This window comes from Mytilus edulis, chromosome 4, assembly GCF_963676685.1.
Source record: "Mytilus edulis chromosome 4, xbMytEdul2.2, whole genome shotgun sequence".
Classification (NCBI taxonomy): domain Eukaryota; kingdom Metazoa; phylum Mollusca; class Bivalvia; order Mytilida; family Mytilidae; genus Mytilus; species Mytilus edulis.
Window position 1 is genome coordinate 18,703,640 of NC_092347.1, and position 140,356 is coordinate 18,843,995.

General features: G+C 31.8%; 4 protein-coding genes and 2 long non-coding RNA genes across 7 annotated transcripts; 4 read left to right on the forward strand and 2 right to left on the reverse strand.

Moving 5' to 3' along the window:
* Positions 1–642: 642 nt before the first annotated feature.
* LOC139518392 (uncharacterized) lies at positions 643–8,632 on the forward strand. Of its 2 annotated transcripts, XM_071309945.1 has the most exons (3): positions 643–831; positions 1,130–1,318; positions 7,181–8,632. In XM_071309945.1, the coding sequence occupies exons 1-3, from the start codon at positions 654–656 to the stop codon at positions 8,011–8,013; spliced, it is 1,200 nt and encodes a 399-aa protein (XP_071166046.1). In that variant the 5' UTR covers positions 643–653; the 3' UTR covers positions 8,014–8,632. The 2 variants fall into 2 exon arrangements, with proteins under 2 accessions (XP_071166046.1, XP_071166047.1); XM_071309946.1 differs by lacking the exon at positions 1,130–1,318.
* A 35,496-nt stretch (positions 8,633–44,128) lies between these two features.
* Positions 44,129–52,441, forward strand: LOC139519127 (uncharacterized). Its single transcript, XM_071310942.1, has 6 exons — positions 44,129–44,361; positions 46,004–46,207; positions 48,340–48,393; positions 48,844–48,897; positions 51,239–51,292; positions 52,374–52,441. The coding sequence occupies exons 1-6, from the start codon at positions 44,136–44,138 to the stop codon at positions 52,439–52,441; spliced, it is 660 nt and encodes a 219-aa protein (XP_071167043.1). The 5' UTR covers positions 44,129–44,135.
* Positions 52,442–53,568: 1,127 nt separating this feature from the next.
* On the forward strand, positions 53,569–56,042 carry LOC139518393 (uncharacterized). The gene is made up of 3 exons (XR_011663328.1): positions 53,569–53,632; positions 54,717–54,770; positions 55,921–56,042. It is a non-coding gene; the product is annotated as an uncharacterized lncRNA (long non-coding RNA).
* Positions 56,043–57,061: 1,019 nt separating this feature from the next.
* On the forward strand, positions 57,062–97,616 carry LOC139519128 (uncharacterized). The gene is made up of 8 exons (XM_071310943.1): positions 57,062–57,109; positions 58,274–58,327; positions 59,409–59,462; positions 60,615–60,668; positions 75,028–75,081; positions 76,167–76,220; positions 76,544–76,597; positions 96,756–97,616. The coding sequence occupies exon 8, from the start codon at positions 96,893–96,895 to the stop codon at positions 97,496–97,498; it is 606 nt and encodes a 201-aa protein (XP_071167044.1). The 5' UTR covers positions 57,062–57,109; positions 58,274–58,327; positions 59,409–59,462; positions 60,615–60,668; positions 75,028–75,081; positions 76,167–76,220; positions 76,544–76,597; positions 96,756–96,892; the 3' UTR covers positions 97,499–97,616.
* A 1,741-nt stretch (positions 97,617–99,357) lies between these two features.
* On the reverse strand, positions 99,358–100,732 carry LOC139518394 (uncharacterized). The gene is made up of 2 exons (XR_011663329.1): positions 100,616–100,732; positions 99,358–99,762 (listed from the first exon to the last, which is right to left on the reverse strand). It is a non-coding gene; the product is annotated as an uncharacterized lncRNA (long non-coding RNA).
* A 13,490-nt stretch (positions 100,733–114,222) lies between these two features.
* LOC139521280 (uncharacterized) lies at positions 114,223–114,939 on the reverse strand. The gene has a single exon (XM_071314753.1). It carries the CDS (start codon positions 114,937–114,939, stop codon positions 114,223–114,225), a length of 717 nt encoding a protein of 238 aa, XP_071170854.1.
* Between the last annotated feature and the right edge of the window lie 25,417 nt (positions 114,940–140,356).

Below are 140,356 nucleotides of genomic sequence, written 5' to 3' on the forward strand. Positions count from 1 at the left end.
TGCTAAATTACTGAAATCTTCAAAATTCTATCATTTTAGTTAAATTTTAGACGGTTTCCGTGTAAAACGATAGTGGCCGCATTCGTGTTCATCCTTAATATTGCAATGTAAGTTGTATTTTATGATAATACATAACATATATACAGGTTGTGGATGAACACGGATGCGGCCACTTTCTTTTTTGACAAAACCAATCTGAAAAGTGACGTTTTTTGGCATATTTGAGAGATTTTTCATATTTGAGCTTGAATCGGATCGTTTTTAATGACTTAATCAGTTAAAATCTTTCACATAAACTAATTGAATCAAGTGAAATAGACACTTAAGTGTTTAAAAAGTGGTCAAAATCTTTCGTCAGATGAAACTGAAATTTGAGGCCAAAATGAGTCCTTACCGGACCTACTCCTTTGATACAAGATTACTTTATCAGACGATTTAAAAGCAACATTATGTAAAAAGTGTTTTATATCCAAAAAACTATAAATTATGATTCACCTGTAAATTAAAAAACCTAAATTATTTCGTAGATGAAAGCTATCTGCTCAAATTATTAGTCAAAAGATACGATGGAACTCACAATAATATATATTGGGATAAAATAAAGGGGTATGCTGCAGGTTGAAAATCATTGCTTGTAGTTTCATTATAGAATAATGTGTAAACAGCGTAGGGTAGAAGACAGTGATGATGATGTAAATAAATGTTCTGATGATGCAGTGAATGTTGCTATGTCGAATGACACAACCATACTACTAACTAGTAAGGAGAAGTTAATTGGCACTGTGATAACGATGATAATACCAATTACAACACTAGTTATCATCTTAATTGGTAAGTCAATTTGACTAGATTATAAGTTCCTAGGAGAGTTGTAAAACAAAAAGATGATGAACTCAAATGCAAAGCAATTTTGACCAAGAATATGAATAAACTGCAAAACATTAACAATTCTTTTCTTAGACTTTATTTGACCTATTTCCGAGTAATGAATACACAGAAGTTGAAAAGACATGATTTGTGTATTCTTTTAAAATAGTTTGTTCTCTCTATATAAGCTCTTTTAGCTTTTATTGATACAAAATACCAACAGAATCAAACTTTAATTTCAATGAACTTTTATGTTTTTTAGGTAACCCTTTTTATCATTTTCAATCAGAGGAAGTATTTTTGGGACTATCGGATCAGTTAAAGAGTTTATCAACAAAAATGGATACTTGTACTTCATATAAGGGGGTTAAAGAGGCTTATTTCTGCACAGAACTAGAAAAACAAAACAGACAACTGAAATCCGAACTTCAAAAAGCATCAGCAGAAAAAGGTACTTGATATTTGAATTATAACCTTTAATAATAATGACCAATTACGATATAAATGCATTTAAAAAATCATATTACAAACATTATATATCGTTCCTGTGTTTAGTACTATATTATTCTGCTCGTTTTGCTGCGATTCATATACTACTCATGTTATGTTGAAAAATATCTACAATATTGTTATTTAAGCAGACTAGCAATATTTTGTTATAATTTTCTCTGTATTTACATTTTGAAAATATTCAATATTGTGACTGTTTTCACAGTTTCGAAACAGTTTGTAGAAAGTGGTCTATTGACCTGACACTACAAAAGTAAACAAAGTCTGATGAAAAACCTTTTTGTTTTAATTTGTCTCAATTTTAACTCGACATTCTCTTTCATACTTTTGAAAAAATTCTTGACAAAGTCTGACTTTGTCTTAAATCAATATTTGATTTTTCATGACAACATTTGTTTTTTACAGAATCAACATTTTCTAACAATTTCGCGACACTTACTTAACTATCAGATTTGTTTCTCTATTAGTCTCCGCCAATTCACGTCTACTATAAGTTTGTAGCGATAAGCCTTAAAAATATTTACATTTTAAGCAAGTGACTGAGCTTAACCATTTGTTTTGATTTGAAAGGTAGAGGACAATAAAAATGTGTAAAAACTAAGGAGTTATTAAATGTAGAACGTATTATGTGAAAAAAAATATTTTTGTTTACCAACAGGAACCGCATCACAAAAGGATATTTGTGTTATTCTTATTTACAGAAAATAGAATCAAACTTCGTATCCCAAAAATAGAACCATTTATGAAAAAAAATCTCAGTCTCGAAATGAGACAATATGCATATCCAGGTTTACGATATGGACTTCGCTACAGAAGAAAACGTTACCATTGCCGCCTATGAAAAATCAATTAAGCATACTGACCCATTTGTCATGTTAACATTGAAAATGATGCATGAAAAAAGAAATATGTCTACTGTATTACTATTTAATCATTAGGCAATTATTTATAATATTCAAAATCAACATTTGTAATTATATACAAACCCACATTTAAATTGGTTCCTAACAACATACTCAAGTGGATGTGGAATTTTTATTTGTTAATATTCTTAAATTCTCATATTTTTTCTTATAAAAATATTTGTATGCGCGATATTTGTTTGTGTTGTTAAAAGTGTAACTGGAAATAACAGTATAATATAACATTGAAATAAAGCAAAAGATATACATGGTCATGGTTTATAAAGCTAAGAATGGTCGCAATTCAAAATTTTCATAATATGTCAAGCGATGCAAAAAGGAATGTTGAGACATTTCAAAACAGTTTTTGAATGATTGAATTTGTCAGGAAATTGTAAGACCATATTCACAAGATTGCAAACATGTCCAGTACATTTGATAAAAAAAACTTCTACTTTTGGAGAATGTCAAATAATTGTTCAAGCAAATTGAGACACAAATTGGTCTTATGGACAACAGTAAGCCATGGTGTTGTCTGGTTATTTTCGAATTACAAGTTTGAATGTCCCTCTGGTATGTTCGCCCTTCTTTCTGTCCTCAATCTTGTTGGTTAATATTATTCATGGGCCAGGAAAACAGGTTTATAGCAGCATAATTAAACGTTTTGGTTTCAAGCGGTAGGTCGTGCATGTGTTGAAAATGCAACAATTAAATGAAGTTAAACTATATAATCAAGGTGATGACATTTTGAAAAAAAATATATCTAATGCATTTCAAGATTAAATTTTAACATAAGCCTTCAAAAGATAAAGATCTGGAATAAGTTTGGTAAAATTGTCACAAAAAAAAATTTAGATGACAAGTAAGATAACAGTCAACAGTACTTATAAATAGCTATATTATCAAATGAGAAGACATTTGTATGTTGCTTCTCTTCCTTTCGCAAAAAAGTTTTCATTATGCCTTTGTGTTCTAAAGATACCATGCATATTCGCATTTGTCACTCTTGCTTATAATATGCTTATTTATTTTTTTTTGCTTATAGTGTGAGAAAAACTAAAATAAAGGCATCTGGATATTGTTTCCGTCATCGGACGGTCTTTTTAAGTCAGACAAGACTTCCGTTTTCGACTGTTTATAAATATAGATCAATACAGTGTTTTAGCTATTTACAATCAATTCCAAGTTTACAATGAACGTCGGTCATATATCATTTAGAGATTGAATTATATGTCTTTTCATAGTATAAAGAAAAACGCGAAAATAATTGATATTAATTGAAAACGATAGAATAACAGGTTTTAAATAGGGGGAGCTAAAGAAATTGCCTGGTACACAAGTAACTATGACATATGAGACCTTTCCTGAAATGTTCCAGTTATTAAATATTTATAAAATTCACCTTACATTAGTTTCAATAAATTAAATAATACTAAATTTAGTATATACGCCAGACGAGCATTTCATCTACAAAAGACTCATCAGTGACGCTCGAATCCAAAACAGTTAAAAAGGCAAAATAAAGTACGAAGTTGAAGAGCATTGAGAACTAAAATTCTTAAAAGTTTTGCCAAATACAGCTAAGGTGATTTATGCCTGAGCAACCACGTACTAAAGGACCGCGATTTTGCAGATGTATTCTAGTGTATGGTTAAATTGTGGAAAATAAACTCATCATAGATACCAGGATTTGATTTTGTATTGACGCAAGAATTGTGTATGTACTAGTAATATATATTGTATTTGAATATTTGAATGTGAAATGTGTACATTTACATGTATTTTGTTTTTGTTTGAGTGCCTCAATAAATATAAGAACTATTATCATAGAGTAATCCTCTTTAGATGAAGAACTTGTAATTAAATGATTTTCATAAGTTCTTCCCTAACTTAAGTTTGAAAAAGTTTACAAATGCTTAATTTCACCAAAAAAAAACAGATTAAGTTCGGAATTGGGGTGCATAATTTTTATCGATCTAGAGTTGTGTCCGTTTTAGAATGTATGAAATATTAAATCTTTTGGTACCGTTCTCTAACTTTAGTTTACCTCAACCAAATGTTTTGAAACTCACACATTAATTACACATTGATTACAATCTAAAATAAACTTTAACTTCGTGACTTCTGCATCATTATTTGGAAGTTGGCTTTTGTGTTTTTGCGAGCGGGAACATATGTGGCCCATAGATAATTCCTCTGTTTATTTTGAAATAAAATATCTTCAAACGTAACCTATCAATAATGTTCTGTTTATTTATTTCACCCATTAATGCTTCTATAACTTAAAGAATCAATTTTAAATTCTTGATTTTTTAAAAGTTTCTCCTACATCCTAACGATACATATGGTATCTCCCATAATTGTGGATTGCAAATTAGTGACATAATTGTTATCAAAGGTACCAGGCTGATTATACGTCAAACGCACGTTTCGTCTTCATAAGACTCACCAGTGACCCTCATATCGAAATAGTTAGAAAGCCAAACAAGAATACAGTTAAAGAGCATTAAAGACCCAAAGTTCCAAAATATTGTGCCAAATGCGGTGATCTATGCCTAGTTATTGGTCTCAACTTTGATGGAATGGCTACTGCCTGAAAAATAACATATTTTTTGTGTAAAATAGCAAACAATCTGATATCATCTGGGATATGCAAAAACGGTCAAATAATATTTTCAAAAAGAAATCAACACAGTAAACATATAAAGATTTAAGACATTTTTAAAACCAGCATATATATTCAGCACATGAACGTTCATAATTAATATAGTAAACGCTTGGCCAAGAGAACTATCAATTGTAACTTTGCAATTATTCTCCATTGCATATACCATTGAACATAAGATAATAACAAGGAACCACTACATTTTTTCAATTATGGACCATTATTTCTGCCTAACTTTAACATGGTCATGGTGTCCATAAAATTTACAAAGTGTCAATTTAAATATTTCCTCCTCATCACTGTTGGAGCAGTTTCTGCTTAAGGAGCACACTCCTGTATAAGCATTACGAATAGTGTACATATGCAGGAGCCGAATGTTTAATTGAGGTATGTTAACACCGTAAGACGGAGCAGAATGTACTTCACTTCTGGTAAAATGGAAATTGATAATTGGAAATTTCGAATTTGATATCAACCCGTTTTTCCAACTGTTTTATGTGAAATCGTCAATCTTTCTTAATATGAAAGAAAGGTTCAATCAAGGTATGATGCAGTCCGTCTTGTATCAATAGAATACTTATTTTATCATAAAAAACTACTACATGTGTATTTTATAATGCAAATAACAACCTGCATAGGTTGTTTTTGTAAGCTGTTTCTCTTTATGAAACATTTTCAAAGATAATTATTTTTTTTTAACATATACTGGTTCCAAGTTATTATCTTTATGTTTGATCTCGTAGATACATAACTTAGGAATATCACCAGTAAATATGCATATGCATACAACTCCCATTGAAATATGTGGAAATCATAAAGTCAAGGTAGCGGTAGTACACATGTTTAGTGCAAGTTTAAACTTTAAGAAGTTCGGGGTATATAAACGTTGAAAATAAGCCGCACAGCCCGATAGTTTGACCTTTGAAAGAAATAGTGATGCATTATAACTTTCCATTATAGGATATAGTTTTTTCAAAGCTTCATAGTAAAAGTGGTACTGTTATAACCGTAAAAGGAGTTTCTATTTGAAATCACATTGTGGATATAATCAGAAATGTATCCTATATTGGGTGAAAAACAGAACATTTCATCAAATCTAGTTTATCTCAGAGATTTATAAAACTAACTCAAAAACAAAGTTTTATAAATATTTCATGAAGATTGACAAAATCCTGGGCCTTAACTACGACTACTTTGCATAAATTCACAGTGAACAGTATGCATAGTTTACTCAAAGCCATACATTCAAAATAAATTCATAATATATGCATGTTTGTAATTTCAATTGTTAAGAAGTGCTTATATTTACTCTTCGCGGTCATTGAAATTCATAGATTCTTCCTGAATATTATTGGTGGGATGTTTTTGTCCTGTCGTAAATTCAAAAGTAAGCCGTAAAACCAAAATAATTATGCTTTTTGTGACAGTCGCATAAAAAAAATACAAGCTAGAAATACAAAAATAACTCATCAAATTTTCCAATAGTATGGTTTATCCTAAAAATGTATTAAATTTTCAATATTGGTAGAAACAGCAGAATAATTTAGGAAATATGTGGCCAAAAAAAAAAAACTGAGAAAAATGCATACCCCTCTGTCATAAAACAAATAACTTGCAAATGCTATGTTTTGATTACGTTAAAGATCTTTTAATTAGAAAAGAATAACTGTGCTTGGAAGTTATGAGAAATTTAGATGTAAGCAGTCATCTCTATAAAACATTTTGTGAATTCATACATCAAAACTGGTATCTTCATACAGACAACAAATACAAATATGACTTTGTTCAAACACTTCTAGTTCATATATTAACTAACTTTTGTTAGATACATGGCAAGAGATGATACTGTTGTTACAAGATTTTTAAATTCACCATTTGAGGCAAAAATTTGGAACTTTCATTCACAAAAAGGTTTACAGCAAGATGTTAACAAGAGATATAGGCAGGATTGGATACTTGATATATTCTTCCCTGAGGTATCACCAGCCAAGTGGTCAGCACTTCGGTGTTGACATGAATAACAATTATATGGTAAATTAAGTATATTTCCTGTTGACAAACTTTCATAAATCAGGATTTTCTTATCCCAGGAATAGAGAATAGACTACCGTAGCTGTATTTGGCATAACTTTTTAAAATCTTGGTAAATAACTAATATCTGTGCATATTATCTTATATTTGAACTTTAATATGTTAATTGAACATACTTTGAGAATGTGACTATCTTCTTTTATAGATACCATTACATGTGACGATTCAGATTATAAAGAAAATGTTCCACCTAGATTTGTTTGCCTCTCTGCGACCAGTACAAACAACCTTTATAAATGCGTCTTTGGAAATAGAAGCCTATCATCTCAATTTACAGACAAAATAAATATCATCATAAGATTTAAATTATTATACCCAGAAATAGCGGATGACGGTAAAATATTTCTCGAGTTTGGTCTTACCACGTTAACTTCTAGTCGTCGAGATATCATTGTCAGAGGCCAAAGATGTATAGAGAAATCCGGATTATGTTTGTATGTATTAGATGACATATGGACAAAACTAGAAGACGTTGCATATGAACAGATGTCCGAATATGTACAAGTAGGAATAACACTTGAACTCCACCAATCAAACTTTGTTCTTCTTTCGAACAGTGCAAACATTTTCATATCAAAGACGTCAAGTAGTTTATCTATTGACAAACTATATCCAGTGTTTGGATTTTACAATACACACCTAATTAACATTTCACAAACAATTTTTTCCAAGAATGATATAAGCTTCGACGGAACTACTGTTGATCCTCACCTATTCATTTCTAAAGATAACATTACTTTATCGACTTACCAGTTGCTTAGAGAACAAAATTATTCAAGTTATTTTTGGGAAAGTGTTCTGTCGTGCATTACTATAGCAGGATTTATAGTATGTATTTATTTACGGTGGTGGGTAATGAAAAGGCGGGAAAATAATACGGACACAATTGCAAGTATCTATGAAAATTGTTATTTATATATAAGAAGATTAGGAATGAGTACCAATGAGTCAACTCTCCATTTCAATCATCATTTTTAAAAGTGAATTAATTAGTCTAGGTCAAAGTACGGTCTTCAAAACGGGGCATTGATTCAAACCGAATAGCCATCTATAGACCAGTTAGCTGCAAATAAACAATTGCCGTGTTATTTTTATACTAATAATTAAATTTGTCTCGTAATGTTATAAAAAATAACGATACACAGCTACATTATACTGCATATCAACAACAATTTAAAAGATTTCCATGTGCCCACCTTGTTTCTATAATATCCGTTAAAGACAAAAAATTTGAAAAGTAAACACAATATTTATTTGGCTTAGATATAAACAAATACAGAGAAAACAATATCAGTTTAGCTAAAATAAAAATAAGATAGATTAAATAGGAAGATGAGTAATGGGTGGCAATTAGAAGTTATGAACTATAGGTCACTGTACGTATGGCTGAGTTGCAGTCTTAGCTCTAGCACAATAACACTATTTCATAATTCAAATAATGAAAAGAAAAAAAACACTACTTAAAATAAAGGTTTCGTTAATTGCAGATGATACTTTGGCATAGATTGTCATATATATTTGATTCTCCATCATGTCGAATGTTAAAATTTGCAATATATTGTTGATTCGTCACTGACATATATAAAGATTTCATGAATAGTTGGGTTTTTTTGTAATAGTTTAAGTAGTTCACACTTGTTCCGAATCATAATGATCTCCTTACTGAACATATGTTTTATACATTGAATCTTCCCCATCAAAATTATGGCTTTATGAAAATAATAAAGACTCGAAAAGGTTCACAACTAATTTGATGAACATAAATGATTCACACTGAAATGATGTTTAGATCAGGCTGTATGCAATTGATAAACACCTAATTCCATTTAAATTCGAATAGTACATATATATATGTTCCATCGCAGGGTACCGCAATTGTTTTGTATAAATCTAAAGAGTAATGTCTGAAGAATATTTTAAGAGGTGTTAGACTTTTTAAAAAGTGTCCAAAAGGGGTTAAAAGGGGTATTATTTAAGAGTATATCAAAATCTTTATTTAACCCATATAAACAGAAAAAAGAAAATATTACCAAGTATTCGGTACTATTTCTCTTATCAAATTGACCAAATCATATTTTATCAATACGGAGGCTAATTTTTATTTAATTTTTAAATCGTACAGGACCAAGAAAAAAAGGGGGAGGGTAGTATCCAAAATTCATGATTTTGAATGAAACAAAGCATACATACTAGTTTTCTTGTTAAAAAAGGTATATTTTTTTTACATTGAAACATAGAGCATCAAGTAACTTAAGGCAGTTGAACAAAATTCAAAGGTAAGAAAGGAAAAAAAGATGGAATCAATGACAAACACAAACATAAGCATTGTACATCACAGTCATTAAAAAATACACATAGTACTAAAAAAATAAAAGAACTGTCAGGGTTTCAAGATCTATATTAAAGTTCTTTTAACAACAGAATCTCTACATTTTAAGTTCATGAAGAAGGTCAATCCATAGAATCATCTTCATTTTCGTCAACACTATCTACCGAATTATCATCACCATCATCTTCACAATCTTCGTCTTCATCGTCAGCCATATCAACGATTTGATTATTCTTGTAGCTACAAGTATTCGTACATTTGCAGCCATCTGTACAGGATAAACCTTGTCAAACGTATGAACTTCGTTTAGTGGCACAACCAGCTTTACATGAACAGCTTATCAGTAGCAATAAAGCATCTAACACTGGCGGTTGGTCTAGCCAATTGATGCTGATCAAAACGTTCTTAACAATCTAACCATGGTTGATTGGCGATGGAACAGTGTTGTTTTGAAGAGCAGATTTCCAAATCTTTGCCTGAAAGTTGGCTCGTTTGATGTGCTTTAACATTGCATCTTTTGTTGGGGCAGTAGATGATAATTGCACATTTATTAATCTGCATTTGGAATAATAATATTAGAACTGATATAATTATGAAAATAGCAGGCCAATACTTCCACATCAGTGTTAGACGATTTTATACCAATGGAATCGTAACCTTTGTCAGCTACGTGTTTTGCACGAAGAAACATCTTTGTGTCGGCTTCTTCCTGTATGCTCAGAAGCTCAATGCAATCTATACTTGTCACTATTTCATTTTCAACATATATTTTGTGGCACATACTTCCAAAAGATACAAATAAACTGGGACTTTTATACTTATAGTATTAGTCTTAGTCTACCAACTGACAACAATTTATTCAATTGCCGAGGATTGTTTTGATCTAGAAATTGTCGTAATGATTTGACCTCCCAAGGACTAATTTTTTTAAGGATATTGTGGGATACTGATCAGTGACAAAATCAATGCGGGGAGTTCTTTCTGAAACTAAAAGGGTGTTTTGTTAAACAACAATTGCCAAATCAGAAAAAAAGTACTTGGTATCCTAGTAAAGGATTGAATAACTGCCGTACCATCAAATATCTACATGCTTTCCTCAGGAATGGCTTGCATTTGTTCAACGTCATTTTCTTAAAAACCACCTAGGACAGATTTATTTGTTTTTACAGATGTATCATCAACGTTTGTAAGAGACCATGGAAGAGGACAAAATTTAAGTTGGAGTACCTCTCGTATATCCAACTGTCTAGTCTGGGCTATGACATGCAGGCTACCGAAAAGAGTTTTATTTGTTTTCAATATGATGCTGTTGTTATCACCCATTAACTGTTAACCTTTTATTTCCTGTGTTGAACATGTAAGCAATGATTGTCTTTTGATTAGTTTGAAGATATTGGTTGACTTATGAATAAGCCGTTCATTAATGACATTTTCTGATGCCGACTTTCCCTTTTCATACGCGTTTGGAAGGTTGCACCTTAATTCCGAAGAAGCAACAGTACCCGAGGAAAAGCCAGATAACTGCTTAGATGTTTCAAATGGATTTGTCAACCTTTGCAGTGTCTGAACCAATTTTAATAGTCAGTTTCTTCTCGCTTCATTTGAGTTTTTCAAGTTCTTTTTGTGCGGATGTTTCAGGGTTAACAATTCCTGCCAAATCTCGACATTTTAATGATATTGAAGCTCTTTCATGTTCATTTAACAACCAACATTTAGTAAAACTTTGATTTTAACTGAAACCAACAACGCCATCTCTTGTTTTTTGTATCTTTGTTCAATGTTTGCTCTATTGTTTGGTCAACTGGAGATCTAGAAACTCCATGAGAGCTTCTCTGAACACAAAAACAACCAGATGAAAGATATTCATGCGCATCAGGATGGATATTTTGCATATGAAGCAAATAGACTGACATGTATCGGGAATAGTTTTGACGGTCATATGCAAAAAACTGAATGCAAACAAAGTAACAAAATTATTTGACAATATGTACAAAATTTAAAAAACAAGACTAAATTCATTGAACAGTGAAGTAATATATCCAAGCAAGAAGGAAAGAAAATGGAAAAAAAACCACTATGAAATGAAGAACAATGTATACATTAAGAAAAGCAAATAAATAGTAACCAGACGGTATGTCAAATCGACATAGTTTTGTGCCAAAGAAAGTAAAAAGTCTTAACAAATTCCCCAACTGACTATTTGAACTTCTTTCAAAGCAATGTTTGTCGATGAAATGACTTAAAAATCTTAACTCAATCACGAAATAGCTAAACCACAAAATGTAAACAAGCACACCTTTATTGAGTTCGATAGAGTGCACCCTTTCAGAACGCAAAAAAAATTGTCATTTTTTCATAAATATTTTTTTACACATTAACTTTATAAAATGATTTGTCTCACAAAAGCAACATACTCGTCAATTTAATGTTTGTTTTCAGTTGCAAATTAATGAGCTGAAAGTGCTTATGTGTGCTTATGTTTGAATATATTATCGACTGAATCGAAGACGGTAATGTGACGATTTCCGGTATTTCACGAGTATTTGCACGTACATATGTTTTATTGAAAAATTCATATTTAAGACGATATTTTAATATTGAAAATAGTTTAAACATTGCATACCGGTCAATTTTAAATTTTAATTCACAAAAACGGATAATTGCATTACGAATTTCTTTATGAAATGAGAAAATATGCCTTAATTTTAACCAAAAAATCGGATTGTTTGTAATGTAAATAAACTTTTTTTTAAAACAAAAAATCTTCAGAATTACATTAAATATGATAGTTTTATATCTGTTTTAGTTGTTTAAACCTATAATTTTTTTTTAATCGCTTTATATTGAAAATTTTAATTAAGAATTACTTAGTCATGATAGCTAAATGAGGGGAACATTGAAAGGGACGTTTTTAAACCTCTTTTGGACACTTTTTTTAGTCTAGCAAAAAAAATCGCGGTACCCTGGGGTGTAACACAAACTCCTTAACTAGAGCGCTTTTGAAAACTAGCTGATGGACTAATGATAATTCTAATACTTTAATAATTAAAGATGGTGTTCTACAATCTAAACCAAAAGCATCAATAAAGATCAATAGTATTAGTCAGTGGACTGATGCATTCCTGATACATTGATATTTACTTGTCAAGTCATTTGGGAGAGACAACAAGGCTTCTGAAATACATGAGTAACATTCGACTGGGAGCTAGTATGGTTCCCGGTTTAGGTTGAAAGAGGTATGACGAGCAATTTCGTTTAAAAAAATAAGAATGTCGTCTTGTAACTGGGGAACAGTTGATTTAGAGCTTTAGTTACTCTTCATGTATGATGATAACACACAAAATAACCAAAACCATGTAACTAATGCGTATAAATGTTATGATTATAACAATGGATCTTGTACTAGGCCTACCTGTTATTATTCACATAGTTGTTCAGGTATTCACCCATCGGTAAACTGTACACGTTTCCATGGTGCTCAGACAAATTTTAATTTTAGGCATGGTCCTAGATTCGCTGCTGGACAACCAAATAACAGTTCGAAACGAGGCTCGAGTGTTAATCCAAGGGCAGCTGTCAGATTCCAGCGACCAGCTTTCAACGGTTCATTCAATCGCTAATACGACAATTGAAGTTGATGTTCTTTGCAAGTTTTTGGAAAATTATAGTAATAAAACAGTTGCTTCAGAATTATATTGGGGATTTTTGGAAGGTTTTCGTCTAAATTATACTGGACCTAGGATGACTACTGATTGTAGAATTCTAGTTTCTGTTTTTGGCAATGAAGTTGAAGTTGCAAAAAAATTATTGAAAGAAATTAATTTGGGAAGAATAGCTGGTCCATTTAACAATATACCACTTTTTAATTTAAGATTGTCTCAGATTGGCTTATGTCCTAAAAAGGATGGTTCTTGGAGGCATTTATCATACCCACAAGGTTTAAGCATAAATGATTTTATTGATAAAAGGGCGTGTGTTCTGTGACTTATACGCCGTTCGACCATGCACTAGATATGGTGCGTAGCCAAGGAAAGTTCGCCCTAATTTGGAAAAAAAGATATTAGCTCGGCATTTAGGATTTTACCACTAAACCCGGAGGATTTTGAGTTATTTGGTTTCAAATTTTTGGACTTTTACTTTGTGGAACGCTGTTTGCCTCAAGGTTGTAGTTTGTCTTGCGCAACGTTTGAGAAATTCTCAACATTTCTAGAATGTATCTTTAAGGACAAAACGGAATCGGAAAGTGTTATACACTACTTAGATAGTTTTTTTGTTTTCAGGCCCGGGGACTGATTCAACTTGCCTTAACCTGATGAGTGAATTTGATTGTGTATGTGATCACTTAGGAGTTCCTTTGGCACATGATAAGACCGTCGGTCCAACTCATGTTCTTACTTTTTTGGGTTTTGAAATTGATACAATTGAAATGTCTGAAATTGAAAACAAAAATTTCAAACTTGTTAGGCAAAAAAAAAAGAACAACATTACGTGTTCTCCAGTCTTTTACAGGCATTTTGTTCGAGAGTGATCCCTACGGTTAGGACATTCAACAGACATTTTTTTATGATTCAATGTCAGGAATATCAAATCCTCGCCATCATATAAGACTAACTGCGTCAATTAAGGAAGACATAAGGCTGTGGTCGTTATTTTTAGATTGTTTTAATGGCAAATTTTATTTTCCCGACTCCGATTGGATATCAAATGTTGATATGGAGTTATTTACTGATAGTGCGGGGAGTGCGTTTTGTGGATGTGCTTCGTATTTACATCCAAATTGGGCTTTCTTTCCTTGGCCGTCATTTTGGTTAGGTTGTGATATATTAAAGGACATTACATTTTTAGAGTTATTACCTATTGTATTAGCCTTTCATTTGTGGTATGAGATCTTTGCGAATAAGTTAATTATCTTACACGTTGACAATAAAGCACTTGTTCATATCTTGAATTCTAAAACGTCTAGATCAAGAAGGGTAATACACATTCTTCGTACTTTAGTCTTAAAAGCTATGTTTTATAATATTCAGTTCAAAACAATGCATATTACATCAAACAAAAACTTTATTGCGGATGCAATTTCTCGTCAACAGTGGCCACGGTTTCGTCGCATGTCTCCAGAGGCGCTACAAGAACCAGAAAAGGTCCCACAGTCTTTTCTTCAAGTGATCTCAAATTTGAATCCAACAAGTTGTCAACGGCGTCAATCTCACCAAACACAAGTGATACTTATGAAACTGCTGTCAGGTCATTTGATCAATTTAGATCTTCACACTGACATGCCATTTATTGGCCACCCTCACTTAATGTTATCTGTAACTTTATAGCATATTTATCTGTGCGAGGTTTTGCTCCGTCTACTGTCAAGTCTTATATTTTTGGTATAGCCTTTAAATGTAAAATGTTAAATATTACTGTTAACACTCACAACTTTATAATTAAGAAAATGTTAATTGGAATGGAAAGGCTTGACAAACGAGTGGATTTAAGATTGCCAATTACACCACAGATTTTAGATAAATTGACTTCACTATAACCTTCTGTATGTCTCACATAGTATGAGACCTTACTGTTTTCGGGGTTGTTTAGTTTGACGTATTTCGGTTTCTTCAGGATAGGGGAATTAGTAGTCAGTAAATCACTGGCACATTCTCACACTTTGTCGTTAGATGATTTTAGTTTTTCAGAAAATAACGTTTCTATCAACCTTAAATTTTCAAAAACTGATCAGTTAGGCAACGGTAGTTTAATAAATATACCTTCAATTAATTCCCATGTACATTTGTATGTCCTGTTCATTTATTAAAGAAACATTTCATTGCCAGGCCCAAAAATATTGGTCCTGCATTCATACACTTCGGTGGAAACTATGTTACACGTTATCAGTTTAACCTGTTCTAAAGAAAGCTCTGAATGTGGCGAATATTACATCGGAATATTTTTAAAGTCATAGTTTTAGGATCGGCGCTGTATCTCAGTCTTTGAAAATGGGATTTTCTGATGATGAAATTCAGGATTTTGGTCGTTGGGCATCAAAAGCTTATAAAAGATATATCAGAATACCAACGCTAAAGTTAGCAAGTCAAATTTAATATGTGTCATCATTTATTTGTTTGTATATATTGTACATTATTGATTTGAAATTTAAATACTCGCCTGATCGTCACTTTAAGACTTTTTTTGGTTGGTGGGTTCTTCAATCATCAAACATGCATTTGTTCATGCTAGAAAGTCTGTCGATGGTGTAAATTTAGGTTTGGAACGAATAAAAACTACAATATGGTGGCAAGGAAAAAATAGAATAAGGATTTGTAAGATAATACCTAAAGTCAAACATTTGCTTACATTTGAAGAACACCCGCAAGTATTATTATTTCAATGTGGTGGAAATGATATAGGAAAAAAATTGTCATGCGTATTACAACACGATATTTTAAAAGTAATTGATTGGTTTCGGGTCTTACTACCACAGTCAAAATTTGTTTGGTCTCAAATTTTACCCAGATTTAAATACAGGAATGAGATTGTTCACAGATCTTTGAACAGAACTAAGAGTTAAATTAAATAGTTTAGTATCTACATATATCATCAAACATGGTGGTGCTTATATTAAATATCCCGTTAAATATCCAGAAATATCTGAAGACAACCCAGATTTATTTTTAGACGGTGTTCATTTATCAGATATCGGAAATAATTTGTTTTTGTATAGGTTACAGCAAGGTTTATTTGACATTATAAAATTTTCACATACAATTTGTCCACAAAACGGCGAAGTAGGTCCATGGCTTCGGGAATCTGTTAGCTTGTAGTTACGGTGGTCAGATTATTTAACATACAGGTTTTTTATTTTTCAAATAAATAACCTTCATAGTACTGGTTGGTGGTAACAATTTTCGAAATATTCTGTTATGACAGAAGATTTCGAATTTGTTTAGTGGCGGACTTTATAGGCTGCACCAGTACCGATAAACTTGATTTTTAGATATTTAAATAAAGATATAAATAGTCTTTTGGTTGAATTAGACACTGTTAAAGAAGATTTAGAGCAAATAGTAAATAATCAAACAAGGGGGGCTATTATACGATCACACGCCGAGCACTGTGAAGGCAATGAAAGAAATTCAAAATATTTCTTATCATTAGAAAAACGCAATTATAAAAATAAATGTATAAACAAATTAGTTGTAAACGACATTGAAATTGTGTCACAAAAAAAAAACCTAAACGAAGAGAGACATTTCTATGAAAATGTGTACGCATCTAAAGAAGACCCTGATAAATATTCAGGTGATTCTAATTTTTTTGAATTAAATTTTATTCCTAAGCTTACAGATCTGGAAAAGGATATATGCGATGCAGATATTTCAGAATCTGAGTGCGTTAAAGTTTTAAAAACATTTAAAAATAATAAAAGCCCTGGTACAGACGGGCTTACTGCTGAGTTTTACAACTTTTTCTGGATTGATATAAAAAAATATGTGTTAGAAAGCTATGAATATTCCTTCGAAACCGGAACCCTCTCAATAGACCAAAGACGGGGTATTCTTACTCTTATTCCAAAGAAAGATAAAGATAGAACACTCTTGTCAAACTGGCGTCCCCTCTCTATCTTAAATTTTGATTATAAATTATTAGCCAAAGTTATTGCGGAAAGAATTTAATTATTTCTTCCAAAGCTTATAGATCCGGACCAAACGGGATATGTGGCTGGTAGATACATTGGTAAAAATCTACGACTCATTGCTGATAATATATTGTTAACTACTTTAAAGAATTATCCAGGGCTTATATTACTGGTCGATTTCGAAAAGGCGTTTGATACGCTACAATGGAAATTTATTCAAAAAGCATTGGTTTGTTTTAATTTTGGTAGCAATTTCCGGAAATGGGTCTTAACTTTATACTCAAATATATCTAGTCTTGTCGTTAATAATGGATTTAGTTCTAGTCCATTCACAATTGAGAGAGGTGTTCGACAAGGGTGTCCTTTGTCTCCTTTTTTTATTTATTTTGGCCGTTGAACTGCTGGCAATAAGTATTCGTAAGAACAATCAGATATCTGGTATAAAAATTGGGGATACTGAAATCAAAATTTCACAGTTGGCTGATGATACCACTTGGTTTTTTTTGAAAGATGTTTTTTCCGCGCAAATTTTATTAGATTCCTTTAACGATTTTGAGAAGTGTTCAGGATTAAAAGTATTTTTTTCTAAAACCGAAGCAACATGGATTGGAAGAAATAAGTTTAACAAAGAAGGTTCCCTTCCTATTAAATGGACAGATGGTTTTAAAAACCTTAGGTTTAAAATTTAATGCTTGTGAGGAAATGGTTTGTTCTAATTTAGATACATGCATAGAAAAAATGGAATCAATAATTAAACTATGGAGGATCAAAAACCTTTCCTTGATCGGAAAAATTGTAATTCTTAAATCACTTGCAATATCGAATCTTATTTATGTCATTTCATCTACATATGTACCAAGATCTTATGTAATTAAAATACAACGTGATATTAATAGTTTTTTTATGGAATGGTAGTACTCTGAAAGTTAAATCGGAAGTTATTCAAAATTCTCCTAGCGAGGGGGGACTGAAAGCTCAAAATTTTGAAGCACAGCTGTTATCCTTTCGTATTATGTGTGTTAAAAGATTTCTATCAGAACATGACTCCAAAGCATTTTTCTCTCTTTTTGATTTAGAAGGACTTGTTTATGAGCAGATGTGAATTTGAGTTTTTGAATTTGAAAGCACCTCTTTTTTATATAGAAGTGCTATCTGCATGGAAACGTTTCAAGGGTATTTTCATCCCGTTAAATGCATTTCATGTTAGAAAAGAATTTATTTGGTTCAATCCGTTTATCAAATTTGATCAAAAGAGTATTTTTTACAGATCTTGGTACATGAAAGGCATAAGGTTCATCAATGATATTGTAGATGATAAAGGCGTTTTTTGTCTCATGACGCTATTAACAAAAAAAAATAACCTGAATGTCACTTTTGTAGACATTCTATCTATCAAGCTTGCTATACCACGTGACTGGAAAGATTTTTTATTACAACAACACATGTCACCTAACAGCAAATCATTTGGATTCGTTTTTGAGCATGAGAATAAAAAAATGCCTATTAGTAAATTATTTGCTAAAGATGTATATTCACTTTTTATCGATCGGGGAAGTGTTTCTCCTATTTCACAACAAAGATGGGAAGAAAGTTTTAATATAGAAATTAGTGACGAACAATGGAAACATATTTATTCATTAGCTTTCAAATGTACTATAGAAAGCAAACTACAAGCTTTTCAATATAAATTACTACACAGAATAGTCTCACATAATTATCTTCTTGAAAAATATAAACTTTCCTTAACTAATGAATGTGCCAGTTGTAAAGAAATAGAAACTATAGAGCATAAATTTTTTGAATGTACAGAAATAAAACAATTTTGGAGAGATTTTTCAAATTGGTGGTATTCAGTTTTTGGAGAAAAACTATTCTTGAATTTTTGGTGTATTGAATTCTGATAACTTAGTTCTAAATTATTGCATTCTACAGGCAAAATATTACATTTATTATGTAAAGAATACACAATTAGACAGACTGTTCATATCTGTGCAAGCTTTTCTTACATTTTTGAAAAGACGTCTGTAGATATTAGAATATTTGTATATTTCTAAAGACAAACACGAGTCATTTGTCAACAGATGGGGGGAATTTTATAAAAACTATTTATTATACTAATTAAATAAATTATTTCTTAATATTGTTATAGTATAATGTATTCCAAAGTATTCTTAAGACGTATCATATACTGAATATTCACACCACTATCTTGTAAATTTTTACTTTGTCTTATTTGCATAATGTCAATAGTATAACAATGCCATACATGTCATGTCATTCACTTATATCTTGTAAAAATGTATGTATGCACTGTAGTTTGAACACCAAAAAGATCAATAAAAAATAACTTGATTTATTATTATTTAATTTTATAGACCATTAATTCATTTCTTCATTTACACTTCAAACATAGTTTTTCATGTTGGTTAGGACATCTGTTGCCAGGGTTCAATTCAGCACACTATTAATTCATAATTTCATTACATTTTAGTTTTATTTTAATTTTAATTATCTATTATATTTTAAAGATTTGATTTATAATTTTACTTTACGGTTACCCAAAGACCCTTTGTTCATGGGTTGGTAACCGACAGAAGCCGTGATCTTACTTCGCCAATAAATATATATTATTCTTAACATGTGTTATCTCTTATTAATCATCCAAACTATCACACAAAACCTAAGAAGAACTATTTGAAAAAAAAAGAAACATTCGAACCTTGCCCCGCCTCCTGTTTTTAAGTTATAAAGTTCACTGTTAGAGAAGCTGACTGTTTTGTTAGACAAGTTATGAATACATTGAATTAAGAACTCTCTTTAAAGACATAGCTGAGTGAAACAACATCTAAATATATAAAATCATAACTCTACACAAATGTGTATACCTTTAAGATTCATCTTTATGAACTCCATTTAAACTTATAGTAACATAAAAATTATAATGTAACCTACTCGCACCCGTAGATTAAACTATTCTTAACTGTCAATTATTTAACACATCACATGAGACAAACTGCTCTAAATCACAGATCACAGGCACTTGTTACAGAATAAAACTTTCCTTTGTTCCACCTTAATATACCATTAAGGTATTTTGGGGGAAATATTCTGAAACAAGTGACTATGTCACAGAAAAAGCATCTTCCCAGTTTTCATGAAATTGCTCTCTATTAAAGCCATATCCTGGAAATTATGAAAAAAACAGGCTGGTACAGGATTGGGGAAATGTTCGTAAATGTCGCCAACGTCGCCAACATTCTGAACAGTACCCGGTTCGCCAACGTCGCCAACGTCGCCAACATTTTGAACAGTACCCCTGTTCGCCAACGTCGCCAACGTCGCCAACATTCTAACCTGTTCACCAATTCGTCGCCAACATTCTAACCAGTACCCCTGTTCGCCAACGTCGCCAACGTCGCCAACATTCTAACCAGAACCCCTGTTCGCCAACGTCGCCAACGTCGCCAACATTCTAACCAGTACCCCTGTTCGCCAACGTCGCCAACGTCGCCAACATTCTAACCAGAACCCCTGTTCGCCAACGTCGCCAACATTTTAACCAATACCCCTGTTCGCCAACGTCGCCAACGTCGCCAACATTCTTACCAGTATCCCTGTTCGCCAACGTCGCCAACATTCTAACCAGTACCCCTGTTCGCCAACGTCGCCAACATTCTAACCAGAACCCCTGTTCGCCAACGTCGCCAACGTCGCCAACATTTTAACCAGTACCCCTGTTCGCCAACGTCGCCAACGTCGCCAACATTCTTACCAGTATCCCTGTTCGCCAACGTCGCCAACGTCGCCAACATTCTAACCAGTACCTCTGTTCGGCAACGTCGCCAACGTCGCCAACATTCTAACCTGAGTACCCCTGTTCGGCAACGTCGCCAACGTCGCTAACATTCTGAACAGTACCCCTGTTTGCCAACATTCTAACCCATACCCCTGTCGCCAACATTCTTAACAGTACCCCTGTAACAGGGGTATTGGTATTAAAACCTTTAATCAAGTTGAACAATTGCAACCTATCCAGAAACTAAATAGTGCTACATTTTTTATAATTAAATAGCTATAGCCCATAAATAGTTTCCAAAAAGGAATACAAAAATCTTCAAAAAAGACTTACCAGCCTGCTAACAACCATTTAAACATCATTATAAAATGTAACAAGTGCTTTTAAAATAAAAAGCAGTAACTCAACAGTGAAAATCAGGTCAATGACATGTACATATGACAGACATTTAAAACTTCGTAACATTATATATCTGCATAAAATTTTTTTTAAAAAGCATTCAATTCTTTAACTTTAAAATAACTATAGGCTCTAAAGAGCCTGTGTTGTTGACCTTAGTCTAAGTGCATATTCTACAGAGGACACATACTCTCCAACATTGCTCTTGTCAGATTATCTCAATTCATTACAGTTAATAACTAAATAATAGACAAAATTGCATTTTACACAGTGTTATTTTTTTTACCATGTCTGCCATCTTCATTGGCGGGCGGACAGGGTCAGAGTACATATTTTACAAAAAAAATACATACTCCAATTATTATTGTAGCCATGTCTGGTAAAATTTTACCTACAAGTTTCAGATTATATTTTTGTTAAAGTAAACCATGTAAATAGACAATTTTAAATGATCATTGTATAAATTCAATTTATATTCAACTAAAGATTTCTTGCTGTTGTGCAATACACTGTGCTGTTGCGCAATACTAAGTATGCTGTTGGGCAATACTTAGTATGCTGTTGGGCAATACTTAGTAAATCTTTTGTCAGTTTGACACATTCCCCATTTCCTTTCTCAATTTTATTCAATAACTTCTCAATGTTTCATCAAAAATTTATAAAAAAAACTAAAGGGAGGTTATCTTAATAAATAAAAATAAGTCATCAAATCTTAATAAAAACTGCTTTAAGCACTTTAAACTCGGAAACGTAAAATCTTCAATTTATAAAAACCAAAAGAAAGCTTACAACAATATAGATATAAACAATTTAAATTGACATTTTTAGGTTACTGTCCGAAGTGGAAAATCCCCCTTTTTGTATAGAATTAAACCCCATAAATCAAAAAAGGTATAGTATAAAATTTATAAAAATCAAAAGGAAGCTCATGTAAATAAAATTTAACAATTCACCACAGTTTCTTGCAAGTTGGTGAAATTATTTTTAAGGTTATTGTCTGTAAACTGGAGAATCTCCCCTTTTTTAATAAATAAAAGTAGGAAACGGTAAATCCAGTATATCATTATAAAAAAAGAAAAGCAAATCACGTCAATAGATATAAACAATTTACCAAAGTTTTATGCATATTAGTTAAAGCGTTTTTCAGTTAATGTCCAACATGTTAAAAACGAACGAACACACAGACGGACAAACTTTCAATGATAAACCATAATACGTCAGTCAGGAGTAATACTTGTGCAAGTTATTTTTAATTACTTGCAGAAGTAATATTAATTTAAATATATTTTTAAAATAATATTGGCTGAGTTATGTCCCTTAAACATTCCGATTTTTTTACTTTTGAAAGTAAAAAAGTCATCCTATTTTCTTTTATTAAATTTTTATAATTTCTTTGCTGTAATAGAATTTTGAATTATCTGCCCTTTGCAGATGTCTTTACTAATCATTTAAGTGTAATTTAATAGACAATGAAAATCTCATTTGTCTGTTATCTTCAGAACACTGCTCATTTACATGCTCCCAAGGAGCAATTTTTGAAGGCCTTGCGCAATTACTTAAGATCTTTGCGCAATCAGTTTCTTTGTTGAACTAATGAGATGAAATATTGAACTCTAATTAAAAAAAAATCAGTAAACCAGGGAAACATCATGAAAGGCATAAATTTACATCTCAAAACTTAATGACTTTTGTGGGATTGTAAGAAAAATTTACTTATACAAGTAAATTTTTAAGAAAATTAAGGGGAAATTATTCAAAAATTATTTATTTACTTATTTTTTTTACTTCTTCAAGTAAATAAAAATAAATTGTTCAAGTAGTACCCCTGACTGTAAACGGGCGTACAACAAACATTCTGTGAGTATTGCATGGCAATGCAAAATCCCCTACAAATTAAAAAATTCATTGTATTGGAACAAAATTGTAACTTGATTTATAACTTGTCATTGTAAACATTAAAACAAATATCAAGTCAATGTATTTAAGCATGACAAAAAAAGTGTTTAAAACTGATTATTTCAGATAATTTTCTAATCCCAACAACCATTACTCTGCACAAAATTATCAGACCAAATAAAAAATTTAAACTTGAACTGTTACTTGTTATGATAAATTTATATACTAATTATCAAATCCATATATTCAAAAATGACAAAAAAGGTGAGGAAAACCTGGGAACAGTATATCTAACATTAATATATATGTTCCTGGGAAAACTGATTATTTTAGTGAATTTTCAAAAGTAAAGGGACCATAACTCTGCCCAAAATCATTACACTGCAACAAAATTCAAACTTCTTTGTAACTTGCAATGATAAAATAAAAAACCAAACATCAAATTAATATCTTCAAAAAAATGTTTATTTGGACCCCTTTTTAGGACCTTAATTCCTAAACTGTTTGGAACATAACCCCCAAAATCAATCCCAACTTTACTTTTCAAGTTTCCATCCTTGAGTTTAAATTTCATACAGATCCATTCACTTAAACTAAAGTTATTTTTTTCTTTATTAAAGTTTTTATCTATGTACATGTTGTACATTTATGACAAATGTTAAGGTACATTGTAATACATTAAAAGGTAACAAGAACTAAGTTGTAAAATTTAATTAACATCAAATTGGGTTTCGCGTTTTCAGGCATTTATAACCATCAACATTCTATGCCTACTTTCATATTTATAAAGTACCATAATTCTTAAACAGAAAAATAAATATATTACAAATTTTTAAATTGATCACTATTTTGTAATGCAGTAACAATGGTTAAAGCATATCAATAAACATAATAAAAGCATTGGCTTAGGGACGACATCAAAAGATCGATGTAGGATAAAAAACTATGTGAATTAAGTTTTTTATCCTTCATTGAAATTTTGATGTCGTCCCTTATAAGTTCATTAGTAAATTGCACAAAAACAACATAAAGTGCAAATTTCCAATCTATAGAGAACTATAAGTCAAAAATAAAAATTATCAAAATTTCAATGCATATATTTAACTTTACCATGTTTACTATTGTATTATTATTGAATTAATACCACCATTGTTTTCCTATATATTTATGATATCAGTCTTTGTTAATTTTTTTTTTTTTAAAGTGTGCATAATTTATTTGTGTCAACATATTCAAATAAAAAAATACTTGATATGAATAAAGTTTTATCCTGTCCAGTAAATCAGCAAAATTTCACATAAGATTTCATTGTATTTAAAAAAAAAATAACCATCACTGCACAAAGCTGGAAGAGTGGAGGTAAACACATTTTCTCCTGTTTACAAGCTTTTAAAATTAATTTAACCATGTATCCTCAAATTTCAGAAACATTTTATAATTTTATAAAAAAACTAAATAAAAATAAAATAGTGCTATAAAACTCCCAAGATATATGTTAAAAAAAAAATCTTAAATGAAAAGCAGGTTTATCTTGACATCATATGCATATATAACTGTCAAATTCAAGAAAACATATATTTCTATCCTTTTTTTAACTTTATATCAAACAGGATGTCATAGACATGATAGATAGAAGAAGATGTGGTATCAGTTACAATGACACAACTTTCCATCCAAGTCACAATTCATAAAAGTAAACCATTATAGGTAAAAGTACGGTTGTCAACACGGAGCCTTGGCTCACACTAAACAGCAAGCTATAAAGGGCCCCAAGAATTAATAGTGAAAAAAACAATCAAACAGGAAAACTAATGGTCTAATCTACATAAAAAACGAGAAACACTTATGAACCACATAAACAAACGACAATTACTGAACATCAGATTAAAAGAAAAATCAAAATCATGCGGATAATGATAAAAATTAAAATATAGTGTAGACCAATGAATACACATGTAATCAAATATTTGTTTTATAATTACATCTCCATTAAAACACCATAACATGATACAATTAAAAACCAATTGTTCAGAGAACAATTGAAGGTCTTTCCACCAGTAAGAATCTATTTAAAAATGAAAATATTAAAATTTGATTTTAAATGTCAGTTTCAGTATCAAATGACAGCTTATTCTACGCTGACTCCAAAAATATATGGTTTCTATATAGAAAAATATATAAACTAGAGGCTCTCAAGAGCCTGTGTCGCTCACCTGTTAATGTGTTTACTGATGTCGGCCATCTTTGTTGGTAGGCGGGGTCATTAAACACTCTTTTTAAAAATAGATACCCTAGTATTATGATTGTGGCCAAGTTTGGTTAAATTTGGCCAAGTAGTTTTAGAAAAGATTTTTATACAAGTTACAAAAATGAGGAAAAGTTGTTTAATATTGACTCTAAAGGGCAATAACTCCTTAGGGGGTCCTCTAACAATTTTGATCATGCTGACTTATTTGTAGATCTTACTTTGCTGAACATTATTGCTGTTTACAGTTTATCTCTATCTATAATAGTATTCAAGATAATAGGTTGTCCGATTCAACTGAAAATTTGTGAGGGGATATATCTTATTCTGATGGACATTAAAATCTTGAAAGATTTGCCCTAAATGTCTTGGTTTCAAAGATATAAAGCAAAAACTGCATTTTACCACTATGTTCTAATTTTAGCCATGTCGGCCATTTTGTTTGGTAGGCTGGGTCATCGGACACATTTTTTAAACTATAAACCACAATGATAATTGTCGCCAAGTTTGATTAAATTTGGCAAAGTAGTTTTAGAGAAGAAGATTTTTAGAAAAGTTACAAAAAATGATGAAAAGTTGTTAAAAATTGACTATAAAGGGCAATAACTCCTTAAGGGGTCGACTGGCAATTTTGGTCATGTTGACTTATTTGTAGGTCTTACTCTGTTGAACATTATTGCTGTTTACAGTTTATCTCTATCTATAATAGTATTCAAGATAATAACCAAAAACTGCAAAATTTCCTTAAAATAACCATTTCAGGGGCAGCAACCCAACAACAGGTTTCCGATTCGTCTGAAAATTTCAGGGCAGATAGATCTTCACCTGATAAACAATTTTATCCCCATGTCAGATTTGCTCTACATGCTTTGGTTTTTTGAGTTATAAGCCAAAAACTGCATTTTACCCCTATGTTCTATTTTTAGCCATGGCGGCCATCTTGGTTGGTTTGACGGGTCACGCCACACATTTTTTAAACTAGATATCCCAAGGATGATTGTGGCCAAGTTTGGTAGAATTTGGCCCAGTAGTTTCAGAGGAGATTTTTGTAAAAGTTTACGGACGACGGACGCCAAGTGATGAGAAAAGCTCACTTGACCTTTCAGGTCAGGTGAACTAAAAAGGGAGATAATCTTTTACTTCCGGTTTAAAAAGTTTACTTCTGGTATTGTTTGATAGTTTACTTGACACTGATTCCAAAAATATATGGTTCTATATACTTTTACATTGATTTAGTACAAAAAATAGCTACTTCTGGTTGACAAAATGTCACTTCCGGTTGTTTTTTTAAAGGTCACATTGCTTACAACCTAATGCAAAAAGTCCCATGGCTTTATCATGTGTACATATGAGGTCAAAGCAAAGGTCAAAATCTAGAGCGTTAAATAAGCATATGACCTTGAGCTCAATTTTAAGGTCATAAATCATAAACCAAGGACCTCAAATAAAAAGACTCTAGTCCTCTACTTTATATTGTTAATGAGTTATATTGCCATACATATGATATTAGATATAACTAGAGGCTCTAAAGAGCCTGTGTCGCTCACCTTGGTCTATGTGCATATTAAACAAAGGACACAAATGGATTCATGACAAAATTGTATTTTGGTGATGGTGATGTGTTTGAAGTTCTTACTTTACTGAACAATTTTGCTTCTTACAATTATATCTATCATGAACTTTGCCCATTAGTAACAGAGAACTATATTTGATAAAAATTTACATAAATTTACCAAATTAATGAAAATTGTTAAAAATTGACTATAAAGGGCAATAACTCCTTAAGGGGTCAATTGACCATTTAGGTCATGTTGACTTATTTGTAGATCTTACTTTGCTGAACATTATTGCTGTTTACAGTTTATCGCTATCTATAATAGTATTCAAGATAACCAAAAACGGCAAAATTTCTTTAAAAATTACCAATTGGAGGGCAGCAACCCAACAACCAGTTGTCCAATTCATCTGAAAAATTCAGGGCAGATAGATATTGACTTGATTAACAATTTAACTTCTTGTCAGATTTGCTCTAGATGCTTAAAAGGTTTCATAGTTATAAGCCAAAAACTGCATTTTACCCCTATGTTCTATTTTTAGCCGTGGCGGCCATCTTGGTTGAATGGCCAGGTCATCGGACACATTTTTCAAACTAGATACCCCAAAGATGATTGTGGCCTAGTAGTTTCAGTGGAGATTTTGTAAAAGATTACTTAGATTTATGAAAAATGGTTAAAGATTGACTATAAAGGGCAATAACTCCTAAAGGGGTCAACTGACCATTTTGGTCATGTTGACTTATTTGTAGATCTTACTTTGCTGAACATTATTGCTGTTTACAATTTATCTCTATCTATAATAATATTCAAGATAATAACCAAAAACAGCAAAATTTCCTCAAAATTACCAATTCAGGGGCAGCAACCCAACAACCGATTGACCGATTCATCTGAAAATTTCAGGGCAGATAGATCTTGACCTGATAAACATTTTTATCCCATGTCAGATTTCCTCAAAATGCTTTGGTTTTTGAGTTATAAGCCAAAAACTGCATTTTACCCCTATGTTTTATTTTTAGCGGTGGCGGCCATCTTCGTTGGTTGACCAGGTCACGCCACACATTTTTTAAACTAGATACCCCAAAGATGATTGTGGCCAAGTTTGGATTAATTTGGCCCAGTAGTTTCAGAGGAGAAGATTTTTGTAAAAGATTACTTTAATTTACGAAAAATGGTTAAAAATTGACTATAAAGGGCAATAACTCCTAAACAGGTCAACTGACCATTTTGGTCATGTTGACTTATTTGTAGATCTTACTTTGCTGAACATAATTGCTGTTTACAGTTTATCTCTATCTATAATAATATTCAAGATAATAACCAAAAACAGCAAAATTTCCTCAAAATTACCAATTCAGGGGCAGCAACCCAACAACCGATTGACCGATTCATCTGAAAATTTCAGGGCAGATAGATCTTGACCTGATAAACATTTTTATCCCATGTCAGATTTCCTCAAAATGCTTTGGTTTTTGAGTTATAAGCCAAAAACTGCATTTTACCCCTTTGTTCTATTTTTAGCCGTGGCGGCCATCTTGGTTGGTTGACCAGGTCACGCCACACATTTTTTAAACTAGATACCCCAAAGATGATTGTGGCCAAGTTTGGATTAATTTGGCCAAGTAGTTTCAGAGGAGAAGATTTTTATAAATGATTACTTTAATTAACGAAAAATGGTTAAAAATTGACTATAAAGGGCAATAACTCCTAAACGGGTCAACTGACCATTTTGGTCATGTTGACTTATTTGTAGATCTTACTTTGCTGAACATAATTGCTGTTTACAGTTTATCTCTATCTATAATAATATTCAAGATAATAACCAAAAACAGCAAAATTTCCTCAAAATTACCAATTCAGGGGCAGCAACCCAACAACCGATTGACCGATTCATCTGAAAATTTCAGGGCAGATAGATCTTGACCTGATAAACATTTTTATCCCATGTCAGATTTGCTCTAAATGCTTTGGTTTTTGAGTTATAAGCCAAAAACTGCATTTTACCCCTATGTTCTATTTTTAGCCGTGGCGGCCATCTTGGTTGGTTGACCGGGTCACGCCACACATTTTTTAAACTAGATACCCCAATGATGATTGTGGCCAAGTTTGGTTTGATTTGGCCCAGTAGTTTCAGAGGAGAAGATTTTTGTAAAAGTTAACGACGACGGACGACGACGGACGACGGACGACGACGACGACGGACGCAAAGTGATGGGAATAGCTCACTTGGCCCTTCGGGCCAGGTGAGCTAAAAAGGGGGAAAACTCGCGCCAAATGTCTACGTACCCTTTCAACTAAGATTTATGTGTTAGGACATGTCGTAACTAACAATTTTGTGAAAATATTTTGTCGATATCTCATATGATTTCTGAAAATAAGAGATAACAAGCCAAAATCAAAATTTTAATCATGACCTTGACCTTTGACCTTTACCTCATTTTCATTTTTTGGGACCAAGGACCTCAAATCAAAAGACCCTAGGCCTCTAACACTTATGGTTTTCCAGTTAAAAATGCATATCACTAATATCAAATATAAAAGGGGAAATACATGTAACTCTCATATGGAGTCTCCGGATAGCTTCGGTAAAAATTAATCAAATCATCCTGAGGATATAACGAACAATTTGGTAAAATAAATATGGTTGCGAATATTAAGCGATACCAAGAAAAACAGTGTTTGGGGAGATAACTCTTATATGAGAAAGTGTTCGGTTAAGCAGGGTCAGTTTCAAAAGCGTATAAACTGTTTGATATGATATTCCAAAAATCTAAGCGACATCTTGGGAAACAAAAAAACAGCGAAGGAAAAAAATTAGCCGAAAAAAAAAAATAATAATCAGAAGAAAAACGGAAAAGTGGAAAGACCTAATAATTGTGTTTAAAATTATAAACACCATTTATGTTCCTATATATGCCTTCATTTTAACTTATAAGTTCTCTAAGTTTCAATCCTTCAAAACTATAACTTTTACCCTATAAATCATGCTAAAAAATATATGTTTTAGTGTAAATGTAACGGTTTATTTCTTCCTCTGTGATATTTTATCCTGAGGATAATTTGTCCGGGTAATTTTTTTCCAGGCATAGTATTTCACAGGTTGATTTTTTCCAGAGGAGTGAAAATCTATCTGTGTTATGCGGATAGTATGTACCGGTATATATTTGCCGTACTATATTTCACAGAACCGTGTAAAATAGAGTTCCATTAAATACTATGTAAGTTATTCACAATCAATATATACCCGACTATAATTATAAAATGTTTCACAAAGGTAGACCAAATTTGCATAATTTATCAAAGGGAGGTAATTGTGAGCTATTTAAATTTTAAAGATATTAATATAATATATTTCTAAATCTATTTTATAGTGAAATTTTTCATTGAATCTTATTTTTTATATATTCATTTATATAAAAAGATAACTTAAAACTTGATTTAATAAGACAGATAACATTTCACAGGTAAAAACTATCCAGCTGTTAAACATGCTTTTGTTCCAATATATTGTTCTGCTATGATTTATCTGATTTCCATATAATCAACAACTACATCTCTGTCCCCAGACAAAACTATTTATATAGTTAAAAATATCATCATAAGCAAATTTTTCTATTACTGTTTACAGTAGTAATGCAACTATATTTCTACCTTACTTTTAAATTTATATTTGTACTAAGATCTGAAAACAACTCACTTTTACATGTATTTCACTAACCTTATTTAATCATGATATTATTTTCACAATTACGATCTTTGAAATAACTTCTGGTTTTCTTCCTTACGTTCATGAAATTTTTTCAAGGATAATTTGTGAAATTATTTCCCATTATAATACATTTTTTTTTAACAATTTCGCTTTATTTCAAATACACTATTATTATTTCATAGTATTTTTAAAGGAAAAGTTTTTTCTAATAACTATTCTATAAGTTAACTACCCAGATAGAATTAAAAAATAAAAAATATCCCAGGAAAATATTTTCCTCCGGATAAAAAAATAAGAACAACTACTGTGACATTTTTTCCACCGGATCAAATTTCACCCGAATATAATTTTGCTTTACATAAATATCATTTACCCTTAAAAAGAGTAATATATCATGATCACAATTCTTTAACTGTTTCCCCCATTTTACTAAACTTAGTCTTAATCCTAATGTATATTGAGTTGTTATACTTAGTAGCTCTGACACTATCAGTAACTACACCTGTCCACTGTGAATGATTCCCTTTTGTGGGAAAAATTTGGTTGATTATATAGGGAATCATTGAAGCATGACTGGAGCAGGACTGAACAGGTGAGGCTGGAACTCCTCTTTTAAAAATGTCTCATTTGTTCCTGAGTGGTCTGACAGTAATAGAAGTAAAAAGGAATATTCTTATATAAGTTAAAACATGCTAAAAACACTAACTTCATGTTTTTGACCATACAGTTAAATCAGTCTTATTGTATGGCAGTGAAATATGAGGTGACATTAACTTTCACAAACTAAACACTCAAGGGGATAACTATTTCAAAAAAACTATGTGGAGACCTGGCAGTAGAGAACGCTCATTTAAGCTTTTGTAAATTTATACTTGGAGTAAATTAAAAAGCAACAATATTTCAGTTATGGGTGAACTGGGCAGATATATACTCTATTTTTGAAGGTTTTATTAAATATGTTTAAATACTATATACGCTTAAAAAAATCCGATGATTTATTATTAAAAGAGGGTTTCAACCTCTCAATATCTCTACATCTATGCATTTAAGTGCAGGAATAATATTTAAGACCTATGTTTATTATATGTAGTCTGAAACTCACAAACTGTATAATATGTAACTGATATTTCTGACGTTTGTTATTTATGTGTATGTTAATGCTATACAACTTGTAAACTGTATATTTATGCATATTATACCGATAAACTGTATTGTTTAAGGTAAATAAAGAATAACCTCTCAATATCTCTACATAATGAGCAGAAAAAGAGCTGGTATACCAGTATTCAAACTTTTTTTAAATACTTTAGTTTAGCATCAATGAAAATTATGCACTTCATTTAAAGACGAAGTTAAAAAAACTATTTATGCAAAAAGATGCAATCAAAATATGATTTAATATGGCAAACTGAGCTTAATAATGATTTCAGAGGCAATAAATTATATGGTAACAAGCTTAGAACTTATAGACTTTTTAAAAGCAGATTTTGCTTAGAAAATTACCTTTTGCAGGAAAATTTTAGATATAGACATTATTTAACGAAATTCCGTATCAGTGCTCACGATTTAGAAATTGAGAGGGGAAGGTACAAAAATCTAACAGTGTCAGAACGTATCTGTAAATTGTGTGGTACTGAGGTTGAGGATGAAATTCATTTTCTTCTTCAGTGCCAAAAACATTCAAATATTCGTTTCAACTTTTAAATAAAATAAAACTACGGTTTAAAAATTTTATTGGTTTAGATATTAAATCACAATTTATTTGGCTAATGTCCTCTGAAGATATTTTCATACTCCAGAAACTCAGAGAATTATTGGAAAATTTATCCTCATATAGGAAAGTTTCCTTAAATGATATATATATATATATATAGTAATGTCCAGTGACCCCCCCCCCCCTTTTTTTTAACCTAATTATATTATTAAACACTGTGCTTGTTGTATTCTTCTACTTGTCTTAATAAATTTTTTTTTTTTTTTTTTTATAACATTGTGTCTTAATCATATTGAATCACTTGTAATCATTTGTATGTAATTAATGTTGATTGTTCTGCTCCTTGTGGGCGCTTTGATTAGCAATAAAATAGATTTGAATTTGCTGGTCATGGATATTCGCAAATAATTTAAATTAAAAATACAGTATGTGTCAATGTGATCCCCTTTGTACTAAAATCTAATTCAATTTTTTAGTAGATATTTAATGTTTGAAACTTACAAAAATAACTTAAGGGACATACTGTATACCATTTCACAGCATTATAATGTTCTATAGCACCAACGTGACCAAGTAATACTCATTAAAAAGTTAGCGGTCAATTTCCAGGGAAAGATAGAGAAAACGGATGTTGACAACTTGTGTATTTCCAGAGACAAGGACGGATACATAAGGCCAAAATCCGAATTTAATTTTTCGCCATAAAGTTATAATAATATATTTATATCTAAATTTAATGTTTTCAAACATGCTAAACAAAACATAAAAAATATTTTTTGCAAACTGTGCAAACAGTAAATAAAGAATAATGTTGGAAATGTTGGTGAATATAAAAAGATACAAAAATAAATGTTGGCGAACTTGGCTAAGTTGGCAAACTTCAGTAAGTTGGCCAACATTACATTTAAAACAATGTTGGCGAACTTGGTAAACAATAATTATTATGTTAAGGTTGGCGAACAATGAAGTTGACGCACACTTGGCGAACAGTAAATGTTAGTGAACAGTACAGGTTTCGTAAAGGTTGGCAATGATAGCGACACTGGTGAACAGTAATGTTTTCCTGAATGTTGGCGACATTGGCGAACAGTCATTAGTAATGATTTCGTAAATGTTAACGACGTTTGCGACAATAACGAACAGTAATGAGTTTGTAAATGTTGGCGACGTTGGCGATGTTGGCGAACAGTGTTGATTTCATAAATGTTGGTAACGTTGGCGACGTTGGCGACATTGACGAACAGTAATGAGTTTGTAAATGTTGGCGACATTGGCGACGTTGGCGAACAGTATTGATTTCATAAATGTTGGCGACGTTGGCGACCTTGGCGAACAGTAATGAGTTTGTAAATGTTGGCGACGTTGGCGAACAGTATTGATTTCATAAATGTTGGCGACGTTGGCGAACAGTAATGAGTTTGTAAATGTTGGCGACGTTGGCGACGTTGGCGAACAGTATTGATTTCATAAATGTTGGCGACGTTGGCGACGTTGGCGAACAGTATTGATTTCATAAATGTTGGCGACGTTGGCGACGTTGGCGAACAGTAATGATTTCGTAAATGTTGGCGACGTTGGCGACGTTAGCGAACATTTACACAATCCTGTACCAGAATGGAAAAAAACCCACTTTTTTCCTACTTTAAATTTCAGATACAATATGCCGGTGAAAAACATTAACTGTGCTGTCGACAATACACTGTTTTAAGTTGTGGTATGCATCAAAAACTGTCCAACAGCATTCGTCATTCTACTCGTAAAGGCATTTGTTTCTAAGATCGATATGGTGTATACCATTATGCCATAACTCAAATGAAGCAGAAAGCTGGTGTAACTTATCTGCTTTACTCGACAAATACATGAAAGAAGTGTAATAACGCCTAACACAAACACAAAACAGTACACCATAGCCACCATTTTATTCCAGAAGCTTCTAACTGATGCCGAAAGCTAGAGTGTAAAATTGTAATTGGGACCTACCCAAAACAATTAGAACTTTTCTGAAAAAGACTATAAATGAAAACAGAACTATATCATCTTCCTATAATGATTGAATGTTAGGAAAATTGACCAGAGTTATCTTACTTTAATCACAGAGAGGGGAAAGCAAACAATTTTAAATTTAAGCCTAATTAACATTAAAACAATTTTCCATTAACAAATAAAGTGACCTTATTGAAATATAAGGACTTTGTTAGCTAAATCTATTAATTTTATTAGATATTATGAATTTTTATGACAATAGAGAAACATGCTTCTCAGTATACCCTTGCTAAATGGGTGCGTTCGTTTGGTTTTTTGGTTATATAAATACGCAGCTTTGTCCGATCAAAATATGATAGGAATGTATATCCAATGCCTGGTGCAGTGAGAATTTCACGCTATCTTTACCTTAAAAAATCATTCGAGGGAAAGACGATCTACGCACGAGTTGAATGATTGAAATGTGTTAACAACAAGAAAGGTCAGCTAAATCTTTTCAAATAAGTCGCATGGCTGATTTTAACAACATTTTTGTGACTTTTGCTAAAACAATAATAGATGATTTTTTTTTTAACAAAACCGATCAGCAAGACATTTTTTTTTAACAAAACCGATCAGCAAGACAATATAAAAAAATAAAACGCCCAAAATAAGTTGAATCTTTTTATAAATTGTTGTCAACTTTTTTTGTCATTTTTTTTTGCTTTTATGACTATTATACCAGTCTGAGATATACTAGTAAATAAAGTTGAAACAGCAAATGGTGTCACCTAGATGAGACAGCCGTCGTTGTACGCTTCAATATATGAGTTATTGCCACTCATTGAAGATTGTTTTTCTGTTCTAGTCCCTCCTCTATTAGTTTTGCAGGAAATTATACAATGTAACCCCTGATGTGTACTACGACAACGTTTTTTAATGTTAAAAAAAAGATTAAATGCAAAGAGAAAAATGATGGAAGAAATGCTAAGATTTACGCATAAAAATTCAAATGTAAATAATAATGAAATATATAAAAATTGGAAAACTGTTTGAGACTATAATCAACTGAGAAAAAATGGTTATACATCACTACATGAAGCTGATTAATTTATTGCTCCTTATTGTCCAGTGGCAAATATGTCATGCATATTCACGATAGATTCAAAGTGGATCAATATGAAGGAAATGATTACAAATTTAGAGTGGCACTTTTTACAATAAGGTAGAGCGTTCGCTAGAGGTAAAACGTGTGCCGTAATAGAATAGATTTCAACCATAATGATCGAACTCGTAAGTTAAGCTATTAGCCCTCCTTCTCTCTTTTTTCTCCACGATAGACGAATGTCATAAACTAAACGTCATGTATTTGCAATCAATAACGGCCACTAATAAGTAAATGAGATGAAATTATGGACTTTTTTTTATAAATTATTTAAAAAATTCCTATTGCAGCTAACATCTCCCGGTTCAGGACAGGTTGTTATTTCCACAAATACCGCCTAATTATTGACCAAAAGCACTTTGAATCAAACAAATTCTTAAATTGTTGTTGTCTTTAATGCCGTTTATTTACTTTTATAGTGAAAGACAACTGTAAATACCGAGTGGTATCCACCCTCTATTACCCTACCGCAGAATTACTACCTCAGGTGTTGGTTCACCATATTTAAATTCTTTAATTGTAAATTAAGGTATTTTGCTGGGTGTTTTTTCCCGATCCTATTTCGGACCCCTTGATTTTAAGAGGGCGTATCTAATTAGTCATGCCCGATTAACTTTAAGTAAATTGAACCTCAACTTAAAGACCTACACCGGGTAAATAAGTTCGAGGTACAATAAGTAGACAATAGAAATCCTTTGAAAAATGAGATCGTCCCAGGTTTCTTAGATAATTATTTTGCATTGAATAACAATGAAAAGTGCACGAGCAGGTTTGTAATGCATATACAATTTCGTTATTGGATATATTTTTCAGGAAACTTCATAGTAAAGGTGTTTAGTTTCAACCACAAAAGGAGTTCCTATGGGAAATGGTTTTGTCTATATTTACAGGATTACAACCTAAAATAAGCAAACAAATACACATAAAATAAAAAGATAAATGGATAACTATCAAATGAAATTAAAAATGTCATTGTCGATATTTAAACAATCCCAATAATTTTCATAACTTTTAATTGAAAGCTAATCAGACATATATATGTTCCAGACCGTATGAGTATTTGGACCGTACACGTACGGTCTGGACCGTATGCGTACTTTTTCAAAATACTAATACGGTCGGACCATACGCGTACGGTCTGACTAATATTAAGAAGTTGGTCAAATTTATTAAATACAAATGCATATAACAGATGAAGATAACTTTACTCTCAAATTCATATATATAAACTGTTAATAGGATATGCACAACTTACTATTGTTAACAATTGAAAGCCAATCAGACATATATATCTTCCAGACCGTATGAATATTTGGACCGTACGCGTACGGTCTGGACCGTATGCGTACTATTTCAAAATACTAATACGGTCGGACCAAACGTTTTATTTGTATGATTCCACTTTTAGTGCAACTAAAATCAAAGAAGTGTCTTTGCTGCATATGTTTAGTTGAACACCCTAAGAAGCAAAAAGTATATTTGTATTGTTTTTTTTCGATAAAAAAAGTTAAAATCGATATGACTATCTGAATGCTTATTATATATTAGACTAGACATGATATGTACATATTGTATTTATCCATTACATCATTGGCATTGGGACCAATAGATTAGAAAAGCTAGAGAAAATACGAAGTGAAAGAGCATTGAAAAACAAAATGTCAAAAACGTTCGGCAAATAAAAATTAAGCTAGCTAATATCATACATTTATATCAATGTCTCTAGATGTGTCTAAATTTTCTAGAATAAATACATTAATAGGGTTACATTATAGCGAAGCTCAGAAAAACAAATGTGCATTCATCTTTTCTCTTTAAAAAATTATTCAAAACTGCAGGATTTTTTTTAACAATTATATAATTACACTATGATCTTTAGTTGAAAACAGGAGCTTATTTTGATTCCCCACATATTCCATGAGATTCACTTGATACAATATTAACAACATGAATAAACATAATATAACTACAAACACAAAATTGCAAACAATATGAATAGATATAATATTTCATCAAAATAACGAATGTTATTCCATATTGATAAAATTTTAGTAGGTTTTTCTATATGAATGGGATTCTGAATAAATAAGCACATTAACCTGCAGAAAAAAGTATATTCACCGGGCAAAACGTGGCATGCTTTTACGTGTATAATTTTGGTTCAAAACGTTTGATGTACAATTGGTTTTCATAATAATTGCCATTACATTCATTTCTCTCGGAATATGGAATTAAACAATAACTGTCTTTTGTTTCGGTAAATATGTGGTTTAATTGACTTTTTGGAGTACTGGAATAAGACTTACAAATGTAATTTGTATACGGGTCGTATTTGATAAAAGAAAAACATTCTGCACTTGTACATTCCGTCATCGTGTTATTGTACTATGATAAATTTGTGAATTCTTGTCTTTAATTTTTGCTAGTATGCTTGGTCTATATGCCATTTTGTGCTTCTTTGTTACATACTTGTATGGTTTTTTTAAGTGATAAAAGATTACAGCACAATGTTTACTGCTATATTTTTGACATTTTAACTATTTATGTCTGTTTTTGTTTTGGTCACGCATCGTTTTCGGTATATTGGAATAATTGCGATTGTCATTGAAGTGAGAGGTTTAAAGCTAGGTCTGCGTGTGCCGAGACAGGAATATGACAGTTGTTATTTATTCGTTTGATGTGTGTTTGAGCTTTTGATTTTGCCATTTAACTAGGGACATTGAGTTTTGAATTTTCAACGGAGTTTAGAATTTTTCTATTTTACTTTTTCTTCACATGCTATAATATTTACAAAAGATTGAAAAGAACTCAAAGACGATGTTCAAACTAAATAACATAACGTTTAATTCACAGCAGACAATATACACAAAAACTCAAAAAGAAATAAATAGAGCTGAGTTAATTATCAATAGAAAAAACCACTTTATTGTCCGACACCGAGTACTACGGATTGTGGACATAGAATACGCAGACAATACAAAATATCATAGATACCGATTTTCTAAAAATTACAATATTCATGGAGATAAAAATATTATAACGAACGTTGGCACACAAAAACCTTTTAACTTTATCTCGTTGTTTATGATTGTAATGCACTTATTTGTGTTTATCATTCAATTTGGTACAAAACAGAATTTACATCTAAAACCAGTACAAAAAAATTGTATCCTCATCTTTACTGTAATACACGATCATAAAACCACGACAATAAAAAAAACAAAAAAAAAAACTCACGGTTTATCAAAGCAAGCAAAAATTGGTTGCATGATTATATCTTACCTTTAATCACTCATATATTTGTTGTAATCAACCCAGTTCTTTTTATTTACTTTCGACCCGACCTATAAAAAGACATGTTTCATTAGATAAAAAGGCGACCACTTTTTTGTACAGAACTTCATCGTAGAAAAAGAAAGAACACCAGTTTAAGACATATAATGTATGGACACCCAAGAGTGTTTCTTTTGTTTTGTTTTTATAGCAATACCAAGAACAAGAAACGCATTTTGTCAATGTCTCGCCAGTGATGCTCGAGGAAAAAATATTTTAAAAGTTAGATTATAATATAATATTGAAAGATAATAAAAGTTCGGTAAAGCTGGACAATGTCTGTATCCAGTCAGAAATTTGACAGTCGTTTTCCATCCGTTCTGTTTATTGTTATAGTCGAGCGTTTCATCTTGTCATGTTTAATGGTCACCTCATCCTGAATATACACAACACATATAATTACTCTGATGCAGGGTATTATGTATAAATTACAGAATAAGAACATTCTGGTATGACTTTTGAAATTACTGAGCAACGCAAATAAACATTAGGATTGATCAGTATATTTAATAGACATTTTGACATAATACAATATAATGATCGGATTTTGAAGGTTAATAATTACATAAACGAATAAAACATTAAATTAAATATTAAATATCAAATATTGATCACATTTGATACATAGATATATCTATGGTTAGACATAAGAACAAAATATGATTTATGAAGTTCCAGTGTTAGTTGACCTTGAATATAATCCGACATCTAATCAAAAGCAGTACCTTCTAGTTTTGAAGATGCGACATCTATCACGTCAAGACACATTCCTCGAGAGTTTACACAGTTTTGACCTCTGCCAATAATGACTGGACGATCCCATTCTAAGTAATCAATCAACCTGGTCAGACCAAACTCATATTATCTTTTTATCATTATCTGGTATTTCAGGAAACACTAATTTTATTTTTATATTGATATTAAAATTATCTGTACGGCAAAGTGTTAGACTTTTATTTCTGAAAACCCAACCATAAAGATTGTTCGTATTTGAGACCAATTGATAATCAATATCCAGTGGCTCTTGATTCTCGTTTTACTGGATTTGTTTCTTATAATCGTCAGTACATGCTAGTGAATCTGTAAAAGAGACAAGACCTCATCCAATTACATGTTGTCATATGCAAATATATATTATACATTATAATGTCCTATTTACCTAAATAATTGACCATTTGATGCCAAATTGAGTATCTAATTGTATGAATGTTATGTACAAAAAGACACCTTTTAAAAACTGAGAGTGCTTTCATTTGGTTGACAATAGTACAGGGCAATAATCGTGCCCAACTGATTCTCAAACTATGGTTGGTAATTTTGTCAACCGGAAGGGACGTGCAAATGGCATTTGGTCTTTAAGGACAACTGTAACCACTGATAGCCTAATATAAAAAAAAAGAGGATGTGGTATGATTGTCAATGAGACAACTCTCAATAAGAGACCAAATGACACAGAAATTAACAACTATAGATCACAGTACGGCCTTCAACAATGAGTAAATCTGATACCGCATAGTCAGCTATATAAGACTATAAAATGACAATGTAAACCAATTCAAACTAACGGCCTAATTAATGTACAAAAATGAACGAAAAACAAATATGTAACACATAAACAAACGACAACCACTGAATTACAGGTTCCTGATTTGGGACAGGCACCTTTATACAGAATGTTTCGGGGTTAAACATGTTAGCGGGGTCCTAACCTTCCCCCTAACCTGGGGCAGAAGGGGAAAAGTACAAAATAAGAACGAACTATAAAACCCTTTGAAAAAAGCTTAACTCATCAGATGCATAAAAATCCAAATACTACAAATATAAGTAGACCTCGCCGAGTACTTGTACATCCATACAACAAAAAGACGCTAGGTACAGATCTGAGAGTACTCTCAGTGATCTTACAGCTGGTTCAAAGCCACTAACAACTAATAAGAAATCATGCATCTAAGACTAAATTATCAATCAGTACACATCCAACATCGAATGGATTTAGTCTAAAGACGTAATTTAAACAGTCACAGAAAAACATATAACATACAAGTAATGTTTAGTTTGCTTTTAATTTATTGATAACAAAATCAATATTAGAATTCACAATTTTGCGTCATTTGTTTCAGACGTTATGGGGCCTTCAGCGGACCACCAGTCTCCTGGCCAAAAAATATTTTGCCTCACTTTTATAAAAGGCTAGTTATGGCCCTGATAGACGAATATTGCCCTCCAACTAATACCGATTAAGGTATTGTTATACTCCTCTGCTTCATTTAAATAGTTCTATTATAATCGTTTAGCATGAAATACAATTTGGGGTCTACTCAATGAATAGATTGCCCAAGTTTTATAAGGCAAAACATTTTGAAATTTTGGGTCCTTAATGCTCTTCCATTTCGTAATTTATTTGGTCTTTTTAACTTTTCTTTTCGAGCGTCAATGTTGAGTCTTTAGCAGATTAAATATGCGTCTGGCGTACATAATTTTAACCCTGGTGTATATAATAAGTTTATTATACAATTTACGTAAGATAATTTATCTGTTCATATCGTTCCTTACATACACTTTATCTTAAAAGAAGATATCAACTAATATGTATTGATAATATATATTGATAACATTGTTATAAATGTGTATCAAACGTCAATGGTAAAAAGGAGGAAGGTAACAGTTCGTTCATCCTTGCACAAACTAGGTAGGGTTTATATGTGCTCAAACAACGGACATGTACACTATTCTAACAGATACATGGGCATTAACTTAATCGATGTAGCCTCGATTTTCTAATGGTACAAATATTGATTGACATTCGTGAAGGTCAAATCAGCAAATAGATACTGTATTTTCGTTTTAATTCTAATCAATTGATGATTTTATTGTGAAGATTTATGACGGATATCTCATGTTCTTTCCATATTTTGTGAAAAAAGTTTTCTTTAGAATAAAAACAGAGCTTTTTATAAACGCTAAATTTTCTGCAAAGCAGGATCCCCTCTTTTTACCCATACAGGCTATTTAGTTGCGAAATTCAGTTTTGAGGCGGCAATGCCATGTTAAAATCTTGTTGAAAGATTGAAACATAGTTACTGGTCAATCCGAATAAATAATACTGACCTAGAAAGAACGTCTGGGGGTTTTTATACGAAAATTATCAGAATGTCATGATCAAGATCAGTATGATAGCAAACAAAATTGTGTCAGTCTTAGTGATACAGTACAGACCTTTTACACCAACCACAAGTCATACCATGTTTAATTACTATCACATGGGTCAAATGTCGTCGTAAAGTGCCTTATAGTAATTTACATCATCATTATGTCTTTAGATACTCATCTTTAGTAATCATTGGTAATACTAACATGTTTTATTATTCTTTCCATTTGTGTCTGCATTTTGTAGTATTTAAATAAAAGAGGGACATCTCTATTTAAACTTTTAAAGGCGTTCTTATCCAAAATCCAAAATCTTTAAATAATACGCAAACACATCGATTTGATAATTTTTATCAATTCCGTTCATCGTATGTCTTGATGTTTATCTTAATAGTGATTTTCCGGGGATTTTTTTTCATTTATATTAATATTTAATTTGTCAGACAAACATCATTTCAGATAGGATCGACTTTCTTATTTTAATCAAAGAGTTTAATATAGTATACTCTACATAAAAATATCTGATACGTACGAGGATTTATGCTATTGTACATATAATTTCGGTTTAATTGATTGATAACAAAATCAAAATACATACCAAAAAAAACAATATAAAATATTTTATCATAGTGTAAATTGGGTTTATTACATTGGTTGCAATGAATTATATTAATTTTCCATTAGGATAAAAACCGATAATTTCACATGTGAAATAAACGTGGTTATTGCACTCCTCTGACGTCATACAAATATAGGCGTCGAGTACGTCGGATAAAAAAAGTGAAAATTCTACAGGAAGGGGAAAAAATGCCCAGTAAAATCCAAGAAAGATTTCATCTTTCTGATATGCAAAATACATCTAACTTTTATACATCTAGTGGATGCTAGGCCTTAAAACTTTCCAAACTGCACAGGTAAGTCTGCACATAGAGTAATTTTTGAGTTGAAAATACGGCCATATTTGTCCATTTATTATGATAAACCTTAACGCGGGCTTAGTTTTTATATTATCCGCTCTTCTCATACGTGACAATTTCTTCACAAACCTAACTTGAACATGGTTCGGAACGAGCGAATAGTGAGATGCTCCTACTGGAAAACACGGTGCCCATGATTTTGTAGATTTGCACTAAAAATCAGGATAAAACAGATGAATTCTTAAGGTTTTTTTTATTATTGGTCCAATGATTAAAACTTTACAGTCATCACAAATTAAAATGTCTTAACACAATAGCATAGGGTCCAATCTAATTTCGTGTTGTATAACTCTTTTGGGTACAGAATCGTACACACTGTCAAACAACATAATTTTGTAAATTTTGAATTTTAAAGGAAAACGAATCCTCGATGCACATTCACAAATGATGCGGAAAATCATGAACTTTTTATAGAACAATTTCCTAAAGAAATAAAAGCAGAATTATTTTTAACAAAAGATCAAACAACTGACATCCCTGAATTAAATGCAATCAGTTTTAAATTTCTAAAATATGGCCCTTTATAATTCGACTTTGAAGTCTCGCCAACTCTGATTTATCATTATTCACAGATATATATCCTTCTATCTATTAGTTTAAGGATGTTCGCTACTCTGTTAAAAAATAACAAGCTTTTTAACAGACTATTATGAATTGATAGTATGTAAATAATGAAACTAAAAAAGTAGAAAAAAATGTAGGGTCCGTGTGCTCGTTTTAGAGATATAAGCCATTGAAAATTTGGTGGGAAATTATTCTCTCTAGATTTTCCATATATTTAACATTGGCACCTTATTTGTTTCTAACACTATGAAAAAATAACAAGAATTTCATAAAATTTTGAAATATGGCTTTTTAAACTTTATGTAATAAAATTTTAAAATGAAAAGTAGGGGTTAGTGGGCAAAATTTTTGATGACAATACATGGATAAAACCAGAGGATTCCGAAAATCTGGCAAAAAGTCAAAAAATGGAGGAGCAAACATCCTTAAGAGGTTTTGGCATTTAAAATAATAAATATATGAAGATTATCAACATCTACACCGTCTTGACAGCGTTTCATGAGTGTGTTATGTCTTTAATTTGCTACATTTCTACCACTGTAATCATAAATATTATGAAGTAATACAGAGTAATTAACTGTATGAAAAGTTAAATCTTATGAATAATATTGATCAACTTTGAATTAACTCTTATTCGAAGAAACATAATGTTTAGTATTTTTCCTCTATATAATTAGTTGTAAAATGACGGAAAGAGATGTTTGGGAAAGTAAAGACAACGATGATTGCAGTGACGATGACATCAATAAAGGTTCTGATGACGTAGATAATGATGTTCCCGAAAAGATGACAGACACACATTCTAAACTATGTAATAAAGGGCACATACTATGTTATGGTACTATGGTATCTGTTATAAATATTGTGATAACGATTAGTATATGTGTGACAACAGTCATATTCTTACCTGGTAAGTCCTTTTCCTAAACAATCTTTTGGAGCACCAGAGATCACCCTAACTTTTATTGGTGTTGATTATTTTTAGTTTTTTTTATGTTGTTTTGTATTAAAAAAAAAAGAAAAGAAGATATGATATGATTGCCAATGAGACTACTCTCCATAAGACAACAAATGACACAGAAATTGTGTATTGTTTTGTTTTTTTGAACCATAGCATTGTCAATTCATTTTCGACTCATAAGTTTTTTTTATCAGGAATATGTATGATCCAGTTGCTTGAAGCAAAGCTAGCACCTCGACAATAATGGTTACCTTTACTGAATCAATTTCTAAGCATAATTATATAGTCATTAAATGATTTATTCTTTGGCCTGTTCAGAATTCGATTACTTGTCATCTTTATTGTGGCTAAATTAAATCTATGACAACTCGCAAATACTACAATTTTGTTTTTTAATATTAATATTGATTTTATCTAGACTTCGAAACTAATTCTACGTCATAATTATGTACAAAATGATGTACATGTACTACTACCTCTATCTAGTATTTTTAAAGTTTGATCAAATTTCTAAACTATCAAATTTATAAACGATATTTAGAATTTTAATATTTTAATTATTTGGTTAAAATTTCAAAATTTCAAAACTTTTACACAATTTGGAATTTTGATATTTTAAAACTTTAATCAAATTTCCAAAAATCTAAAATTTAAAACTTTTTAAAACTTTGAATTGTTAAGTGTTACACGGACCCAAGCGACATGTTTAATCGGTTGTATACCAAAATATTTCTGAATATAAGCGATACCTAAGTAGCTCGTGCATTAAAAGGAAAGAATTTGAATAAGGACACATTGTTGCACTGTTTAACAAATTTTCGACAGACACATAACCGAACACACCTTTTAAAATATATTATTTGTTAGTTGCTAAATATGTTTTATAATTAAAGATTTTGTAGGTAGTCTTTACCGTCGTCATGACTTTTAATAATCATATTGTGATACAATGTAACATTTAATGATGGTGCTGTGATTAAACATAAATATGACCAACTAAATGTGAATCGGGGATGAATCTAATTTAGTTTTTCAAAGCCCAATTACTATTTCTTAACGTTGACTTAAACTGAACCAATGAAATAAATATTTCCTTGTCCTGTTGAAAATCTTATTGCTTTTTATTGATGAAACAAATATTAATTGAATCGATACATAGAAACTAATTGTATGACATAGGTTACTTATTTTGAATTCACCAGCCTTTTTCATATCACAATTAATTGATAGTGTCAGTGTTTTTTTCATTTTTAAAGTCGATATTATAAACAATTAACACAAATACCATAAAATAAATCCTCAAAATAACTAAAAACAGGATCAACATACAAAATCTGAAGATACGAATTCCTGTCACCGTCACTGTAATTTCAACATGATATTTTTCAAATCGATAATATAACTTAATACAATTGCAAACGAGAAATAGTTTTTATATCAGTCTTTTGTGTAATAATATAAATACATAATCACATTAGTAAACTTTAATCAATAATTTGGGGATAAAGATGTCATTCACGGATCCTTCTTCAATAGTAGTCTTGAGCCTCAATTCTTATGTATCTCATTAATTAACTTTAATTTTTTTCAGATTACCAAAAGAATGGTTTTCATTTAAAAGAAGATATGTTTAGAATATCTGATCAGTTAGAAAGTTTATCAACAGAACTGAAGACTTGTCGTTCACAAACAATTGGGCCGACAAAGAATGAAAATATTTTCCATGATAACCATGTTCTACAGAAACAAAATAGGAGACTGAAATCTGAGCTAAAAAAAGAAAAATCCCAAAAAGGTAAGAGTTACTTAGGTTTATGTTTATTTTCTTTCTGTATTCAATAGAACAACTTGTGAATATAGCAAATTGTGTTATTTTTTAATTACATGTAAGAACTAATAAAACATATTGAAGTTACCAAACAATTTTTTATTTCTACTACTTTTCCCTAAAATTTATTCATTGTTAGAATTACTGATTACTTGCTTAAAATCTGAACTATTCATGCATTGGTTTCCTTAACTTTAAAAAAAAAACAGTACGCTATCGTGTAAATATGCTTCTAGGAGCATATCTATAAACGTGTTGTTAATAAGTGGCCTTAACAATCCAAAACATTTAATATTAATTTGTCGAACAGATATAACAACTTATCTATATTCTCATAAAAACTTTGGTTATTTGATTAAAAAAATGCTTTGAATGGGCGTTTAAATCTTGTCGACAATAATGTCCTTTCGATTGTCAGCACTCATAGATCTACGAAATCTTACAAAACATACTAAAATTCAGTTAAAAGGATTTAATATATTAAGTATTCTGCTATAAAGAAAAGTGCAAACATAATAGATATTTTTACATTTCAATTTGAACTGTGATGAAATGATTATCAATGATTGAAACGTTTACACAATTACTTCGTAAAAATAGAATTCGGTTTGATTTTTTATTCCACGGATACATGTTTTTACATTATAATGGGATAACACATTCTTTTTTGATCCAACCATTATTGATCCAGGAGTTAACTCCGGATTATGAAATTTCACCATGTTTTATTTATTTCGGTTCAAACACTATTTTTTTTAATCTAACAACAACATTCAGTAAATGTATTGTCAATACAAAATAAAATACGATTAAAAGATAAATAAGAATATACAAACACAACAAAGACAACCGAAGACTAAACGACACAAATCCTTAAACAATGAATGGTTAGGAAAGAAGAGCAAATTCTGCTCAATATGTGGAACCCGTCAAACTGCTCTTATAATTACAAATCCGCTGATATATAATGTTAGTCTTATTTGGTAGTGTGACATTCGTGAAAAAAATGAATGAAATTTGATGATTACAATTTAAAATAAAATTGAGAATGGAAATGGGGAATATGCCAAAGAGACAACAACACGACCATAGAAAAAAAAACAACAGCAGAAGGTCACCAACAGGTCTTCAATGTAGCGAGAAATTCCCGCACCCGGAGGCGTCCTTCAGCTGGCCCCTAAACAAATATATGCTGGTTCAGTGATAATGAACGCCATACTACAAATTGTACACAAGAAACTAAAATTAAAAATAATACAAGACTAACAAAGGCCAGAGGCTCCTGACTTTGGACAGGCGCAAAAATGCGGCGGGGTTAAACATGTTTGTGAGATCTCAACCCTCCCCTTATACCTCTAGCCAATGTAGAAAAGTAAATGCATAACAATACGCACATTAAAATTCAGTTCAAGAGAAGTACGAGTCTGATGTCAGAAGATGTAACCAAAGAAAATAAACAAAATGACAATAATACATAAATAACAACAGACTACTAGCAGTTAACTGACATGCCAGCTCCAGACTTCAATTAAACTGACTGAAAGATTATGATTTCATCATATGAACATCAGGCACAATCCTTCCCGTTAGGGGTTTAGTATCATACCATCATAACATATATGAGAAGATCATAACCCGTGTCATGCCAACAACTGGTTTTTTAATAAATGTGTTTAGTTCCGATGCAAAGACCCTATAAGTGAATCAATATTAACGCCAAAATATGCAATCTTTAATGACCTGATAGACTACTTCAATGGTTGTTTTCATTTTAATAACACTATTTCCCCCCGTTTCGATCATCATTGCGGGAACATCATGTACTGTAAGTATATTCAAGTCGTAGTAGAAGAAAGTAAATTAACGAAAAACCGAACTCCAAGGAAAAGGCTAATGTTAAACTGTTCGATTAAGGAGATTATTTGTTGTGATATTGAGGGGAACGCTCCACTTTCTATCCGTCTTTCGACCTGACAAACTTTATTAAATTTAAACAATGTTTTATACATAAAATGTATGGCAAAACATTACCTTTTGTCAACAGCAGTACAGTAAGGCAGAAAAAATACGAAACGTTTATAATTATCACTTAATTCTAGAAGAAGAAAACAGGAAACTAACAGCTGAACTACAAAAAGAAAAATTTGAAAAAGGTAATAGTTACTAACACATACATATATTTTATTTTCTCTGACAGAGGACCATTTTGAATCTTGCAACGTAAACTTTTTCTTATTTAGCGGATGAAAGTAAATGATAAACATTTAAATATACTGACTAACTTCCAATTTTTTTTCACTAATGATTATTCATAGGGATACTTTCTGATTCAATGCTTATGATGTAAATGCTTTAGTTTACAAATTTACCGCACATTTCATTTTCAAATGGTTAACAATAAAACAATATTTGAAGAAATAAAAAGACACAACAACTATTCATTCAGCGGATTGAGATCTACCAATCGAAAAAGCAGCCACCAGTTTGTTGGTGTTATGAGGTAAATTCTTCAATGACGTTCCTACGAATGATATGTTCTAGAACGCAAACTAACATTTGGACCGAAAACATATAAAAACTTTATAATGAATACTATGTTTTAGGAGAAGAAAACTGGAAACTGAAAGCTGAACTACAAAACGAAAAATTAATTAAAGGTAAGGGTACCGTACATTTACATAAAGTAACAATATTACTGATTAACTGTCCAGTTCTTCTTTTTACCCAAATGATTATTCATCGGGAGACGTACTGATTCTAAGCTAATAAAGAAAAGAAAATTAAGACAGCATTGTACATTTGTAATTGCATTGCTCAAAATTCAATGATTAATAAAATTATTCAGGTGTAATACCACCAAATCATGGTACGTCGCATCTGTTTGCATGCGAAAATAGGTCGAAAAAATATTACCATGAATTTTACAGTTGTAAGTTATTAATCCTACATTTTATTGCAGTAAAACATTTTCTGTGTCATAAACATATGTCTTGGGTATTTCAGAGCACCATTATTTTTTTTATCTGGGGTTTCTATAGAATATTTTGGAAACTTGAGCTTACATGGTTACTAAAACTTGTGCACAGGTTAAATAAGGGGGAACTTGGATTGGTTAACTTCCAGTGATGGTTATTTTCTTATATGCAATGAAATGTTATGTGAATTTTTTTATAGTACTGGAAAGAATAGAATTTTACTCATGCCAAGTATTTCTTTATTTGAAACAAAGATAAATTCTGCACAATGTTTTTTTTTAAAAGCGCAAATTTAGCAAACATTAATAGGAGAAAATCATTGGTGGTATTACACCTTCAAATGGTTAATAATGAAATTTTCTGAAGAAATAGAAATACACAACAGGTACTTATAGTTCCGATATAAATCAAAATTATGAAATATTGCTATTTATGAACTAATTTATACAGATAAAATATCAAATTTTAAAAGTTGAAATAAATTGTATTCTTATAGAATAATGAATGTGTGTTCAATGAAACCAAATGATTTAAAAGGAATATTAAAGCTCATAAGTCGAAAACTAACTCTCAGTGCAAGTCAAAAACGAAATACAATAAAAAGGCAAACAACAATATACATATCACAACATATACATTTGACGACCGAGCAACATGAACCCTACACACAAAACTTTGGACGACCTCCTGTGATGACTAAGGAATTGCAGAATCTTCGCTATAGATTAAAATCACCATGTTGCTCATATAAGTACAAATCCGATGATAAATTAAGTAAGTCTTATTTGATAATGAGACATTGGTGAAAAAGAGCACAAAATTTTATATTTTAATTTACAGACAAAGTAATTGTATGGTTATCTAAATTTGAATGACAATATTTGCTTACATTGTGATCAGTATATCGAGAAAATGATGTTCTGTCAGTATGCCAATCGTCAACTTTCGATTTTTCTGTCGGTATGTCATTTGTTAGTTTTCGATATGTTGATGTTAAACTGTCAAGTAAAGGGGATAATTATTGTATTATTGAAGGTGGATTTGAATGGTAGCTAGCCGTCGTACGACTGAGTAAACTCTGTTACTTTAAATGATGTTTTTTTTTTCTTTTGATTCGAGCGTCACTGATGAGTATATTGTAGACGAAACGCGCGTCTGGCGCAAATACAAAATTTCACTCCTTGTATCTATGATGAGTTTATTTTTATATTAACAAGAATAATCGTATATATAAATATGCAGTGTTAATTTCCATTGTTTAACGCAAGCGTACATTTTAGATGAACAAATGCGGTTCCTTATTTGTGCATTGTGATTAAAAATTCGTATGTTTTGTTTACAACTCTGTCTTGTATTTTTCTGGTCGTACTATTTCAAATATTTAATTACATGACTGTATCATGTGTTTCCATCAATTTACCATAGTACTATCACATGGTTAGGTTAGAAATTAATGGTAAACCCTAGTTTTAAGTGTTTTAATGTCTACTCATACCGTTTTAATTTATTGACCTAACTGCACGACTCGATTCTCAATTCAATAATGTTGCTCATATAAGTACAAATCCGATGATAAATTAAGTAAGTCTTATTTGATAATGAGACATTGGTGAAAAAGAGCACAAAATTTTATATTTTAATTTACAGACAAAGTAATTATATGGTTATCTAAATTTGAATGACAATATTTGCTTACATTGTGATCAGTATATCGAGAAAATAATGTTCTGTCAGTATGCCAATCGTCAATTCTTAGTAGAAAATACGACAACTAAAATACTAAACTCCAAGGAAATGGCTGGTGTTGAACTGTCCAATTAAGGGGATGATTTATTATGATTTTAAAGATAGGTTTCAGTGGTACATGTCGCTTCACTTTCCATTCGTCATTCGAACGAACAAACTTTGTTAATTTAAAAAAACAAATTGTACATAAATTGTCTGCCTATACATTCTTTTGTTACCAACAGTACAGTAGGTCAGAAACAATATGAACAATTTCATAATGATCACTTTATTCTAGAAAAAGAAAAAAGGAAACTAACAGCTGAACTACAAAAAGAAAAATTCGAAAAAGGTAACAATTTTAAGTATTAAAACATTATTCAATTAATGCTTGATAATAAACTTATTTTAAGAAATAAGAATACGCAACAGGTTCAAATGTTAGATATACACATTCATATACTTTTTATGTAAATGCAAAATATTCAATATGCTTTTAATTAACTAATGTGAAAAGATAAAATATCAAATTTTAGCAATTGCATTGAATTATATTCTTATTTAATCATTGATGTGTGTTCAATGGAAGACAACAGTACAAAAGGGCTATTCAAGCTCATAATTGGAAAACTAACTCGCAAGCAAGTCAAAAACGAAATACAATGAAAAGACAAATAACAATATTCATAATACAACATAGACAACTGATAACCTAGCAACACGAAACCTACCAAAAACCATGGATGACGTCAAGGGCTGCGGAAGGAAGTGCAGAACCTTCGTAATGGGTGGAACCCGTCATGTTGCTCATATAAATATAAATCCGATGATACATTAAGTAAGTCTAATTTGGTAATGTGACATTCGTGAAAAAGTAATGAAAAGGACAAAAATTTGATAATTAAAGTTTAAAGGAAAATTTATATCGCTATTTTCATTTCAATGGCAATATTTTTCCTCATTAGGAGATGTCCTGTCAGTATGTCAATCGTCAAATTATAGTAGAGAGTAAAATATAAAAAACCAAACTCCGAGGAAAAGGCCGATGTTGAATTTTTCAAGTTAGGGGATGAATTTATAAGATATTGAAGATGGGTTTGGGTAGTCACTTCACTTTCTAAACTTTAATTCTAAATATTTTTTTATACATTAATTGTTTGTTAAACCATTTTCTTTTGTCACCAACAGTTGGGCAATATAAAAATTTTATAATGACGTGCATTTTAACTGAACTAGTACATGTATTTTTCGAAGCCAGTTAGGGTCCACCTCCAGGTGCCGGATTTTCCCGATTCGTTGAAGACCCATTGTTGGCCTTCGGCTGATTTTTGCTCGTTGGTCGGGTTGTTGTCTCTTTGACATTTTTTCCCATGTCCATTCTCAATTTTATTGAAATTTTCCCTAAAAATTTTATTAGTATTGCTTTATTCTAGAAGAAGGAAACAGGAAACTAACAGCTGAACTACAAAAAGAAAAATCCGAAAAAGGTAACGGTTACTGATATACATATATGTCTTCTTTTTTTTTTTTACGGAAAACCATTTTTGAATCTAGCAACTTTCGATTTTTCTGTCGGTATGTCATTTGTTAGTTTTCGATATGTTGATGTTAAACTGTCAAGTAAAGGGGATAATTATTGTATTATTGAAGGTGGATTTGAATGGTAGCTAGCCGTCGTACGACTGAGTAAACTCTGTTACTTTAAATGATGTTTTTTTTTTCTTTTGATTCGAGCGTCACTGATGAGTATATTGTAGACGAAACGCGCGTCTGGCGCAAATACAAAATTTCACTCCTTGTATCTATGATGAGTTTATTTTTATATTAACAAGAATAATCGTATATATAAATATGCAGTGTTAATTTCCATTGTTTAACGCAAGCGTACATTTTAGATGAACAAATGCGGTTCCTTATTTGTGCATTGTGATTAAAAATTCGTATGTTTTGTTTACAACTCTGTCTTGTATTTTTCTGGTCGTACTATTTCAAATATTTAATTACATGACTGTATCATGTGTTTCCATCAATTTACCATAGTACTATCACATGGTTAGGTTAGAAATTAATGGTAAACCCTAGTTTTAAGTGTTTTAATGTCTACTCATACCGTTTTAATTTATTGACCTAACTGCACGACTCGATTCTCAATTCAATAATGTTGCTCATATAAGTACAAATCCGATGATAAATTAAGTAAGTCTTATTTGATAATGAGACATTGGTGAAAAAGAGCACAAAATTTTATATTTTAATTTACAGACAAAGTAATTATATGGTTATCTAAATTTGAATGACAATATTTGCTTACATTGTGATCAGTATATCGAGAAAATGATGTTCTGTCAGTATGCCAATCGTCAATTCTTAGTAGAAAATACGACAACTAAAATACTAAACTCCAAGGAAATGGCTGGTGTTGAACTGTCCAATTAAGGGGATGATTTATTATGATTTTAAAGATAGGTTTCAGTGGTACATGTCGCTTCACTTTCCATTTGTCATTCGAACGAACAAACTTTGTTAATTTGAAAAAAAGTTGTGTACATAAATTGTCTGCCTATACATTCTTTTGTTACCAACAGTACAGTAGGTCAGAAACAATATGAACAATTACATAATGATCACTTTATTCTAGAAAAAGAAAAAAGGGAACTAACAGCTGAACTACAAAAAGAAAAATTCGAAAAAGGTAACAATTTTAAGTATTAAAACAATATTCAATTAATGCTTGATAATAAACCTATTTTAAGAAATAAGAATACGCAACAGGTTCAAATGTTAGATATACACATTCATATACTTTTTATGTAAATGCAAAATATTCAATATGCTATTAATTAACTAATGTGAAAAGATAAAATATCAAATTTTAGCAATTGCATTGAATTATATTCTTATTGAATCATTGATGTGTGTTCAATGGAAGACAACGGTACAAAAGGGGTATTCAAGCTCATAAGTCGAAAACTAACTCGCAAGCAAGTCAAAAACGAAATACAATGAAAAGACAAATAACAATATTCATAATACAACATAGACAACTGATAACCTAGCAACACGAAACCTACCAAAAACCATGGATGACGTCAAGGGCTAATAAGGAAGGAAGTGCAGAACCTTCGTAATGGGTAGAACCCGACATGTTGCTCATATAAATATAAATCCGATGATACATTAAGTAAGTCTAATTTGGTAATGTGACATTCGTGAAAAAGTAATGAAAAGGACAGAAATTTGATAATTAAAGTTAAAAGGAAAATTTATATCGCTATTTTCATTTCAATGGCAATATTTTTCCTCATTAGGAGATGTCCTGTCAGTATGTCAATCGTCAAATTATAGTAGAGAGTAAAATATAAAAAACCAAACTCCGAGGAAAAGGCCGATGTTGAATTTTTCAAGTTAGGGGATGAATTTATGTGATATTGAAGATGGGTTTGGGTAGTCACTTCACTTTCTAAACTTTAATTCTAAATATTTTTTTATACATTAATTGTTTGTTAAACCATTTTCTTTGTTCACCAACAGTTGGGCAATATAAAAATTTTATAATGACGTGCATTTTAACTGAACTAGTACATGTATTTTTCGAAGCCAGTTAGGGTCCACCTCCAGGTGCCGGATTTTCCCGATTCGTTGAAGACCCATTGTTGGCCTTCGGCTGATTTTTGCTCGTTGGTCGGGTTGTTGTCTCTTTGGCATTTTTTCCCATTTCCATTCTAAATTTTATTGAAATTTTCCCTATAAATTTTATTAGTATTGCTTTATTCTAGAAGAAGGAAACAGGAAACTAACAGCTGAACTACAAAAAGAAAAATCCGAAAAAGGTAACGGTTACTTATATACATATATGTCTTCTTTTTATTTTTTACGAAAAACCATTTTTGAATCTAGCAACTTTCGATTTTTCTGTCGGTATGTCATTTGTTAGTTTTCGATATGCTGATGTTAAACTGTCAAGTAAAGGGGATAATTATTGTATTATTGAAGGTGGATTTGAAAGGTAGCTAGCCGTCGTTCGACTGAGTAAACTCTGTTACTTTAAATGATTTTTTTTTTTCTTTTGATTCGAGCGTCACTGATGAGTATATTGTAGACGAAACGCGCGTCTGGCGCAAATACAAAATTTCACTCCTTGTATCTATGATGAGTTTATTTTTATATTAACAAGATTTATCGTATATATAAATATGCAGTGTTAATTTCCATTGTTTAACGCAAGCGTACATTTTAGATCAACAAATACGGTTCCTTATTTGTGTATGTGATAAAAAAATTCGTATGTTTTGTTTACAACTCTGTCTTGTATTGTTCTGGTCGTACTATTTCAAATATTCAATTTCATGACTGTTTCATGTGTTTCCATCAATTTACCATAGTACTATCACATGGTTAGGTTAGAAATTAATGGTAAACCCTAGTTTTTAGTGTTTTAATGTCTACTCTTACCGTTTTAATTTATTGACCTAACTGCACGACTCGATTCTCAATTCAATAATGTTGCTCATATAAGTACAAATCCGATGATAAATTAAGTAAGTCTTATTTGATAATGAGACATTGGTGAAAAAGAGCACAAAATTTTATATTTTAATTTACAGACAAAGTAATTATATGGTTATCTAAATTTGAATGACAATATTTGCTTACATTGTGATCAGTATATCGAGAAAATGATGTTCTGTCAGTATGCCAATCGTCAATTCTTAGTAGAAAATACGACAACTAAAATACAAAACTCCAAGGAAATGGCTGGTGTTGAACTGTCCAATTAAGGGGATGATTTATTATGATTTTAAAGATAGGTTTGAGTGGTACATGTCGCTTAACTTTCCATTCGTCATTCGAACGAACAAACTTTGTTAATTTAAAAAAAAGTTTTGTACATAAATTGTCTGCCTACACATTCTTATGTTACCAACAGTACAGTAGGTCAGAAACAATATGAACAATTACATAATGATCACTTTATTCTAGAAAAAGAAAAAAGGAAACTAACAGCTGAACTTCAAAAAGAAAAATTCGAAAAAGGTAACAATTTTAAGTATTAAAACATTATTCAATTAATGCTTGATAATAAACCTATTTTAAGAAATAAGAATACGCAACAGGTTCAAATGTTAGATACACACATTCATATAATTTTTATGTAAATGCAAAATATTCAATATGCTATTAATTAACTAATGTGAAAAGATAAAATATCAAATTTTAGCAATTGCATTGAATTATATTCTTATTGAATCATTGATGTGTGTTCAATGGAAGACAACGGTACATAAGGGGTATTCAATCTCATAAGTGGAAAACTAACTCGCAAGCAAGTCAAAAACGAAATACAATGAAAAGACAAATAACAATATTCATAATACAACATAGACAACTGATAACCTAGCAACACGAAACCTACCAAAAACCATGGATGACGTCAAGGGCTGAGGAAGGAAGTGCAGAACCTTCGTAATGGGTGGAACCCGTCATGTTGCTCATATAAATATAAATCCGATGATACATTAAGTAAGTCTAATTTGGTAATGTGACATTCGTGAAAAAGTAATGAAAAGGACAGAAATTTGATAATTAAAGTTTAAAGGAAAATTTATATCGCTATTTTTATTTCAATGGCAATATTTTTCCTCATTAGGAGATGTCCTGTCAGTATGTCAATCGTCAAATTATAGTAGAGAGTAAAATATAAAAAACCAAACTCCGAGGAAAAGCCCGATGTTGAATTTTTCAAGTTAGGGGATGAATTTATGTGATATTGAAGATGGGTTTGGGTAGTCACTTCACTTTCTAAACTTTAATTCTAAATATTTTTTTATACATTAATTGTTTGTTAAACCATTTTCTTTGTTCACCAACAGTTGGGCAATATAAAAATTTTATAATGACGTGCATTTTAACTGAACTAGTACATGTCTTTTTCGAAGCCAGTTAGGGTCCACCTCCAGGTGCCGGATTTTCCCGATTCGTTGAAGACCCATTGTTGGCCTTCGGCTGATTTTTGCTCGTTGGTCGGGTTGTTGTCTCTTTGGCATTTTTTCCCATTTCCATTCTAAATTTTATTGAAATTTTCCCTATAAATTTTATTAGTATTGCTTTATTCTAGAAGAAGGAAACAGGAAACTAACAGCTGAACTACAAAAAGAAAAATCCGAAAAAGGTAACGGTTACTTATATACATATATGTCTTCTTTTTATTTGTTACGAAAAAACATTTTTGAATCTAGCAACTTTCGATTTTTCTGTCGGTATGTCATTTGTTAGTTTTTGATATGCTGATGTTAAACTGTCAAGTAAAGGGGATAATTATTGTATTATTGAAGGTGGATTTGAATGGTAGCTAGCCGTCGTTCGACTGAGTAAACTCTGTTACTTTAAATGATGGTTTTTTTTTCTTTTGATTCGAGCGTCACTGATGAGTATATTGTAGACAAAACGCGCGTCTGGCGCAAATACAAAATTTCACTCCTTGTATCTATGATGAGTTTATTTTTATATTAACAAGATTTATCGTATATATAAATATGCAGTGTTAATTTCCATTGTTTAACGCAAGCGTACATTTTAGATGAACAAATACGGTTCCTTATTTGTGCATTGTGATAAAAAAATTCGTATGTTTTGTTTACAACTCTGTCTTGTATTGTTCTGGTCATACTATTTCAAATATTCAATTTCATGACTGTTTCATGTGTTTCCATCAATTTACCATAGTACTATCACATGGTTAGGTTATAAATTAATGGTAAACCCTAGTGTTTAGTGTTTTAATGTCTACTCTTACCGTTTTAATTTATTGACCTAACTGCACGACTCGATTCTCAATTCAATAATGTTGCTCATATAAGTACAAATCCGATGATAAATTAAGTAAGTCTTATTTGATAATGAGACATTGGTGAAAAAGAGCACAACATTTTATATTTTAATTTACAGACAAAGTAATTATATGGTTATCTAAATTTGAATGACAATATTTGCTTACATTGTGATCAGTATATCGAGAAAATGATGTTCTGTCAGTATGCCAATCGTCAATTCTTAGTAGAAAATACGACAACTAAAATACTAAACTCCAAGGAAATGGCTGGTGTTGAACTGTCCAATTAAGGGGATGATTTATTATGATTTTAAAGATAGGTTTGAGTGGTACATGTCGCTTAACTTTCCATTCGTCATTCCATTCGTCATTCGAACGAACAAACTTTGTTAATTTAAAAAAAAGTTTTGTACATAAATTGTCTGCCTATACATTCTTATGTTACCAACAGTACAGTAGGTCAGAAACAATATGAACAATTACATAATGATCACTTTATTCTAGAAAAAGAAAAAAGGAAACTAACAGCTGAACTACAAAAAGAAAAATTCGAAAAAGGTAACAATTTTAAGTATTTAAACATTATTCAATTAATGCTTGATAATAAACCTATTTTAAGAAATAAGAATACGCAACAGGTTCAAATGTTAGATACACACATTCATATAATTTTTATGTAAATGCAAAATATTCAATATGCTATTAATTAACTAATGTGAAAAGATAAAATATCAAATTTTAGCAATTGCATTGAATTATATTCTTATTTAATCATTGATGTGTGTTCAATGGAAGACAACGGTACAAAAGGGGTATTCAATCTCATAAGTCGAAAACTAACTCGCAAGCAAGTCAAAAACGAAATACAATGAAAAGACAAATAACAATATTCATAATACAACATAGACAACTGATAACCTAGCAACACGAAACCTACCAAAAACCATGGATGACGTCAAGGGCTGAGGAAGGAAGTGCAGAACCTTCGTAATGGGTGGAACCCGTCATGTTGCTCATATAAATATAAATCCGATGATACATTAAGTAAGTCTAATTTGGTAATGTGACATTCGTGAAAAAGTAATGAAAAGGACAGAAATTTGATAATTAAAGTTTAAAGGAAAATTAATATCGCTATTTTCATTTCAATGGCAATATTTTTCCTCATTAGGAGATGTCCTGTCAGTATGTCAATCGTCAAATTATAGTAGAGAGTAAAATATAAAAAACAAAACTCCGAGGAAAAGCCCGATGTTGAATTTTTCAAGTTAGGGGATGAATTTATGTGATATTGAAGATGGGTTTGGGTAGTCACTTCACTTTCTAAACTTTAATTCTAAATATTTTTTTATACATTAATTGTTTGTTAAACCATTTTCTTTGTTCACCAACAGTTGGGCAACATAAAAATTTTATAATGACGTGCATTTTAACTGAACTAGTACATGTCTTTTTCGAAGCCAGTAAGGGTCCACCTCCAGGTGCCGGATTTTCCGGATTCGTTGAAGACCCATTGTTGGCCTTCGGCTGATTTTTGCTCGTTGGTCGGGTTGTTGTCTCTTTGGCATTTTTTCCCATTTCCATTCTAAATTTTATTGAAATTTTCCCTATAAATTTTATTAGTATTGCTTTATTCTAGAAGAAGGAAACAGGAAACTAACAGCTGAACTACAAAAAGAAAAATCCGAAAAAGGTAACGGTTACTTATATACATATATGTCTTCTTTTTATTTTTTACGAAAAACCATTTTTGAATCTAGCAACTTTCGATTTTTCTGTCGGTATGTCATTTGTTAGTTTTTGATATGCTGATGTTAAACTGTCAAGTAAAGGGGATAATTATTGTATTATTGAAGGTGGATTTGAATGGTAACTAGCCGTCGTTCGACTGAGTAAACTCTGTTACTTTAAATGATGTTTTTTTTTTCTTTTGATTCGAGCGTCACTGATGAGTATATTGTAGACGAAACGCGCGTCTGGCGCAAATACAAAATTTCACTCCTTGTATCTATGATGAGTTTATTTTTATATTAACAAGATTTATCGTATATATAAATATGCAGTGTTGATTTCCATTGTTTAACGCAAGCGTACATTTTAGATGAACAAATACGGTTCCTTATTTGTGCATTGTGATAAAAAAATTCGAATGTTTTGTTTACAACTCTGTCTTGTATTGTTCTGGTCGTACTATTTCAAATATTCAATTTCATGACTGTTTCATGTGTTTCCATCAATTTACCATAGTACTATCACATGGTTAGGTTAGAAATTAATGGTAAACCCTAGTTTTTAGTGTTTTAATGTCTACTCTTACCGTTTTAATTTATTGACCTAACTGCACGACTCGATTCTCAATTCAATAATGTTGCTCATATAAGTACAAATCCGATGATAAATTAAGTAAGTCTTATTTGATAATGAGACATTGGTGAAAAAGAGCACAAAATTTTATATTTTAATTTACAGACAAAGTTATTATATGGTTATCTAAATTTGAATGACAATATTTGCTTACATTGTGATCAGTATATCGAGAAAATGATGTTCTCTCAGTATGCCAATCGTGAATTCTTAGTAGAAAATACGACAACTAAAATACTAAACTCCAAGGAAATGGCTGGTGTTGAACTGTCCAATTAAGAGGATGATTTATTATGATTTTAAAGATAGGTTTGAGTGGTACATGTCGCTTCACTTTCCATTCGTCATTCGAACGAACAAACTTTGTTAATTTAAAAAAAAGTTTTGTACATAAATTGTCTGCCTATACATTCTTTTGTTACCAACAGTACAGTAGTTCAGAAACAATATGAACAATTACATAATGATCACTTTATTCTAGAAAAAGAAAAAAGGAAACTAACAGCTGAACTACAAAAAGAAAAATTCGAAAAAGGTAACAATTTTAAGTATTAAAACATTATTCAATTAATGCTTGATAATAAACCTATTCTAAGAAATAAGAATACGCAACAGGTTCAAATGTTAGATACACACATTCATATAATTTTTATGTAAATGCAAAATATTCAATATGCTATTAATTAACTAATGTGAAAAGATAAAATATCAAATTTTAGCAATTGCATTGAATTATATTCTTATTGAATCATTGATGTGTGTTCAATGGAAGACACCGGTACATAAGGGGTGTTCAATCTCATAAGTCGAAAACTAACTCGCAAGCAAGTCAAAAACGAAATACAATGAAAAGGCAAATAACAATATTCATAATACAACATAGACAACTGATAACCTAACAACACGAAACCTACCAAAAACCATGGATGACGTCAAGGGCTAATAAGGAAGGAAGTGCAGAACCTTCGTAATGGGTGGAACCCGTCATGTTGCTCATATAAATATAAATCCGATGATACATTAAGTAAGTCTAATTTGGTAATGTGACATTCGTGAAAAAGTAATGAAAAGGACAGAAATTTGATAATTAAAGTTTAAAGGAAAATTTATATCGCTATTTTCATTTCAATGGCAATATTTTTCCTCATTAGGAGATGTCCTGTCAGTATGTCAATCGTCAAATTATAGTAGAGAGTAAAATATAAAAAAACCAAACTCCGAGGAAAAGGCCGATGTTGAATTTTTCAAGTTAGGGGATGAATTTATGTGATATTGAAGATGGGTTTGGGTAGTCACTTCACTTTCTAAACTTTAATTCTAAATATTTTTTTATACATTAATTGTTTGTTAAACCATTTTCTTTTGTCACCAACAGTTGGGCAATATGAAATTTTTATAATGACGTCCATTTTAACTGAACTAGTACATGTCTTTTTCGAAGCCAGTTAGGGTCCACCTCCAGGTGCCGGATTTTCCCGATTCGTTGAAGACCCATTGTTGGCCTTCGGCTCATTTTTACTCGTTGGTCGGGTTGTTGTCTCTTTCACATTTTTTCCCATTTCCATTCTCAATTTTATTGAAATTTTCCTTATAAATTTTATTAGTATTGTTTTATTCTAGAAGAAGGAAACAGGAAACTAACAGCTGAACTACAAAAAGAAAAATCCGAAAAAGGTAACGGTTACTTATATACATATATGTCTTCTTTTTTTTTTTTACGAAAAACCATTTTTGAATCTATCAACTTTCGATTTTCTGTCGGTATGTCATTTGTTAGTTTTCGATATGCTGATGTTAAACTGTCAAGTAAAGGGGATAATTATTGTATTATTGAAGGTGGATTTGAATGGTAGCTAGCCGTCGTTCGACTGAGTAAACTCTGTTACTTTAAATGATGTTTTTTTTCTTTTGATTCTAGCGTCACTGATGAGTATATTGTAGACGAAACGCGCGTCTGGCGCAAATACAAAATTTCACTACTTGTATCTATGATGAGTTTATTTTTATATTAACAAGATTTATCGTATATATAAATATGCAGTGTTAATTTCCATTGTTTAACGCAAACGTACATTTTAGATGAACAAATACGGTTCCTTATTTGTGCATTGTGATAAAAAAAACTCGTATGTTTTGTTTACAACTCTGTCTTGTATTGTTCTGGTCGTACTATTTCAAATATTCAATTTCATGACTGTTTCATGTGTTTCCATCAATTTACCATAGTACTATCACATGGTTAGGTTAGAAATTAATAGTAAACCCTAGTTTTTAGTGTTTTAATGTCTACTCTTACCGTTTTAATTTATTGACCTAACTGTACGACTCGATTCTCAATTAACATTAAGATATACTCGTTGCAAAGAATCCTGCTCAAACTTTTATGAAATACGGTTTTAGCTTTGCAGTGTGCGTGAGTTTATGTTGAAGGCAATTGTAGTGACCTACAATACAAGTACCGTTCAATTGAGTTTAGTTATATGTCTTGTGTTTTTTTTCTCTAACCTAGGTTTTCTGTATTTGGAATGTGTAGTACACATATCCGCAGTGATTGATATAATCTTGCATCCAGTTCATGTTAAGTTATGGGCATAGAACACTTTAGAGGAAAGAACGGAATACAATATAATATCTATACGTTTCAGAAACCAAAATGTGGACTATTATGCACAATGCAATAAACAAGAGCTCACTGGATATAGTGCGCAGTTGTTTCTTATATATATAGCTACTCTAGAGCTCATAAAATGAAGCATTAATTATAAACAACATTATTGTCATCCGAGATATATAATCTTATTTTTATCATTCTAATGAAATAGCAAGCACAAACATACGAATACACTCGCCCTGATTGACTTTTCCCTTGAAAAGCGATGAAGGGAAGGTTTGTTTGGTCAACATGATCTCATGGTAATCCTTATTTTTTTCTAATGTTGTCTCGTGCTCATCAGCCCAAAATGCATATATGTAATACCAATATTTAAATATTAATATAAAAACATATCCACATTTTGGTACTTATGGGTAAGAGAGGGGGAACTTATCAAGAACCTCATCATCCCAAACAGGCAATATGTTTTGCCTGACCAAACATAGCCCTTAAACCAACCACCACTAGGATATTGAAAGAATGAGGATGTATCACATGTACTTCCGCTAAAGATATCAACCAAAGAGGTTATACACATATCCTCAGTGATTGATATAATCTTGCATCCAGTTCATGTTAAGTTATGGGCATAGAAAACTCTATAGTCCATACAGCATATTTGCAGGCCAATCTCAAATTACAAGGAATAGTATTCCCAATACTCAAAACAAAAATATCTTTTTTATCAAATATTATTCCTTAATTACTCTACAACACTACTTAACATTTCAAAATACATGTACACAGTTCTTTATAAATAGTTTCATAATTCTCTAAATTCTCATAAAATTTACCACATACAGACTTTTAAAACACTACAAACCATTAAAAGTCTGAAATGGCCTATATCTGTACTCGACTGTACTGATTTTTACTTGACCAGTCTGAATTCGTCTGAGATTTAATTTATAATACTCGACTGTAGTCTGAACCATACTTAACAGTCTGAATGTGTACTTGACTAGTTCTTAACCATTTTATACGAGTCTGAACCGTACTCGACCTAGTCTGAACCATACTCGACCTAGTCTGAACCGTGCTCGACCTAGTCTGAACTATACTCGACCTAGTCTGAACCATACTCGACCAAGTCTAAACCAACCTAGACCTATTCTTTGTATCTATCAACTGAATTTTATCAATTTAGGATTTTTTTAAATAAAAATGAAATTTGAACAACAACTCGAAATTAAAAATGTATTCAAAAGAGTATTGAAAATAAAATTTCACAATAATTAATTATAATATAACTTCAACTCAATATTAATCAACACTTTCATAATAATATATATCAACTTTTAAAATATTGATAAATAAAACAAGCTGATCAAATAATCTAAAAAACTGAATTGTGACTAATATTTTCAATATTATTCAAAATTTTATGAATATTTCGGAAGTATTTTATGGTAACTGGACTATTTTTACCATTAACTTAAGCCTACTATAGATTTATGGTGTCAGTTGAGTTCAGGTAATAATGCAGTGAATGTTTTTTTATTAAGATATATATAAAATAGTATATAAAACAACTTAATAAATTTAAAAAAAAATGAGAGCTTAATTGTTTTGTTTTATTAAACCAAGAATTTAATTTAATCATGATAATAGAATTTCCATAGCAATCCTTGATAACCTTTTAAAAAAGTAAATGTATTCCAAAGTAACAATAAAAAAAAATTTCAATTAATTTATAATTTTTTGTCAAATTAACATGGATACATAAAGCACTTTAATATTTTCTAATTACCTCAGTACATGTGTGTTTTACAGGTAAAAAGAAAACCCTATTTTCTTAAATTCGTGTATTACTTATCTAGTACATACATGTATATTCGAAAGGCCTTGTTATTTAATTTAAACAGGATGTTGCAATTTTGAATCAATGCTATTTAGAATTTAAAACCTCTGACCAGGTGTGATCTTATTTATGAGTTTGCCCCCAAGCAGAGGTTATACTTTATATCTCACCACTAATCAGAAAAAACAATTTTATTTATTCATTTAATTTTATCCCTTTTTTATATAAATTATATATATTATACTTTTTTTTATCCTAAATATAATCACAGATATATTTCTTTTATAAGGTTAATTTTTTTTATAAATTTTGTTGGCTGTTGTTATATTTGTCAGTTAAAAAAAAATTTATTTTGACAGTTAAAAAAGTACAGGTTGTTTGGTCTAGTATGGTTCAGACTGGTCGAGAATTGTTCAGACCTTTGGTTAAGTATGGTTTAGACTGGAAAAATAGGTCGAGTATGGGTTAAGACTGTTTTAGACTGGTCGAGTAATAGTTCAGACTATTTTCAACGGCAAAGATAAGGGTCAAGTACGATTCAGTACAGTCAAGTATGGTTCAGACTGGGGTCGAGTAATGTCAAGTAAAAGTCAGACCAATTCAGACTGGTCGAGTAAAAATCAGTACAGTCGAGTACAGATATAGGCCATTTCAGACTTTAATGGTTTGTAGTGAAAGTTGTGTTAAGGCAATGAACTCATATCAAAATGAACATTGTCATTATTTTATTATTTTAATAACATCTTCAGCATGTGGAAAGCTTGTAAGCAAAGGGACTTCACATCCAAGTGTAGACTATGCTGGCTTGTCTCTTTCTTTACTGTTTTTGAATCAAACACACTTTTTACTTCCTAATCAGGAACATTGACAATTGTATTTCCACTTGATTCCTCACATGTCTGCTAAAAATATATTAACCAATAACAACTTGTGTGTTTGCACTTAAGACAGCATTAGTCACACTGTGAAAAGGACATTTCCCTTTACCTACAATCCACGTGGAAAACCACTATGGAATTAGTGTCCCTCGAACTGAAGACAAAGAAATTTAAATTAAAAAATTTAACCATACATTAAATTAGTATACATTTGTACTAGTATACAAAATCATTCAACATATTTATTAAATGAAACAAAACAAAAATATTGCAACCATTATTTAATCTCCCGAGACAAAAAGTTTTTGTGACATATCTCAACACATCAGTGAAATTATATACACATCTAATAGTAAACATCATGAAATTACGGACAAATTATTACAATTACTTTAAATTTGAACATAAAGCTGCTTCCATCACAGATTTTTTTTTTTTTTAGTACCGTGCAATCTGAACACAGACATACATAATAAGTGTTATATCCATATTTCTCCCATTCATTTTTTTTTCTTATTTCTTTCTTTTATTACAATTATTATCCTATTTTCAGAGATCTCAAAACATTACTTAAATTGCAATTTGTTTTCACCATAATCTGATCAGAAAAAATCCTTTGCTTTTAGGTTGTTCGACCACATTGACATGAAGTATCGTGCAATGTCATATTACTTCTCCTTCATTCGTCAGCCTATCAAAGCTGTAGGTATTACCATATGAAAACAACAACATTCTATTCAATTCTATGTACAATCAAACAGACCGCTGAACGCGGACCTCGACGAAGACACCTTATAATTCAATACACATCACTCCGGTAAACAACATTAATATCATGTGACATGTCACACTAAATTATTCCACGTTCTCAATATTTCTTTTCTTTTCTAACAAAGTCTTTAAAGAGCATTTTCTATCAGTATGTACGATGTAATAATTAATAAAAAGTTCACAACACTCTAAAGTAGAATAGAAACTATTTACCCTATAAACAATTTATTATGCTCCTTTCAACTACAGGTTCCCAAAATGGCAAAAGCCCCCACTTCCACATAGATTTTATATAGCGATTACACTTTGCCCTGCGTTTAACCGGCGCACGGTATAACAAATATCTGACCACCTGGGTTGATAATAACTATCCATGGTCTAAATCTCAAAGATTTTGCCACCAAGGTCAAACATTACCATCTAGTGCTATCAAGAAGCCGTCAAGGCCAATATAAATGACCACAAAGGTCTTAACGCCCCCAAGGCTAGTATTTTTAATTTAATGTTGCCACAAAGGCAAATGCAAAAAATTATAAAAATGACCACCTACGTCTTTTGCTACCAATACATATATAAATGACCACATAGGTCTATTGCCACCAAGGCATATTTAAATGACCACCTAAGTCTATTGCCACCAAGGCATATATAAATGACCACCTAGGTCTATTACCACCAAGGTATATATAAATGACCACCAAGGTCTTCAAGCCACCAAGGCTATATTGCCACCAAGGCAAATGTAAGTAAAAGTTAAAGAATATAGTTACTTTGCCGAACACACGTGGATCACGACCTTCCCACAGCTTAGATATTGAAATAATGAGGATGTATCACATGTACTTCCGCCAAAGATATCAATCAATGAGGTTATGCATCATGACACAAGACATTGTTACGTGTACCATGATGAACTTTCGTGCAGGACTGCTGTGTGTATTTTTAACATGGAACTCTTTACCAGACTATGATTTTTTGACTCTTGACATATGCACGTTATTATGTGTGCCATCATGATACAGTTTGTTCCTTGGTATATAACCTTGAACTCAAAATATAATTTTCAATTGACCTTGCTTCTGAATATGTGGCATGAAGAGGTATTGTCATACGATGGCGAGTCTAGTGGCACGAGAAACTTGATGTGAGCTTGACCTTTGCTCTCAATGTACAACTTGTATATTTTGTTGGAACAAAATGGGGAATTGACCATTTTATTCAAACAAAATATACAAGTTGTACATTGAGAGCAAAGGTCAAGCTCACATCAAGTTTCTCGTGCCACTAGACTCGCCATCGTATAAGAAGTATGTGGTATGAGTGCAATTTGATTTGCACTCATACCACATCTTCTTATATCTATATTAAAGGTATAGATATATTTGTTAGTAATGTGTACCACGATGACCCTTTCCTCAAAATCTGCTTTGTGTTTTTTTTACAAGGAACTCTTGACTATACTATAACTTTTTGACTCTTGACCTACGCACATATTGGTTGTGTCTCTTGATATGATTACCTTGACGTCTAGTCAGGAGTCTCTGGTTTTGTTAGTCTTGTATGTTTTTAATTGTAAGTTAATTTATATGTTTTGGAGTTTGAACTAGTACACATTTTGTTACTAGGCCATCTGAAGCCCGCCTCCGGGGCGAGTGATATTCTCGCTTTGTTGAACACCCATTGGTGGCCTTCGGCTGCTTTCTGCTCTTTTGTCATGTTACTGTCTCTTTCACACATTCCACATTTCCATTCTCAATTTTGAAGAATGTTTGGTTCAAATTCCACGGATAAATGATTTTACATTATAATTGGATAATACATTCTTTTTTTTATCCAACCATTATTGATCCAGGAGTTAACTCCGTAATATGAAATTTTCACCATGTTTTATTTATTTTGGTTCACAAACTATTTTTTTAATCTAACAACAACATTCAGTCAATGTCTTGTCAAAACAAAACGAAAAACTATTAAAAGATAAACAAGAATATACAAACACAACAAAGACAACTGAAGACTAAACGACTAATATCCTTAAACAATGAATGGTAAGGAAAGAAGAGCAAATTCTGCTTTGATAATTACAATTTAAAAGACTACTTCACTGGTTGTTTTCATTTCAATAACACTATTTTCCCCCGTTTCAATCATCATTGCGGGAACATCATGTACTGTAAGTATGGTCAAGTCGAAGTAGAACAAAGTAAATTAACGAAAATACCGAACTCTAAGGAAAGGGCTAATGTTAAACTGTTCGATTAAGGAGGTGATTTGTTGTGATATTGAAGATAGGTTTGTGGGGACCGCTCCACTTTCTATCCGTCCTTCGACCTGACAAACTTTATTTAATTTAAATAATGTTTTATACATAAAATGTATGTAAAACATTACCTTTTGTCAACAGCAGTACAGTTAGGCAGAAAAAATACGAAACGTTTATAATTATCACTTAATTCCAGAAGAAAAAACAGGAAACATACAGCTGAACTACAAAAAGAAAAATTCGGAAAAAGTTATAGTTACTATATATTAGCAAGCAAACTCGAGGGAATTGTGCAAATGATGATACAAGCATGAAAATTACCACAAAGCATCAATAGTATATACTTTGTAAGAAATAACTGCTGGCCATTAAAAAAAAAATTCAAGATGGCCACGGCCATTTTCTAAAATGGCTGTTTTCTTTAGTTTGAAAATACTGATTTTTCTGGAAAACTTTTCTTTGAACTTCTCTTAGTAAAAATCAATTACCAGGTTTGGTGGCTTCCTTCCTTACATCACTTATTTATTAAAAATGAATATTTGACATATCAAGTATTTGCGCATGCGCGAAAATGTAACAAAATTCTTTCAGAAACATTTGAAATATTTACTATTTATTTAGTATTTTGAGATTTTTAATGATATTATGAATTGGTTTAATAACATTTTTCAAGGTTATGAAGCACATGTGTTTCACACTTTTGCGCATGTGCCAATTATTTATAGACATCAAGAGCGATTTGTAAGCACTACCACGCAATTCTCAGGTATTCTATGGTTAAGGCGAAAATGTAGTTAATTTGGAGATCAGTCACTTTTGAAAATACCCAAGCAAATTCAGTGGGAATGGCCTGATTTGTAAGGAAAATATAAGTGTATCGTCATGTTTGGTGGATTGCACATTGAAATGACTTGTTATCAAACTATGGGTGATATATTGCGTGATAGGGGATAGACATGTTGTCTTACTGAAGCCAATATTGCAACACCAAGAACGGCAGATTCTTTTTATGTATGTTCAAATGTACCTAGGACTAGACAGACGCATCAGACAACTGCATGTATTTTGCTTAAAAAATGTTAATTTCTGATTATAAAAGCTAAACTCAGAATATATAATTATGTCATGACTCTGTGACGTTCAATGATTTAAAAGACTGGTGTAAGGAAATAGAGTCATCTCGACCACAGTTTAATTCCTGGCGTTCAATTATAAATTAAGAACTTCTTCTGATTTTTGTATTATGCTCATTTCATGAGTTAGACAGTCCATATAAAGCATGATAGCTAGTGTTTTAGGTCTTGATCATGTAAATTATGCTCGATATGCTCGATCGTTACCGACCCATCTCCGAGATATGACTTCCCTTACCGAACATCACCCACAGGTGGCCATGGAATTTGAAAATGATAATTTCACTGTACGTAAGACCAGTAAATTTCTTTCTTGTAACACAATTGATCAGGCACAAAAACAGAATAATGCAATTGTGAAGAGCGATATTGGTGCCATAGGATTAACCGATGATCCCATTTAGACAAATGGATGGTAGCTGGACCAGGAGTCAGTATACTAGAGGTTTAATTTGAAAGATCTAGTGATTTGGGTCATTCTAAAACAGACGAACGATATAATGAAGACTCTATGAAAACACAAAAAGATTTCTTTAAACAGCTTTAAAGGCTTTGCAAGTATGAACGAGATTGGAAATTTATTTCTAGAAGAGTCGTCAGATTTGTAAAAAAAGTACTTCATTTAGGAAATTGTTGATTCGGAAACAGGTAAGATATGTAAATAAACTCAAAGATATTGGTCCAAACAATACGGAGATCTTTTGAAACAAATGCGAAACGAAGGAAAACCTGCTTTTTTTAACCAAATAAAAAAGAACAACTTCCTAGCTATTTTGGCCGTAAAATGAAACTGGAAACGTCTTTATCAAAAACAAAGCTAGAGAACCTTAAAAGTGATTGCGATATCTTTTCTAGACTTTTCATTTCTTGTCACAGTAGACAGTTTTACTTGGAATATTTCTTTATCCAAGTATCATAGAAACCAAACTGCTCCTCCGTCTTTATCTCAAGATGTCACTTGAAATAGTGGTATTAAATCGCTTCAAATGGGTTTACTTGAAACATTCTGCGATTTGCTGATCCGAATTCGGACGCATTTATCGTTGATGGGGCAGCAATGGTTAATTCCAGGTCACAAAGTTAGGCAAAAATATTTGTTGATTATGCTAATGATGTCACACTGCCTTATGTAAAATCTTGCATCGATAAGTATTCAAAAGTAGACATTGTATTTGATGTTTACTAAATGAATAATTTAAAGGCTGTGACAAGACAAAGACAAGGTTCTTGTGCCAGATGGAAAGGTGTTGGTTCTGGTTGAACACCAAGGTATGGAGTAGTTTTCTCTGTGAAGATGACAACAAAACGAAATTGTTCAAGTTTCTTGCTGACAAAATTGCTTCTTAAGAGACTCATACAAATGTGTATGTTACTCATGGTGAAAACATTCTTTGCAATTTCATTAAAGACACTTGCTATCTATCCCCTTGTAATCATGAAGACGCAGATACATGAATGTTTGTCCATGTTCGGCATGATTATGAAAAGTGTTGTAAAATGTAATTTTAGGTAGTACTGACACATATGTAATAGTATCAAGAATTGCAGCAATCGCAAAATTAGGTAGAACAAATTGCGGATAGGTTATGGAAGGAATAACGACTTTTGATGGCTTCCTGCACGTGACATATCAAATGCGTTTGATCCTTGTGTAGCTGCTTTTCTTTTCGTCCATGCATTTACTGGATGCGGCACTTTGTCGAATTGTCATGAGAAAGGCAAAAGGTCAGCTTGGCTAACAATGGAAGGTTTTCCAGATGTAAAGGATGTTTTTTAGGCTTAATTATGGAGCGAGGCACGATGTCAATTGTTTGCCAGGAAGCAGCGGTATTGTGATGCAATTCCGCCTACAAAAGGTTCTTTTCCCGAGCGCATCAAAAGAGAAGTATATCAAGGAGGAGTTGCTTTGGCTCAGCCTGATTCATGTATTCGACAAGTACGTGTTCCAAGTCATGAACACTGTGGTTGGATGAAAGAAAGAATCAATGACAGTTGGAAACCAAAATGGACTTCTTTGACTGCCGTTGCATCCTAGTGTCAGAAAATTTTGAAATGCGGAGCCGAAAACCGAGCTGTGTTGGTAACTGTAGATGCTACCGTTCTGACCTTCCTTGTACGGGTTGTTATATAGGCAACTATCAAATAATTATAAAATAAGCAACCTGTATTTCTAACAAAACTAGGCATTTAAACTTAACAAAGAATGTTAACACTTGTTAAGTTGATGGAAATTATAAAAATATTTTCTACGTATTTGCCGCCATTTTGGAACCGGAAGTCACTATTTTTCTTCATTTATGTGTTGTTTCGTCGTACTTAAGAACTTTTTTTAAGGCTTTATCATAACTTACATTGGATTATACATCCCTTGTGAAGTTGCTTGAAAGTATAAAAATTGAAATTTTTGACTTTTTTGCCGGCATTGTGAAACCGAATGTCACCTTTAGTTTCATTAATGTATTGTCTAGTCGTAACTAAGGAACTGTCATTTACTTTTTATCAAATCTAACATTGGATTTTACATTTAACACACCTTTTAAAGGATTAACGAATTATTGTCAATTTGTAATGACGCCATTTCCGAAATGTGTGATGGCCATCTTGAAAAAAATGATTTTTTTTCTGGCCAGCAGCGGATTTTTTTTAGTATCATTTAGTCAACCTTTATACCACATTTCATGTTTGTATCACGATTTGCACAATTATGTCCATAATATCTCCCAATACTAACACATACATATATTTTATTTTCTCTGACAGAGGACCATTTTGAATCTTGCAACGTTAATTTTTTCTTATTTAGCGGATGAAAGTTAATAATTAACATTCAAATATACTGACTTACTTTCAATTTTCTTTTTTTCACAAATGATTATTCATAGGGATACTTTCTGATTCAATGCTTATGATGTAAATGCTTTAGTTTACAATTTTAATCGCACGACAAATACTCAAATGGTTAACAATAAAACAATATTTCAAGAAATAAAAAGACACAACAACTAATCATACAGCGGATTGAGATCTACCAATCGAAAAAGCAGCCACCAGTGTGTTGGTGTTATGAGGTAAATTCTTCAATGACGTTCCTTAGAATGATATGTTCTAAACCACAAACTTACATTTGGACCGAAAACATATAAAAACTTTATAATGAATACTATGTTTTACGGGACGAAAACAGGAAATTGAAAGCTGAACTACAAAACGAAAAATTAATAAAAGGTAAGGGTACCGTACATTTACATAAAGTAACAATATTAAATTTCATTAAAATTACTGATTAACTTTCCAGTTCTTCTTTTTATCCCAATGATAATTCATCGGGAGACGTACTGATTCCAAGCTTAAACAGAAAAGAAAGTTGAGTCAGCATTTAAGTAATAACAGTACTGTAGTTGAAGAGTTGCCACCGTCAATTGTAGATTTGACGGTCGCAAATGCAGTTATACTGGCGACGCGTAGCGGAGACAGTAAAACGGAGATTTGCGACCGTCAAATCAAAATTGACGGTGGCAACTCTTCAACTACAGTACTGTTATTCCGATTCTATTGCATTACAAAAAGAAAAAATACGATAAAACTTGAAAAAATGTCTAAATTTGTCAAATAAAACAAAATCCGCGAAACTTCATAAATGATTTTGGCACAAAGACGTCATGGCTAAACGTGACGGCATACCAATGAAAACTCACAAACTGGAGGTTATTACGTTACCTGTACGTTTCAAATTTGGATAAATTAAATTAAAACGGCGTATTCGAGGTAGGTTTTGTTTTATTTTTGATTATATAGTAGTATCGAACATTTGTTGATTCATCAATTCAACATGACGGGTCCCTCCTTAGTTACGCCTGGTCAACTGTGGATTTGACGGCAACTTTTAGCTAATGAAAACAATTGTTACATTCAAATTGCATTAGAACGAAGCTTTAATGTACAATTGTAATTGCATTGCTCAAAATTCAATGATTAAGAAATGTTTCAGGTGTAATACCACTAAATCATGGTACGTCGCATCCGGTTGCATGCGAAATAGGTCGAAAAAATATTACTATGAATTTTACAGTTGTAAGTTATTAATCCTACATTTTATTGCAGTAAAACATTTTCTGTGTCATAAACATATGTCTTGGGTATTTTAGAGCACCATTATTTTTTTTATCTGGGGTTTCTATAGAATATTTTGGAAACTTGAGCTTACATGGTTACTAAAACTTGTACACAGGTTAAATAAGGGGGAACTTGGAATGGTTAACTTCCAGTGATGGTTATTTTCTTATATGCAATGAAATGTTATGTGAATTTTTCTATAGTACTGGACAGAATAAAATTTTACTCATGCCAAGTATTTCTTTATTTGAAACAAAGATAAATTTTGCACAATGTTTTTAAAAGTGCAAATTTAGCAAACATTAAAAGGAGAAAATCATTGGTGGTATTACACCTTCAAATGGTTGATAATGAACTTTTCTGAAGAAATAGAAATACACAACAGGTACTTATAGTTCCGATATAAATCAAAATTATGAAATATTGCTATTTATGAACTAATTTTAACAGATAAAATATCAAATTTTAGCAGTTGAAATAAATTGTATTCTTATAGAATAGTGAATGTGTGTTCAATGAATACAAATGATTTAAAAGGAACATTCAAGCTCATAAGTCGAAAACTAACTCTCAATGCAAGTCCAAAACGAAATTTACAACTCTGTCTTGTATTGTTCTGGTCGTACTATTTCAAATATTCAATTTCATGACTGTTTCATGTGTTTCCATCAATTTACCATAGTACTATCACATGGTTAGGTTACAAATTAATGGTAAACCCTAGTTTTTAGTGTTTTAATGTCTACTCTTACCGTTTTTAATTTATTGAAATAACTGCACGACTCGATTCTCAATTCAATAATGTTGCTCATATAAGTACAAATCCGATGATAAATTAAGTAAGTCTTATTTGATAATGAGACATTGGTGAAAAAGAGCACAAAATTTTATATTTTAATTTACAGACAAAGTAATTATATGGTTATCTAAATTTGAATGACAATATTTGCTTACATTGTGATCAGTATAAAGAGAAAATGATGTTCTGTCAGTATGCCAATCGTGAATTCTTAGTAGAAAATACGACAACTAAAGTACTTAACTCCAAGGAAATGGCTGGTGTTGAACTGTCCAATTAAGGGGATGATTTATTTTGATTTTAAAGATAAGTTTGAGTGGTACATGTCGCTTCACTTTCCATTCGTCATTCGAACGAACAAACTTTGTTAATTTAAAAAATACTTTTTGTACATAAATTGTCTGCCTATACATTCTTTTGTTACCAACAGTACAGTAGGTCAGAAACAATATGCACAATTTCATAATGATCACTTTATTTTAGAAGAAGAAAACAGGAAACTAACAGCTGAACTACAAAAAGAAAAATTCGAAAAAGGTAACAATTTTAAGTATTAAAAAATTATTCAAATAATGCTTGATAATAAACCTATTTTAAAAAATAAGAATACGCAACCGGTTCAAATGTTAGATATACACGTTCATATACTTTTAATGTAAATGAAAAATATTCAATATGCTATTAATTAACTAATGTGAAAGGATAAAATATGAAATTTTAGCAATTGCATTGGATTATATTCTTATTGAATTATTGATGTGTGTTCAATAGAAGACAACGGTACAAAAGGGGTATTCAAGCTCATAAGTCGAAAACTAACTCGCAATGCAAGTCAAAAACGAAATACAATGAAAAGACAAGTAACAATATTCATAATACAACATAGACAACTGATAACCTAGCAACACGAACCCTACCAAAAACCATGGATGACGTCAAGGGCTGAGGAAGGAAGTGCAGAACCTTCGTAATGGGTGGAACCCGTCATGTTGCTCATATAAATATAAATCCGATGATACATTAAGTAAGTCTAATTTGATAATGTGACATTCGTGAAAAAGTAATGAAAAGGACAGAAATTTGATAATTAAAGTTTAAAGGAAAATTTTTATCGCTATTTTCATTTCAATGGCAATATTTTCCCTCATTAGGAGACGTCCTGTCAGTATGCCAATCGTCAAATTATAGTAGAGAGTAAAATATAAAAAACCAAACTCCGAGGAAAAGGCCGATGTTGATTTTTTCAAATTAGGGGATGAATTAATGTGATATTGAAGATGGGTTTGGGTAGTCACTTCACTTTCGAAACTTTAATTCTAAATAATTTTTTATACATTAATTGTTTGTTAAACCATTTTCTTTTGTCACCAACAGTTGGGCAATATAAACTTTTTATAATGACATCCATTTTAACTGAACTAGTACACGTCTTTTTGGGAGCCAGTTAGGGTCCACCTCCGGGTGCGGGATTTTTTCGCTTCGTTGAAGACCCATTGTTGGCCTTCGGCTGATATTTGCTCGTTGGTCGAGTTGTTGTCTCTTTGACATTTTTTTCCCATTTCCATTCTAAATTTTATTGAAATTTTCCTAAAAAAAAGTTTAATAGTATTGCTTTATTCTAGAGGAAAGAATCAGGAAACTAACAGCTGAACTACATAAAGAAAAATCTGAAAAAGGTAACGGTTACTTATATACATATATATATTTTTTTTAGCAACTTTCGATTTTTCTGTCGGTATGTCATTTGTTAGTTTTCGGTATAATGATGTTAAACTGTCAAGAAAAGGTGGATTTGAATAGAAGCTAGCCGTCGTTCGACCGAGTAAACTCCGTTACTTTAAATGATATTTTTTTCTTTTCATTCGAGCGTCACTGATGAGTTTTTTTGTAGACGAAACGCGCGCCTGGCGCAAATACAAAATTTCACTCCTGGTATCTATGATGAGTTTATTTATAAATGAATTATACATAATACATAAAAAAAAATACTATGTTTTAGAAGAAGAAAACAGGAAACTGAAAGCTAAACTACAAAAAGAAAAATCCAAAACCGGTAAGAGTACTGTATATTTACATAAAGTAATAATAGTCATTAAAAATACTGACTGACTTTCCAGTTCTTTTTCCTCATGATTATTATTCGAGAAACGTACTGATCTCATGCTAATAAAGACAATCAAATGGAGAGAGAATCGAAGCTTTAATGTACAATTGTGATCACATAGCTCAATTTCAGATAATTAAGAGTTCAATGGGTTGGTCGACAATAAACCTATTTTAGTGGAACGAAATAGACATCAGGTACTCATACATTGGTGTATGATCTACAAATAGACTAAGCAGCCAACAGTGTGTTGACATGTCTCCGTACTTGTACATGTCGTATTTGAGTTGTTGTGCTAAAATAGATTTGTCTTTCGTTATTTGCAAATGTGCTTTGTCTATATGCCTTTTTGTTCGTCTTTGATGACATATTTGTCTAGTTTTGTAGTGATCAATTCGACTTGTCTCAGTACTTGTACCTATCGTCATTGTGTTGTTGTGATATGTTAATATTTTGTATTTTTGTCTTTCGTTTTTGCTTATGTGCTTTGTCTTGATGTTGCGTATTCACCTGACGGTATCTGGATATTGGTATTTATTCAAATTCTGACAGAACGATTTGATAATATCAAAAAGGCGACACGGGTAAAAAACAAAAAATGTCAAAATATCCAGGCTTTAATTCGATCTTAATTTTGTAATTTGATGCAAGCATACGATCATAATTGTGTCTTAAACTGATAGAGGTATATAATTTTTAAACCACAATATTATATCAAAATGTGGGCTTCGAAAATCAAGTATACATAGTTCGTGCATTTCTACGAGTAGTTGTAATAAAATTTCAAACAAATATACTTTTATGTGGGTTAGCATTCGTTAGCTGTCACATTTCTATAGATTGTATTGATTATATAAAAATTTCATTGAAGCTAGGGGATAAATGTTGACTAAAATAATTCGTTTGATGTACTGTTTGTATGCAAGAGCGACATCACTTTGACTATGTTTAATTTGAGTAGTGTTGAGATCTCACAAACGCATTTAACCCCGCCGCATTTTTTTGCGCCTGTCCCAAGTCAGGAGCCTCTGGTCTTTGTTAGTCTTGTTTGATTTTCAATTCAAGTTTTTTTGTGTATAATTCGGAGTTTAGTATGACGTCCATTATCACTGCGCTAGTAACATATTTGTTTAGGGGTCAGCTGAGGATTCCGCCGGATGCGGTATTTTCTCGCTGCATTGAAGACCGATTTGGGGCCTTCGGTTGTTGTCTGCTCTATGTTCGGGTTGATGTCTCTTTGACACATTCCCCATTTCCATTCTTAATTTTATATATATGTAATTCCTAAAAGTCTATTAAATCCATGAGTGTAGTGTCTCCCTTGAACAGGCTCATAATTTCTTCTTTACGAAATTAGTTCTTTGATTTAATTTTGATTCATTACAAACTTTATAAATGTAATACATATATATCGCGTATGTATTCTAGTGCTTTACGGAAGTCAGCTGGCGGGAAGGTTGACTTGCATGCAAGCGAGGAAAGAAGCTACCTGTTTTGAGTAATAAAATCCTAAACTAGACACTTTTGTCATTGTGCTAAATATAATCAGGCCTATATACATAATAGATACGTAACTCTATTTTTGGACTCATTTTGGATCTTGTATTCAGGTTTTTGGTTGAAATTTCATGAATTTTTGGCAATTGTACATATTATCATCAGTACATAATTAGGTCCTCAATAGCCCCTATTAGACGCTGAAAAGTATTTTATTTACTAGTATCTGTATAATAATCTGTAAATACATACTCAGAAAAAGAATAATTTCCCTTATATTAGAACTTTCATGTTAAATGTGACTAGTTCGACCCAACGAATAAAGTCAGATGATCTCTGGAAAAAGACAGCTTACGTATATGCCTGAAAAGTTTTAAATATGTTGAGGTAGATTCATGGTATTTTGCATCTTGGATGTACAATCGCAGTACAAAATCGGTCTTAGTTAGTTACCCAAATCTGCAAATTTGGAGACAGTTTTGCAATTTAATGGTTAGATTACTTATTTGTATATAATCCTGGTACCTTTGAAAACTATTATATAAAGAAACTGGTGATTTGTTGTATTATTCAAAATATTTTAACAAATATATATTTTTTGTTTTTAGAATCATTTTTTCAAATTAGCCATTTAAGGGGAGAGAACTCTTTTAGAAAAAAATGATACTGGACTATTAGGGAAATTTTTAATTTTTACTTGAAGTAAGAAAATAAGTTCGATGACACCTTGTTTTCTTTTGATTTTCTTAAATCATATAATAAAACCTATCTTCTCACAATTTATTTTAAAAGTCTATCTCATAGATTTTTTTATTCACACAAATCTGTTTTTCCATGAAACAATCTATCCAAATTTAGGACCTTCAAAATTAAGCATTTGGAGACATTCGAAAACAAATCAACCAGACTATAAACCGTTGTTGATCTTGATTGATTAAATGTTGCTTGTTTTGTCCAGTAACAAATATTTCATGAAATTTCAGGACCAGGTTCGGTAGAAAGGCAGATTAATGTCGTCATAAATTTAAAAAAAAAACTGGCTGATCATTTGTTTTTTGTTTTTGTTTTTTTAAATTCGAACGTGAATACTAGAAAAAAAATCGCCTACGTACCCAGCACGCACGTATAACTTTCTGCATTATATAATCACAAGCAATTACATAGTAAAATTGAGTTTTACCTGTTGCAATCAATAATCAATGTTTTGACACAGTCCTCACTTTTTAAGTGTAATTTGTCAACCTCAGTGTCCAGAATATTCCTTTTCGTAACATGTCTAATATAAAACGAAATTCTGTTAAAATACAGTAAGTGCATCTGTCTTCTGCTAAAACAGTTTAAAAACATATGAAATTAGTAACTGGTGAAAAATTATGTCAAACAAATTATTGAACCTATCCGTGAATATATCATAATTTTAGTCTTCTGTGCAAGATTTTATATTTTTTTCGCATCAATATCGCATAATCGTAAAAAAAATATTTCACTCGGTCAGTGTTTTTAACGAGATAACAAGATGACGAGTAAGGCGGGGAAACCACTTTACTGGTATAAATCCTTGTAATGCAGTCATTAACAGTTAACATTCACACAGACAGCGGAAAATTCCGGAAACGACTAACTTCACTAGTAGATTTACGGATGGTTTACTAAACAGTATTCTAACGGAAGTTATTAAGGTGACAGTTGGTCCTTCACAAAAGTGTGTAGTTCCCTCTCAAAGATGTAATCCAAGAGGTCATCGAGGTTGGAACATTCTAACCAAGTTTAAGTTTGATGAACTGAGCCCAGCATAAGCTTGCACCAAAGATGCATATGGTCAAAACAGTACGTTCTACTCCATGTTCCATTATATGTCGTTGCGCCAAAGAAATTGGCTGAACCTTTTGAACTTCACAGCTCAAATAGGTCGTATGTTGTTCACAATACCTTGTCAAATGAGTCTTTAAGACATGGCGTCTCATCTTGATCTGTGTCACAAATCCACACACAAAACACTGATGTGTACGACTCCAATATGAAGTTATCAATTTACTGTCAATTGCTGCTGATTTAGTTGCAGTGACAAAAGATAATGCGGGACCTGAGGTCCCTGCATATCTATGTTGGAAGACTTCATCGCCAAGGACTTCACCGTTATCAGATGTGTCATCTGTGGTGTACTCGTATATAGCTACATCAATGGCCATCATGAAGAAATTTTATAACCAGTATTATTGACAATTTTACATTTGTTTTGCATTGTGGTTCAGTTCTAATGACGTGTGACAGGCAGATGATTTCGTTTCGTATTGGAACAGTCACACAATCGTCCTTAGGTAGCGATTTCAATTGAACTGTTATAAACGTAAATGAATTTAGAACAAGTGTATTCATAAAAACTTTTAACAGAGACTGAAATTGTCCTTCTGTGTGTTGTGTAGGAACTGATTTTCCATTTAAACAATGGTCATGCGAATCAATGCAATCAGAAAATGCAGGCCAAGCATAATTGTAACGAGCAGATATATGACACACACATCCAAATGCATATTGAGGTAACTGTTTGACATCTAGTTCCTGTTAAAAGTACTGATTCACAGTTTTGTTGAATATTTGAAATCAGGAAACTGCTCACTAAAGTATTAACAGCAGTAGTGTCAATGGTAGCTATTACGGGTAGGGAAATTACAGCTGCAGGTATATATAAGCTTCGACTTACAGTTCTAACAACCAGATCATTAATGCTCTTTTCCTCTTGGGTCAGATGTGAGCCTAATGGCCTGACCCTGGCCTGTTTAAAGATCGTTCCTTTGGTGAGTTCGATGACGAGGTCTTCTGAAAAGTTTTTTGCATGTTGTCCTGTTCTTTACCTGACTTTTAACCTCTTTGTGATGACTGGGAGCGTGAATTCTCCGGACTTCGGAATTTTACAAGTTATTTCATTAAGAAAACAAGAATGTGTCCCCAGTACACGAATGCCCCATTCGCACTATCATTTTCTATGTTCATAGGACCGTTAAAATGGGGGAAAAACCCTCTAATTTGGCATTAAAATTAAAAAGATCATATCATAGGGAACATGTGTACTAAGTTTGAAGTCGATTGGACTTCAACTTCATCAAAAAATACCTTGATCAAAAACTTTAACCTGAAGCCGGACAGACAGACGAACGAACGGACGGACGAACGGACGCACAGACCAGAAAACATAATTGCCCCTCTACTATCGTAGGTGGGGCATAATAAATAAGCTAATAAGGTAAACACATCATGTATCATAAAAATACCTGCCAACCAACCGTAAATATTCTGTACGAGGTGACATTCCATCGTAACAATAGGGTTGCGAAAACGTAAAAAAAACAGCTGACTCATAAAATTACTTCTGTAAACTATGGAAAACACGAGTTCCATTAATGTAATGATACGATCACTAAATCGTAACACAGCCCCCTAACCACTAGGCGTTTGTCCTCAAATGCACAGAAAATATATATACATTTATTAAATTATTTGGTTGGTTGGCTGAAAACTTGCAAAACCAAATCCAATAAGACAAACTGTCTTACACTATACACTTTAACTTAAAACTCATGTATTTACATACTAGTAAATGGGTTATGAAAATTCATCAACAAATTATGTCAAAAATAATGACATATTTAAAAAAGCACTATCAATGGATATAGAATCCATAATTAAAACAAGACATTTTACTATTTGTGAATAAATAAGCCAATACTGGGCAGTAAAACATGAGAAAAGAAATGGATAAATTACATCATAGGGTTTTTCTAAGGTAATACTGTACTGCATTAAAAATACCTATTATCATTATGCATAACACAATTATTTACAAAACACATATAAATATATAAGACAATGTTAATTTCTTTCAACAAATGTTCTAGGTTGACTGTTCAACATCCTCTTCTGTACCCGAAACTATCGGTAATTAATTAAACCAAACAAGAACAATCTCTCGTAGATAGGGCTTCAATCGATCTTGGTGCACCACCTTAGGTTTTGTCTTTGGTCCTTTCTGTATTCTATATATGACATCATTAAGTTTATTTACAACAATATATGGGCCTTCCCAATTATTTTGTAACTTTGGACACAATCCTTTTATACGACAAGGATTGTGTAACCATACTGGATCTCCTGCATCAAACTTTTGCATCTTAGTTCCAACATCGTAATTTCTTTTCATCCTGTCGCTTGACAGTTTTAACTTATTTCTTGCAAATTTATGAAGTACCTCCAAATTTTGGGATAATTCATATGCATAAACAGTTTTTAAACACAAAGGTGACTGTTCAGTCTCTGGTCTACCCATAATTAAATCTACTGGAAGATTAACTTCTCTTCCAAAAAACATGGAACATGGATATGTACCCAAACTCTCATGTTCTGATGACCGATAGGCCAACATTAATAAATAAATATTTTCGTCCCAATCTCTCTGGTGTTTGCTTCCAAAAGCAGATAACATCATCTCAATGGTTGAATTTGATTTTTCAACCATACCATCCGATTTTGGTCAGCATGGTGTTGTACGGGTTTTATGGATACCCAAAATTATACACATCTCTTTAAACACATTGGATTCAAAATTAGACACTTGGTCTGAGTGGATTGAAAGAGGAACCCCAAAAATGGTTACTATACTTTCCACAAATTTCTTAGCCACTGTCACTGCTACATTGTCTGGAATTGGTATAACTTCCGTCCATTTTGAAAAATAATCCTGAACTACCATTAGATAGCGATTATTATTGACACTTATGGGTAAAGGTCCTAGAATGTCAATAGCCATTCTTTCCCAATGAGCACCCACAAGATACTGCTTCATCGGGGCCTTAGGTTTTTTACAAGGTGCTTTCTTAGAAGCACAAATATCACATTTGGTACACCAAAATTTAACATCCTGTCTCATTTTATACCAAAAATATCTCTGTTTAATTTTTGATAGAGTCTTTCTCACACCAAGATGACCACCGGTCACTGTGTTATGTACTTGGTCCAACACGAACCTTTTAAAATTAGCTGGAAGAACAATATGTAGATCATAATGTTTTCCATTATAGCTTTCCCATTTTCTATATAAGATTCCATTGACCAATAAAATTTAACTTCAGGACTCATATTGGATACATCTGCCCATATGGGTTTAACTTCATCTATTTTCCGTTGGATAATTATACTGATTACATCATCAGATAACTGAAATTCTGAAACATTTTCAAAATTTATCTCTTTAACTGGGTCGTCCTTCTCATTTTGACTGCACTCATAATCCTTAGATCTGGTACAAACTCTTACTATCTAAGACTGAACAGGGAGTACATCAGGGTTTTCATCTGGACCCTTACTTCTAAATTCATTATGAATTACATGACTTTTTACTTTGTGGCAAGTTTCGTCACTTTTCATGTTTGGCCAATCTTCATTTTTACAGCTAATACTAGTTGTTTTGTAACTGACTGTTTGACACTAACATCTTGAACATTTCTGCAAGATTTACTAATAGTGGCATTATCACTACATTTTTCAACCGTTAAAACGTTTTTATGAGTTGGAACCAATTCATAATGTATTTCTGCTCTAGCACAGTGAGGACATTCTTTATTATAGCAAGGACGTCTACTTAGGGCGTCTGCATTATTATGGTACCTTCCCGCTCTGTGCTCAATTTTAAAATCATATGATGCCAGGACCTTAAACCAACGAGCTAACTGACCTTCTGGATTCTTAAAATTAAACAACCAACTTAATGCACCATGGTCACTTCTAACCTTGAAGTATTTACCATATAAATAATGGTAAAAATGTTTAATAGAGGCTACTACAGCTAGTAGTTCTCTTCTGGTAACACAATATTTTCTCTCAGATCTACTGAAAGTTTTACTAAAGTAACAAATTACTTTTTCTACTCCATCCTGGAGTTGGGATAGCACTGCTCCCATACCATCATTACTCGCGTCGGTATCCAAAATAAATAAATCCTCCCTGGTAGGGTAGGCTAAAATAGGTGCACTAATTAAAGTAGTCTTTAATTCCGCAAAAGATTGTTGACATTCTCCGGTCCAGACAAACTTTTAGTTTTTCTCAGTATTCTTATACAAAGGTTTAGCTTTATCAACATACGCAGCTACTTTTGCATAGGTACTATTTCTGTACTAAAAATATGCAGTACTGGAAATTTACATTTAATATTTAGTACTATTTCTTTACTTTAAAATTATTGAAATATTTAGGTACTTGTATTTTACAGTACTTGATTTGTACTAAATATTTTGGTACAGAAATAATACAATTTTCCATGTTTGAAAATCATAATTTTAAGAGATTTGAAATAGAAAAACTTTCAAAATGCTGAAAATGTAACGGTAGTAACCAAAAATCTGTAGTACCTAAATTTCAAGTACAAATTACGTACTGTAAAATACAGGTACCTAAATATTACAATAATTTTAAAGTAACAAAATAGTACTGAATATTAAAAGTAAATTTCCAGTACTACAGATTTTTAGTACAGAAATAGTACCTATGCAAAAGTAGCTGTGTATTTCAAAATAAATTTTCTATAATAGGATGTTAATCCTAGAAAACTTCTCACATCTTTCACACTATTGGGCACTAGCCAGTCCTTAACTGACTGAATTTTATTAGGGTCAGTAGCTACTCAACTTTCTCTAACAATGTGACCTTAACATTTAACTTCTTTCTTATGAAAGTTACATTTCTTTGGATTCAGCTTTAAATTAGCTGCTTTTAATCTTTGAAAAACTTCTTTTAAGTTCTTCATATGTTCCTCAAATGATTTTGAGAAAACAATTATATCATCTAAATAAACTAAACAAAAATTCCAGGTCAAACCTGATAAAACTGTTTCCATTAATTGTTCAAATACAGGGGCATTATTACATAGACCCATTGGCATTCTCTTGAACTACCAGAGACCACCCTCTGGAAAGGAAAAGGCTTTTTTTGGTCTATCCTCTTTGGCTACCGGAATCTGATAATATCCTTTTAAGGTCCTTTAAGTCGACGGTTGAGAAGAACTTGGAGCCTGACAAGGAATCATTGTGTCATCTATACGTGGCAGGGGTAGGATGGACGTAAACCCAATAAATTTACGGCGCGAAAATCAAAACAGAATCGCCGACTACCATCTGACTTCTTCACAAAAACAATATTGGAGTTCCAGGGACTTGTAGAGGGTTCTATCATATCTTGCTTAACCATTTTCTGAATTTCAGCTTCAGCATCCTTCATTCTAGCTAGGGGTATTCGTCTGGGTCGCTGACGTACTGGATGGTGATTTCCAGTATTTATTGTATGTTCAACTTAATCAGTTAAACCAATGTCCTCAGAGGACTTTGAGAATATACTACTATATTCTATCTAAAGGTCTCTAAATTTTTCACTTTGATCTTTATCAAGATAAGCTTGACAAGACTCAAAGACTTCATGTAAATAATCAGGTAATTGTCTCCCCTTATTTACTATAGCTTGGCCACTAGCCATACTATTAACAAACTCAGAAATTTGAATATCTTCTTCATCTAGTTTATTGTAGGTAGCAATAATTGTACCCTTATATAAAGTGCAGGGCTCTTTATTAATATTTATTATCCTCAATGAAATATTATACATCTCTGGATGTACAATTGATCTTGCCACCAATAAACCATTTTTCTCCATAAACTTCTCATTAGGTTCTATCAACCCAGCTAAACCTCTAAAAATAGGTTCATCTGACTCCCCAGAAACAATAATTTCTGAGTTAGGAGGCTCATCTACTGTCTCTTGTATAGCAACTCTATAACAAGATTTAGCACTGCTTGCATAATGATAACATTGAATTATCTCCCCTTTAATCTTCAATTTATTTTGACTTAACAAGACATCACAGTCATGACTCACAAGAAAATCCATCCCAATGATACCTTCATTGGAAATATCAGCCACTTAAACATTGTGGTGATAAATATGATCTCCAAGACAAATTTCAACATCAATTTGTCCTATAAATGGTGCACTATCACCAGCAGCAGTAATTAAATTATTATTCACAGGATTAATTTTTGGAAGTAATGAGGGATTTATTTCATCAATGAATTTCTTACTTAAAATAGTAACATTTGCTCTGATTCCTTTCACGGATTTGTCTATACTTTTTGGACCTTTTGGATTATAGCTCTTCATCTTTTATATAAGCTTTGGATTTCAAATATTTTGGCCACGAGCATCACTAAAGAGTGTATTGTCGAAATGTGCATCTGGTGCAAGAAAATTAGTACCGTTAATTTTATTGCTCCAGTATCCACAAGAAAAGCTAAACATTTACATGTATCATTAATTTTACCTCTGACAAATAGTACATCATTATTTGTCAAAGATTCATTTATCTTTATCGACTTGGGCCATTCTGTCCCGGCCTGGCTCCGACCCCTGAGTCCGACCTCACCTGGTTTCCCTGTTGATAATAATTATCCTGATTTTGTCTATTCTGGCCAAAATTATTATTTCTCTGGTAAAAATTTCTATTCCCCTGACCGAAATTCTTATTCTGGTTATTATATCCTCTCTGACCATTTTGATAGTTCCTCTGTTGGTTACCTCCCCCTTGGCTATTCCTATTTTGGTTCTGGGACATACCCTTTATATTTCTGGACAATGAGACCAGTTCTCATTTAAAATCACTCGATTCATTTTTTAATGATTTTAAATCTTTCCCCTTGTCATCATTCAATTTTGTATTAAATCTAGCACCAGTCTGAACTGAATCTGCCTGTCTAACCATGCGACCTTTTTGTCTCTCTGCTAACTTCAATGTGTCTAGCCTAACAGCTAGTGTTTCTGCTTCATGTATAGACTTAGGGTTGGATTCCCTAAGTCTTAGTCTCAGATCAGCATCTGGTAAAACATCTATAAAATGTTCTAGTGCTAATACACTAGTTATTGTAGATGGAGCACTTGGATAAGCTTGCCTAGTCAATTTCTTAATTGACTGGGCCAGCTCAGGTAAACTTTCTTCTTTACCTCTCATACGGGTCTGGAGTTTTGCCCTAAAAAGTTCTGATTTTTCAGCTGAACCATATCTATTGGCCAAAACTTTTACTAAGCTATCATAGTCCTTCATAGATTCCTTATCTAGTTCATTTAAAAGAGCTCTTGCTCCCCCTTTTAAACTACCAGCCAATATCAACATTACTTGTTGTTACTTTGTGGAGGTTTTCATTTGGTTTATACAAACCACAAAAGAAACCTACATTTTCTATCATTGCTTTTGTACGTGGTAAGCTGATGCGGGTGAGTTTCCAGCTCAGATTGCCTGTTTTTTTTTTAATCATCTATCTTTTTTGGTGTCTTTTTTTTTTTTTTAGCTCTCTTTAGTTCTGTTGAATTGAACTTTAGATAGGTTCCTTATATTTTATGAGATTTTCCTCCAAATTCTCATATCCAGCATCAGTATTAATACACTTTGCCGATGTAGGGCATTGTAGCAATTCATACTGACAAATTATACATTTAAAATTGAGAATGAAAATGAGGAATATGTCAAAGAGACAACAACCCAACTAAAGAGCGGACAACTGCAATGCAGCTCGAGAAACTCCCGCATGCGGATGTGGTCCTCCGCTGGCCCTTATATAAAAGTGTGTACTAGTTCAGTGATAATGAACACACATTAAACTCCAAAACATATAAAAGAACTAAAATAAAGTCCAAAGAACCTCTTAAACATTTGAGGAAGAACTTCCTGGTCATTGATCATCTGATGTCTTAATAATTTAAATCTTCAAGAGTTCATCTTTGAATTGTTATTTAGACCCATGATTTATAAAGTGTAAGTCTATCTACATTCAAAAATAATAATGAAACGATAATTTTCACCATAAATGAATTTTAAATACATGATTCTATTACATCCGTCTCACTTTTGGCAAATTAAAAGTCGACATTTCTTTTTAATTTTAACACAAAATTTCGACCGGAAGTGGACCAAACGTCACCAAAATGCTGCTACAACTTCACAAACAACTCTGAAAACCATCTGATGCCATTCCGATCAAATTCAGACATTAGTTCTTGTAATTTAAACTAAAAAAAATAAAGAGAATTAAAAAAGTTGAGATTTCAACATGCATCCGCCATTTTGGATTTTACCGGAAGTAAATTATATTTCCAGCTTGCCTCCATATCTAAAATTGAAGAGTATAGATAGAAGTGTGTTTGAGCAAAATTTTGTGCTTTTAACACGAAGTGCACAATTCTTTCAAATATTGCACCTATATATATTGTCCATTTTAAAAATCAATACAACTTGCAACATTTATTATATTAGGGGTGCTTCTCAAATCTCTTTCACAACTTATTTTATTTTTACATCTTCTGCAGAAATTTAATCAAAAAATGAATATCAAAATCCAGTGAAATTTTTGATACTTTGAAACTTAAATTGCATTTAGATTTCAATTTACTGGATTCAGGCATTCTGTAAAACCTCTCCAGGTGCACAAGTTTGTCTGTATTCAGAGTGAAAAGTGTGGTGCAAGAACGGCTTTAAATGGTTATGGTGAACTCTGTCTCACTCCCAATATGTTTTCGTGATCTATAATCTCTAGATACAGGTATAGCCGTCTCTTCTGTAATTTATCCAATTATGTCCTTTTCTCTTTTATGATATTTGAGAGTGAACTGCATGGTGGGTGATGCATTATTAGCAGAATACGCTTAAGTTAACCTGTAAACGCACCCGCTATCATCCCTTTTAAATTATATGTGATTAACCAAATTTGAACATTGTTTAACTATACCGTAGTCTTAATAATGTAATGATTTCTCTTATATGTTTCTATTAGTTCTTAGATGAAAAATGTTTTACCTTTCTAAATGAGTTTTTCATCCCCACATTCATGTCAATGAATACTCTATTTCGACAATTTTGGGGATAACACTCCTTCATGTTTATAAAAACAAAGCTGACTTACTTTTGTACTTAAACTGTTGATATCCCGTCATTTGTATTGCAGTATTGTATCATTACTTAATAATACATTGTGGGAAGTCACACTAACACACAGGTCGCCAAGTGATTTTACATTCATGGTCATTATTACATCTTAACAATCCTTTCTAATTCATATCTTGATAAAACACGTATGATTTATTAAATAGACATACATGCATCAGTAACGGCTTTCATTTATCAACTTTTAGCCTATATACATTTTAAAATTTCACCAGTTAATCCATCATTGTATTGGATACCTAAACTACATATGTGTCCTTACAAACAACGGTATATTGCTGGGTCTTCCAAGTGCTCCACGAAACCTCTTTCTAAATTATTAACATCTATTTTATCAGCAATCAAAGACGGGCTTCAAAGTTATTGTGAAAATGCCTATTCTAGAGGTGGCGTGAATCAGATGTAGATACTTAAAAATTCCAAAGATCTTTTAGAGTATATACAATCTAACTCTCTTTCATCTTGTAACAGTATTAAAACATTTGACTTTTCTACTCTTTACACAAGTATTCCACATTCCAAGCTAAAAGACAAATTGAAAGAGTTGGTATTACTTTGCTTCATAAAAAAGAATGGCCAACGTAGATACAAGTATCTTGTCTTAGGGAGGGATAAATCATACTTTGTAAAGAATCACTCTGATTCAAACAAAAAATTCTCTGAAACCGATATTATCAAGATGCTTGATTTATTGATTGACAACATATTTGTAACGTTCGGAGGACGTGTTTTTCAACAGACTGTCTGCATCCCCATGGGAACAAACTGTGCCCCTCTACTTGCCGACTTGTTTCTTTATTATTATGAGGCTGACTTCATGCAGGAACTTCTTAGGAAGAAAGATAAGAAGTTAGCAATATCCTTTAACTCTACTTTCCGTTATATAGATAGATGACGTTCTTTCACTAAACAATTCAAAATTTGGTGACTATGTGGAACGCATCTATCCCGTCGAATTGGAGATAAAGGATACTACAGATACAGTTAAGTCGGCTTCATATCTTGACTTACATCTAGAAATTGACAATGAGGGTCGGTTGAAAACAAAACTTTACGACAAAAGAGATGATTTCAGCTTTCCAATTGTGAACTTTCCATTTCTAAGTAGCAACATTCCAGCAGCACCTGCATACGGGGTATATATCTCCAAATTGATACGATATTCCCGTGCTTGCATTTCCTATCATGATTTTCTTGATAGAGGGTTACTGCTCACAAGGAAGCTATTAAACCAAGAGTTCAAAATGGTGAAGTTGAAATCATCCATTCGTAAATTTTACGGACGCCATCATGAGTTGGTTGACCGTTATGGAATAACCGTTTCACAAATGATATCAGATAGGTTCCTTACGTCGTAACTACAATCCCCTTCCCTTTCATGAATGTGACCTACCGAATTATACTATTTATCGGATTTTAATCACATAAGCAACACGACGGGTGCCACTTGTGGAGCAGGATCTGCTTACCCTTCCTGAGCACCTGAGATCACCCCTATTTTTTGGTGGGGTTCGTGTTGTTTATTCTTTAGTTTTCTATGTTGTGTCGTGTGTGCTATTGTTTTTCTGTTTTTCTGTTTGTCTTTTTCATTTTCAGCCATGGCGTTGTCAGTTTGTTTTAGATTTATGAGTTTGACTGTCTCTTTGGTATCTTTCGTCCCTCTTTTTTTTTAATCCGGTGAAATCGAAAAACTATGTGTATTTATTCAATCAAAGCACACTCTATTCAGTTAAATCCTATCCTATTTTACCAGGTGATTTAGAAATGTTCAAACATTTTCTTCTGTTGTGTATCTACGTTTACTTGTTTTTTATAAGATTTATTACACTTTCACTATAATTCCAAAAGTCTTTCCACAGAAAACTTCAATATAGAATTAAATCATGATTTATGAACTCGTATAGTATATAAAAAAGCAGATGTGGTATGATTGCCAATGAGACAACTATCCACAAAAGAGTGCATTTAAACATGAAACTTATATACTAACAGTCAGATATATAACTCTTATGTTGTATATAACATGGATCATATTCTTTTGGTTTTATACACGTTCGGTTAAATGATAAACTTGCAATCCAGACAGTATTTTGATATAACTGCACTACCACCATCTAGCTATAAAACCAGGTTTAATCAATCATTTTTTACCTAGGAAAATGCCTGTACCAAGTCAGGAATGTGACAGTTGTTATAAATTCGTTTGATGTGTTTGAGCTTTCGATTTTACCATTTGATAAAAGACTTTCTCTTTTAAATTTTTCTCGTATCCAAGTATTTTGGGTTTTTTTTACATTTTTTTATAATCTATTACAGTGTCTTAAAATGAAATTGGTGCAGTTAATGATACTGAAAACAGAGAATTAATTTTTAAATCCAGGTGTATGCGACACGTAGCTATTATATAACATTGTTTTCTTTGTACAAAAAGATTATTCAAAACAGTAAAGGTCTGTCCTGAATAAGACAGTACCATAGTGGATTTTTTTGTAAGAAGTTAAATGTAGTAATATCAATTAAAATACCTTTACCTGTTAAAGTCTGGCTCTTTGAAATTGTCATTTTATACAACTCATGTACAACACAAAAATTATTACCAAAAGGTTTTATTTTCTACGCAAATTATAATGGAACATTACAATATATATTGGTAATCCTTAATTTGGAACGGTGTCCAAAGTTGCCTTTTTTGTTAAAAGGTAATTTGACATTTTGACGGTTAATCATTAAGAAAGTCTTTAAAGCATGAAAAATGTCAAACAAAACTAGAAAAATAAAAACAAAACAAGAATGTGTCCAAAGTACACAGATGTCTCACTCACGCTATCATTTTCTATGTCCAATGGACCGTGCAATTGGTATAAAATCTATAATTTGGCATTAAAATTAGAAATATCATTGAGAACATATATACTTAGTTTCGAATTGATTGGACTTAAACTTCATCAAACACTATCTCGACCAAAAATTTTAACCTGAACCAGGACATACGGACGAATGAACAAACGGACGCACAGACCAAAAACATAATGCCCCTCTACAATCGTAGGTGGGACATAATAAATAAATATTTCAAAAATATAGAATTTTAGTATACATTATAATCCTTTCATTTCAAAGATACCAATTTGACGGACATATGGTAACTGGATTTATCTCCCGATTGCCAAAGCATTGATTTAAGAGGTATTTGTAAATATGGAACTACGTATGATCGCAACTTATAATAATATATTGAGGAAGGAAAAAACACTTTATAAATTTCGTGCATCCGAAGCACTTTACTGTATTTACAGTCATTAAGAACGCTGAAACTTATATATTTTATACCCAAGGATGTTTCAAACACGCAGAGTAATATGACCAAAGGAAACCTAAAATAGCTAAAATCATCTAATGTTAACTGAGTTTGAGAGAGTAGAAGCATGAAAGAAATACTTAACTGTTGGTCAGTCTATAATATATTAAAAGGAAAAAACAATGGATACTCATCTTTGTCTAAAACTGAATTTTAAAAACAATAGCTTAGAAGGTTCGCCCTAAAATATATTCAATGGTTTCAAGTAGTGGCCATTGCCCCTCTAAAGTAGCAATCATTAAAATATATCTTAGCCATGAAGTTGTCAGTTTGTTTTCGATCTCTAAGTGTGAATGTCCCTCTTGTATCTTTCGACCCTCTTCTACAATATAAACTATAAGAATGCAAAGACGGCAGGGAAAATAAGAGTTTTATTCTTTTAAATGAATGTAATATTTTTGTTATGCAATCAATATGTATTCAATTATTATGCAATTTATGGCACAATTTTGGACAGTTCACTCGAATAAATTTAGCTCTATCATCTTAATCAACACAGCAGGAACTACAAAAGGGTGTCTCAAATTTTCGCTATTGTATTCCATTCCATTCTCTCATCAATCTGTAATTAGTGTAAAAATGGATGGAAAATAACTGTGATATACCTGACTATGTACATCCATTTTCTCATGTAGAAAATGATGGATTAAAACCTGTTTTATAACTAGCTAAACCTCTCATTTGATTGAAAGTCGCAAAAATTCCATTATATTGAAAACAATGTGTGAACAAAACAAACAGACGTTATAGGTAAAAAAGGGTACAGCAGTCAAAATTGTTTTATAATCTTAATCACTACAAATTATTGCATAAAGACAAGGAACACGAACTTATATTATAGACAAGAATACAAAATATAACCCCAGCAGAAAAACATGTTGTCGGGATGAATACGTTTTTAAATCATTGATGAATAAAGGATTTCTAAAATTCAATGAGAGATACAGCGACATAATTTGCAAAAAGAAGGTGAATTTAAAAATAGCAAATACTCAGCAATTCAAGCACCCCTTCTTTAGAACGGCTCCCGTAAAACTCATAAAACAAAACCCACTGTATGCACTTGACAACATTCTTTTATACATTTGTTTTTAAATGTAGCTCCCGATATCTGTCATTTATCTAAAAAAAGAAATCTTTTAGCATGATGAATAGACTGGTGTAATATTTTGCCATTACTTATGCTGGTTTTAAAAATATCTTAATTGTAATACAAATTAAACAATTAAATAATATATTTATTTTTGTCATAATTATACATGTTTAATTGCTTATTGTGCTATTCTGGTCAATTCTTTATAAGAGTAAAGCTAAATATATAAAATTATATAAAATACTAAAAGTATTAGTGTGTTCGTTTACAAACATATGTTTTATTATCCACAAATCTACCTACCTTAAAAAAGTGTGTTTTTTTTTATATCATTGACTATTTTATTGGTTTTTGTTGCATGCTATATCATTAAGTATTATGTTTTGTTTTGTTTCTATGAGGAATATCAATATCATATGTTTTGCTTTCAATTTGATTTCAAAAATATCAAATATATTTAACTATTTTAAATCAAATACTACTAAAATCATTCTATAATTTTTTTCAAGAAACAAAAGAAAAATTCAAACAATAAGTGAAAAAGAAAACCGCAATTCTAAACTATGCCCATCGATTTCTTTTAATCATCTCCCCTTTTGATGTTGTAACTTTGAATAAAATGAGCATTTTTCTACATTTTACACACTTTTTATAGCTTCAGTCAACAAACATCTGTGCACACAATTAGTCGTATGTTCTTGGACACTAAATAACCCGATCATTTGAAATGGTATTAACTGTCAATAGAATTTGGTAACATAACAGATTAAACATTTGAATACGTTTCAAATCTTATCAGCAACATAAAAAAGGTATATGAGAATGTACAAAAAATAATACTCATATCGCGAGTGTAATTTATGTAGTCTTTTTTTTTTTTTTTTTTAGAACAAATGATTTTAAAAGAAAACCTTTGAAACATCTTATCAATTTGCATCTTGGTTTTATAATGCCTTGAAATTTAGACCATAGTCAGCATGTAACAACTCAACACCAAATTCAATTATATTTCAATGTCGGAACAGTTTTATAGGTACAATTGATCAGCGCTAGTTTGTCAAAAGGGTATCATTCGTCCCATTTAACTATAAAAGATCTTATAATTTATGTTTCATTTTTCATTCAAATTATAACAGTTATTTATATTCATGTTCAAATTTATAAAGAAAACAAATCAAGAAAACGAAACAAAACACAACCTGACAAAGTACAATTCATTCCATGCATATGGAAGGAGCTGGTGTTATATACTAATAGTGTGACGACATTTCAAATTTCAATTATTTTCGTAATAAATTCAAATGTATGGAATATATTTTAGACAGAATTTATCGAATTTGTATACCAAAAAGTACATTTGAACTAATTTTTCAGTTAATCGTTGAAGAAAAAAATATTTTTAATCCAATTCTCTTACGTTTGATAAATTACAAATTTGTATTATAAGTATAAAAATAGACGAACTTGATATATATTTCGGATGTGTCTACTTTTGTGTTTCAAATGTCAGGTTATGTAAATGTATTTCAGTTGTTTCCTGTAATTAGTTAATACTTCAGCTTTATCATGTACATCTTTTGAATATTCATTTTATTAAATTTACTGTTTGCAAAAGTATAAATTACTCTAAATTATAGGGATTTTCTGGTAACTTAACAGAAAACCCTTGCCGTTTTTGGCACAACCTTTTTGATCTTTTGGTCCTCGATGCTGTTCAACTTTGTACTCGTTTCGGCTTTCAAACTTTTGTATCTGTGCATCACACATAGGTCTTGCGTGAACAAAATACACTTCTGGCGTATTAAAATTTTGAACTTGTTGCCTTTTGTTGGCTGTTGTTCGTGTGATTCTTTGTTAATTGTGTTCTCCAATTTATTTATATTGTAGTCCTGTGTTGTCATTTTGATGTTATATTTCACATGGTCATAAAAGTGCGAGGTTTGGCATGCCACAAAACCAGGTTCAACCCACCATTTTTTCCTTTAAAAATGCCCTGTACCAAGTCAGGAATATGGTCATTGTTATATTATAGTTCGTTTCTGTGTGTATTACATTATAACGTTGTGTCGTTTGTTTTCTCTTATTTTTGAGTGTAAATTCACATTGCGATAAGACGTGTCACGGTACTTGTCTATCCCAAACTCATGTATTTGGTTTTGATGTTATATATATTATTCTCGTGGGATTTTGTCTATGTGTGTTACATTTTAGTGTTATGTCGTTGTTCTCCTCTTATATTTAATGCGTTTCCCTCGGTTTTAGTTTGTTATCCCGATTTTGTTTTTTGTCCATGGATTTATGAGTTTTGAACAGCGGTATACTACTGTTGCCTTTATTGGATCAATATATGTTGCAATAACTTGTTTCTATATCCACTGTTAACAAATATGTTTAAACTACTGAGCAAATCCCATACCGCATAGTTAGATATTAAAGGCACTAGTTCTGAAATGACAAATGTATAACAATTTAAACGAGAAGGCTAACGGCATAGGTTACAAGTTTGTTTATATAAAAAAAAAACGAAAACAAATGGTCCAGAGTTGGTTAACATTGTCAATTAATGTAAGGGAAAATTCAGTGTTATGCCATTTTCAGGCATTTTCAAACATAAAAAAAAATTAGGATAAAACAAGCAACAAATAATGATGATATTAGTTGAAATTTCGGAAAAAAAAATCTGAATATAACTTTATATAACATTCCCCATGGTGAACAAAATAAACAACGTAGATTCGTCAATTTATTTTATATTTAAAAATAGCTGATGCGTTTGAGTTTATTTAAACGAAAGGCTAAATCCATGTTGTTTTCAAACACTAATCGACGAGGAAGACGATTAAACTGAAACTGCAACAAAGATGTTTTCTCTTCGATGAGTAAAGCCGAAAAGATTCTTTAGCTTCTCACTACACGTAATAATGTATGTATATAATGTTTAGGTTACAAGTGTCTCTTTGGTATGAAGTATAGCGATTGATTCTTTCAAAAACAAAATTAATTGTGTTTGTTAGTTAATTTCAAAGAGTGCTAGGTACATCTTTATCAGTAAAAGTAAATATCTTGTTTATGTGAATTTGTTCAGGTGTTTTATATATATACCATCTGAGAATATTATCACTTTTTTTTATAGATGCCATTATATGTGACGAGCCGAAATATAAAGGAAATGGACCACCTATATTTATTTGCAGGTCTGCTTCCAGTAAAAACAACCTTTATAAATGCGTTTTTGGCAGTAGATGTTTATCGTCTAAACTTACAGACACTATGAATATCATAACAAGATTTAAATTATTATACCCACAAATAGCTGCTGATGACGGTAAAATACTTCTGGAGTTTGGTTTAACCTCTTTAATGCCTGGTGGTTGGAATATAATTGTAAGAGGCCAAAGGTGTATGGAAAAACTCGGATTATGTCTATATGTCCATGTACTAAATAACGTATGGACAAAACTGGAACACGTTAGATATAAACAGATGTCCGAATATGTAAAAGTAGACATAACACTTGAACTTCATCAATCAAACTTTGTTCTTCTCTCATTCCTTAAAAAAATATACACATTAAATACATCAAACGATTTATGTATGGACGATCTTTATCCAGTGTTTGGATTTTACAACACACACCTTATCAATATTTCACAAACAGTTTATTCCAAGAAGGAAATACGCTTCAACGACACTACTGTTGATCCGCACCTATTTATTTCTGAGGATAGCACTACAATATCGACTTGCAAATTACCGGATAAAGGCAAACCTCCTTCTTTTTGGGGAAGTGTCCTTTTTTGCATTCCAATAGCAGTGTGCATTGCATGTATTTATAGTTTTAGCAGGACTTATAATGAACCTATTCGTAGTCGGTGAAATTCAATATGGCTTTCATGATGCTCGAAGAAGCCAACGATATTCAAACAGGACTAAAAGAATTAAGTTTTAGGTCAACAGTAATAACAAAATATCAATAAAGAAAACAAATCATAAATGCTTCATTATTAATGCCAAGAAAGATAACTCATCATGTATGAAATTTAAAATATCCAACTATAAACCACCATGAAAAACTATCTGCATATATGTACGGTCAATACTAATGGCCTACAGCAACATGAAAAAAATAAATAAAATAGTAAGTTGGACCAGACAAGGATTTGTATAGTAAGAAGGATTGGAATCTCGCGGTTTATCGTAATCTCTTCCGCGGCAAGACTTCAGTACTCGCCACTATTACTACTGTGTATAACGACAGTTGACAATGTGTTTGTATATTAACTTCTGTATTTTTTTATTTTCAGTCAATTGTCAAAGAAATTAACAAACATCTTTCTCTTGTAAATAATGTCATTATAGCTTTATGCGAATTTGCATCTTCGGAAACCATCAATGTGCAAAACCATTTTTGTGACAAAAAAGAACTGACCACACATTTCAGGACGAATTACTGCATTGCGTGTTATAAATTATCAATGCAAGAAAAAAAAAATTAATTGTACTAAAAACATTACATCTTTAAATCCACTTTGGTTTCTTATCAGAACACTTATATCAATTTGTGCATGATTTAATAGGGCAACTTTATAGTGTCAGCTCTCTGTCATACATGTATAACGGCCGCTCAAGTAGTCAGTCATGGAATTATTCATGGTTATGTATTATACATGTATAATACAGAAATTAACTTGAAAAGAGCGACTTGTCATATATCAAAGAAGACTATCTTTTTCTGATTGTACATTGGTACACTTTCATATGAGGTACGTAACAGCAGTTTACATCAAGTATTAAAAACAAAAGCAATACTTTTCTGTTTGTAACTTTCATGCTTTCTAGGTCTAAACTGTAGCGTCTATAGATATTTATCAATAAATGTCTTTGTAAACATAACTAAAATGTTCATTGTTTAACAGTAGATATTTTTTGTACAATTTTGCCTTGTATTGACTTTATAGCGCACAATTACTAATATACATGTACAACACTGACTTTTTTCTATCAAGGATAGATTGAATAATTGCTTACCGGTACTTCAACATCATTTGATCTTTGGTAAACTGAGCTGTCTCATTCAATTGACAATCATACCACATCTCTTTACTCTTAGGTCTTAACTTCAAATTTGGTATAAAAACTATTTTTACAATGTGTAGATGATAACTATGAAATGGTTATTGTCTAACAGAAGATCCTTTTTGTACAATTTTGCCTTGTACATGTATTGACTTTATAGCGCACAATTACGAATATACATGTAAAAACGATTTTTGTCTATCAAGATAAGAAATAACAATATATTGCATAATTGCTTACATTAACATCATTTGTTTCTTTAGTGAACTGAGCTGTCTCATTCCATTGACAATTTTACCACATTCCGCATCTCTTTACTCTTATGTCTTAACTTTAAATTTGGTATAAAAACTATTTTTTGTGCATGTATTATGTATTGGCTGTTGGTTTCATGTGATAATATTTATCGACCTGCTATGCTGCATGGAGTTTGTTGGTGGTGGTTGACATACATTCATTGATTCAATCATTGTACATGTAGACTACTAGTTTTTAAAATCTTCATATGATATTGGATGGATAGTTGTCTCATTTCAATCATATCCCATATCTCCTTGCTTATTTTACTACATATACATGTACATCGTCAATATACACTCAACACCAAGCAGATTTAAAGTATTAAATGAACCTGGCATGTAATGGAGTTTAAAAAAAAATATGTTCAATGATTTATTTTTATGTTAAAATATAGAAATAATCCAATTTAATCCAGGTATCACATGATCATCTATCAAGTCACTATCAAAGTTCCCTACACACAAAGCGTAGCTTTCAAGTTTTGGTATAACAGATTAAATGTTAATAATCCAATGAAACATTGTTGGTATATCCTCCATAAATGATATTCAGAGGAACGTTCTGGTTAAAAGTTGCATTCAGTTGTACCGATACACTAGTATTTCTATTTAAAGGCATGCCATATATATGTTAGTCCACACGATTAGTGCATAAATGGCCAACTGCTGTTGGCACACAACTGCTTAGACTTTTTTTGGTGACTTGAATCCTTGTGCCTAGACTTTTCTTCCTAACATTCACCAGTTTGAGTATTTTGGAAAATACTGGAAAAATGTGTAATATAGTTACATGTGGCAATAATAATACAATAGCTTATGGCTTAAACAATTCAAATATCAAATATGTCCTTAACAATAGCAATACTACCTCAAGATCTCTGCTCGAACAATTATATTTGCAAAATTTATGTTGGATTTCTATGGGTTTATGTAAATTCGGGAATTATTTATACTTGTAGCAATGTTTCTATTGTTTTAAAATAAAATATTTTGCAATATTGTAGGATCAAGAGATGTTGCAAAAAAAAATCAAAAATAACAATAAAAGGAATAAATGTTAGATATTTTGGATATATATAAAAAAAACTACATTTTTTTGTAACTGGGCTTGACTGAAGTATACATGTAGTTTAGTGCAGTTCGGCCAAGAAGAGATAAAGCTCATGTAAATTTGTAATGCACAGGTTTTAAAAAATTATGACGTCTTGTTATTTTAATCATTTGCGTTGACGCCTTTGCAGGAAAACATCTTTCATTGTTTGATTTGAAGTTGTTGCAGGAAAACATTATTTAGCCTAGCAAAATGCCATAATTAACAGGCATAATAATTAATTGGACTTAATTTTGTAATACATGTGATATGTGGTATAAACAGATAGAGAAGAAGGGAGTCCATAATAATAACATCATAATAAGAGGGGGCGCAGTGATTTATAATGAAGACAAAAACAGCACTACCTATGCATCATTAAAGGCATTAAAGTAGATGAGCTGTGTTGGTGTATTATTTTGATGTCAGTAAAAAAGTACATTCATTTGTACACAATGTACTTTCACAATACCATGATACTAGAAAGGTCAGCTGGTAAACAATGGGCTGAACATTTGAAAAGATTACCATCCATGCATTGTCCCTTTCCACATCGGCAAAGGCAACACTATGGAGTTTTCTATGGAACATGACTAGTTAAAATTGATGTAAAACTATTTCGAAACACATGGTTTAACGATTTCATTTCGGTATAAACAGGAAGAAAGTATCAGATTATTATGACAACTGGATTCCCTCCCAATTTAGACCTGGTAATTATAAATAGCGATTCATCTGAGAACCACATTGATTTTTAAAGACAGAAAAGTATCACAATTCCCTTGTTTAGCGGTTTGATCTTTCTTCATTACACTATATCACCAATGTTTTACGTTTGTTAACATGTTTGACCATTACTCTAGGCCAATCAGGAACTTTATTCATTTTTCCTAAGCCACCTCAATTTTCGCTCCAGAACGCCATTTTTGTTGTAATCAACTCAAAGAAACGGAAAAATTAGGAAAACTAATGCATCAATCATTACGACATTTACTCAATACACGAAGAAATCATATGTCTTTCAGAAAATATAAATTTTATCACTCATCTCCGTTTTCTGAGGAAGGAGTACAAATATAAAAAATGATGATAGGACCGCCCAATAGGCGGGGTAGGGTGAGGTCACTTCGGTCAATATGCAAATTCATTCTATGGAGCCGTGTATTCTTACTGCAATCTTTAAAGTAATTAATTACACCAGAACCATTTTAAACTTCTTATTTCAAGCATAAAATTTGATAGCTATGGATTGTAATACTTACATATCGGGTGTCAATTTGTTTAAGTGATGCAAATGTCCGCCATTAATCAAGGCACATTGAGCATTTTCCAGATGCATCACGGGTAATCACACAAAATCTCGCGCTGCATAAGACATTTTATCCCCGGCTTAGTATATTTCTAGGATTTCGACTGGTTAATGCACGTCGTTACAAAACCCATAGCCCCTGGGTGTTGCTAACCCATATCCCCGGACGTTGCTAACCATTATCCCGGGGAACTTAGCGCAAGTTTTCCTTAGTTCCATGATTGCTCCTTGTGAAATATTGAATTCTGTAGATTATCCATGACGTTTGTTATTTAATTCATTAACGATTTTGTCCTATTATGCCGATCATTTACACTCATTTCATTAAATGCATCACTTAACTGCCTCATTTTCAAGGAATGACACTGCTGACCTAGCTAAATGACCCACGTTGACGTCACACCATCTATGACGTAACTCTCACAACATTGCGATCCAAATTTGACTCAATCCAGTAATTCTGTCTCAAGTATTAAAAACGTCTTATATTTGACTATCTGTAGGGTTCTACCAAAGGTAGTAAGTACCCTACACCCCGTAAAAAATATGTAAAATTTCCAAATTTCAATAAAACTTTTTTAGATATTGAAAAAAAACGTTGTTTTTGCTTTACACTTTGTACCCGAATTTCAATAAAACTCGCCCGATTCGGACTAAGATTGGGGATCAATTCGTTATCTACGTTCATATCCGTAGATATGGATATTTTAACACCCTTCAGTACCCTGTACACCCTTTGGCTACGCCTCATGGTGTACTGGGGTACTTCAGGGTGTTAAAATATCCATATCTACGGATATGAACGTAGATAACTTATAATACTACAGTCTATGCAAAGTCCACGAGATTCCAATCCTTCTTACTATACAAATCCTTGGACCAATCAGCAAACATGTGATTTAATAATTATACAGAAAATTCATTTTACTAAGCAAATGCAGATTTATTTTGATTAATATTGAAATAAATGAAAATATTTACACGCTAGTAAGTATCTATGCTCCAAATAGAACAAGAGAAAGAAATAGGTTTTTTTCAACACAGTTAAAGCATATATAAATAAATATGGGTTAGGTCAAAAAATTCTTGGGGGAGATTTTAACGACACCTGGTCATTAATTGATACAAAAAATAAAACTACATGTAAATCTTCCAAAAATTTTGATAAGCCAGTTACAGGTTTAAAAGGGCTTATAAAATCGTGTAAATTAATAGACATTTGGAGAAGTAAAAATAAAAATCTAAGGCAACTCACCATAATGCAGTATCCTTAAAAATTAATACTTGTAGAGGAAATAAAGGACGTCATGTATATGGAAATCAAACAAACAACAGGAACACATAGGTTCAACATAAACAAACGCTACAACAACTGCCATATTCATGACTTGGTATAGGACAGTTAAAGAAAAAATAGGTGGTTGAACTTCGCGAGTATATGATATGTTTTAAAATATCGCTAAAATTACAACTTTGCGTTTCAGAAATACATCAAAACCACACTTGAACACTCATCTCAGAAAAGCGCACAAACCAATAATATACTTATAAACACAACATGAAACCACAGAAAAACAACAAATACCTTCAATTAACAACATATACAATAGAACATCACATTCAGTGATGCACTTTAGTAACGAGCAATCAAGATCGAAGTTTATACAACTATTTTCACAATACAAGTTCAAACAATGTTCATGACAATGGTGGTATTGTAAGGCTATTTATGATTATTTTAACTACAAACGATAACGCATAACACAATATCTAACTGTAACCATAACAGAAACATAAAAACATAAATTTTTAATGTACAAAATACCGAGACACGTCGTATATAGCAATGCAAATTCTCACTCGGTATAACAGTCATATTTGGGAATAGGTCACGTTCAGTACTTAGCAGATATTCGACATAACACAATCTTAAACATGGTGGAATGCCATTAGTTAGTTAATAGTTATCAGAGGTACCAGGATTTTAAATCTATACGCCAGACGCGCGTTTCGTCTATATAATACTCATCAGTGACGCTCAGATCAAAATGGTTATTAAGACGCATTCATATCATATATAGATCAACCAATTCGTGATTGTGTCCGTAAAACTTACGGAGTGTCATTTTCAATATTTCCTCCTCATTGATATGGGAAATTTATAATAGAGAATAGAAATCGTCCCGTTTGTCATATATTTTATGGTGAAGTCGTCCGTCTGTGTCAATATTGAGGAATTATAGATCAAATTATGAAGCAGTCCCTCTGTTATATCATAAATTTCAAGTTCACTAGGAAATACGTAATGCAAGCACTGACTGAAATATAGTTCATACAGTGATACATCATCAGGTTGTTATTTGAACGTAAATAAGTTGTATTCCTATATTTAAGAAGATTTTGAATAAATTCTGCTTCATACAAAAACAAAAGCAAGTCGACCACAAGGGTTATACAATTAGTATCCTTTGGAATACCGACTGTATGTGAAATATCAATCCTCCAAACTCAACAAATATATTATAGATTAAAAAGTCCAGCATTTTTGATAATATCATATTCATTGTATTTTCTGAAAGAATCAGTGTGGTTTTCCACAAAATCAGAATAGTTATAACACAAAACAAGAAATTTATATCTACGGTTCCCATATATATAGAAAAAGCTCTATTTAATGTCTATGCTATGAACGTATGAAATTCATGAATGCATTTGAAGGTACATGTTAAGCTTTTAACATTTTTTTTAATCGAGAATAACTGTTGAGTCTTTTGCAGTCAAAACTTACGTCTAGCGTACAAAATCATCATCTGTGATGAGTGAGTTCTTATCTAATCCTAAACATATTAACAACTTCAGATTAAAAAATCCCCTTTCATGGATGACAAACCATGAACTATTATTACTTTATAAAAAAAAAGTTCCCTTGATTGTCATAAATCAATTTTTATATTAGTTTTACTAATATGTATATATATCGATTAAATCATTATCTATGATTCATTTTAAAATAAAAGATCAGAATGAATACGTACTGTGTCTGGACCTGCAGTCCTTTCCCCTGACTAAACCGGTTCTTTGTAGGTTTGTAAGATTTCAGTTTTCATATCAAATTAATGTACCACAGGATAGCCATATATATTCACATGGCGGTAAAGATTTTATATTTTTGTTATTTAATCGTATAAGTTTTTTAGTGGTCAGGCTCAATTTAATTTATCTGCTTATGTAGAGAAAATAATTTTAAAATTAAACTGACTGCATATACTCACAACTCTATTGAAACTAAACATTTGACTCTTTTAAGTTTGTTGACGTTAAATACTTTTTATCAAGTTACAATAAATGACCTCCTAATCTTCCAAAAGAAACAAACAAGTTATCTTACAAAAAAGACAGGTAATTTAAAATATCCGAAATACAACGCTTTATGAATCTAAAAAGAGTTGTTCCTTTTTCAAAGTAGTTCAAAAACAATAGTAAACTAGTCGCAGTGTCAAAATACGCCTTGACAACCAATCACGCAACGATTTTGCTAAGAGTAATGTCTGTCTTGAAATACTATAAATTCAAATACTATATACTATATGTAGGGTAAACATTTAAATTCATGACCAAGCAATTGCGTGTCTATTTTTATCAAATTGTTGTTTTAAAGTCCACACAATTTAAATTTGAATATTATATAAAGATGTACTGATTTCAAACAAAAGACAATATGTATTGTAAGCATTTATTAACGTATGTTGGTGAACTTCTGCTGTTGTCTGTTCTATGGTCGGGTTGTTGTCTCTTTGACACATTCAGCATTTCTATTCTTAATTTTATTGAATCATTTAAGGGGTAAAAGTAATACTATAAATTAGTCGACATATAAAATAACACTTTTGAAAAATCCAAAGTATCTCATTGCACGGTATGTCCTTTACAATATGATTTTGGTAGACTTATAATGATGCTAATACCATCAACGAATTATGTCCTTTCATAGATCTTGATTTCTATATCTTCAACGTGAAGCTTAATGCCAAAATTTATGATTAAAGACATAATTTTTCATTCGTTATAAAACCAGGTTCAATCCACCATTTTCTACATTTGAAAATGTCTGTACCAAGTCAGGAATATGACAGTTGTTTTCCATTCGTTTAATGTGTTTTGTCATTTGATTAGGAACTTTACGATTGAATTTTTCTCGGAGTTCAGTATTTTTGTGATTTTTCTTTTTCCTTAAGTTAGTTATAATTCATTTTTACGTTCCCGTGTCACCATCATATGATGTTTATGTATCTCAACTTGTTTGAATCGCTCTTGTTAGTAACAACATATTTGAATTTAACGAAAGAAATCTGTGTATTCCTGAAAAATTATAACATCAGGGATTCGATATTTACTAGATTTTATCATCGATACAAGGACATCATTCGTAAATATAAATTAATACTAGAACACACCCGTATATCGTGGGTCCGTGACTGAATTAAAGTATATAACTATGTGCAAGCCTTATTTTAGTATTAGTATTGTCATCTGATAAAGTCATGCTGATTATAAGATACACAGTTTTCTCTGCTTTCAAATCTTTCTGTTTGAACCCGTCGAACTGGAACTTATCAATTATTGATAATAATAATTTTTTGAAAAACAAAAGGTCCTGGAATGGAGTATTTTTTAATCAACAGCATTGTCCTATATTAGTTATAAATATTGAATTCTTTGATTCGCTGTTTTACGTCATGCCCGCTAACAAATTGAAAACTGTACCTATACGCCTTATTTTAGTCCAGATTTTTAGTATTCGTATTGTTATCTTATAAAGTCTAACTGATTAAAATACTACAATAGGTAACAATTTGACTGCAATTAAGTAGTGTCAACCCTGTGATTATGACCCGTGTAATACTATATAGCATATAAATCCTGAATACACCGTTTGATGGTGCGCCTGTCAGATGCGGAACGTACAGATAAGGTAATCGCTAACAGGTGAATATACTATTGGTATCGGTATCGGACTCGACCCGGAACTTCTTAATTATTGGCAATATTAATTACATGGAAAACAAAAGCGCCTGGAGTGGTGTAATTTTTAATCTACACCTTTGTACTATATTAGTTATATATAGAGTTGAATTTTTTGATTCGTCGTTTTTACGTGATGACGGCTGACAAATTGGACCTCGTAATTTTAGTATTATAGATGCAGACATCTAATACGTTCAGTTCATTCACATCCAATGTTTTATGGTAACATTCTTTACAAAGTCCAAAATGTCGGCATTCATCTCAAAAGCTTATAAAACCTTTAATCAAAAATACTTAGAAAGGATATAGTTATGACACTGTTGTCAGGTCACTTAGTATTGCCTATTTTGGTATTAATATTGATTCACTCATTGGTTATTTGCATCGGAAATAAACACATGTATTCTAAAACCAGTTGTTAGCATGCTACAGGTTAATATGAACTTATCTTTTATGATGATATGATCATTAACCACTAACGGTAGGGCTTGTGCTTTCATATGGTGAAGGCATAATCTTCCAAACGGCGTATTTACGGTCTAAAGCTGGCATGTCCATGTCAGTAACTGCTGGAAGTCCTTTAATTTATCGTTTTGTAGATGATGTAAAAGAGATTAAGCCAAGTCATTATGTTTAGATAAAGTTGTTTGTAGTGTATTGATATACGTAGCACACTGCCATTCGTCAACAGGACATAAGTTGTGTCAAGAGCTAATTCCTATTTATCAACACATACTGCCGGTATAGGGTAATTGTCTTATGTCACCATTTTTATGCCCGTATTGTTCCCTTTTGTGCTGTAGGTTCCTCTCAAGAATATATAAACAATGCAATTTTCTAGAGAAAACACTTTTTAACTTATCTAATTCTTTAAGTGTTGTTATAATTTATGTCTGTTTCGCTATGATGTTTCATCTGTTTGTTTATCCTGGAATGAAGTTCACATGCACTGCAATGGTAACAAATGTCAGAAAAGGATGTGTTTTACTTACTCGCCTTGAAGTTTTATACGTTTTAACTTGAATTAGAATTCTGTACTGCCCCACACTTTGATTCTCCGATTGAATTAAATTTGTGCGTTATCCAACTGTTTTTATTATGGTAAAATTTCCAGGTGGCTCTACAAGGGAAACATGGAGATCATATTAGGAAACTTGTATGTAAACAAAACACATATCTATGAATGTAAATATCTCCAAATCCCCTGAACATGTGAAACAGTTGTAATTTACAACTTTAAAATGTTCATCGAGATTTCATAAATGTATAAAAGTTCGAAATAAGTTTCCAACTTACTTCGTATGTTAACTACTCTTTTTGAAGATAGTGTACTAACAATGTTAACCATTCCTAAAGAATGTATGACATATGACTTATAACAACAGTTTGTTTCTGAGACATTCAAAGAAGTACATGTGTGTAATTCGTATCTGTTTTTAGATCATGATTGAGTTATTCATTTTAAATACATACAATGTAATAAGCTAAATGAGAACAGGAAAAATTATACAAATCATAATATTAAACAAGCGACAGCAATTATGCGCACATCTGAATTGTGCTTAAATAATTTAAAAATAAAAAAAAAACCTGCATACTTCTTCCTAAGTTTTAGTTTCCGTTTATAGGAAAGATGATTCACTTTATACTAAGAATGATTGTCACAGTGCAAATTCTGGTATGTTGGTTTTTTTTTTATTTATTCTTGCCTTGTTCGCCTCAATTTTGCTGCTCAGAAAATTACGTTATATTTAATATAAGTCAACTTTCAAGTTATATACTGGTTTAAGAATGTATGTGTGTTTTATGATTCCAATAAATGTTTTATGAAAGCTTCCATTTTGAATTCCATATAGCAGGTTTATCAAAACAAACATAATCCGTTGTCATACACAAAAAAAAACAATTCTCGGTTTTCTCTTTCTTTACATTGAATTCATTGTTAGAACAAACATCACTATATAAATATGTCCTTAAGATAAAAATGAGTTTCTATAATAAGAAAATTGGTCTAATCAAAATAATTTCAAAAGAGTTATCTGTTATTCTTCATGAAATCCGGGGGCCTCAGTGACCGAGTGGTCTTGGTATTTACTACTGTCATCACTAGCCAGTCAACTTCAGAGTTATAAGATTATCACGTGAACGCACTCGAGTTGATATTTTTTGGAACAACTCTAGGTAACTCTAGGGTAAAGCCCTGACCAAGCATAAAAAATAAAATATTTTCATTGGTTTGACGTCATTCAAGAGTTTCTCGAGTTTAACCCTAGCTCGATGAGGGTTTAAACGAGAGTACGAGGGGTTAACTCGAGTGGTTCAAATAAAATCGTATTGTTGAAACCCGAGAAAGTAAAGTTAACTCGAGAGTTTGAAGTGAACTCGGCCACTGAGATTGTGAGTTCGAACCCCGCTCATGCGGGTGCACTCGACTCCAAACTGAATTGACTAGGATTGTCAGTTGTCCTATTGAAGGTCGCTGGTTTTCTCCGAGCACTCCGGCTTCCTCCACAAATAAAAAATGGCCGCCACACAAAACTCCAAATCCGCGATAATGAGACAAATCCTGTTGAAGTAAACACTATTAAATTTAGGTTAACAACTTTTAAATATTTCTATTAATCTAATTAATTTTAGAAGACCATCTTAGCCTTTAAAAGTATAAAAAAAAAGATAAAGAAAATGACATGAATGGGGGTTGATGATCCTTGATATAAAATATGCATTGAAAGTTGGTCATCAGGTGCAAAAAGCGTCAATTTTGACGATTTATCGTCCTTTCTCTTGACCCAGACGACCCAAGGATGCTGGTAAAGGTATCCAGCTGTAGCCTGCATATAGAGTGGACCCTAGTTAACAAATTGATCCCAACAGTTGTTAGGTGGGAGTGAATCTGATCTTGGTTCAGCAGTCTAGAGAAGGTCATTTGGACCAAAAATACGGAATTTCACGATTTTTTCCAATTTTTGATTTTAAATGGAACCGAAACTGGAAGTAGTTGTTTCCCATGCGTATTTCAATAATAATAACGTTCAGTACTTATATGGCCGTGGGTTTGCACTATTTTTGCAAGTTTTATGCCTCTGAACTTCCTGTGTAAGACACAGTTGTGAAGCCCACCCCTCAAGAAAACCGAGTTTCAGCCGATTTCAATTTTCCAAGTCCGTATTTGTGCTCAAAATGAAACTTATACATGAGAAACATGAATATGGACAGCCTCGGGTTGACGGAACATGCATAACTTTTAAAATAAGTATCATAAAGTGGACTGCTAAAAGTATGAAACGCCATTGGAGCCAAATAACGGTGGTCTGGGTACGCCCGTCATATGATTATTATTGAGTTTATATTTTTATTCACTGTTTTAGTAATAAACTTACATTTTAGTGTGCACCTTATCCATATGAAAAATAGTTGTTTCTTTAGGTATAGTTGTAGCAGTCGATTTGGTGTGGTTAATCATTTTAATTTGAATGTGTATTGTTTCAACAAATATTTGGAATTGAAAACTTAAAAATTAGGTTAGTATAGTATGGTACATAATAATTGTGACATATTTTGTATCTTGTGTAGAAATCTCTGATTCAGTGTTGGTCTATCATTATAGAAATTTTTACAATGTGCATCTCAGTACAATTGGTATCCAAATATAGGTTTGATAATTCTGTGACAATATTACTATTGTCCTTTTTTAGCTGGTTACGTTTTTCTCTTCGACTATATCACCATTTTTTTAGCAACGTGAAAATGACCAAGGAAAGTTATCAAGCTGACTTTCGTCTATAGAAAAACTATTGAAGTAAAAGGAAAAACAACCGTGCAAATGAAGCAAGATAAGCAGTTTATCGGATTTTATCCTTTAGGAGCACCTGAATTCACTCCCGATTTTTAATGGAGTTCTTGTTGTTTTTTATGTATTTTTCAAAGTGTTGTTGTAAATGCCCTTTAGTTTTGTGATTCTTTGTTTACTTTTTGATTTGATTGTGACTGTCTTTCTGTGTATAAAAAAAGAATACGCACTCGACAACAGAGAGATTCACACTGTGGTTTGAGGCTGATATTTTACAATATTATTAATTCGTATATTTTAACAAATTTGATTCGTTTAGGGATAGTCACATGTTAAACTATATTTTTGAAGGTAGAGAGAAAACGGCGGATAGCAAAACGCATATTGACCTGAAAAAAGCATATTGCACGGTTATTTTACAAAAGAATTAAGCGGCATTATAGTTAAAGCAGTGTGGACAATTCGAGTTTGAAAACCCTGTTAAATGACTACGACACACTTGGTAACTCCACTTTGTAAATAGTTTATCCATGTAGGCTTCTAATTTTCCACCACGTTTGTCACATCAATTCGTATTTATCGATTTTGAATTCAATGAGATGTGATACGTCTGCGTAAGGTTGTGTATAGTGAGTGATTTTGTCAACTATTACATAATTTTCCCTAGTTTCCTAATCGGTTGTTGTCCATACATCATTGTCCCATTATGGGGTTCTTTAACGTTTTCGATCCATTATATATGTACAGGAAAAGATGCAACCACATTCACCAATGAGAAACGACGCAACAAGATACACCACATCATTAACTTGATCCATGACAATTTAATAAAAGAAACAAAGAAAAAACGATGAGAAGCATTTCAACTAAATCTTATTAATTCACAACCTGAAGAAACGAGGCTAAGTGCACCCTTTAAAGGGCAGATACAGATTTTTTTGTTTGTGCTGTTTGGTTACCCTGATATTGACATTTGATCTGTTTTTGTTTATCTCGAAACGTCGAACACACTATACTGAATTGCGTTAACGACGTATGCATGGCAAAAGCATTTCAAAAACATAGTCTCATCATATCCTGCTAATTATTTTAATATTTCATGCTTTAAATTTTTATTATGAATTTATATATCTGTTTTTCTTTCTTGTAAACATAAGTTATAGTATATAAAAACATGCCTACATAGATAAAATGACCAAAAAGAAAACGTATTATTTCTTTCTGTTTCAGTTTTCCGTTTCCGCCGTTCAGCAACACGCGTAAATTTGGGTTTTTTTCAGGGAAATTGAACAGAATACTATGGATGTTGAAAACAAATGTAGAGAAAAATGTGAAAAAAACCCATACTAATGGGAAATGTGTCTCTGGGACTCAAATGATGCCGACGCTTTAATTAGTTTAATTCGCATTTAACGTCCTAACGTCAATTTTAATTCGAATTGGAATGCGCGTCAAATTCGCTAAATACTGTCCTAATGACGTTAACTTTGAATTCGGATTAACAAAAACGTATTTCTAATGCGAATTAGAATTAGCCAATTCGAATCAGTTCGAATTTAAAAAAGAAGAGTGTGTGAACGCGATTAGCGAATTCGATTCGCATTCGATTCGAATTCAATTCGAATTAAAGGTACGTGTGAACAAGGCGTAATATTTTCATTAGTGAAAATAATAAAATATCATCCATAAGAAAAATTGCTCTTTTCAACAATACACAAGAAATGTAGGCAGTCATAGCATTTGGCTTCGAAAACATTACTAACAATGCTACGACATGCAAGAAAAACATGCATATGCATTTTTGTTCTAGCTTACTCACTCCTAAAATTTACATTGACATTGAAATATAAATCTCTCCTTTTCTTCTTAATGTTATGGTTCTTTGGATATTGTATGACCAACTACTTCAAGGAATACATTGATTTCAACGATAAAAAGGATTTGATTACAATGTTTATTTCCTTTACTTGTTTTAGGATTCTCTAATTAAACACATAATATTTTTTTTTATTAAATCAGCAGTTTTTTTGTTTTTATTAGAACATGAAATATGTTTACACATTGTGGTCACACTCTAGCTGCATTCATACCATATCTATTTTAATTTAGACTAAATGCATATTGTATTAGTTAACAAATCGTCCTGAATATGCATGAAATATTTGCCACTGGACGTTAAGCAACCAACAATCAATCAATCAATCTATTAGTTAACAAAGACATTAATTGAAGTTTAATGCCACATGGACAATTCATAAAACCTATCTCAGTTATACTACAACAGTAACGATAGAACATGTGAAGTGATTGGACAGCATCCATGTACATTCTAAATGCATGAGTGATCATCTATTCTTAAACTATAAAAATACCTACTGGTCAATATGAATGTCCAAATTGTAATGGCAATTTTATAATCTGGTAAAACAGTAGGTGAAGATAAACAGCAACACATATAGTCAAGTCACAGTGATAAACCTGTTTTTTATTTATCAACATTGGTTTAATCATGGTTTACAATATGTTAACGATGTAATAGATGAAAACGAATGTTTTATTTCATTAGAATTGTTACAGCAATGTTATGATATCATTGTACAATTTTTGAATTACATGAGTGTTATTTCTGCTATTAAAAAGCAGCAAATAATTACAAAAGAGTCTCATATAAGTTATGTTGTCCATTTGTTCCAGCTTGCTTACAAGTCTTTTTTTAAAGTAGAAAAGGTTCTAAAGACATGTACAAAATATGCATAAGTAACAAGGTGACTCCAACAGGACAACTGAAGTGGAGTGAAATATTAGGTGAAGATCTCATTTGGAAACATATATTCAAACTATCTTTTAGTGTCACTGTCAATACCAAACTACAGTGGCTTCAGTACAGAATCAACCATAGAATTCTTGCCACAAATAAATGTTTATGTAAAATCAAACTTATCGATAACCCTCTATGTACTATTTGTATATTAGAAGATGAAACCATTGAACATATTCTGTGGAATTGTGATATTATCCAAAAAAAATTTACAAGGTGTAGATTATTGGTTCTTATCTGGTGGGGTAAGCCTGCCATTGAATAAGTTGAATTTTATTTTTGGAGATATATCAAAAGTTCGAAAAGGTGACCCATATAATTTGATTTTTCTTTACATGAAACAATATATATACAACAGTAGATGTTTTTCAAAAGATCTTTCAGTCAGTGCCATTAAAGAAAAGTTAAAATATATGTACAATTTAGAAAAAATAATAGCAGTCAGAAATAAGAGACAGAGGCACTTTGATGCCATGTGGAATGCATTTCAAGTATTATTTTTATAATTCAATTTGTCATTTATTTTTACAGATACTTATTGTCAAAACTAATATAAAATATTCTTGTATCTAATAGCACAATTTTTTATGTGCTGAAAATGTTACAGGACATTTTTAACCATTTCCTTTTTTTTTTTATAAAATTCTTTAAACGTCTCAAATGCCACACAGTGGTACATACACATTTATCTCTAATTATATTTTCTTCTGTATTTTTTTTTTTTTTGCTTCTTTTCTTTTCATATACATTTTGTAAATAGAAAAAAAAATTATTTTACAACAATGTTAATTGTCCTAAATAAATATATATTCAAATCTATCGCTAATATTACTGTATGTATTTTGATGGGTTGTATTTGTTGTAAATCTTGAAAATAATAAAAATTCAAAAAACGTCACAGTGATTTTGAAAAGTTTTGAATTCTACGCGCGTGGTTTGATTTGCAACTTCGTTAAGTCCAAGATAGCATTTTATTTTCTCTTGGGGTTGTTTTGTTTACTTAATAGCTATAAATAAGTGTATATAATTATTTGAATATGAGAGATGATTACTTTTGAACACTTAAAATGCTTCATGTATATTGATTATATATCCGTTTGTAATACCTACAGGGAGATTACACCACCAAAGACGGTACTGTGGTAAAGTTTGCAGCATTAGTTTGGGCGATTTCTGTTTCGTCGACTGTTTTTCTAATCAGAAAATGTAAAATCTTGTTTGTTAGGGATAAAAATATTTTTACCGTTATTAGATTTAACTGTAACGTTGTAAGTCTCGTTTGAAATCCTTAAATTTTTTGCCTCTTTCACACTACAATTATTCGTTTTCGCTGTATCATTACCACTGTTTAATTTACTAAATCCTTTCTGAATGACGCTTTCAATTTTTTCTAGCATGCTTTTTTCCATGCATTTCTCCATGCACTTTTCCATACTCTGTTCCATGCTCATTTCCATACTCTTTCTCATGCGTTCTTCCATCTGTTCGAGAAGATGTTGTTCATTACGCCTTGTTACTTCTATCTGTTCGTTAATTTGTTTGAACTTCTTTTTAAGCTGCTTTATTTCTTCACTTTTTTGTGCGTCGTTTCGATCTAATCGTTTTATTTTTACCGAAAGATCTTCTCTTTCTTTCGCTAAAACTGTAACTTGTGCCTTCAATTCGTTTATATGCAGTTGCTTTTCATCACCTTTTGTCTCCAATAGTTTTCTTATTTCTTTTTCTTCTTGGACTTGCGTTTTTAAATCTTCGTTTTCATTTTCTAGAACCTCATTTTTTGCTTTCACGTCTGTTATCAAGCTGTCCTTATGAGCTATTTCTTTTTGATGATTTTCTTCTCCAATTTTTATTCTCAATTCTAAGACCTCCTCTCTTCTTATTACTGTATTGTCAATATAACCTTCAGCCATCTCTCTCTGATACAGCAATAAGAACCCTACACTGATGAAATAATCATTTAGTAGGAAAAGGTGATTAGCTTTTAGACAACAGGACACTCTTTCCAAAAATAATCATATATGCAGTTTTCTATACTATTAGCAGGGTTAATATCAAATAACTAATTACACCAGATGGTCATACAAAAAAGAAAAGTTATGTTTTGAATTTGTGTCAATGTAAACAAATTTCAAAGATCTAATTACAAGATTGATACATAAACTTTACTAATATGTTTGTTTGAAAGTTCGATGAGTTTACACGGACACATGGTAGTTTACGCGCTTTTAGTACAATTTTTGGGAAATCCTGTCCTCCGAATGCCATTGAAAAAGGATAAATCATTGCTTTTAAAATATCGTAATATTTTTTTTCCGACCTTGTTATAATTGCGAATACACTTAAATGATTAATAATATCACATTTTAAAAGAAAATTAGTAGGTTTGGTTGTTTTGAAAAAAGAACCATTTTGCAGTCAATTAATTATAGATTTACAGGTACTATATTAAAGTGTATCATATATGCAAACATTTTTTCTTTCTTCATAATATTCAATTTGTTGTTATCTTCGAAAGCATATTACAGTTTTAAAATTACCATGCAGTCCAACATGCCAAATATATAGCTGATTGCCAATTTAAAAAAGTAACAACTACATGTATACTGACCATTTTCGCTTCTGGCTCGGAATAAGTTGACTAATAAATACTAAAAGCTTACTTTACAATTTCTGTCCGAATATCAGTTAACAAGTTACTGTTAATTGAAAGAAGTACAATAACACAAAATGTTGCATTATTAATGTCCTACCTTTACTTATGGATAGTTTAAAGGCAATCTGAGGTACACTACATCGGTTGCTATAAACAGATCATTCAAGCAATTGTTTTTCGAGAAACTGTCATGAAGTCCGATGTTTGAGTATTCTTAGGTAAAAATAGCAATTTTGTAATACTGTATTTTGTGTAAAATTATGTCTAAAATTATAACATAGAAAATAAAACGTATGTAATTGTCGTGACTTATCTTATGTTTTTTTTTTATAATTCTCATCTTATACTTACGAAGGCTTACATTATATAATTCAACTTATTTTGATACTTCATTTAAAGTCCTTTTAACAGAAATTAATAACAAAAGTAATTTGATCTTGTATATAAATAATGCGAATGTTGAATATGAAATAATTTACACGCGATCATATACTTTTCGCTATAGTGACAATTCTTAAAGTATCAAATATTGATGACCCTATATCATTTGACGTTACTGGGGAACTCCTTTTTTATGTTTGCATTATAAACTTTACTTGTTTAACAATTTACCCCCGATCTTGAAATTGTTACCACCAGAAAAATAACAATTCAATTATGAATTAACCTACTAAAACAATTGTCACTGGAAAAGGCAATTCATTTGCATAAAAAAAAAGGCAAAATGAAAAACAATCTTTAAATAAAAACTGATCAAATTATAAATAATAAATTAAATTTGTTTAAGTCAAGAGAAGAAAAAGGATTAGAGGAAACATTTTAATAAACAATTAATTTACATTTGATTTAACAAAAGTTCTATTAGTAAAACAAGTTTAGAGTTGTACAAGGTAAATATACAAGTCATAATTAATTTGACAAAATAGGACACATCATATTAACATAAACGGTATATACTGGCTACTTGGCTGGTGATACCCTCGGGGACATTCGGTCTACCAGCAAAGGCATCGACCAAGTGGTAGTAATAACATAAATGGTGCCTGTTTTGATGCACCAGATGCGCATTTCCGACAATATATGTCTCTTCAGTGATGCTCGAGATCAATCTATTTGAAAACCTAAAGCTTAATAAAAAAGACAGATAATTATAAAACAAAAAGGAAAAAGTTGAACCAAAAGCCGGGTACGGAATCAGAGCTTTGAAAGAAGGAGATATATTACTTAATTTAAAATAATTCAAAAACTTTGTAACAGTAAGTTTTATTGACACAATATCCGTTTTTCATGCCAGTACCGTAGAACTGGCTTCTTTGCTGGGATTTCCCCAGCAAAGTGATCGACGTTATATATATATCTGGAATATCATAACATTGATGTCGTGTCATCGTGTTCGGGTCAAGTGTGGTAAAATATATACGAATACAAACAAAAAACAAACAAACATAATTGATGCATTATGACATGACTTTATATCTTTTACATCTTTTAGAAACATAGTTATACATCAATACAATGTGTATGATTGTCAATATTTTAGATAATGCATTACTAAACAACTTGTGACAATATTTCTAATAAAAGAGTGACAAAAGATAATTCTGTCTACTAATGTTATGTTTCATCTATATGGTGACATTTTAACATTTGGAATGATGCTTCACTTATATATATTATCATGAATACTAAGACATATATTTCTTTTGTGTTAAATCAGTATATCTATACATACAATCATAGTTAAATATATATAGAACACAACCGCGAAATCGCGGGCATTTAAAGAAAGGATTTGTATCGTGAGAATTCTTGTATCGAACTGTTGAAAAAAAATTATGACCGGAGAATTCCAGGAAAGGTATCAAAAGTCATACGTATTTGTGGACAGGACAATTTTTGTTAAGCCCTTCCTCCTTTTCAAATTTTTTCGCGTTTTTCTGTATACTATGAACGTACAGATACTATAAAGAAAGTGTATTTACTTTCAATTCCAAGTTAACTATCCTCGGCGGTCACTGATATACTATATACTATAAAGACTATAAAGACTATATTATAGAGAACCTCCTTTCTAATCGATTTATGACATTTTAAAAACATTTGTAAACTACTGCCGGCATAAGTTTTAATCATCACACATATCCTTCATTTTGACCATACATGGTTTCAACACAAGAAGTTTTATACAAAGCCGGAAACAGAATAAAACTGAGGGGCCATTAAATCGTATTGTATGATCAAATGTATTGATATAAATTTCATGTATCTTTAAGATATTTTAGTGATCAAAATTGTTGCCTAATAGGTTATGGATTCTGATTTCGATATTGCTATCTGTTCAAATCTGTTTTTAAAAGGGGAACAACTCCTATCACTGCATCAGTTTTAGTCAGGCTGTTAGAATTTTTTTTTCGATATCTGATGCTGCTTTTTTTTCTGAATCAATTTCTAATCGGTCTGTGTTTCCTTCCATTGCTTAGATCGTAACCTGGTAACTTAACTGAAGGGGTCTATCAATGCCCATGCTACGTCAATCTTTAAAGACCCAAATGTTGCAAAACACTTATCCTACCTCCATGACAAATATGTTGTTGTCCCCGCAGATAAAGCCATAAACAACATCGTTTTTGTGTGTAAAACTCATTACATTAACTGCTTGATAAACGAATTAGGTACTAACAATTCACTTGGAAACTCAACATATACCCTCATGCCACTTACCAAAGAGGAAATCCTGGATAATCATATACCTGTTCTATGTTCCTTTGAAATTTCAACGAAAGATGAAGAACTGGATCTTCCATCACTGCATTTGATACATAAACTACATAAGTGTCCTTACAAACAACGGTATATTGCTGGGTCTTCCAAGTGCTCCACGAAACCTCTTTCTAAATTATTAACATATGTTTTATCAGCAATCAAAGACGGGCTTCAAAGTTATTGTGAAACTGCCTATTCTAGAGGTGGCGTGAATCAGATGTGGATACTTAAAATTCCAAAGATCTTTGAGGGTACATACAATCTAACTCTATTTCATCGTGTAATAGTATTAAAACATTTGACTTTTCTACACTTTACACAAGTATTTCACATTCCAAACTAAAAGACAAATTGAAAGAGTAGGTATTGCTTTGTTTCATAAAAAATAATGGCCAACGTAGATACAGGTATCTTGTCCTAGGGAGGGATAAATCCTACTTTGTAAAGGATCACTTTGATTCAAACAAACAATTCTCTGAAACTGACATTATCAAGATGTTTGATTTCTTGATCGACAACATATTTGTTACGTTCGGAGGACGTGTTTTTCAACAGTCGGCATTCCAATGCGTACAAATTGTGCCCCTCTTCTTGCCGACTTGTTTCTTTATAATTATGAGGCTGACTTCATACAGGAACTTCTTAGGAAGAAGGATAAGAAGTTAGCAATATCCTTTAACTCTACTTTACGCTACATAGATGATGTTCTTTCACTAAATAATTCAAAATTTGGTGACTATGTTGAACTCATCTATCCCATCGAACTAAAAATAAAGGATACTACAGATACAGTTAAGTCGGCCTCATATCTTGACTTACATCTTGAAAATGACAATGAAGGTCGGTTGAAATCAGAACTTTGCAACAAAAGAGATGATTTCAGCTTTCCAATTTCCAACTTTCCATTTCTAAGTAGCAACATTTCAGCAGCACCTGTATACGGGGTATATATCTCCCAATTGATACGATATTTCCGTGCTTGCATTTCCTATCATCATTTTCTTGATAAAGGGTTGCTGCTCACAAGGAGGCTATTAAACCAAGAGTTCCAAATGGTGGAGTTAAAATCATCCCTTCGTAAATTTTACGGACGCCATCAAGAGTTGGTTGACCGTTATGGAATAACCGTTTCACGAATGATATCGGATATGTTCCTTACGTCGTAACTACAATCCCCTTCCCTTTCATGAATGTGACCTACCGAATTAGACTATTTACCGGATTTGTTATCACATAAGCAACACGACGGGTGCCACATGTGGAGCAGGATCTGCTTACCCTTCCGGAGCACCATGTTTTTTGTGGAGTCCGTGTTGCTTATTCTTTAGTTTTTTATGTTTTGTCATGTGTACTATTGTTTGTCTGTTTGTCTGTTTGTCTTTTTTTCATTTTTAGCCATGGCGTTGTCAGTTTATTTTCGATTATGAGTTTCACTGTCCCTCTGGTATCTTTCGTCCCTCTTTTAAAAGGTTCATACCTCAATAGTTTTCATCACCAAACCAATTAGCGTCATTTTTTAGTTTTTGGTAGAGTGGTCAGTACATACCGTCTTTTTCAAATGAAGTAATTGCAATCTCTATTAGTGAAAATAGTATAAACTGGTCAACTGCTGCTTATAAACCGTGTTTCTGGATTCACCTTCATCAGGAACTGGTTTTTCAAATAGATTTGTTTCAGAAATTGCATTGCACACATGAGGTTTCGAATGTAGCGGCATACATTTTAAAATAGGTTGATTTGGTTTTCAAAAATGAACAAGAAAAAAAAACAGTATTTTAAATTGGATTGATGATATTGAAGGAGATAAGTCTGAAAATTTTCTGAATAGCTGAATATTTATTGTTCAAATTTTTAAATCTTGTTCCGGTTTAAATGATCGTTTCAAACTAAACTTCAATTTCATGTGGACAGATTAATGTTTACACAAATTAAAGGATGGGATTTAAAGGACTTTCATCAAAAAGACACCATATTTCACCTGCTTGAAATATGAATAATGATATTGTAATAACAGTACTGTAGTTGTAGAGTTGCCACCGTCAATTGCCGATTTGATGGTCGCAAACGCAGTTTTAATGGCGACATGTGGATACAGTAACACGGCAATTTGTGACAGTCAAATAAAACTGATAGTTGCAACTCTTTAACTACAGTAATGTTTTTTCGATTATATTGCAGAACAAATAGAAATATAACGTTAGAGCTTGAACAAATGTATAAATTTGAAATAAACAAAATAATTCTGCGAATCTTTTTGAATAATTTCTTGGGCTTGAATTACCTATCATGCTCTTTGATAGAAGGTAGCAGCTCCCAAGGAAGCTATGAAAATGATCAAGTTTAAATCATGCCTTTGTACATTTTACGGACGCCATCACGACTTGGTTGACCGTTATGGTATACACAGGTGATATCGGATAAATGTGTTCCTAATGTCGTAACTACAATTCATTTCTGTTTCACAAATAAGACTTACCGACTATTAACTGGCTTAGTAATAACATGAGTAACACTACGGGTGTCACATGTGAAGCAGGATCTGCTTACCCTTCCAGAACACCTGAGAATACGAGGTTCGTGTCGTTTAGTCTTTTTTTTTATTTGATAAATAGCTCTTCTATGAAATCGAAATAGTTCAGCTTTATGAAATTTATATCCATAGATTAGGCAGGTATTACTGTTTCCAAAAATATAGAATAATATTCTTTAACTTTTCATAATAGTTTCAAATAATGATACAAATATTGCAAAACGTCAAAAATATGCGTGTCAGACGTAACAAATTATTCGCAAAATAACTTTTGCGGGAACCTTTGTGGTCTAAGAAAGAGTTTAAAATCCACGAAAATTCGCATGAATGATAAACGTTATATATGATTTATGAAGTCATTACTGTTTTTTGTGTTGTTTGAACGGTCAAAGCTGATTTTTTTCAAAAATGAATAATCCTCGCCATGGTCAGGTTTCGGAAAATGGTAAGTTATCAAAAGTTATCGCTTTTTAAAATATCACATGATATTAAATTTTGTTTTCATAAATGATTCCTACAAAAGTGCTTAGATAGACCATTTCAAATCCGGAATTTTACAGCACTCGCACCACAAGTAAAAACGCATTGGCTTCGGGAAAATGTCTTGCAAGATTGTCCAATGTCGAATTTCGCCGCTTTTTACCAAAACACTGTCAGTTTCAACGTCATTATATTAAATATTCAATTTATAGCATGCAAAATAGTCGTAATTGTGCGTTCATCCCACAATACGATAACATACTTTTTGATAAGCTGTTAAGTCGAAATGACTTCGTTTTTTAACAAATCAAATGTCTTGCAAGTTTGTCCACTGAACAATTTTCTTACGTTTTGAACGTTTTCGATTCGGGACGCTATACATATATGTGTTTTCAAATTATTTCTAAAAGTTTGTTCTTTGTATTGGTGTTAAACACCACTACATGTATAAGCGACATGTGTTGTATTCAAGTTTATTGACCTGTCATCATAGGTAGGAGAAGCCGGACATCAGGCGACCTTAAGTTAACATATTTGCTATAACTGTCGATTAGGATCGGAGTCGAACAAATCTCGCCACAAGTGTATCCTAAATTCGCCAGGATTTTTATCACTTTATTTGAACTCATTAGGCCAATCACCCTCCTAGGCAACGAAATTGAAAGCAGTTCGTATTATAATATGATATATGAACGATATTTCATTGTTTTTAAATGAAAAGTACGGTTCGATTTCATGTTTTAAGATCAGAGGACAAAAATGAATAATTATCTGAAATGAAAAAACAAAACATATGGTAATTTGTCAATAAATAGGTAAAATATGAATTGCAGAACAGAAGAATTTCATGTCCGAGACAGAGAGAATTAAATATTGTAAAGAGATGAAGAAACTAAAAAGAAAAGAGCAGAAAAATAAAAGTTACAATAAATATAAAGAAAAATACAACACCAACAGCAAAACAGTCCATCTCTCTCTGAAAAGGTCTTAGAAAACATGAAGGGATTTATACATGAAATTATGATGCACGTAATGCTATGCATGTAATATCGGCTTCGGTCAGCGGGGAAAAAATTTCAAAAGGAGAAAGAGAGCAAAGCAGCGCGTAAGTGGGGATTGCACCCGCGGCGACTTTCTGGCGTTAAAAGAATTCGCACTTCTGTTTAAAGATCAGAAAAATCTTGTTACGAATTCACAAAGAGAAAAACCAGATCTGACATTACTCCCAATATAACAAAGAAACAGGCTTATAATTTCTGGATATCCCCCATGGTTTCGCGCACTAGTCCCAACAAAACAGACGTGAAACGCTCATGGATAGGGCCACGTGAATATGTTTCTCATCTAATTCACCTGCTCGTAAAAACCCAAACTGAAGTATCATTTTAGAGTTTAAAGCAAAATACCGAGATTTTAAAATATCACAACGTTTTTATTTATCCAGACAAATTGTTTCGTACTTTTTACATACTAGTGATAAGAACGATTGATACAATTACAAATATAACTATACGAACATCCCCGAAAGTCCTTAATTTTAGATGTAAGCAAATTCAAAATGAACTCAATAGGTTGAGAATAATTCAGATTATGGTCAAACCAAATATATGAAATGAACTTCAAATTACGATACTGAAATTGATACGTAAAAGACAAGAACAGACGGCATTCTTAACTTGTGCCAGCTTCATATGCAATTGAGGCATGTGAAATTAAAAAAAATAGTACCTGACAAACCCATATTATCTCAATATCATGAACTATAATAGATTTGTAAGACCATTCCGTTTAAAACAGAAATATAAAAATAAACCGACTAACATCAGATATATTAGTTATACATTATACAAATTTATAAAACATACAACTATATTGTGTCGTAAATATATGTATTTTTTAGGGAAAGCTCAACAAATTAGTTATTGTGTGTAGACATTATAAAAAAGAAGATGTGGTATGATTGCAAATGAGACAACTGTCCACAAGAGACCAAAATGACACAGACATTAACAACTTTAGGTCACCGTACGGCCTTCAACAATGAGCAAAGCCCATACCGCATAGTCAGCTATAAAGGTCACGATAAGACAATATAACTGAAAACAATTCAAACGAGAAAACTAACGGACTTATTTATAAAAAAAAAAAAAAAATGAACGAAAAACAAAAACGTGTAGAAGGTAATTTCTGGACAGTCAAATAATAACAAATCCATTTCATCTTAGTCTAGGGCTCTGTATTCAACACTGATGTATTCATATAATTATTATAAACCCTGCAATATATAACGAGATACATTTAATACACATCAATCTATAAATGTTATCATACTGTGTTACAAGTATGATAACATTAGAGCATATCACCATTATAAAATATATATGGAAGTGTTTAACGACCTTGACTGGCTATACAGCCCTCGCACGGTCGGCTCGGTGCCTGAAGGCGATTGGTGAGCTTTATCATATTTTGATGCCTTGGGTCAGGAACAGGTAGTAGAGGACGCCATATGTAGGCCGCCATCTTGGTTTTGGTAAGTTGTTTTTATTTTGTTGACTATTTTGATGTTGGTTTACTTCACAACGGCTGATTTCAGGGCCAGTTTGGTCAGCTTGGCAGCCCGCTATCCTCGATGATGGAGTACTGGTAGATGAATCGTGGACGTAGTTCTAAAGATGACAGGAAGCGTTATCAGGACCAAAGCCGCGAGGCAGTGAAATGAAGGTCGTATCACCCAATACCTAGGATACAGCCCTGGGACGTTAATCGGCATAACACTCCCCATGATACAATCGTTTTGGAGTGCATGTTTACGCGGGTACGCCAACTACTACGTCTATCTGTACGGCTTGGATTGGTTTCTATCATCTTAAGTAGGAAGTCGTTGATCATCTAACTGCAAACCCTCATCGAAGATAGCGGGTAAAGGAGAGTTGGCCCAGCACGTCCGTTCAGCTGTTGTTTTTTTTTATCTTTATTCCGTTCAGCTGTAATGACTGAGACGTGACTGTATCACCATTATATCAGAACATTGAATGTTTATAGTTCTTATACAATATCAATACGCAAGGTGACATGACAAAGTTAACACTTGCAAATATTTACTCATCGTTCATATACAATCATCAGCTTAAACAATTAAACATACTACTATAATGTCAAGATCATATAACACTATTTCAATTAACTAAATAGATATATGTAATTCCATATTCTACAAATAACCATAGCATATATATCAACGGTAGATAACTCTATATTATATCAAATGTTCTTCACTGTCTTACATGAACACTATATATTATGCTATTTCAAGTAAACATAAACTCACCAGTCTGTGGAACTGAGTTTAATAAGTAGCATCGACAGACTAACAGTAACGATCTGCATACTTCTACAGTAATAGTAACAGAGGTTTCACATCAAATAAAATGGTTCTGTTAACAATGTATGACAATAATAAGTAATCTGGCTTTAATATCTTAAAGGCTTTATACATTTTATAATAAACTATACTAATCTTTATCTTTCATCTCGAATTTATAATTATAAATGCGTAATCCCATTTCAATACTAAAAGCATTAAGTACAAGTAAAATTGTACTGTATTATGACATCACATTGGATATACGGTCACTGCACAGGCACTTAAATTGTCTCAGAATTTTTGTTCCTCTATGCCTTAATCATGTGTTAATATAACATAAAGGTATCTAGGGGGCAAAAATCTGAGACGAATGCCTGTGGGTCACTGTCATTTCATGACTACATGACAAAAGGTCAAGGTCATTCATAAAAATGGATTAAATCTCTTTTTCTAACATATATACTAAAATCTCTCAAATAAATCAGATTAAAACAACACTCAAAGCACACTCTTTCATAAGGCTGGGAATCTTACCAAAATGAATGTATTACTAATACACATTCATTTTAAAGTTAAGGATGCAGTTCACCCAAGACACCTCAAAGAGTACAAAATGTAACTAACCATATAAAGTCATGATGTCCTGTTCCAGAATGAATTCCATCACTATACTTATCCATAGAACTTATGGAATTACTGATCAAACACAGTATAAAGTCTATTGCACAAAGTTCATCAAAACATACGAATATATATTAAGATCACAACAAAGACATCAATCCTCCATTACTGTTTTCAAAACTACCACCAAAACTGGGGGCAAGGCCTAATAAACCAATCAGAATACAAGAAAACCTATACACTCTAGTATATTCTGTATTCTGTATCAATATAAATTCTGCCAATGTAGGCACACCTCCAAAGGAGTTGAATATGTAATCCTCCACCACACAATATTATAGTTCACAATGATGTTTAATCCAATTATTAATACACAGTAATTTATCGGTAAAAAGTGACTTCTATAATGCCACCGTTATGTACATTTAATATTTAATTTGACAATAAAAAGATAAAATTTATATTTAATATAGATCTGTATGCACCCATAGAATAACCAAAATTAATTAAGGTTGATTTAACTGTCTATTTGATTTAATTACAACTGATGATACCTGTGGAGATTCCCACCCTGATCATCAGCATAATGTCACATTCACTTCTCATGAAAGATTGTTTTTCTTTTCACTTTTTTGTTGTTTAGATAGCAGATCATATCGCTTCATATGCAGATTGTTAATAAGCTGTCTACACACTCTTTCTAGTTGCCCAGCAATATTTTGAACAATTTTATTGTTACATTTATTCACAGTATAGTAGAAGGGATTAGCTATTAGTTGTACTAAGTCTACTTCCTCTGCAAAGTAAGATTTTGCTAAAAGTTCACTACCCATATCAATTATTATATCCATCAATCTTTTTCTGACCATTTCAAGGGACTCACATGTCAATAGAAAATGTGACAGGGTTTCAGTACTCTTATTACAAAGTTTACATGTTGGATTGACTTTGTTTTTATTGAACGATGCTCGATTTGATTGAAATATATAAGTTCCTGTACCAATTTTAGTTCTTGAAGGAATCCTTACAATGTCTCTATTATTTGCTGTTTTTGTAGTAATCAGTGGGTTTATTTTCCCGATAGTATATTGACAGTTCATATACTGAAGAGTTGAGTACATCTTTGAGTCATCAAGAATTTTGAAAGTCCAGTAGTTTTGCACTTTATTGTCTATAAATGATTTCCATCTTGATTTTGTAAGTGGATTATCCAGATGTTTCTCTATATTTTCTATATTATATAATAAGCAGATTTTTTTTATATCAATGAACCAACTGTTACTATTAAAGGATTTCAATTTAAGCTGTCTTTCTGCTATTCTCCACTCATTTGAAGTTTTTTCTGATCTAGAGATGGTTCCAAATAGTGTCAAAATTTTGATATGTAACTCATCTTCAATTGGTATCATGCCAGAGAGTGTATAAATGGCTGGGTCTGCTGTATTTGTAGATAATGATAATAGCTGTTTTAATAATTTCTTGTGGTATAGATTTAAAGTTGTTAGCGATTTTCCTTTTGGGATCAAAATTTCTAGTCCATATGTTAGAATTGATAGTACATAAGTTTTAACTAGTGTGAGTATTGTTTCTGGGTCTACTCCGTTGGTTCCGTGTAGACCTGATCCCATTAAACTATATAAAGTACGCCTTGCTTTTTTGATGTTTTCTTCGACTGTTAAAAGGACTGAGTTTTTTCTGATTTATGTATTCCAATGTATTTTGCTGTTTTAATTACTGGCATTGGCTTATCATCCATATTCCAAATCCTTCTTCAGTTTCTATTGTTTTTGTGGTTGTTCTTACTGGCAGTATGACACTTTTAGTTGGTTGTAACAGATATCCTTCTCTTCTACTAAAGTCAACTGCAATATCGACCAAAGACTGTATCTGAAGTGGATTAGTTGCTATAATAGCGACATCATTAGCGCAGGTAGGTGCACAACAGTTTATGTAACCAAATTTTTCCGCCTAGTCCTGTTTCACACAAGAGGTTCATTAAAGGGTTATCATATACTTTATACAAGTCTGCAGATATAGCTCCACCTTGACGTATTCCTTGTTCTACTAGAAAAGGTTCTGAAAGGTGCCGATTCCATTTAATACATGTAGCAGCATTTTGGTACATATTTTGTATCATTAGTAGAGATTGGTCAGATATTCCAATTTGGTATAGTCTTCTAATGAGATTTGCATGTACTACAACATCAAAATCAAAAGCTGATTTCCCATCAAGCATAGCTAAGTAAGTTGGTCTTTTTAGGTCTTTATTTTCTCTCTCAAATTCCACTATGATGAGTTAAAAACATATCAATGGGGTGGTATCCTCTGTGAATCCACTTTGTAATGGGTTTTGAGATTCTATAATTTTCACATTTTCTCTTAATTTCAAAATCTTTTCTATTATTTTCGATAAGGTTGGAGTGACAGTTATTCCATGATAGTTAATAGCATCCTTAATATTTCCTTTGTTTATAAATATTGGAAATAATGTGCCTATTTTTAGTAGGTCTGGAACATAGCAGTATTTAAATGACATATTTATGAGTTCACGTATATAAGCTCTCAGATCTTCACCACCATATATAATATTTTCTGCTGAACTTCCATAAATATCTGCTTCTTTATTTTTGTTCAAACTTGATATTGCTTTTTCTACTTCTTCATCAGTAACTTGTATCACTACAAACCATTAAAGTCTGAAATGGCCTATATCTGTACTCGACTGTACTGATTTTTACTCGACCAGTCTGAATTGGTCTGACTTTTACTTGACATTACTCGACCCCAGTCTGAACCATACTTAACTGTACTGAATTGTACTTGACCCTTATCTTTGCCGTGGAAAATAGTCTGAACTATTATTCAACCAGTCTGAAACAGTCTTAACCCATTCTTGACATGTACTCGCCCTATTTTTCCAGTCTAAACCATACTTAACCAAAGGTCTGAACAATACTCGACCAATCTGAAACATACTAGACCAAAAACCTTCTACTTTTTTAACTGTTTAAATAAATTTCTTTTTAACTGACATATATAACAACAGCCAACAAAATTTATAAAAGATTTTAACCTTATATAAGAAATATATCTCTGATTATATTTAGGATAAAAAAAAAATATTATATATAACTTATATCAAAAAAGGGATAAAATTGAATAAATAAAAAAAAATATTTTTCTGATTAGTGGTGAAATATAAAATATAACCTCTGCTTGGGGCAAACTCATCTATAAGATCACACCTGGTCAGAGGTATTAAATTCTAAATAACAGTGATTCAAAATTGCAACATCCTGTTTAAATTAAATAACAAGGCCGTTCGAATATACATGTATATACTAGATAAGTAATACACGAATTTAAGAAAATAGGGCTTTCTTTTTACCTGTAAAACACACATGTACTGAGTTAATTAGAACATATTAAAGTGCTTTATGTATGCCATGTTAATTTGACAAAAAAATACTTAAATTAATTTAAAAAAAAATTACTGTTACATGTACTTTGAAATACATTTCCTTTTTTAAAAAGGTTATCAAGGATAGCTAGTAAAATTCTATTATAATGATTATATTTAATTCTTGGTTTAATAAAACAAAACAATTAAGCTCTTAAGTTAATGGTGAAAATAGTCCAATTACCAGAAAATACTTCCGAAATATTCATAAAATTAGAATAATATTGAAAATATTAGTCACAATTCATTTTTTTAGATTTTTTGATCAGCTTGTTTTATTTATATTTTGAAAGTTGATATATATTATTATGTAAGTGTTGATTAATATTGAGTTGAAGTTATATTATGATTGATTATTGTGAAATTTTAATTTCAATACTGTATTGAATACATTTTTAATTTTAACATGTTTAAGTTGTTGTTTAAATTTCATTTTTATTAAAAAAAATCCTAAATTGATAAAATTCAGTGAATAGGTCTAGTTTGGTTCAGACAAGGTCGAGTATGATTGAGACTAGGTCGAGTACGGTTAAGACTTGATCGAGTACAGTTAAGACTCGTATAAAACGGTTAAGAACTGGTCAAGAACACATCCAGACTGTTAAGTATGGTTCAGACTACAGTCGAGTATTATCAAGTAAATCTCAGACGAATTCAGACTGGTCGAGTAAAAATCAGTACAGTCGAGTACAGATATAGGCCATTTCAGACTTGGTTTGTAGTGTATATAAATATATCTTTCTTGGCAAATATCAGATATAACTTTAACTTCTTTTTCAACATTTTCCAAATGTTTATGATCAAACTTTGTATTGACAGACTTTTTAGCTAGTTCTCCAAAATGTGTATGCCAGCCGTTAATTATTTGATTGTCGCTTTTATAAATTTGACCATCAACATTGAGATCATCTATATGTTTGGACATTTTTCCTCTTTGATTTCTGATCATTCTAAAAAATGTTTTGGTATGAGAAACTTTAGATTCAATTAGTTTTTGCCTCTCATTTATTCTTCTAAGTGCTATTTCTAAACGACATTGTTTCCTCAGTTCGTAAGTTGTTAGTTTCTTTTGCTTCAGATAGTAGTTGTGCTGATCATTAATGTTTCCGTTATTTTTCCAGTTATAGAATGCAACTTTCTTGTTACTGATAGCTTTACGGATTTCCTCATTCATCACATGTAATTTTGGCTTCTTTTTTCCTTTATTTGATTTAGGAGCAAAAACTTTTGTAGCTTTAATTATGATTTTATTTAAAGGGCTAAAACCACTCACAATGTCTCTTCACGGTTTTGTATTTTGCATCTTGTTGATCTAATTTCTGTAGAGATGAGACTTGCATATTTTCCTGTATCAATTTTGTCCCATTTAATTCTTTTGTTAAATGTTTTTGTTGAAGTTTGCGACTTTCCAGAAAAATTGAACATTTTCTGGTGATGTAGAACAGACAATAATATAGGGTAATGGTCCGAGACATTTGAAGTTACATTTAGTTTCTTTATATCTATTATGTTCTCTGAATATTTGTTTTGATAATTATAAAGTCAATTGCCGTGGCATATTTTCCATTTGAATGTATAAAGGTAAGTCCAGTTTCTTTTGAAGATAGCTCATGATCTTGCATAGTCATTGATACACTTTTTTCTTTGAGAGGAAGCACCATTAATTATGTCTTCATTGAAATCTCCTCCTATAATTATCTGATGAGTATTGGAGTATGTACATACAATTTTATTCAGTTGGTCTATACATTCTAGTAACTCGTGTGTACTATTAGTGGGTCCTTTGCATGGTAGATATAAAGAAATAATGATGATGTTGGACTCACCTTCTATTTCAATGCATTGGATTCTACTATTTCCTGCTTTTACAGTCGATATAAGGTGGTCTAGTTCTTTTCGCCACAATATTGCCACTCCGCCATATCCTCTCAGCATTTGTATTGGCGGCAGAGGGTCATCAGTGTCAACCGACTTTCCTATTTCTATATATTAAGAGTGAATTTCATTCAACATGTTGAGTTTTTTTTAATTTTAAACATATTTTATTCATTAAGATATGAAAAGGATTGAGCAACAGGCACAGCCTATAAAAGCTCTCTCCATATTACATGTACGAGGTATAATTCAATCACAACAACTGTATTTAAAATAATGCAATATAGTGGAACATGCATGCTACTTGTGAGCACACACGAGCAAATATATGTTAACAGTGTTACTTACTAAATGCAAAATATATTTAAATATATAGGCAATTAATCATCAGTTATTTAAAGTACCTTGAAACATGCAAATATCCTTTATAAGTCATTAGAAATATATATATGGCTTGAAAGAGACACTAAGCTTGCTTAGTGGAATAAATGAATTAATGTAAATGTTGAGTTGACAGTCAAACAACCAATGTTCCTGTAGTAAATAAATATCGACATCTTCCTTCATCTCCATGAAGAATGGTCCACAAGTTAAAATGTTTTTACAATTAAAACTCAGAATTTTCATATTTTTCTGCTCACAATCATTAAAATCTAAAACATTATTTGTACAGTTACTATTTACATTTGTAACACATTTTTTCATCTAGTGTGGTGTCTGGTTGAGGCTTGGGTGGTATAAAAAATTATCCGTGTGTCTTGTAGGTTGGTAGTACAACGCTTGTCCTACATATATGTGTCTATACAGATTGTCTGATGTTGGCTGATTGTTATGCTTCGATTGATATATATCTTGATCATTTATTCTTGAATGTTGTGTTGTATTGTTTTGAACAGAAATGTGATTTTGAACACAGTCTTGGTTTGTCCAATTTGGAACAACTTCTATTAGATTATCCTTGCAGATGTTTCGAGTCTCTAGTTCTGTTTGATATGAGAATTGACTTGGTATTCTTTGATCATAATTCTGATAATTCCTGTCTTCATTTTCTGAGCGGTAACAGTATTGATTGGGTTCACTTTCCCGTGCTCCATACATACTGTACTGACTAGTTGCTGAAGGCTGTACGGTTGCAGATATATGATTTCTTACATCCACTGCATTTAAACTCTGGTGGATAGTTGTTTCATTTGCAATCACACCACATCTAACTTTATTTCAACTCCTATGTTGCGTTTTGTATACTGAAACATTGTTTATTTAGTACGCATATCCCAGAGCCCTCTTTTCGGAAGCGCAAGCAAAAGCCCTTGTTCCGCGATAGAAATTTAATTACGAACTCAAAAAGACATATAACATAGGTCGAATTTCAGCTCGAAATCTTAATAATTTCTAAATGAGACTCAAATTCAAATCCAACTCAAACTCTACCTCAAGAAGTGATTCAAATTCAAAGTTGTAACTAGAACTCTGCATTTAAATGTGACTCAAACTAGAAGTCCAATTCGAAAATCAATTCTAACTAGAACTTTAATTATAAGTATGACTTTCATTCGAAAACTCACTCAAAGTTTAACTTAAACAGTAACCCGAACTTTAGTTTGAATAGTCTAATTAGATGGATGGCCTAATGCATTAAAGGCACAGTCATACAACATAGAAATCTATCTAAAAATAGAACAGGTTTTTCCGAATTGGTCACGTGGTTTTACCTCATCAATTAATTGGATAACCACATCAAAGAATGACAGGACCACATCGAAGAATGACAATACCACATCAAATAATGAAACAAGCACATCAAGTAGTGTAAAATGGTCAAATTTTGAAACATCATTACGTAATGTTAAAACCATATACAGAATAGACAAATCATCATTACAAAATATCAAAATCACATCATTTAATGAAACAATAACATTACGTCAAGTCACATACACATCAAGTAATGTTAAAACCACATTGACTGATGACACAACCATATTAAATAATGGTGAAACCACATCGAGTTATGACAAAACCATATTGAGTCAATACGAAACCATATCGTGTAATATCGAAATATCATTAAGTAATGACTATTTCATATTGAGTTATAATAAAACATCATTACGTAATGTCAAAACCATATCAAATAAAGACAAACTATTATTAAGTAATGATAAAACAACATAAAGTAATATCAGAGAACCACATAAGACAGCTGTGGCGTTCCATAGTATACCTTACAGTCAAGCCATCAGTCTAAAGCGAATTTGCTCCTCGGAATCCAAACTTAACTATCGTTTGGGACATCTAAAAACACAGCTGACATCAAGAGGATACAAAACCAAAAACATCACAGACGCTTTTGATAAAGCCCAAGAAAAAGATCGAGCTAGCCTCATGGAATACAAAGATAAGACGACCCGTGAAGATAGAATTCCTCCGATAATGTTGTCCAAACTTCAAAATCACAAAACACATTTTTTTTACATCTTATATATGTATTTAGTATTTATTTTCGATTACTTTTAACCTTCTATACTATTTCCACAACTGATGGACCTTAGCCTTCAAAGCCTTGTTCATCGATTTTACTCAAATTCTCGTATTATTTATATCTTCCTTAAACGTATATTCAAATCATTAAAAGTATAAAACAATCAATTTACGATGTACGGGCTCAATATTATGTAAAAGCATTTTGTGTGTACTAATGGGCAATTAGATTTTGCTGGATCTGCTTGTCAAAAACGATTTCAAATTGTAAAGTAAAAAATATAAGTTAATCATTGTTTGACCTGTTTAAGAATGAGTTTTTGTGAATCGAATCGGTCAATCACATGATTTTCCTTCGTTTCCCTTTCAAAGATGGCATTTTGTCTATTTGATATTTGATCACGCCTAAGGCTTGCATAACCAATCTCTTACTCAGTGGTTGAATTAAATTACACATAAATTCGGATTTATTGAGGTATAATTACTCAGTTACAAGTGGATTATTCATTAGCGATGTTTCTAAGCTTATTTTAACACATGGAACTACACTGGCCGCTTAAAGTTATTATATTATACTATTTCACCTTCTTAAATGATTGAACATTGATTTACAAACTGTGTTTTGATATTCAATCTGTTGATCTTACTGGGTCACTGTGTTTGAAAAGAATTAATCGAGATGTCATTCGTCAAGTGCATATCTATTCTGTAGGCTTTTTAACCAATTACGTTTTATGTTTTTAATTTAAATTTTTTGTTATTTGTTCGTTTAAAGGGGCACTAGCTATGAGATATATAAAAAATCTGAACTTTGATTGTTTTCTGTTCAATCAATAATGACAGTGAAATAGTGAAATAACAATTCGCTTTTTGCAGCCAAAAAAGGTTCAATTTTGTCAAATTACGCTACGAAACATTGATAATTAGTTATTCACTTGCAAGTGAATGAGTCGACTTCTTTAAATCCGTATTCATGTGAACTTCAATTTAACACCTAGCTACAGATTGACAACGCATGCATTGTACGTGTACTGGTTATTTAAAGAAAAAGAATGTCAACAATGAAAGTGAAACTATGGTAAATCATTTGATTACTAATGCGATGCACATAAAATCATTTTTATACGGTTAAAAACAATTAGAAAAATCTATTTTTAATCTATAAAATAAAATCAAACAGACCTATAAAAATCCAATTGCACGTGTTGGTTTAATCTATTCATATCTTTATTTATATTTACATCGCTAATATGGTCATCTAAGGTCAAATCGATAGTTAAGTAGATGGCGTCTGGACTAAAATACACACGAAACGAACATATATATTATCTATCCCATGCTCTGTAAACAGTTTATTTTAGACTTTTGATAGTTTGGATAAATGTTTTTCATTGTTATTAATCAAATATGAGAATTTGAGTCAAATCGGTGACCATTAATTTGACAGCTAGTGCCCCTTTAAGAGAGGGACGAAAGATACCAGAGGGACAGTCAAACTCATAAATCGAAAATTAACTTAAATCCCATGGCTAAAAATGATAAAGACAAACAGACAGATAATAGTACAGGCAACAGCATAGAAACTAAAGACTGATATTCATGAACCCCTCCAAAAACTGCTCCGGAAAGTAAAGCAGATCCTGCTTCACATGTGGCACTCGTCGTGTTTTTCATGTTAGTCTGGATTCATTATTATTCGTTGGACATCCATTTTTGTAGGTTTCGTGGAAACAGGTAAACCCCGAATTCAAATATTCAACGAATAACATATTTTCAATAGTCTTTGTTTACAGAGATTGGCAAAACCAAGCACTCAAATATCCACAAATATGAAAGATTCGTGAAAAGAAAAGGGGATTGTAGTAACGACGTAAGGAACATCCGACATTATCTGAAAAACTTCGTGTAAAGAACTCTACATATTTGAATTTTCAAAAATCATCATCAAACATCTTTCTAATGTGTTTACTACTATCATTTCAACAGTAAAAGATGGCATTTGAATATATTGTAATGATGTATATTCAACAAGTTGTGGTAATCAGATGTGGTAATCCCAGCTCAATGTTTGATCCAAATGGTCTCATAGGAACAGCACAAAAGTCTAGTCTTGCAGATGCTATTTGGAGAAAGGGCGATTGTTGCGCATTTGAAATGAACGAAAACGACGAAACTCGGTGTGTTATTGATGGCGGCTCTCTTCTCCATCGTATACACTTGTAAAGCGGACTTTCTTTCGGTGAAATTTGCCAAAGGTACGTAGACAGCGTAGAACGGAAAAACATTAAAGCTATAATTGTATTTGATGGATATACTTCGGGTCCAGATACTAAAGATGCCACTCACCAGCGACGCACCAAAGGAATCATTCACAGATACAACTCCTTACAAATTTAAAAAAGAAATTGTTCTAGCAAACATTGAAAACAAGCAAAACTTCATTAAACTCTTGAGTTCAAAGATGGTAGAAAAGGGAATCGAAACTAAACACGCATATGCTGATGTATGGATAGCCCTTACTGCAATCGAATCATCGAAAACAAAACCAACTGGTTGGGTGTTTTTTTTTGAGAGAGAGGACACTGATCTTCTGGTACTCCTCCTTCGTCATGCGGACGTTACATCAAATGATATTTAAATCCAGCAACAGTAAACACACATATTTTGAAGACCAAATTGCTTCTTGGTGAGGAACTATGTACACGTTACCTTTAATTCATGCTATCAGTGGTTGTGACACAACTTCAAGAATCGTCAGTGTCAGTAAGACAGCAACCCTAAAGAAATTTGAAGAACATGACTTTGTTAAGACTCAGGCACAGTTACTGTGCAATGCAAACACAAAGGATGATATGGATTCTGCTGGTGAAAACATTATTTTCTCTTTATATAATGGTACTCCACATGAAGGACTGAATGTTCTTCGCTACAGGAAGTTTGCTGCAAAAGTATTGAAAAACAAAACATGGGTTCAAATTCATACTTTGCCGCCATAATCAAATGCGGCTACATTTCATAGCCATTGGGCTTATCTTCAAATGAAAATATAGATAAACAATGACAATCTAAATCCGTGTGAATGGGGTTGGGAAGTCGCTAATGAAAGCCTTGTTCCAGCTAAGTGTACAATTGACGCAGCTTTTTTTAAATTACTGAACATTATTCGATGCAATTGTAAGATAAACTGTTACACTTAAAGATGTACTTGTAGAAAACACGGACTTTAATGTTCAGTAGCGTGTGGCGAATGTTAAGGAACTGGTTGTACAAATTCGAGACAAAAAAGATGACATGGATGATTAAGTGACAATCAACTTCAAAAGATTTATGAACATGGTATGAACAAACTCTACAAGTACATCTTTGTTACCAGGATTGATATTTTGTGTTTACGCCAGACGCGCGTTTCGTCTTCAAAAGACTCATCAGTGACGCTCGAATAAAAAACAATTTAATTGTCAAATTAAATACAACGTTGAATAGGAAATTTTCTGTGTGTTCGTCCATGTACAAACAAGGAAGGCTTTCTCCATATACGTGTTTTAACAACAGAAATGTACACAATTTAAAAAGATTCAAGGGCATTATCTCGGCTGACATTGCGTCGACATGAAAATTGTACAAAAGTAAAAAGTAGTTCATGAAATTCAAAACACCAAATTCTTTTTTTCTTTGTGGTAAATTATCCGGTTTTATTTTTTAATTTCAACGCAATAACTAACTCAACCCCGTGAAAAATTTAGATACAAAATATTTGAAAAGATTGCAACGTGTATTTTTCTTTTAATTTCATTGATTATATATCATACTATTTGTTTACTTTTACGTATGATGATGTACTTTGAACTTGTTAAGTATGTGTTGACAAAAACTAATATAACATAGACTACGATAATAGTAAAATGAAAGTAAAAATATTTTTTGGAAAATGCCTGTCTAAGATCTCATGATCTGTCCATATTTAGTGGAAAAAGCAGATACATTTTAGAAAAAAAGGTCGTTAGGTAATAAACAGTGTACAACCATACGTGATATATAGAGCGGATAATTAACAAGTCGAACGTTTGAAGTTAATTTCACTATGAATTGCAAAAGGTATAACATTAACATTAACGGGACATTAATATCTGCGACACATAAATAAAAATTAAATTCTGATTTGTTTTGGTTAAATCTTATCTTGAGATTTGTGTTTGTTCTATTTGTCTCTCCAATTAAGACAAAAAACGAATTAATAAATGTTTTACTGACGTTTTCGAAACTGGAATTGAAGCATTCTTTGTATATATATATATTTATATATAGAACTCGTCTAAACATCAACCCAACAATGTTAGATCTGTAAATTTGCTTTCGCAAATTTTTGGTTCTTCCCTCGCCGGGATTCGAACCCATGCTACTGTGATATCGTGACACTAAATCGCCTGCACTGCAGCCGTCCCGCTAGACCACACGACCACCTGGGCTCTCAAAAAAGAGCTTTTGCTGGCCGTGTGTTACCTTTCCTCGTCAGTTTTAATCTAGCGGCGTACTACAGTACATGATATATAAGGCATGAAGATGTTATTGTTACAGATCAGCTAAATTATCTATAGTAAAGGATCCTACAAATTAATGTTATATACAGTCACAGAAAATAATTATATTTATAAGTACGTCTGAGTCAGTGACAACTCTACAACAGATGTATCCATCGGATCGCCATCAATGATGGTGATACATGGCTGTGTACATAATGTATATACAACTCATGTAAACATCAACCCAACAATGTTAAATCTGTAAATTTGCTTTCGCTATGTATATATATATATATATATATATACAACTCGTCTAAACATCAACCCAACAATGTTAGATCTGTAAATTTGCTTTCGCAAATTTTTGGTTCTTCCCTCGCCGGGATTCGAACCCATGCTACTGTGATATCGTGACACCAAATCGCCTGCACTGCAGCCGTCCCGCTAGACCACACGACCACCTGGGCTCTCTATATATATATATGTCGTGTACAAGTTGCAATTTTGTACAGGTTATAACATGTACAAAAATATTGTACATGTTATAATTTGTACAATGCTAAAATACAAGTTATAACATGTACAAAAGTACCTCGTACATGTTATAACATGTACAAAATATTGCTGAAAAATGGGTTTAACTTGTACAAAATTTGAAAATAATAATAAAGCAGAATATGCATGCAAGATTGAAATTGATCAAATAATAAAAAAAAAACAATAATCAAAAGCAAAGGAAGGTGCATTATTGACACCATGCAAGCATGCATAAAATAGTGAATTTTCATACATTTTAGAAACAAGTATATTTACTTGTTGCTACAAGACAGAGATATGTGAAACCTCGAGTTGCACAAAACTTTCATTCTTCTACATTTACACCTGCCAGACTTAGAGTACAGCTGCCTTTCTTACACTGACAATGCACAAAACCTTGCCCTCCCCTCAATGATAACTTACATACTAACTCATGTATCTCTCTCACACTCATATCACTCATTTGGACTTGAAACACATTTAAAGTCGCATTTGCAAAAAATTGAACATGGTTTCTTCTGAAGTATCCCTTTATTAGTCTAACTATAGAGCCGCCACGTGCATTCATATTCATTACCACGCCTTTTATTATTTCATCGACAGGACCCCTATCAAAGGATGAAATAGGAATGATAACGTTATCATCTTGAGACAGAACAGTTAATCTAGTTTTTAGTTTTTTGTCAAGCTATCAGCTTGTTTTTGCTGGTCAAAAGGCCCTCTTTCTTGCACGCTTGATGTCAATATTTGAAATCTCCGACAAAACCTCACTAGTATTCAAGATTACCTACACAAGAAGGAAGCATGGATTGACAAATGGTTACTAAAATTTCCCGTGGAAAAATCTAAATACATGAAATTATGTAAGAAATCAAATAACACTGAACACTCACCAAATTATAGTTTTCTAAATCATACAATAGCAAAGGTTGAAGAGGAAAAAGACATAGGAGTCCTAATCGACTCAGAACTCACATAGGCGCAAAAGTGAAAATAATGCCATCTCCATATTTGCAGTTCGAAGAGGAACTTTTAAATACTTGGGTACGGAGACATTCATACCATTATAAAACCATGGTCAGTACTCCTTTAGACTATGCTAGTTCAGTATGGTCTCCATACAAGAAAAACAACATTGATAAAATAGAAGGAGTCAAAAGATGGGTAACAAAACAACTAACCAGCTCTCAAAGACATGAGTTATCAAGAGAGACTAAAAACTTTAAAACTATAAATGGCTACTATGACAAGGAAGAAAGCTCATTTTTTTTTAAATGGAAGATGACTCACAACATTGAACCAGTAGTAGGACGAAAAGAAACAAAGTCATTCATCAAAGATTCCAGTCTAATATCTGAAAATACTCACTCCCTGTTTTTAGGTATTTTAAGCAATCATTAAATTAACTTGTCTGGTCATTAATTGTATCAAAAAGGAATCAAACTATTAAACATAAATGGGCATTAACAAAAATATGATGAAAATATTATTGAAGTGAATGTAATAATGGAAACATATTTTGTACACTTTAAACCCATTTTTCAGCAATATGTTGTACATGTTATAACATGTTCGAGGTACTTTTGTACATGTTATAACTTGTATTTTAGCATTGTACAAATTATAACATGTACAATATTTTTGTACATGTTATAACCTGTACAAAACTGCAACTTGTACACGACATATATACAACTCGTCTAAACATCAACCCAACAATGTTAGATCTGTAAATTTTTCTTTCGCAAATTTTGGGTTTCTTCCCTCGTCGGGATTCGAACCCATGCTACTGTGATATCGTGACACCAAATCGCCTGCACTGCAGCCGTCCCGCTAGACCACACGACCACCTGGCCTTGAAGGCATAAAACTTTGCTCAGTGCTCGGAGCACAAAAATCATGCTCCAAACATGAAATCCGGCAGTTTGATTGGTTGATTTTCGAGTCTGAGTACAAAAATCATGCTCGAAAGTTTTATGACCGTGAGGCCTGGGCTCTCTCTCTATATATATATATATATATATATAACAACTCTGTCAA

Bases quoted from the DNA above. Each gene is read 5' to 3' on its own strand.
- LOC139519127 (XM_071310942.1), top strand. From the start codon at position 44,136: ATGACGGAAAGAGATGTTTGGGAAAGTAAAGACAACGATGATTGCAGT. The intron at 46,208-48,339 runs GTAAGAGTTACT...ACTTAATTCTAG, and splicing joins AAAAGAAAAATCCCAAAAAG to AAGAAGAAAACAGGAAACTA. The intron at 51,293-52,373 runs GTAACAATTTTA...GCTTTATTCTAG, and splicing joins AAAAGAAAAATTCGAAAAAG to AAGAAGGAAACAGGAAACTA.
- LOC139521280 (XM_071314753.1), bottom strand. From the start codon at position 114,939: ATGGCTGAAGGTTATATTGACAATACAGTAATAAGAAGAGAGGAGGTC.
- LOC139519128 (XM_071310943.1), top strand. From the start codon at position 96,893: ATGAATATCATAACAAGATTTAAATTATTATACCCACAAATAGCTGCT.
- LOC139518392 (XM_071309945.1), top strand. From the start codon at position 654: ATGTGTAAACAGCGTAGGGTAGAAGACAGTGATGATGATGTAAATAAA. The intron at 832-1,129 runs GTAAGTCAATTT...TATGTTTTTTAG, and splicing joins ACTAGTTATCATCTTAATTG to GTAACCCTTTTTATCATTTT. The intron at 1,319-7,180 runs GTACTTGATATT...CTTCTTTTATAG, and splicing joins AAAAGCATCAGCAGAAAAAG to ATACCATTACATGTGACGAT.